This window comes from Callospermophilus lateralis, chromosome 5, assembly GCF_048772815.1.
Source record: "Callospermophilus lateralis isolate mCalLat2 chromosome 5, mCalLat2.hap1, whole genome shotgun sequence".
NCBI lineage: Eukaryota > Metazoa > Chordata > Mammalia > Rodentia > Sciuridae > Callospermophilus > Callospermophilus lateralis.
This window is the reverse complement of record NC_135309.1, coordinates 7,989,837-8,134,015: the sequence shown is the minus strand read 5'-3', so window position 1 is coordinate 8,134,015 and position 144,179 is coordinate 7,989,837. Positions and strand designations below refer to the sequence as shown.

General features: G+C 42.6%; 2 protein-coding genes across 2 annotated transcripts; both read right to left on the bottom strand.

The window, feature by feature from the left end:
* Positions 1-20,771: 20,771 nt before the first annotated feature.
* Positions 20,772-37,189, bottom strand: LOC143399548 (uncharacterized). Its single transcript, XM_076856278.1, is given in 6 exon segments — positions 20,772-20,889; positions 20,892-22,696; positions 23,252-23,312; positions 23,586-23,712; positions 31,345-31,397; positions 37,062-37,189. Coding segments are annotated over 5 exon segments (2,070 nt in total). The 5' UTR covers positions 31,393-31,397; positions 37,062-37,189; the 3' UTR covers positions 20,772-20,860.
* A 55,929-nt stretch (positions 37,190-93,118) lies between these two features.
* Positions 93,119-140,501, bottom strand: LOC143641705 (butyrophilin subfamily 1 member A1-like). Its single transcript, XM_077109441.1, has 7 exons — positions 140,168-140,501; positions 125,910-126,023; positions 122,356-122,382; positions 120,715-121,203; positions 101,902-101,922; positions 96,411-96,431; positions 93,119-93,588 (listed from the first exon to the last, which is right to left on the bottom strand). Exons 1-7 carry the CDS (start codon positions 140,499-140,501, stop codon positions 93,119-93,121), a joined length of 1,476 nt encoding a protein of 491 aa, XP_076965556.1.
* Between the last annotated feature and the right edge of the window lie 3,678 nt (positions 140,502-144,179).

The following is a 144,179-nucleotide window of genomic DNA, read 5'->3' as shown; positions in this document are numbered from 1 at the left end:
TAATCCTCAGTGGTCCAGGGAAGGGAGTGGTCATTTCCACCCTCCATCAATGCTCCTGTCTCACCAGATGAGGCCTAGGAGGAAATGCCACCTGCATTCTTCTTCCAAGGCAGGGCCTGTCTCAAGGCTGCATCTTCTCAAGGAAAGTTCTGTCAAACTGAAACACAATCTCACACAATCATGTAAGACAAGCAAGTCATTTGAGCCACTATGGAGAATGAAAACATGGAAAACAGGTGCTTCTGTTGCCCAGAATCAGTGTCCTGAGATGGTCTCCACAAGGTCTCTCCCTCTTTTTCACAGGAGCAGCTTCCTGAACTCAGCCTTATAGGAAGAAGGTGTGGCATGACTGTCATTGCTTCCCCACCCACCATCCAGGTGGCAACCTATGCTTCCATGTAGACACAAGGCCTTCTTTCAGTTCCAAAGTCAGCTTATGTTTAAGTGAACCCTGGAATCTTCCATCTTGGTACGATGGAAAAAGAGGCTTCCCTACCCAGGGGAGGCCATGGGGGCAGATAATACAATATCCTGTGGAGATTACCAGCTTTTGTGTCTACTAGGCTGTGTTCTCATTTCTACATTAGAAAGCCAAAATTCAAACCAGACTACCTTAATTCCAAACCCTAATTAACCACCAAGGACTCCCTATAAACTTAAACAGTGTACCTATACAGTTAAATAGTGTTCCTATACAGTTAAGTATTGTTCTTTGTGTAAAACTCCTTGCTTGAGCACTGAATCACTAGCAGGTTGGTTCTGTCTGATTTGTGAATTGCTATTAACTCAAATAACCAGGCATGGGAAACCTGGGAAGTCCCTAAATTCACTGATTTCTCATTATATATTGATGTGCCCCAAGGGTGTCTTTCAGATCTCAGTTACAAATCGTTTTGTAAATTCTGAATTTACATGAATATTTCAAAATTCAGATTATGCTCAGAAGTTGGTTTGAGCTCAATGTCAGAATGGACCTGAGAGAAACTGGAACTGGACTTCGCACAGCAGCAGGTCTCAGGTATGTAACATCTAGGAATACAGGAAACTTATACACACATATGCACACAAATAAATATATATTCATATATATGTATACATGCACACACATCTATATGAATGCATGAATGCAAGAATTCTAAGACTTCTCCACTGTGAACCTGCATTTCAAGAGAAAAAAATTGTCCTACTAAAAATCAAATATAATTATAGTGACAAGATTGGAGATGTTTTAACCTAAAAAAGGTTCTAAATCTGAAGAATACAATGGAGAAAATAATGCCTCCAAATCAATGAGGTGCATTTTTGGGGGGCTAATAAAACACTAAACAAATAAAATATCATCTCTTTAAAAAAATTCTGGCCAAGTTGTGAAGACTACTCCTACACACACACACACACACACACACACACACACACACACACCCCTTCTTGGGGATTTAGAGGGCCCCTTCATACATTTTTGGAGGCTACAAATTAAAGAATTCTGTTTTGAGAAACTGCCTTTATTGTAAATCACCAGAGCATTGGAAGATAAACCCTCCATTGTAATGCTAGTCTTCTGAAGGATCCACTTCTCAACTGGACTGCTCCCCTAATAAAAAAGAGGTCCTGAACCCTAGGACAATACACAAAACTCTGAGTTAAGAGTATGTCTCTGGTTGGAGTTTCTAAAAAGCTCCAAATTCCCCTTTCCAAATTAATAAAATAGCTAATAATTTGCTACTTTTCCTATTCCACCAGAGCTCCCCTTCTCAAACCCCTGGTGACCTCTTTCTTATTCTATTTCTGCTACACTACAAACTTCTTTTTAGGAACAACACAGTATAAAAGGAATCAGTATCTTTCTAGAAGGCAATCTTATAAGTACCCATGTTGAGTCCAAGCATACCAAGTACTCAGTGAATACCATGGTACTCACCATGATTTTATAAATGGAGTTGAAACTGAGGGAAAACAGAATAAATCTTTATTCTTACCAATGTTATTATTGCCTGTTCCAGAAGTCATCAGGCTGAGTGTATAATCTCATTGACTTTGGTATACATAATACCTCTGACCTACAGGTCACAATGGCAGTAGTTGACTAAGTTGTTTTCATGAACTTATGTCATGGGAGTCGTAGGTCAAATGCCTCATTCTAGGGATACCAACTAATCATATCTGGCCACTCACCACCAAAACCAAACAGAAAATGTAATTGTGCTGAGCAGAAAAGACAACTAATAAACATGGTCACAATGGGAAATCAAAAGGAAACCAGCATCTCAGCTCTGTCCTCCAGTTGCTGACATGAGCTTCAGGTGTGGAGGAAGGACAGGGGCATGGCTGAGAGGTCTCCATGGTTAAGGAGTCACAGATCACCTCTCAGTTCTGCTTCTGTAAGGAGACTGCCTCTAGATTTTTTTTAAATGCTTAGGGGCAATTTCCCCTTGGTGCTCAGGATGCTTGTGTACCAAATCTGTGATCCTTGAAGAGGCAATTCAGTCCCCATGAGAGGACAGCTCCTGCTTAGGAAAGCAGTTCCACTGTGGGTGATCTGCCTGCCTCACATCATTCTTGGAAGCTGTCTGACAAATCTCTAGATGCCTCTCCAGGGGTCTGAAGTGGAATACCCCAATTTTGCCCATCTTGAGAGGAAAGAGAGATTGGGTAAATCTGAGGCTGATAAAAACTTGTATAGATAGTTTTTAGGTGAATACGCTTTAAATGATTAGCATGGAACAGAGAAAGGAACAGAGAAAAAAGGAACAGAGAAAGCAGTGAGCAAGTATCTGACCCAAAACTTATAGTAACAAAGGACAAAGAAGCAAAATGAAGGCAGATATGCCAAGCTTTATTCTGCCTGGTTACCACAGAACATCTTCAGGCAGAAGTAAAGGGTCATGGCTTTAGAAAAGTACTCCCTGTTAGCTTGTCCATCTCAAACTTAAAGTAAAAATCAATGAGTTCTTCACTTGAGATTGTATATGTGTCTAGTGGTGAACTTTTGACATCAGAGATTTAAAAGCTCCCCCCACCTCATGCTAATGATGCCATTTGTTAAACACACTCCTATAAAAGGACAGGATTACAAAACACAAATAATCACAACTTCCCCATCCTTCAGAGGCAGAGTTAAGGCTACTCCTATCTCCTCACATCTGAACTCTGCTTGAATGAGTTCTCTCTCATTTACATTAGTCACCTTCCAGGGATTAGTCTACTGTGTGGCAGGCAAAATGGGTCTCATTGCTTAACATAGTTCAACGAAAGAAAATATAGCTGGGCGTGGAGCCCCATGGTTGAAATCCTGGAGGTTCATGAGGCTGAGGCAGGAGGATCATGGGTTCAAAACCAGCCTCAGCATAAGCAAGGTGCTAAGCAACTCAGTGAGAAACTGTCTCTAAATAAAATAAAAAAACAAAATAGGAGATTTGGCTCAGTGGCTAAGTTCCCCTGAGTTTAATTCCCAAAGGCGGGAGTGGGGGAAGCTTGGAAAACTAATGACCTATACAAATGTGATTTCAAAAAGTACTAGTTTCAGCATATTTTAACATAAATTGGTTTAAAAATGATGTCTATAAGGGAAATTTCCATTTATACAGTATGTATCTGTGGGTGGGAAAGTGGACTGAATCACTAAAAAAATGGAAAAGTCATCTATTTGAATGTACATAAAAATATATTTTACAAATTATGTCTGCTTAAGGAAATTTTCCTTGATATCTTGTCCTTGTTTTTCTATATATTATATATATTTAGTTGTAGATAGACACAGAATGTTTATCTTAGTTATTCTTTTCTATGTGGTGCTGAGAATGGAATTTAGGGCTTCATATGCTAGGCAAGTTCTACCATGGAGCCACAACCTCATCTCCCTCATTTTGTCTTAGTAAGTCTGTACCTATATTCATCTTTATTTGCTTGGAGAAACAATGGTATTGACACAATGCTCAACCCGAAGCACAAGCTCTGAGCTTTTAGAAATCAATTTCCTATCCAGCCTTTCTAGAATCTGATAGCTGTCATTCCTGCAGTGTAAACCTGGGGGAGTTGACTCAGAAGGGAAATAGGAGAAAGAGGAAAAAGAGAAGAAGGAGGAAGAGGAAGAAGAGGAGGAGGAAGAGAAAGAAGAGGAGGAGGAGGAGAAAGAAGAGTGGATAACATTAAATTGCTTTTGTGCAAATTGTTCACAGAAAATGTTACTCTCTTGTTTATTGTTGTCTTACCATACATAACATCTGCTGTGAGCTCACGCACACAAACAGTTAAGTTTTACTGTGCTTAGCAAAACAAGGAGTTCTGTGAGAAAGTATGAACTCTTTGAACTGTGACCTTGTTGCTGTCTTAAGAAGACAGGAGAAAAGAATGTTCTGCCAAGTGTAAAATTTATATATATATAAATTTATATATATATGTGTGTGTGTGTGTGTGTGTGTGTGTGTGTGTGTGTGTGTGTGTTTGCCTGGGAATAACTAACCACAAGTTAATTGATAAGAAATATGGCACAGGGGCTGGGGATGTGGCTCAAGCGGTAGCATGCTTGCCTGGCATGCGGGCGGCCCGGGTTCGATCCTCAGCACCACATACCAACAAAGATGTTGTGTCCGCCGAGAACTAAAAAAAAATATTAAAAAAATTCTCTCTCTCTCTCTCTCTCTCAAAAAAAAAAAAAAAAGAAAAAAGAAAAAAGAAATATGGCACACTGTGACCTTAAAGTTTTCCTGAGAATGTATATCCATGCTTGTAAGGATTAAGCTGATGAAAGGATGTTTTTTATTTTCCCTTGTTTTAATTAACAATGCTGTATAAAATAAGGAGAGAAAAGAATAAAGATGGTGCTCATTTTCTACTGAATGCATGTGTGTGCATGTGTCTTTCTTAAGCATCTCTGCTGTATCAGCAATTACAGATTGTCAGCAGGTCTGACAGGTGGCATCCCTGGGTGGGCAGCAGAGAGTCCCCTTACTGGCAAAGGTAAGTGAAGGGGAGAGGTACCATGGGATCAAAAATCTCAAGAAGTCAAATGCAACAGGCAATTATGACTTTGCTTAAGGAGCAAGGAATTGTAATTAATAGAAAAACAGCTTCTGTTTTTATGCTTGCTATTAAAACTGCATCTCCTTGGTTTTTGTAATCAGGGAATTTAATGGTTCCTGATTGGGAACATGTAAAAGAAGATTTGCAAAAATATTTAAGGGAAAAGGGTCTGGACAGTTTACCTGTAGCTACTTTTTCTTTGTGGAAGTTGATAAAAGATGCACTTTTATCTCCAGATGTAGGAGTGTGTGAATTTTTACAGCAGACACAGGGAACTTGGATGGAGGTTCAGGACAGGGAATCAATAGTTTCAGTGAGTGGAAGTGATTCCTCAGATGATGAGGCCCCCATTTATGATGCTTCTAATTTAAAAACAGAGGATCCACCACCTACAAAAGAGGAGCTAATCCTGTAAGTAAAAGGAGGGACTGAGGGACTCCCAGCAGCTACCGAAGCCCTATTTTGCTCCGGGGAACTCCTGCCTTCCTTCCCTGCACTGTAAGGATTATGCTACCTCTGTCTACTTATCTGAATGGGTTTTTGAAGCATTGCACAATCTTGGAGTTAAAAGTTGGGTTTAGGTAATTGTTTGGTTTATGATTTCAGATAATTCATGCCTGAGAACTTAAATACTTAGGATTGAAAACTAAAGAACTCTACTTCCAATTGGCAAGTAACTCCCAGTCATTCCAGTTTTTTCACCAATTTTTAAATTGGTTAGCCTAAAAAAATGTCACTGTGTGTACCAGTGCATTAATTTGGACAAGGAAAGTAAATCATAGTATGGTATCTGTTGACAAAACAAGATGTAAAGATATAAAATTTTGTGAATTGTGTCTCAAACTTGTATCATAATTTTCAACATTCAAACCTAAAAATTATGACTTATGGTTAAAATGCCTTATACATGAGGTATCTGCCCAGAATAACAGTTTTCCCTGCTCCTTCCAGACCTCAGTCAAAACTTACGTTAAAATGCAAATGAAAGAAGCCTGCAAGCTCAGTAGAAGACTGATCTGAGGCCTAAGGGGAAAAAATATTTAAATTGTATGGTATTTACAAATTACTGGCCAGTCATTTTTTTCTAGGACTCTTGCTTTTTCTTAGATTCTGTATTTTTTTGAGCTCATGATTTTGATCCTACAGAATTAGGTTAATATTTTTCTGAACAGTTCTATTTGTAATCAACTATGGAGTTTTTTTTTTTTTTAAAAAAAAAACACCGCAATGGAGATTTCACCTACAAAAATCTACAAGGCCTTTACTATTGTGTTATGTGTGCACACTTGTGTTATGTGTTGTATGCCTGTATGTACATATGTACGTATATCATATATATGATATACAAACATATAAGAGCGCTCATAAAAATTTTAAAGAATGGATCCAAAAATCTTTAATTTTTGTGATTAAAATGGTTCAATTTAAATTTAATAAATAGATAAAAATAAATGTCTTTAAATTTAAGTTTACAAGTTTTTCTAGGTGTTCAAAAAAACTAATAAAATATTAATGTCTATAAAATGTCTAACATGCCTTGGTTCTAAGACTTTTCCTTCAAAAAAAAAAAAATAAAAAAATAACATTGTTCAATATACTTGTCTAATATTTTGATAAAATAAGTAAATTTAATATGGGATTACTCATTCATGAGTACTTTTGTTAGATATCTGATTGATTTACTAAGGTCTGTATAAGTTTGTTTTTACAATCAGTCATGTGTTAAAAAGACAAAAATTTCTTAAAACATGTTTACCCATAACATTGTGTTTATTGAGTTTTATTTTTTTCTAGAGCAAGGAACCATAAAATTTAAAGAACTGATTAAATAAGAACTGTTATTTTAGAGCATTGTACTGTCCTTTTTTTAAAAGCTAAACTTGGTTAATATAAAAACATCAATGTAATTGTGATGCTATTAATGTGCTCATATCTTTCAGGTATCCAAGTCTATAAGGTAGAAGCTTTAAAAAGCATTATATCAAGCTGGTGTTCTAAAGTTGTATGGTAATTTTAAGCTTAAAAAATATATTGGGGATTTATTTACCTGTTATCAATAAGATATGTAAAGTTTTATATTACTTTTTACATTGGGGAACAATTTAAATGTATTTTTAAGTTAATGAGAGCCTAATCTATGTAAAGGTTAGTATTGATAAGCACAAAATATTTTGCTACCTTTCCACAAATGGTTAAAAATTTTCAGCCTTTCTTTAACTCATGTTTTAAATGTGATATCATATGGTGTTAGCTAATGTTCATGTGACCTCAATTTATGTAAACTTTGTAAAGTGATATTTAAAAGACAAAGATCAGCTTCAGAACTACAGTTCTTAAGATTTATGAAGAGCCTTGCCTTACCTGAGATAAGGCTCTGTGTCCCATCTTATTACATGTGAGAATGACTACAAAAGCAGTAGGCCAGATTTTAGTTCATTTAAAGTTTTGTTCAAAAGTTGTTGTTTTGTTGTTTTCTATCAAGATTACTAGGATCTCAAACAGGGGATATAGTGTATAACTCAGCCAAAATTCAAGGGAGCTATTACACAAACTAAATATGTTTTAACTCTTGTTAATTTTATTTTGTAGTTTTCTTGTAAATGGTCTAAAGATTGCCTTTTAATGTTTTATAGAGGTAGTGCTTTAAAAACACACAACCTGGGTTAATTTAAGATAATAAGCCATCACCTAAAAGACAGAATAATACAGACCCCAATTAATAAAAAAGATTAATAATTATAAAATTATAGACATTAAAGCCCAGTACTCTTAATATAAGGCTGTTAAAATTTATTTGCTAGATGTTTAAGATTAAAATTTAAAATTAAAGTTAAATCAAAAGGGACAAAAAAACCAGTATTTGGCTGCTTCCCTCATCAGGGAGATTAATGAGACAACTGGAGAACAGAAAGCCAAACAGTGCATTTGCTATGAAGAGGAGGGTCATCAGAGAAGAAAGACATCCCTGATGCTTCCAAGGGAAGCCACATGGTCAAGCAAGACCTGGACCCATCCTAGTGCAAATGACATTAGCAGAACTGAGAAACTGCTGTAGTTTCCCCAGGAATGACTCCCATAAAAACTCAGCTGACTATTAATAATAGATAAAAACAAAAGTCAGTTTGACTGCTTCATCTTAAACACTCAGTAAAGATGGTTAAAACCTAGGCATTTTGAATAGTAATGATAATAATGATGATCATAATAATAATAATTATTGTTGTTGTTAACTGTTATTATTTAAGATATACACCTTATGATAGCCTGAGATAAGTAAAACAAGTAAGACTGGAGGCTATAACAAAGAAGCATTCTCAGACAGAAATGTCTGATAACTATAAAAAGAGACTATCAAGAGGAGATGCCAGAGAGAGAAGTATTTAGTTTAAGGCCTACAGATGTTCCTAACCTACACAGGTAGGCTTGGTGTTTACTAGTATGATTATCCAGCACTGAGTAACAGAATTAAAGGTTTCTTAAACACAAAGATCATTCAACTTTACCAGGACCACTTAGTGAGAAAAATGCTGCCACTGATTTAGCCTCCAAAATGTTTGCCTTTCTATCTATGGATCCCCAAACTTTACATTCTCAATTTCACCTTAATGCTTCTTATTTAGCTTATCATTGTAAACGTTCTCGTGAAGCGGCTTCTCAAATTATTCACAATTGTTCCCTCTGCTCTGCACACATACACTCTCCTAATTTTGACATTAATTCCAGACGCCTTTTATAGGGTCATTTATGGAAAATGGATGTTACTCATTAAAACATTTTTTGGCAAATTAGCATATGTTCAGGTGTCTATAGATACTTACTCTCATTTCATTTATGCTTCTCCTCATTCAGGAAAAAGGGTCAAAGATGTAATTGCTCACTGTATGGAAACTTTTTCTATTATGGGTCTCCCTAAACATATTAAAACAGATAATGAACCAACATATACTAGTACATCATTTGCAAGATTTCTTCACACTTATGATGTAAAACACACGACAGGTATTCCTTGTAACCCTCAAGGACAAGGTATAGTAGAACGCGCTCATCAAACTCTTAAAGCATATCTGTCAAAAACAAAAGGGGGGAATAGCAGCAGTCTCCGCTCTCGTTCAGTACATGTATTATTTGTTTTAAATTTTTTAACTGTAGACCCAGCTACAAAACTGACAGCTGCAGATCGCTTATGGCATGCTAAGGGACAAACAGCCCATCCACTTGTAAGGTGGAAAGATGTTTTAACAGGACAATGGATGGGTCCTGATCCTGTATTAATGTGGGGAAAAGGAGCTGCCTGTGTTTTTCCGCAAAATGATCCCAGACCTTGATGGATTCCTTCTCGTTTGATACTACATCATGAATGCTTTTACCTCTTTGGTTTGTTTTATATCTTATAGATGCTGTCCCTAACCTTTTTTCTCCTTTTCGGAGCTATGGAAGTTGCCTCTTTCAATCATACCAATGTATGGCTGAGATTGGCTCAATTGGCAGGGACTGATAATATCTGCCTAAAACAAGATGTCCATCTGGGGGCAGTATTGGGTTCCTGTTTACTACCTGTCATCCAGAAGAAGAAATAAAAAATATGACCTTTTTCTCCAATTTTGATAAAACTCTTACTTATGCTGATTATTCTAATTGGGGCACCCCTTCTTATTGCCTGCCCCAAAATGCAGTTTAAGTTGTAACCACTACTGTTATTGTAACAAATAATGATACCTGCGCTGAGTTTCACAATTGTGCAACTAAATGTAGATCTATGGGACCTTCCTTTGCATGTAATAATTCCTTTGCGGTTCCTTCAAGTTGTGGACATCTGCCACTTCCAAGAGGCTGTTTTTTTTCCTGTGGAACTTATACATTCAACTACATACCGGCAAATATGACTCATGGAACACGTTGCTGTCTTAGTCATCTCACAGTTTTCCTTCCATCCATTGGTGATTTGCTTCCTGAACATCCTTTTCATCGCTTACAAAGAATGGCTACGCTAACATCGGGCTGTAAGGACGATATAAACTTATTATCTAAAGCAGAGTTTGATGCATTGACTTTTTCCCTTGTAGGGATCCCTGGATTTGCAGTAGGAGCTTATAAGAAAGCTATGAAATTGGTATGTGTAATGGCAAAAAACATTAATTGTACATCTAATGCTCTAGCCTTGTTGAATGAAGAACAGCAGGTTTTACAACAAGGAGTTTTGGATAATAGAGCTGCTATAGATTATTTACTATTGTTACACCATAAAAAATGTATTCAAGTAAAAAATATGTGCTGCTTTAATCTGACAGATAACAGTGTTCCTATTGATACAGAAATTCATCATTTGAAAGAAATGATTGATAATATTAGACAATATGAAGGAAATGAAGACTTATTTTCATGGTTAACATCTTGGTTTCCTAATATTTCCTGGTTAAAAGAATTAATAATATGTGTGATTTTGATACTTGGCATGTTTATACTTGTTTATGCCATTGGTCACTGTATGATCACTTGTCTCTTATCTCGTCCTCCTGTGGTGACTTCATACGCCCCCCCCCCCCAACGGTTTGAATGATTGTTGCCAATGACGGGTAAGATGAATCAATGCACATATCAACCTAAGTCAGAGGCTTTCATTTTCCATCAATGGAAGTCCTCCATGACGGGTAAGAATGTTGCAGTATTGTTCACAACCTAAGACAGGTGCAATCGCTGTCATTGTTATTTAAGGAGGAACTGTGAGATCACGCACAGAAACAGTTAAGTTTTGCTGTGCTTAGCAAAACAAGGAGTTCTGTGAGAAAGTATGAACTCTTTGAACTGTGTCCTTGTTGCTGTCTTAAGAAGATAGGAGAAAAGAATGTTCTGCCAAGTTTAAATATTATGCCTGGGAACAACTAACCACAAGTTAATTGACAAGAAAGATGGAGCACTGTAACCTTAAACAAAGTTTTCCTGAGAATGTTTATCCATGCTTATAAGGATTAAGCTGATGAAAGGATGTTTTTTCTTTCCCCTTGTTTTAATTAACAATGCTTTATAAAAGAAGGAGAGATATAAAAAGTAAAGACGTGTGTGTGCGTGTCTTTCTTAAGCATCTCTGCTGTACCAGGAATTGCAGATTGTCAGCGGGTCTGACAATCTGCCCTATGCATGACCCAGTGAAAAGATTTTCCTTGGCATATTTTGTTAAATGTTAAGAATAATGCTATTAACTCAAGAGTTTCATTTAACTACAAATTATGACATTGTCCTCACATTAATCATGGTTTGTTACAAATACAATTTTTTAACTCACATCTTCTAACTTACTGGAACCAAAATTTAAACTTTGAAAGATTCAAATTTTACATTAATAATTCTCTTATTATTTCACTACATTTAACAAAAAATTCCAGGTTTTATTTGGGTAAAACCACATTTTAAATCTACCATTTTAATAAGCTTTTTTTGCTGCCATGACTGAAAGACCAGACAGCAATTTTACAGCAGGTAGTTTAATTGGTGCTCATGGTTTCAAAGGTGTCAGACCATAGACAGCTAACTCCACTGCTCTGGGCCCAAGGTGAGACTGAACACCATGGCAGAAGGGCCTAGAGGAGCAAAGCAGCTCTGGATATAGCAATCAGGAAAGAGAAAGAGACTCACCAAGGACAAAACATTAAACAGAATCACATTTCCAGCTATTTATCTCCTCCAGCCACACCCTACATTCTTAGTTGCCACCAAGTTAAACTATTAAAGTGAATTAATGAGCTGATGAGGTTAAAAACTTCCACCATTTCAACTCTAAACTTTCTTCCGATGTCTCACACATGAACTTTTGTGGAACAACACAAGTCTAAACAACATCTATTAAAGAGGAAGTATATTTTGGTCAGTTTTTGCATAACTTCAATGAAAATACACAACAAAACAATGTAGAGAAGGAAAAGTTGATTTGGGGCTCTTGATTTTAGAGGTCTCAGTCTACACATGGTTGACTGTGTCTCTCTGGGCTCAAGGTGAGACAGTAGGATTTGGTGAAAGAGCCAACCTGATGGAATCTGCTTGGGTCATGGTGGGTCAAAAAGCAGGGGAGCTGTTTGCATGTCCTGGGGACATGCTCCCAGTGACTCATTCCTCACCTACCTATCTCCTTTTACAACCCAGTCAGTTCATCCAAACTAGAATAGACCAATGAGATCATCACTCATAATCTAATCATTCCACATCTGGATATTCCTGCATTAAAAGAAAATTTGGGGGCATGCCACAGATCCAAACCATAATAATTCCCCTTTGGGAATCTCTTTATTTCATATACCAAAGCTTTCCAGCCAAAATTAACCTTCTTCCTATGCAAACAAAAAAGAAAGCATGCTAATTTGAATCTAGTCAACCGCATAACAGTTTTATCATTATTCCTGGAGACAGTAAGTTATGACAAATTTCATATGACAAGTATAATGGTCAACTTCTTGCAGCTGAACCTGTTTCCTAGTGCAACAAATCTGTGTGGACATCCACTCCTTGTCATTGTGGTACAATATTATTTATAAACTACATTTATAGGAACAATATGATGGACTCAAAATTCCAGATAATGTAAATACTATCATTAGATGCAGAAAATTCTTGGGAGCACTAGCCACCTCACAGTTACTACTACTCTGCTGACTGTCATATGGGATTTCTCAATATTTTGAATCTTATGAAAATAATACATAGAGAGAATAAGAGTTACAATAATTTGGACGTTAAAGATGAACCTTTCTTAGACCCAGCCCCTGAACATGACTTCATGGCCATAGACCCAAATTGGACAGGAGACAAAATTAGAATGAATAGATAATTATTTTAAATACTCCAAACATCAAATAAAATAATTCATCAAGTATAGGTGAGTGTACTTACATAAAAACCATTGTCAGTCTTAGAGTATAATATATGAAGAATTTGGGGGTTGGTTTGGATGCCTAACCACTCATTCTCTACATTTTCTTCACAACATACTCTTGATCATTGGCACTTTAGATACATTAGATCTATTTTATGTTGCAGGGAAATGCTGTCAGATGCAGAGGATGGAAATGACTAAAGCTGAGAATGAGCTCACAATGGCTAGTACCACTAACATCATGCAGGGATTGCTTCCTTTATGGCTTTAAAACTATTTCCTTTTCCTGAAGACTACGTTCCTCTCTCTCAGACTCTCTATCAAATGCTATGATGGAGACTTTCAACTCTGCATGCGGACTGTGGTACTTAGCCCAAAGGGTCCACTGTGAAGTTGTACTTCTCTAAAGCTGCATATGTATTGGAGATCCTGCACAGTGTAAGGCCTTCATTGAGCAGACCCTCATGACTGAGAAGGGAAGAATATTGCATATCAAGAACCACAATTATTTTGTACTATATGAGTGCCTTTAAAATGTTTTCACATTTTATATCTGATCTGACATCCTTGTGCTATTAAAAATGTATCATTAAACTTAGCCAACCTCTTCTCTACAGCAATCTTAAAGCTAAAAACTCTACAAGATAATTTCTGAATCTATAAAGCACTTCTCCTTGCTTGCCTACATAAAGACCCCAAGGAAGAATTTAACAAACCTACTGATGCATACTTTTTGTTCCATAGGTATAAAAGCTCCCCAAAACTCTTCCACGGTGGGAAAAACACAACAAAACAAAGAAAGAAAAAAAACAAAACAAACAAACAAACAAAACAAACAAACAAACAAAAAACTCATGAAGGTTAACATGAAACAGTGCCAAGGCCATGGTAATTCCCATATGCCTCAGCAGAATAAAGTAAGTTCTCACTTTACATCACCACTTCCTGAGGGGGGGCGGAAATTACATATACTTATCAATATCATATCATGTGCCCTACATATGGAGGACTGGCTTGGAGTACCTGCTTAGATGCTAATAGCACATTCATGAGTTGCCAGAGCCAAGTAGAGGAAGTAGATAGATAACATAACCCAGCATAGGTCAGGAGAGGCAGGTAGGGAGTAATTCTCCTGGAACTGGCTAGTGTTTGCAAATATGGGGATGAAGGTACCCCAGAGGGAATGTGCAACCTTCATTCTCTACCTGCCTTCCCATTCACTCCTTGAATCCCAGATAGCACTGGGCATGAGAGGAAAAACTCCTCCTTACGGGTGTCTACAACAGAAGAATGGGGATGAAGAGAACTTCAGACACTGAGACTGCAGGTCAGATATGGACCTTTTCTTTTTTCCCGTATGTTCATTAGTGCATCAGAATTAATATATACAGGTGGGGTATGTTATTAGGTTATCATACATGCACAAAATACAACAATATAACTTTGTCATGATTATTTCCCAGCATTTATTCTTTTTCCTTATCCTTCCCTCCTCCCTGTGCCTGATTCTTTTTCTCTACTAATCTCCCCATGATTGTTGTGATATCTGCCAGTACATATCTCTTTTCTTTCCCAACTCCCAAGTGAGAGAAAACATGAGCCTTGACTTTCTGAGTTTGACCTTTTTCGACTTAACATATATTTCCATCTTCCATACATTGTCCAGCAAATGACAATTTCATTCTTCTTTGTGACTGAATAAGATTCTACTGTGCATTTACCCACTGGTACACATTGAGGCCACTTGCATATTTGTAATCACATTGCTATAAGCCTGGGTATGAATGTATCACTATAATATCCTAACAACTTATTTTACAATAAATATCAAAGAGCAGTATAGCTGGGTCATAGGGTTTTCCATTCATAGTGTTTTGAGGAATTTCCTAATGACATCACAGTGAGTGTACTAATGTACAATCCCACCAATAGTTGAAAGTATCAGTTTTCTTCCACAATTTCTCCAATATGTTTTGTATTCAGATGACTGCCATTCTAACCAGAGTGAGATAAAACGTCAATTTTAATTTCCCTAATTCCTAAAGATGGTAAACATTTTTCATAAATATATACATATAATGTATATAAAATCTACAATTCTTCCTTCTTATAAAAGTCATTAATTAGTTCATTTATTAACTGGGTTTTTTTTAATTATAAAATTTTAGAGATCTTTATGCATTCTATTACTCCTCTCTCAAAGAGGAACTTACCTAAGACTTTCTCCCCTCCTATGGGTTTTCCATTTTATTTGCCTTGCAGAAGACTTAGAATTTGATAAAATCACATTTATTAACTCTTCATATTATTTCTTCAAATTATTTCTTGATCTTCATGGATTCTACTGAAAAAAATTGTTGCTTGCAGCTACATTGGAGTGTTAACTATTTTCTCCTAGGCATTGCAGCTTATCTTCTAATTCATAGCCCATTGATCCATATTGAATTGACTTTTATGCAAGGTGAGAGAGATCTAGTCTCAATCTTTTACAAGATAGCCTTTGTAAAAAATGCTGCTGGAAAACAGGTTATCTCTTCTCCAATGTTTTGTCATACTTGTCAGGGACTAAATCTGTGTGGGTTTTTCTCTTTGAATTCTAGTCTGCTCCATTGATTTGTCTCATTTCTCTGGTTGAGCATATTTCGATTTTAAGAACATTTTATCCTGAAATTTCTGAGTCTTATTTTACAAATTTGTTAAACTAATTTAAGTATTTAAATTAGTTTAACAAATTTGTAAAATTTTACAAATTTTTCTTAACTTGTTAGCGCTTTCAAATTAATGATTCATTTTACTATTAATAAATTACTGAAATGTGGATTCAATGAATCATCTGATCATAAAGCATATTTAGTCAAAATTAATTTGTAATTATTCACCCACTAATGTAATTTCTGATTAAAAATTTGCCTCTGAATATACCAGAATGAAGTTAGTATATGATGCAGATTCCATGGAACAAGGAGGTGGCATTCAGGATTTGGATGTGGGTCCTTCCTTCTGGGACACTGTTCCCTATTACCCTGGGCTCAGTGGCCACAAAAGGAAACTGAAACACCAGATCAAATGTATTAATAATATTCATATCATCACTCCACCTACCATCCAGATTTGAGAATGTCAATAACTTTGCTCCAATACCCATCCCAATATTGTTCTCACTTATCCCTAGGAAACTGGTTTCATTGAAAATAAGAACAGAGACATCTGATGCTGACACATAAGACCAAACCTTTAAAGACTCCAGTCCATTGTTCTGACCCCTGAACCAGGGAAGGGTATAGTCTGTTAGCTCTCTCCCCATCTCCTTCCGCTTTCCATGGCTGTCCCCTCTTACCTTTTGCCTTCCATCTCTTCACCTTCTCCTTGACACAGAAAGTTTGGCCAGTGGTGCACGGGATTGCTCTTTATTCTTCTATGTCCACACTTCACATTTTTTCTTGATACTTACAAACAACAAAGAGGGGTGGGGAAGAACCATCCTGTACCTTGATACCAAGGGATCAGCATAATTGTTGAGATACTGGCATAGCAAGTAGCATTCAAGGGTCTTGTTAAGCCAAGTCATTTGTTATTATTAAGTTTTTAAAACTGCACACTACACATAACTACTCTTCTCTCTACAAAAATTGCTTCTGAAAATTTTAGGGTATTCATGCAAACTTTCAGATTGAACAGGTAATATATTCCCCTTATCCCCAGTAGTGCTTATGTTTTGTGTGTTTAGGTGAAAGAGTTTTGCTGCCCAATAACATACAATGGAAGTCACCATCTCAATCTTCAGGAAATGTGATTCATTGGTATTAAGCTTTGTACAAAATGCAAAGTGATTTTTGTCTAAGGCCATCAATCCTTCTCATAAGACCTTTGGAATGCTGTTAAACAGTTTGCTAAAAAAAAAAAAGCCCACACACTGACTAGGGATATTGCCCTCAGAAGAGCCTCTCCCATGCTTTATAAGAAGCTAGCACCATTGCTTCATCTTCCTTTCAAAATCAGTACCTGGAACATTAGGCACAAATAATGTGAACCCTATCACAAGTGCACACTACACTATCAAGTGAAGCAGAAGCACTGAAAATAAAAAGGCCACAACTACAGTCTGCACAATAAAAACTTGTTAGGCAACTAGTGATGTACATCATTCATATTCATTCATTCTCTCTCTCTCTCTCTCTCTCTCTCTCTCTCTCTCTCTCTCTCTCTCTCTCCTTCCCAGCTGCCATGAGGTAAGAAGTCCTTCTCTACTACACCATCACATTTTATGTTCTGTTTCACCTCAGGCCTAAAGCAAGGTGTTCAGTCGATGATAGACTGAATATTATATGACCATGAGCCAAAATAAATCTTCCCTCTATTAGGTTGAATTTTCTCTGGTATTTTTGTGAGTAAAATGGAAATCTGAAACATAAATAAAACTAGAATGTGTGAAGGCTCTATCAGATTTCTGGTTCAGAGTTTCTCAACCTGTGCAACAGTTTTATGTCCTTCAAAGGAACCATAAAATTGGACATTTTCACACATTCCTTTGTTCCACTACCTTCTATGTATAAGAAGTAAATATAACACATTTAGAGAGTTTCTCTTCCACTATGAGTAAAATGGCTTTAAAAGCAACAGGAAAAAATGATTTACCACGTCGTTAATGTTCAGAGTTTTTGTAGTGTGAATCCTCCACTTGAAGATGACGAGGAAAATTGGATCATTTGCCAGAATTTTTGCATTCAAATAGCATTGCTACATTACCATTTCTTTAACGATTATTAGAGGAAATGCACCAAAGGTGTTTACATTAATATAGCTTTGTTCCAATACAAGTTATTTCATGTTTTTTGAATGTCACTGCAACAAATAAAGGATTTGCTTTTTATATACAATGTTCATTCTTATATTTGAAAATAGCAAGATTAATTGAAGGCTTTTTCACATTGTTGACTCTCATTAGGCTTCTATCCAGTATGAATCTGTTTATAATTTGAAACTGATAATAAAGGAGGGCAGGAGTTATGGCTCAACAGTAGAGCACTCACCTAAAACATGTGAAGCCCTGGGTTCTACCTTAGCACCACATAAAAATAAATAAATAACATAAAAACATTGTGTCCCCCTACAACTAAAACAAACATATATAGAGAAAAAAAAGAATAAGGAAGCATTTTTTACATTGCTTCCATTTACATGTTTTCTCTGCAGTATGAGTGTTTATACCCTTGAAAAAGAGTGACAATTCTGATAGTTTTTCCAGACTGTTTTCATACAGTCTCTCTCTGTTATGAGTTTTCAAACTGAATTAGAATGAGCAAAAGTTGTACCACATTGTTTACATGAGGTAAAAGTACTTATTGGAGGTCTCTCTCCAATAAGTTCATTCATATACATGAAGATATACACAACTAGTAAATGCTTTACCACATCATTACATTCACAGAGCTCTTCTCCAATATATTTTTATGTGTCCAAAGCCCACTGTAATAAGTGGAGGCTTTCCCACATTGTTTACATTCACAAGGTTTTTCCCCAGCATGAGTTTTGTCATGTTTTCGAAGATAATTCAAACCACTGAAGGCTTTACAACACCATTTATTCTCATGGGGCCTTTCTCCATTGAGATTGTTCATGTATTTGAAGGAAAAGGGGGAAAAAACATGAAGATTTTTCTTTTATTTTTAAAAATTTTTTAGATGTTGATGAACCTTCATTTTATTCATTTATTTATAGGTGGTGAGGAGACTCAAACCCAGTGCCTCACACACGCCAGGCAAATGCTCTACCACCGAGCCACAACCCAACCATGATGGTTTTAACACATTATTTACATTCATAGATACTCTCCAGTGTGAGTCTGCTCAGGCACATGAAGATAAACAGAACATCTAAAGCTTTTACCACAATGTTTACATACCCATGTAAATATTCTTTCCAGTATGAGTTTTTTCATGGAAGTGAAGTTCAACGGGTGAAGCAAAGTCTTTCACACAGTGTTTACATTCATAAGAGTTCTTTCCTATGAGTTGGTTCATGTGAGCAAAGTTAACTGGATGAACAAAAGGCTTTCCCACAGTGTTCACACGGATCATGATTTTCTCCAGTATGATTTTGATTAAGTATTTGAATGGTAGTTAAAGTAGTGAAGGCTTTTCAACATGGTTTACATTTATACGGATTCTCTCTATCATGAATTCCTTCATGTGTACAAAACTCAACTTAGTGAAGGCTTTGTTTCACTGCTTAGAGTCATAGGGCTTCCCTCCCATATGAATTTGTTCATGTGCCTGAAGAATAGAGGACTGAGTGAAGGCTTTCCCACACTGCTTACATTCATAGGGCTTCTCTCTAGCATGAGTTCTTTCATGTGAATGAAGGTTAGATAACCAAGTGAAGGCTTTGCCACACTTCTTACATTTATAGGGCTTCTCTCCAGTATGAGATCGTTTATGTATTTGAAGGCTAGACAAAGTAGTAAAGGCTTTACCACATTGCGTACACTCATATGGCTTCTCTCCAGTATGAGATCGTTTATGTATTTGAAGGTTAAACAACCTAGTGAAGGCTTTACCACATTTTGTACATCCATAGGGTTTCTCTCCAGTATGAGTTTGCTTATGTTTATGAAGGTAAGAGAAGACAGTGAAGGCTTTTCCACATTCTTTGCACTCATAAGGCTTCTCCCCAGTATGAGTTCTTTCATGTGTGCGAAGGGTACCAGATGAGCTAAAGGCTTTGCCACATTGCTTACATTCATAGGGTTTCTCTCCAGTATGAGAGCGTTTATGTATTTGAAGGTTAAACAAACTAGTGAAGACTTTATCACATTTTGTACATCCATAGGGCTTCTCTCCAGTATGAGAGCGTTTATGTGTTTGAAGGTAAGAGAAGGCAGTGAAGGCTTTTCCACATTCTTGGCACTCATAGGGCTTCTCCCCAGTATGAGTTCTTTCATGTATGCGAAGGGTACCAGATGCACTAAAGGCTTTGCCACACTGCTTACATTCATAGGGCTTCTCCCCAGTATGAGTTCTTTCATGTCTGTGAAGGGTACTAGATAAACTAAAGGCTTTGCCACATTCCTTACATTCATAGGGTTTCTCTCCAGTATGAGTTTGTTTGTGTTTTTGAAGGTAAGAAAATGCAGAGAAGGCTTTTCCACATTCTTTGCATTCAAAGGGCTTCTCCCTAGTATGAGTTCTTTCATGTCTGTGAAGTTTAGTAGATGAAATAAAGGCTTTGCCACATTGCTTACATTTATAGGGCTTATTTGCAGTGTGAATTTGTTTATGTTTTCGAAGGTAACATAAGGCAGTGAAGGCTTTTCCACATTCTTTGCATTCATAGGGCTTCTCCCCAGTATGATTTCTTTCATGAGCTTGAAGTGTACCAGTTGAACTAAAGGCTTTCCCACATTGCTTACATTCATAAGGCTTCCTTCCTGTATGAATTTGTTTATGTTTTCGAAGGGAAGAGAAGGCAGTGAAGGATTTACCACATTCTTTGCATTCATACGGCTTCTCTCCAGTATGAGTTTGTACATGGGCGTGAAGAGTAGAGGACTGAGAGAAGGCTTTCCCACATTGTTTACATCCATAGGGCTTCTCTCCGGTATGAGTTCTCTTATGTGAGTGAAGGATGGAGAACTGGGTAAAGGCTTTACCACACTGCTTACATTCATAGGGCCTCTCTCCAGTATGAATTCGTTTATGTTGCTGAAGAGAAGAGGAAGAAGTGAAGGCTTTTGTACATTGTTTACACTCATAGGGCTTCTCTCCAGTATGAGTTCTTTCATGTATTTGAAGTTTGGAGGACGTAGTGAAGGCTTTTCCACACTGTTTACATTCTGCCATATGAGTTTGTTTATGTACTTGATGTTCAGAGGAACAATTGAAGATTTTACTACATTGTTTACATTCATAGAGTTTCTCCCCAGTGTGAATTTGCTCATGCTTGTGAAGTTTACTAGATGAAGAAAAGGCTTTACCACACTGTTTACATCCATAGGGCCTCTCTCCAGTATGAGTTCGTTCATGTGAGTGACAGTTAAATAACCGAGCGAAGGCTTTCCCACATTGTTTACATTCATAGGGCTTCTCTCCAGTATGAGTTCTTTCATGTATTCGAAGGGTACCAGATGAGCTAAAGGCTTTGCCGCACTGCTTACATTCATAGGGCTTCTCTCCGGTATGAGTTCGTTTATGTGTTCGAAGGGAAGAAGAACAAGTGAAGGCTTTTGTACATTGTTCACATTCATAGGGCCTCTCTCCAGTATGAGTTCTTTCATGCATTTGAAGTTTACAGGGTGTAGTGAAGGATTTTGCACATTGTTTACATTCATAGGGCTTCTCTCCAGTATGAGTTTTTTCATGTGAATGAAGGCAAGATGACCGAATGAAGGCTTTGCCACACTGCTTACATTTATATGGCTTCTCTCCTGTGTGAGTTCTTTTATGTACTTGAAGTTCATAGGAAAAAGTGAAGAGTTTACCACATTCTTTACATTCATGGGGCTTCTCTCCAGTATGAATTCGTTCATGAGAGTGACAGTAAGATAACCGAGTGAAGGCTTTCCCACATTGTTTACATTCATAGGGCTTCTCTCCAGTATGTGTTCTTTTATGTACGCGAAGGGTACCAGGTGAGCTAAAGGCTTTGCCGCACTGCTTACATTCATAGGGTTTCTCTCCGGTATGAGTTCGTTTATGTATCCGAAGGGAAGAAGAACAAATGAAGGCTTTTGTACATTGTTCACATTCATAGGGCCTCTCTCCAGTATGAATTCTTTCATGTAATTGAAGTTTAGAGGATGTAGTGAAGGCTTTTGCACATTGTTTACATTTATAGGGCTTCTCTCCAGTATGAGTTTTTTCATGTGAATGAAGGCAAGATGACCGAATGAAGGCTTTGCCACACTGCTTACATTTATATGGCTTCTCTCCTGTATGAGTTCTTATATGTACTTGAAGTTCATAAGAAGAAGCGAAAACTTTATCACATTCTTTACATTCATGGGGCTTCTTCCCAGTGTGAATCTGTTCATGCTTCCAAAGTGTACTGTAAGAAAGAAAGGCTTTCCCACACTGCTTACATTCATAGGGCTTCTCTCTTGTATGAATCCGTATATGTATATGAAGAGAAGAGGACGTACAGAAGGCTTTTGCACAGTGTTCACATTCATAGGGCTTCTCTCCAGTATGAGTTCTTTTATGTGAGTGAAAGTGAAAAGCCCGAGTGAAGGCTTTACCACACTGCTTACATTCATACGGCTTCTCTCCTATATGAATTCGTTCATGTACTTGAAGTTCAGAGGAACATGTGCAGACTTTACCACAATGTTTACATTCATAGGGCTTCTCTCCAGTGTGAGTTCGTTTATGTATTCGAAAGTAGGAGAATTTACTGAAGGCTTTACCACATTCATTACATTCATAGAGCTTCTCTCTTGTATGAGTTTGTTTATGTATTTGAAGAGAATATGAATGAGTGAAGGCTTTCCCACATTGTTTACATCTGTAAGTCATCTCTCCAGTAGGAGTTTGTACATGCATTTGAAGGTTACTTGAAATAGTAATGGCGCCTCCACATTGCTTACACCCAGGTGGCTGCTCTCCAGTATGAGATGGTTGATATTTTTGAAAACACCTGGAACAACTGAACTCTCTTCCAAATGCCAGACCTCCATTAGGTCCATTTACAGTGTGCTCTGACACGTGGAATGGAACACTTGTGAGAGAAATGGAGGACTTTCTCTTCTCTTTACATTTATATAGCTTTCTTCCACACTCCTCATTCTCATATGGTTTGTTTGCAGAGTGAGATAAGATGGGCCTATTAAGGAAAACGTGACATGTGAAGACCTGTCCACACATATTGCTTTCACATGAACTGACTAGCAGAAATGTTCCTTTAAGACTAAGATTTGGAATCTCACTGAAGGTTTTTACACAGAGTACCTTTTCAAAGTTTTCCAGAGCCTACCATATGACTTCTGTAAAAAAAAATATAAGCACAATTTATGGTTGGGTCATTAATACTTTCACATTTATTAATAGGCTTTGGACTTATATTACCAATATCAGGGAAAGTATGGGTTTTCTGTTATGTCTATACTGTATGCTCTTTGAAAGTCAATGTAACAATTACTTTATAAGACTGCTTCACCACAACTGCTACTAAAGCAGTGCTATTATAAATGAAGTTTTTTGACATTGTCAACAAGTCAATAATTTTTTAAAACAGTAAACAATTACCTTACATTAAAGTTCATTTTGGTGTAAAAAGAATAATTCATCTCATGCCTGTTTTTCTTGCTTATTTGTAGAATTGTAGGATGTGCTAGAATTCCCTCAAAGCACTTGGTTTCCTCATATGAGAACAAATTACCTTACGTCTCTCTCAGTATTTGTATTCTGATATTCCATGTTCTGGTCCTCCCATGTGTCTCCTGAAATGTTGTCCCAGAAAAGTCATTAGAATCATCATGATTTCAGAATGCATTACGGGATTTACAATTTGGACATCTATACTGCACCCATTTAAAAAAGATTTAAAAAGAGGGAAAAAAAGGATTATGGTATTTATGCTGTAGAGGGCAATGACATTAGGCCCAATTTATTCCCCTAAGTACTCCCTTTCCCACATTCCAAATTCATGAAGAAAAAAAAAAACCCCTCCCAGGTGCTCTATCCTTGATAATGTAATGAAACATCATCCTTACCTATAGAAGCCAGGTTTCTAAGGACTTCCTGCATCACATCTCTGTGGAGACTCTTCTGGGAAGGTTCTAGCAAAGCCCACTCCTCCTGGGTGAACTTCACAGCCACATCCTCGAAGACCACTGAATTCTAAAATACCCCACAAAAATGTAGTGCAGGCCAGGACAGAAAGTCAGCATGAGGCCTCTATTCTTAATATGTGAGATACTCTCACAATTGTGATCTCCAAATACTCAGACTATGATTTGGTTGTTAAACTTGTACTCTGTCTGCACTCAATTCCCCAACCAGGCATTCCAATATAAGAACTGAACTATCAGGAAAGCATCAGCAGAGGAGGAAAAAAAAAAAAAATTCCTTCTCAATTTTAGTTCAGGCATGCTACTGAGTCACCCCTAAGATCTTTTTAGGGTGAATGTCATAGAATAATGAAGCCTTACTATATCATGTGCAGAAGAGACCTAAGTTTAGTTCTCCTGTCAGTACCTATCCTGAGAAAGGCCTACTGACAAAGTTGTACTTTAGCTGGTAGAAGGAGGTAAAGATTTGGACAGGATCTCACCAAACTAAGCATTTATACAGAGTCACAGTGCTTGACAGTGTAGGTAAGCAACATAGTAGGTGCTGAATGATTGCTTTACTCTGGAAATTGTATTATTTTGTCCCACTCATACAATGTAGAACCTCCACGATCAATGATCGCCAATCCATTAAAAAAAAAGAAAAAGAACCCTCTGAAAACAAAGTCTAAGAGCTTTCATGATAGGCAGCATTTCATTGAGGTGGTCACAACATGGCAACTGGGGATTGAGCTCAACCTGTGCGATTACAACCAAGACAACCAATTAGAATATATTGGTGCTTTATTCCAGATCAAATGTAACCTACTAATTATAAAAACAATCATCAATAAACAACTTGTAATATCTTCAAATTAATATCAAAATATAATGGGAAAAGTGCCAAATACTTTTCTGATATTTCACAAGCCAAACTCCTAGTCATCAATGGAAGGTACTTGTCCAAGCCCAATAAGAATAAGAAAGGTGTAACACCTGTCAATATGTTCTAGAGAGCAGATTGTTGTCTTACATCATATACAGTCATGTGCCACATGACGTTTTGGTCAATGATATTTATGGATAATAATGGGCTACATATAAATGGTTATCAATAGAAAAGGGATTATTGGAGTGTTTGTAATGACGGTGGTGCAACCAAACCTAATGCATGATCAATTTTGGTAGCTTGTTAAGTGAAATGCTGTGTGGGGCTGAACCCTAGAAAGCACTTACATGAGACAGCCTAGTATGTAACAGCCATTCCTTCTAGGACCGTGTGAATACACTGTGGTGTATGTGCAATGGTGAGGCAGCCTAAATAAAAACTACCAGAATGTTTAAGTGACACCTGAGTATAAATAAAGAACTTTAAATAATATTATTGGACACAGATAGCATAGAGGGGTTCTGTGTTTATATTAACCTGGACCTTATGTCAGTTAGTTAGCATTTGGGATTAAAGGAAGACTAAATCATAATGTAGTCATGGTAACAATAAGCTATGTAACTTGGGAGATAAATAAACATGGTGCTAGGAGGAGCAGCCACTTCTTTCTTGCCTCTGCATTATATGGGTAAGTCTCTGTTGTATTCCATGACTAAAACACCCAGTCTAGTGAACTGGGCTGCACAAAATAATCAGAGACAGAAATACCTTTTCCTTTGGGTCCTGTCATGGCTCCTCTGACCTTAGAAGTCCATGGAAAGAGAGAGAAGCAGGTGCTAAACCCTTTTAATGGGAAGAAGCGATTCAAATGAGGCAAGAAGTAGGATTACAAGGGAACAGTGCAACCTATTCCTAGGGCCACTCCCAGTGCCACACGTTATTATCTGAATGAGGGAAAAGACCGAATCACCAGTCATGCCACTATCACACCAGACTACAGTGATCTTTCGAATCCTCGTGGTGCATCAGGATTCAAAGGTGTGTGTGTGTGTGTGTGTGTTTGGAATGGCTCCCCACAAGCCTTCTTTGTTCCTTTCTTTATAGTTAGCAGAGAGATGAACCATAAGAGGGACGAAGAGAAAAGAAAGCTTTCAGTGGTTTGAAATTCATATAAAAAATTAACTAATGACAGAATGCATTGTTGAGAAGCGGAAACATTCACATGCAATTTTAAAAATGAATCAACACAAAATGGTATTAAACAGAAAAAATGCATTATTTTCATTATTCCTTGGACACATGTTAATTTATTAGACATTCTGGTGTGATATACAAAACTAAAACAGTTTCAAAATGTTTTTTTCTAGAGAAATAGAAAAAAAGATTTTTATATAAGAAGAGTAAGCAAGAACAAAGAATGAGAAATTCAAATGCATTTAAAAGATGAAAATGTATTAAAAAGTAGCCTCAAATAGATGGGACATTAGAGGGTGTGGGTGCATAGTGAGATGAATAAATGCACAACTGAAATGGAAAAGAGACAGGACATGCAGCAGGAGCAGAAAACCACGTTAACAAACAAACATACAAACAAAAAGGTTTAGAAATTATCCACAAAATCTGACACAACTGAAACTACAAACTACTTCAGGGAAATGATACATGTAAAGATATTTGGTATTTGCAAGCAAATGGAATTGTAATCTACACAAAATTAACCATGAAATCAGTTCAATCACTTTCTAAATAGCAATGACATTTTTTACATAAAAGTAAGAAGTATTGTTCTAATGTTCACATGGAAATACAAGAAAATTAACAACAGAAAAAAAATAATAAATAAACTGCAGAGCACCACATTTCCAGCTTTCAAATCCTCCTCCAACTATACTAACAAAGACAGAGTAGCACTGGTTTAAAGGCAGACATATACAACAATAAAATGGGGGACCAGGGCACTGCTGACCCATGCAGAAAAAGAAGAAAAAAATGTTGCACAGCAAACAGGACCTTCAAGAAAATGAATGGCCGGGAAACTGTGTGTTCACGTCAACGTGTGAAGTCAGACCCTCGCCTCACGGCACGTACCTACATGAAATCCACATGGACCAAAGCCCTGAAGATGTGAACCTCATCCATTCTTAGAAGACAATGCAGAGCACAATCTCACAACAGTGGATTTGGGAATGGTTTCTGGGATATTTTTCCATCCATGTCATTCATGAAAGAATAGATGAACTTGATTTCACCAAATGGCTTTTAGTTGTGTCATTTGCAGCAATGAGAGTGAAACTTTGGACACCACACTGAGTGGAACAAGCCAGGCACAGAGAGAGACATCTGTGTGTACAAACTCACTCAGAGAAGTTGCAAGTTGAAGTCACAGAAAGTACAAAAATAGTCACCAGAGGAAAGGAAGAGTGAGGAGAAGGGACAGGGCAGGACTGGAAGAGCAGACTGTGTATCAGGTACTAAAATACTCTCAGGAGGGGCCAGCAGGACTGCTCTCCAGAATAGTAGAGTGTCCAGAGCATGTAGTGCACAACATGTCACTAAGCATTTCATAACAAACCAGAGGGAGTAGTCCACAGACACCCAGAAATGATAAATGTAATGGTCAGAAGGGCTAAAGCCCTAATCTTATCATGACACACTGGAACAGGTGTACAACTAGCTCACTGCACCTCATCCACATGTGCAATTTAAAAGCGAATCAACAATAAACTGAAAATTTTATCCTTTATCAGATACCACCAACAAAGTGAAATGGCACCCCCAAAGAAATGTAGAAAACACCGTCGCATCATGATTCTGGAGAAGGTTTGATACCTAGAAAAAGCAGCTGACAAAAATCAAACCCATCATCATGACATCAACATGCACATACCAGGAAAAGAATGAAAAACCCTAAAAAGCCACAGGGATCTATAAAACCTAAGGCTACACTGAAGAACAAAACCCTGTCTCCATGACAGAAAAAAAAGTCAAGGATTCCTGCTCTCACTACTTCTAGACAACACAGCAAGAAGGGGGCTCCCAGGGAAGCCAGGAACAAAATCACAGCATTCCAGACCTCAGGGCTGACTCACACAGCACCAGATACTGAGGCAAAACCAAGGACTCCACCATATAAAGGTGGGAAAGGTAAAAACGCAGACCCACTCACGGGCTGAGACAGCTGCCACAGGCACCAAGACAGGAGGAGAGAGGGACACCTCTGCACCCTTCACCACCTCTCACCCCATCAACAGTGACTGCCTGACACAGTGCCCATTTGCCTTGTGTTTCTGGCTTCCTGCTCCCTACAGTCTCTACTACAAGTGGATAAGGACATCTGACAGGGTTTCTTCACTGCTTTACCTCCCAGAAAGCCTTCGACATGGGGGAGATCGATACCTGAGAAGTCCTAGGGCTCTAACACACAGAGGCTTCACACAAACCTCCTCACAGGCCCACAGCCACTCAACTGTCACAGGCTGAAATGATCAACCCTATCTCATTTGTCAGAGTGGTGGCTCCTGGACCCTAAGGCATTTCGCAAAGTTGGGGAAACCCAAATGAGTTCACAATGTAGGTCCACATGACATCCTGCCCTACAAAGTTCAGCACACCAGCACTCGTGATTTTCAAAACCTGGAAGCACCCAAGAGGAAGATGTGTTCCCAAGGTCAGGAGTGAAAAAATTAGTAAACAAAACTCATAAATTTAATAATCAAAAAAATCAACTTTTTACTCATAAAATTCTGAAATGGAACTTAAAAATTTCATTTACAATGACACTCAAAAAGTAAATATAGAGGAAAAAACAATATAATAATAATATATAATACATACACAATAAATAGCAAATAGAAAATTATAAAACTTATTTTCTAAACTGTAATGCTTGGTGGAAGTAGCTCAACATCCAAATAAATACCATTCTATGCTCATGGACTAAAGGTTTAATGTTATTAAGGTGGTGATACTCCAAAGAATCTACCAATTATATTTAAACCCATCAGAATCCCGGGTGATGATTCCTTTTTAGAAATTGAAAATGTCATTCAACATTACGAGGGACCCAGAATACCACAGGACTTTGAAAATGAGAACAGCAGTCTGACTAGCACTTCATGAGTACAAAGCTCACTTCAAGTCAGCAGTAATCAAGGGTGCAGTAATGGTACCTGAAACACCATGTAGAAGAGAAATGACAGCAGCCTCAGGGAGCAGAAGGACAGCCAAACAGCAGTGGAGCTGCTCCACATGGAAACAGGGAAAATGAAGCAGAACAAATGTGACCCTGGAACAGCCTCAAATTTCACATAACTTCATGACGCACCTCAGTCCTTACTGCAAACCCTGGGACTCAGTACCATCCTGCAGGGAGCACCCAGAGCACACTGTGCAACATCAACATGCTACAGTGATAAAGTCACACCACAGTTCCCCATATCCAAGGCCAGCCCAGGATGCCATCAAGAGAAAAAAGAATAAAGAAATTGAGGTACACATACACAATGGGATTTTGCTCAGATATAAAAAATGAAAGTATGTCATTAGCATGAAAATGAGTAAAACTGGAAGACAACATACTAAGTAAAATAAGTGAGAGCCAGAAACTCAGATGCTGAATGTTTTCTTTCCCATATGTGGAAGCTAGAGCAAAATCAGGACAAAAGTGGGGTAGGCAGGATCCTGTGAAAATAGAAGAGAGGGAGGTGAAGAAGAGGACAGAGACTGAGATAAGGGAGGAAACAGGAAATGAGAGAACACTGGAGTGGAGTTGAACAGATCATCCTACGCACATAGATGACATATCATGATGAATTCCACCATTATGTTGATCAATAGAGCATAGATTTGAAATATATATATATATATATATATATAGATAGATAAATAATAGTAGGAAGTCTAGTGAGTAGAGGTAAGGAAACAGAAAGAAAGTAGGAGAGAAAGGAAAATTACTGGGGACTGAAGTGGAGTAACTTACACCAACCTAATGCTTGCACATTATGTAAAAAATAAAACCCAACATTAGCCAGGCAAGGAGGTACACACCTGTAACAGTAGTAACCGAGGAGTCTGAGGCAGAGGATGCAAGTTTGAGGGCCAGCCTCAGCAATGTAGTGAGGCCCTAAACAAGTCAGGGAGATGGTCTAAAAATAAAATATAAAAAGGGCCCAGGATGTGGCTCAGTGGTAAAGTTCCTCTGAGTACAATCCCTGACAGCAAAAAGATAAATAAATAAAACAAACCCTAATATCACGTATAACTAATATACTAATACAAATGGGGGGGGGCACAATTTGAGAATATATGAGAACTACTGCCCTGGGTTAGACACTCAGCACAACAAAGGAAATGAGAATAACAACATAACCTATTAGGAGCTTTTATTCTTAAAGTCCTAAAACAAGTCCAATGAAAACAATGATCAAATAGAAGGTATTTTTTTCTTTTTCTTTCTTTCTTTCTTTTCTTTTCTTTTCTTTTTTTTTTTACCTCACCCCTGAATAAATACATTTGACATTTAACGAATACCTAGGTCTCTGATAAGTAAGCAGATGAATTTGAAGTGACAGAAAAGGCTGGTGCTGAGGGAACACAGATGTGTCAGGCTCAAGGGGCAGGTAAGGTCCTTGCCAGCTGGACATCTCACACCTGGTCCTGCTCACTGAAACACTCCATGATCACCCTCCCAGGAGACCTGACCATGACTCTAGTCTACGAGGCTTTCAGGTTTGCACAGCACTGCACTGGGGTGGGTGGTCCTTTTGCTCTGGGAGAGTTTTCCTCCTTCACAACTGTGAGAGAATGCAAGGGCAGGAATCACTGCTGACCTGGCCCCTCAGTACCAGCATCCACAGGCTCACTGTCCACCTGTCTCCAAGGAATGGGAACAGGGCTTGGGGGAGACAGTGTCTCTAGGAGGCAGCTGTCTAGATGAGGCCTATTCTAAGAGATTCCTCAGCATAAGGGCCCCCAGCTGCTCCCCTCACAAGCTGAATGACACACTTCACAATGTCTTCTAGAAGGAGCTGACCCAGGGCCTAAAATTGCCTGCTTCCTGTAGGACACAGTGCAGCCTACAGGACTTGACACAGCCCCAAGCGGGGCAATATAATGGCTGAAAACATGGAACCCTGTGAGGGGTCCAAAGGAAACCTCTCCACAATTTGATAAGGTATCAAGTCCTGGGGAAGGAAGAGAGAGAGAGAGAGAGAGAGAGAGAGAGAGAGAGAGAGAGAGAGAGAGAGAGAGAGAGATAGGGAGGCAGGCACAAGTTCTCTTAACAGTAAAGTTCCAGGTGACTGTTCTCTCCTTTCATCATATGGGAAATTCACAAAAAGAGATGAAAATGCTGTGAACTTGGAGGGAGAGTCAGATCTGTAAATATGAGAAAAGGACAGGAATATTAAGAATGTACCAAAAGCCCTGGTAGGGCATAGGAGGGGGAAAGGAGGGTGACTCCTTGAGAGAAGAAACACAGATCCCTCAGACCAGCATCTTCTACCCAGGAGCCCCACACCTAAGGCAGGATCCCCTGAGACCCGCTGCCTTCACTTCACACTGAGAACCTAGGGCTGGGGTCCAGCTGGGCAGAGAGGGTTCTGCCAAAGTAGCTGCAGACCCGGCAGCACACTGGGAACCCACCTGCACCAGCCCACACCATGGCCATCAAGGGCTGAGCTAAAGCAGCATCTGACTCAGGTACTCTTAGCTGACTATAGAGATGACAATGGGAGGCCAGAGGCCAGCCACAGCTGGTTCACCACTTGTAACAAGCCTACCTCCCACCTGACCAGACCTGCCCCCCACACTCACCATTTTCCGCCTTCTGGGGAGACCTGACATCCTTCTTATGGACCTCATAGCACCTGCAGGTCACAGGGAGACAAATGTGAGCCAGAGTCACTTGGGCCTCACACAGCAGAGAAGACACAGTCCTGGAGATGGATTCTGAGCTCCACAGGGTGAGAGATATAGGCTTCTGAGACTGTGGAAGGCCACCCCCTCCCACCAGCTGCCTGCTAACTAGCCAAGGCTCCACATGACCCCCTGTCTCTCCCCAACACAAATATGCACACTCTGGGGCCCTGACTGACAGGAGATGCATCACACTCCTGATACATAGGCCAGGAAGACAAGGTATTGGCAAAAGCCCTTTTCAGGCAGGACTTCCTCCCTGCAAGGGGACCTGCCCCACCAGGGGAACATTTCCACTTATGCAGAGCTGAGCCTGGCTTTCCACAGCAGGTTCTGTTGGCTAGGAAGCTCTTCTGGGCACAGAGTACCAGGCATATGTGAGGAATTACAGCCTTGGTTCCAAGGCAGCCTACCATGACCTCAGAAAAGGTGTGTGCCTGGTCAGGCCTAACTGGGAAGAAGGGAGCCAGGCATAAATCACTTGGGAAAAGGCCAGGGCTTCTTGGGCAAAGCCTCCTCACACTTTTACTCTGTCAACTCATTTTCAGACAATAATAATAATAATAATAATAATAATAATAATAATAATGACAATCAGGAAGTACAAGTATTAAGTGCATAAAAAACTAATTAGATGACAATTACAAAATAACTCAGTGAAAGAACAAGCAAACATTTGAACCAGGTCAGGTTAGAGCCTGCCTCACTCACAGTTCAGAATAAATACCCTCTTGCAAAGGGGTAATCACATTCCCATATTGGGAGCCAGACTCTGACTGCTGAAATGTGGCCCCAGAAAGGCTCATTCCCTGTGTCCAGGAGGGGACACCTAAGAATTTATCTCTCAAAATCCACCATGCTTCCTGTTCTATAGATATACTTAATAAGATAAATTCAAAGGAAAAAAAGAATGATACATGTATAAAAAGAAGGCTCTTCCACCAAACTGCAATAGGGGGCAAGAAGGCTACCCTACCTCAGGGCAGATGTCTGCAGTCTTTACAAAGAGAAATAAATTCATTTGAAGGGAAAATTAAAAGATAAAAATATAACCTAAAAATAAATTCCATGAGAAAATGACTGAAAACCATTTCAAAGACCATGGAAATACACAGAAAAATGTTCATACTAATGGTAGTCAGTGAAAAGCAATATATAGCCACATGGAAGTAAAAAAGGATAGACAGGGAGGAGGGTAAATGGATGAATGGTGAGACAGCTGCTCCTCACACTGCAGCAGTTTACCCATAATCAATAACCTGAGAATTTCCCTATGTGTACAAAATTATAAAGGGTACATACTTGGGGACCAAATTTAAAAATAGAATGAAATTGTCAAAAATGTAAAAATGAAACTGGAAACAAGTGAAGTTCCTGAAGCAGGAACAGGGAAGGAAACTGGGAGACCCAAAGACTCAGACAGCACAGGAGTCTAATCAAATGAGGCAGAGAAACCACATATTGCACATTATAGAACTTCATTGATAGAGCACTAATGGTAACATTAAGGTACTGAAAACTCAATAAGACAGAACTAAGAAAAATTCTGCTTCCTCACAGCTGGTTAAAATGGAAGGAATGACAGAATTGGCACTGCACTCACCTCCAGGCAGAGGGTGAAGAGAGCAGGGAGAGAGGGCAGCCTGCCCAGGGCCAACCCATCCCTATTTGGACAGGAATATATGGGTGTATAGATTCTTACTAAACTGAGCATTAAAATAATATTTCAACATCAAATTTCTGCACCCAAATAAATATTAATCCATAATATAAAAATCTTCCATTCAGTGAAGGAATAAAATTCTTGACCAGGTGACATGGCTATGACTTTTTTCCCACTGGCTTAGGATGCTGAGACTGAAGGACCATGAGTTCAAAGCCAGGCTCAGCAACAGGGAGGCATAAGCAACTCGGTGAGACCCTGTCTATACATTTAAATAATAACAACAACAACAATAACACAAAAAAAGGGCCACGGATATCTCAGTGGTTGAGTGTCCCTGAGTTCAATCCCCAGTACCTAAGAGGGGGGAAAAAAAAAAAAAAGAACTTCCTACATTCTTGGAACAAAGTGGAATTTTATGGCACCAAGATTTGATAAAGAAAACAACAGGAACCAGCTCAGGGAAGCACCCTCTCACCCACAGTACACCAGGAATCTCCACTTTGTGACTAACTCTTCCCCAAGCTTGGGGACTATTCTCACAGTAGATGCAGCTCAGGTGGATTTTCCTAGGAAATGAGGAAAACATGAGCAGCTGGGACATTCGGTTCTGGAAGGTCACCGTGTTCTCTTTTCCCTAGAGTGGAATGTTCCCTCCAGCAGGACCTCAGTTCTCACTGACACCCAAGCACCCACCAGCAGGTACATGGAGGTTCTGGCCTGTGAGACCTTTTCCAAGAAACCACTTCTGACACCTACAATGTGAGTTTGATGAACACCAATCCATTCTCCAAAACTACTGGTAACTCAAAAGTTCAATTCTGACACCACCAGTCAGCACAAACCCTAGTTCAGGGTCAGCTCCACAACACTGCCCCATTGTAGATGTCAGCTGCAGGGCAGGAGGGACAGTCCTGCTGAGAGCAAAGAACTACAAACTGGGGACTCCTATCATCCCCTATTCAACTTCAATGATTTGATTTTAACAAAGCACATCATTTATGTTCAATTTAAAAGACTCAACTTAGGATTGGCCAAAATGGAAAAGATATTTAAGAAAAAGAAAGTGCCAAAGGGACTCCTGTGAAAAATCTATGATTGAATAAATCCCCCTCCTCTGCATTCTGCTAGAGCAGTTCCTGCACAGACACTCCCTTCCCATTATGACTCAAATGATGCTCCCTTTTTAGCCCATGGCAGAAACACACTGATCCTGAAAATCCCTCCCCTCTTCTTTTTTCTCATAAGTGATTAGGAATTTCATTTTCAGGGATCAGAAAAATACTTTTTAAGCAAAACTGACTCAAGTTTCTCTCCTTAATCCAGGACCCTGAACTCTGACCCACTGGCAGCTAGAGCCAGTATATACACTTCTTCCTGACCCCCCCCCCCCCCCTGAGATCAGGCTGACTTGTGGTGAAACATTCTCTGCCCTGGGATCTGATCTTGCCCTGTCCTTGCTGCCCTCCCCTCCAAAATACAAGAGCAGATGTTTTGGTGAATCTTTGTAATGAATGAATCAACTTTTCTACCATAGGTACTGGGAAAATGTACTCACTTTCTGCAACCATACTGAAACAAGATCTTTCCTATTTCTTTTCCAGGTAGCATTTCCAAAGCCAAGTCCTGGAATTCTATTTTAAACCACTCTTCCACCCCCAAAACCCCAGTAAAAAACACATCTGGAAAGAGAAAAAGATATATAAGAAATTTTAACTAGAGAGGTGCAGTGGTGCAGGCCTGTAATCCCAGTGACTCTGGAGGATGACAGAGAAGGAACACCAGTTAAAATCCAACCTCAGCAAGTTAGCAAGCCCTTGTGAGGTTGAATTTTGTAAAAAAGAAACCAACTTCTGGGCTAGGGATATAACTCATTTGGTAGAGTGCCTGCCTCGAATGCACAAAGACATGGGTTCAATCCCCAGCACCACAAAAAAAAAAAAAAAAAAAAAAAGGAAAGAAAGAAACCAAGTTCTCTACCACACTTTCATCTGGGAATGCATTCATATCTACTGCAGGCACACTGCAACATAGGATTTCCCTTTTTTCTATTCCCACATAACATTCCAAAAGCAAAGCCCTGGAATTCTATTTTAAATTGGTAGAACACGCCCCCCACATAAATAAATAAATAAATACATAAATACATAAAAGAAGACATCTGAGAAACTAAGTAAACTCACTCTGGTGAAGAGAAACAGTCCTAAGAATTTTTAACTAAAATAATATAGGACCAAGTGTTTGCTAAAATGTTTTCTGTTTCTAGCCTTCTTCCTTCCCCTTGAATTATCTCTCTCTCTTACCCTTTAGGAATATTTCCTAATCAACCCTACTAATAAATTACATTTTACAATTAATAGAAAAACTGACACTAAAATACCTGAGCCAGTCTTTCCAAGGCAAAAACCTGGGGAGCTGCAGCACCACTGGATACTGACCAGCTTCAGGTCAGGCTTCTGTCACCAGGCACATCCTCCCACCTCCCTCCTGCTGCTGAAGAGCTTTGTAGGGCTTTGCTCCACCTTGCTGGGGTCAGTTTTCCCTGCTCTTTAGGATAACTGTTCTTCCTTCACAGCTCTGAGCCCATCCAAAGGGTAGGAACTATATATGTCATGTTCCCTCAACACCAGCATCTCACTGCCTGACCTGGGTGTCTCCAGCTGCTCCCCTGAGAGGCTGCACTCCACACCTCAGGCTGTCCTCTAGGAGGAGCTGATTCAGAGCTTAAAATTGCCTGCACCTTTCAGAACACAGGACACCTGTGTGCTGCAGGCACACTGAAACATAGGATTGCAGCAGCCCCAGGAAAAGACAGAACAATGACTGAAGACACAGGACCCTGTGTGGTATCCAAAGGACACCTCTGCTCAAAGACTCTGCACAGGTGTTTGTACCTGGGCAAGATGAAGAGATGCATAAGTGCTTTATAAACACAAAAACTCAAGTTCCAGGTAATTCCTCTTTGCTTTCCACTCGTGGGAAATCTTGGCCCACATAAAAAAAAAAAAAAAGAAAAAGAAAATCTTTAAAAGTGCTATTCATTAAAAGGTGAAACTACCACAATTAAAACACTATCTGGTCAGGTTTACTGGCACATGCCTGCAATCCCAGTGCCTGGGGAGATGGAGGCAGGATCCCGAATTCAAAGCCAGCCTCAGCAACCACAAGACACTAAGCAACTCAATGCGACCCTATATCTAAATAAAATACAAAATAGAGCTGGGGATGGGGTTCAGTGGCCAAGTGCCCAAGAGTTCAATCCCAGGAACCAAAAGAAAAAAGAAAAGGTAAAAGATAGCACTGCCTACTTGAACAGTAGGCTGTGGAGCAAATCGATATAAAGTGCGCCCTGGAAAGTGCAGCTGCCATCTGGGAATGCAGGCAGGGAACTGGAATTGTAGGGTTCTGCTGCCAACTCTAGTAGGAGCAAAGGTCCCAATGGAAAATGGATTTCATACCCAGCTTCTTGCACATTTAGGAGTATGTGTTGAAGGGTGCACAGGTTAATTCTGTGGAGAAAACAGGGACAGACCCAAAGGCCAACTTCTCACTGACAGAACACACCTGAGTCCAGATTCCCTGTTACCCTCCCCTGCTCACCTCACACTCTGGGAGCCTCAGGCTGCGTGCTGCCTAGATATGACCCAGGGAGGTCACCAACAGGGAACGGAAGAGGGCAGGGACCAGCCCTGAGAGAGAGACCCAGGACGATTAGCCAGAGAGGACTGGGTCACCCTCTGCAGCTGAACTCGGGGACCAGCCACCCAACCCACTCCGCGGGACCACGGGGACAAGGTCCAGGGCCACCCGCCAGCAGGGTGACCTCGGGGACCTGCCACCAAGCACTTCCCACCCCGCGGGACTAGGGATAGGGCCCAGGGTCATCCACCAGTGGCACTCTGGTCGCCAAAGCAAGTGCTCACCGGATCCCGCCAGTCCTGGCCACACTCACCGTTTGGAAGCTCCAGGGTGACCCGCCGTCCTTTCTAGGGACGTCTGGTTTCCGAACTCCTCGGGGCCCCAGGTTACGCAGAGTCCCCGGGGATCGGGAGAAGAGGACAAAGGAGCAACGCAGGAAAGAGCTCAGCAAGCGAAAGGAAAAGCCGTGAGATTGCGAGAGCCCGCCCTTCACCTTCCTCTGCGCACCTGATTGGACAGTTCCTCTCCTGCTCCGCCTCCAGGTACTGTAGCAGCCTTGAGTGACAGCTATTCTAACCCTCGTTGGCTGATACAGTCCAGATGACAGGCTCTTGGCCCAGCCCTTTTCAGGCAGGGCTTCCTTGGCGAGCTGGGACCTGAGCCTGGCGGGAAACGTTTATATTCATCCTGGTGTAGAAGGCATCCGGGGAAGAGGACTAACGAATGTCAGCGATATGTACAAATAACTGTGCTGTTCACGATTGAGAGTAACTTGAGAATTATATTACGATTTAAAATTGCATGACCTTCCTCACCTGTGTTCTTTTAGACGGCTCAGCCCCAGCTATAGAAAGGAAGGCAGGCCCTGTTTAATTGTCATGTATTTTTTTTTAATATTTATTTTATTTTTTAGTTCTCGGCGGACACAACATCTTTGTATGTGGTGCTGAGGATCGAACCCGGGCCGCCCGCACACCAGGCAAGCGCGCTACCGCTTGAGCCACATCCCCAGCCCTGTGTTATGTATTTTTAAACTTTCTGAAAGCCACATAAAAACAAAAAAGAAACATGTAAAGTAGTTCAGGCATAACTGAGTGGTAGAGTGCTTTTGTAGCAAAGGCAAAGCCCTGTGTTCCATCCCCAGCAAAAAAAAAAAAAAAAAAAAAAAAAAAGATTCAAAACTCGAGAGAGTCACAGGTGAAATGGTTGATTTCTTTAATGCAATATATGTAAAATATAATTATTTTTCTATGCAACCAATGCAATGAGGTATTACTGTAAGTGCATGGCCCACAAATGACTGAGGCAGGAGACAGCAACTCTTTAATGTCAGCAACTTTCCTTTATTCTGCAGGGAAGTCAATCCATCAGGCATAGGAGGGCTCATTTTCTGGGTATGGAAATGCCTCCCCAGGGTTACAGGAGTTTGGGTTTCATAGTTTACAATGAGGATGAATTAATCATTGGAGATTGTAGACATGCAGTTTGGCTGCTCAGGGACCTAGTAGTGCAAGCTAAAATTTTAACTCAGGAATGCAGTTGTAAAAAGTATAAAACTTATTGTCACTGGGAAAAGCTCACAACTAGGTGTTCCCTGCTTATCTCTGGGACCCATTGTTACCTAGAGCCTCACTATTTGCTTTTCTCCTTCCAGGACTCATCTGCAATGGGAAAGGATAAAAAGTCCAGACCCCAGTATTTTAGTATTTGCCTCCTTCCTTCAGGGCCAATTATGGTTGAGCAGGGGTAATGTTTGCTTTTGGTGGAAATGCTGGGGAAGAACCCAAGAAGGGATGAATTTTTGGTTTTTTCCCTCAGTGTCCATTGTAAATGTTTAATAATTTCCTCTCCCTCCTCCCAAACCACATTCTTTTCATTTTTCTTGGTGAGCTCTCATAGGAATGTTAATTTCCATAACCCTTCAATTACTATTAATTAACTAATTGTCTTTATGGTACTATTTCTTTAAAATATACTGTATTCTTTCAGTAGCTCAAATGCAAACCAGCCACATTCCATGTGCTCAGGAGTCCAACCTAATCTTTGTGGCTGCCACATAGGTGAATCTGTGAGGTTTGTGACCCCGATATCTGTCAGCAGAAAAGGACCTATAACATCCACCTACTTTTATGCGATAATGAGGGAACATCCCTTCCCTGTCAGTAGCTTGGCTCTAATCTGCAGGCTGTGGTTGTGTGTTTCCTCTTCACAGGAAGAGTGCCCTGTGACTACTAATTACATGTACAGATGTTCATATGCATACCTGTGTAACTCAACACCATCTAATAGGAAACCCAACCTTAAACAAGGGGAAGATAACTCAGTTCCTGTTGGCTTCCTGTTGTTGGCCAGTAACTCCCAGTGAATGTGTTGTTGAATCCTGGCCTCCCATCTGCACTGAGTCTATGTGTCATGTAGCTCTGACTGCAGAACAAATCACTCCATAAGGTACCAACTCAAGGGTGACTGGTCAGCAATCTGGGCACAGTGGGGCCCACCCGGCCTGTGTTCTACGTGTTGACCAGGAAGCTCTGCTTCTGGGGAGAACTGGCTGTTGGCTGGGGCACCTTGGTTCTCCTCCCCATTGTATCTCCTCCTCCATCAGCAACATAGTCTTAGCGCTCATGGAGAAAGAGGGTTCTACTAGGAAGACAAGAAGCACTCAAGACCTTTGGATCCAAGATGCACAATGATATACTGTCATATTTGTTTTATTCTGTTGGATGCAGTAAATAAGGAATAACATGATCTTAACACTGTTGAGTTTTGTTGTGCGGGAATATTAGCTACTTCCCATTTATTTAGCTCTTTCTTGATTACTTTCAACTTTCTGTCTTACCTTTCTGGTCAATGGGTCTTAACCTTCTTCTGTTGTAAGATTTAATTTCCAAGTATTTTTTGTTTCATACAATTTTGAATAGAACTGCTTCTTGTTCTCATTTTGAGATTGTTCATTTCCAGTGTAAAAATCTTCTGTTTCTGTGTGTATTCCTCTTGTCATCTGCAACATTGCTGAGCTAAGTGAGTTTGTGTTGTGTGTGCTCAAGTTTATGTGAATGCCTTAGAAATTTTCACATATGCTTCCAATATAGCTTCTCATTAGTTTCTCTTTGTTGTTCAATATTCAAACAGTCAAATGTGAAATACAAATAGCAAACTCAGACACACTTCTTTGGGGGAGGGGGTACCAGGTATTAAACTCAGGGGCACTGGACCACTGAGCCATATCCCCAGTCCTATTTTATATGCTATTTAGAGACAGGGTTTCACTGGGTTGCTTAGCACCTCACTTTTGCTGAGGTTAAGATCCTCCTGCCTCAGGCCCCTGAGCCACTGGGATTATAGACATGTGCCAGGCTGCCCAGCCTAGGTTTTGTATCATGTATACATTAATAAAGAGTGAATGAATTTATTACTTTGTAACATGGCTTCCCAAAGTCTATTATCAAAACAATGATATTTGGACTGGGGCTGTAGCTCTGTGGTAGAGCACTTGCCTCACATGTAAGACATTAGATTCAATACTGAGCACTACATAAAAATAAATGAATAAGCAGGCTGGGGTTGTGTCTCAGTTGTAGAACACAGGCCTAGCATGTGTGAGGTACTGGGTTTGATTCTCAACAATGCATATAAATAAATGAATAAAATAAAGGTCCTCCAGGCTGAGGTTGTGGCTCAGAGGTAGAATGCTCCCTACCATGTGTGAAGCAATGGGTTTGATCCTCAGCATCATGTAAAAATAAAATATTGTACCCACCAATAGCTAAAAATAAATATTTTTAAAATAAAGGTCCACCAGCATATAAACAAAATATTAAAAATATAAATTAATAAATATATTGTGTCTACCTACAAATAAAAATATATTTTAAAAACAGTGATATTCGTGAATGTAGTTACATAGCAATGTTTGCAATTCAATTATAATGTAAACTCTGGAACATCTGTGTTGTATTGATGTAAATAACAATAGTGAAAAAATAAAAAGAATAAATTTATTTAAAGTTCTGATTATTTGTTCTATGTTTCTTATAATTTACATGAAAAGGGTATATAGGTTAATGATAGAATGCTTGACTACTGTGCTCAAGGTCCACCAGGGTTCAATTGAAATGGCTCACACCCCCAAGAAATTCCATATCATGCTATGATTCCCTGAAGGGTCACTCCATGCTGAATGACTACAAATTACCTTTGATTTCTCCCAGAATTTTTGTTCTCCTCATCAATGTTCTGGTATTTGCATTTGCAGCCTAAAAGGCAGATCCAGTAAAATCATTTGAATTGCAATATGCTACAAAAATTTTAGTGTACTTCTGCTGTATTGTGTTATGTTCTGAGTTAAATCAATACAAGTAATAGGTTATAGATTATAGATTATGAAATATAGATTAATGAAATAGCATGGATAATAGGATTATACGAGAAATGTTATAAAATTAGGGATGTTAAGTTACCTTGGTTTGCCCTAGTTATAAGATAGAAGAAGTAACAGTAAGATAGAAGAAGTACTCCAATTTTATGGTTCCTGTGTGAAACTATTATATGAGATATTTTTAAGATGATAAAAATGTGTATTTCTGCACTTTGTGCACCCCTCTGCACTTTTTGTGCCTGCAACTGTAAAGTCCTCAGGATGTGGTTATCTGGACTTGCTCTGCTAACTGCATTTTCAGCCCCTGTACTCTACTTGCTTGCAATTTGCAAAATTCCATAGGATGTGATTTTCTTTCTCAAACATTGCAACCACAGAGAGCCTGGCATGCTTCTTTCAGAGAGCTACTAGGGCTCTGTCAGAAGTGTGCCTAGGGCACTAGGGTTGTGGCTTAGTGGTAGAGCACTTGCCTAGCACAGGTGAGACCCTGGGTTTGATTCTCAGCACCACATAAATAAACAAATAAAGGTATGGTGTCCACCTACAAATAAAATATTTAAAAAAAAAAGTGTGCCTGGCCAGGATCAGATAGGTAAAATAAAAATTCTTTAATTAGCTTCAAATTCAGACTTTGTGTGTTTTCTGAGTGGTCTCCCACAGAATCATGACTCCTTTGTTTACTATACTATTACCTTTACATATTTCAAATTGAAAACATCAAAATAATTAAAAGCAAAGGCCCACATGTTCTTTATTGGACTGAGTAAAGAAATATCATGGAGACTTCTTACATCACATTTCTGTGGAGATTCTTGTTCAATGAATCCAGCAAAACCCACTTCTCCTGGGTGAAGTTCATAGCCACATCCCCAAAGGCAACTGAGTTAAATATATCCCACAAATGTGTCATTGAGGGCTGTGAGGTTGGCAGCTACTAAGAATCTATACTTGGGGGCTGGGGATGTGGCTCAAGTGGTAGCACGCTCGCCTGGCATGCGTGCGGCCTGGGTTCGATCCTCAACACCACGTACAAAACAAAGATGTTGTATCCGCCGAAAACTAAAAAAATAAATATTCTTAACATGATGGTGTTCACATGATTCTGTGCTCTCCAAATACTTATTCTGTGATTTGGTCACCAAAACTCAGAACTCATCACACTCATTTCCTCAAATGCAGGCGTTCCTACACTAGAATTAAATTACACAAAAAAGCAGTACTAGAGCAAGAATACCCTTGTCACTGGAGAGTCCTGGGAGAAAGATATTACCCTGGGCCACCAAAATTTCCCTTTGCAGATTGTGCCTCAAATGCATCTAAAAACAAATTCCAACCAACTGCTTGCTAAGAAGAAAGGACTTCTTCTTATTAGCACTCCTGAACTCATATATCCTCAGAAAAGCCTGCACACAAACTTGGACCTTGCTGCCATATGGGAAATCAGGATTTGGATAGATCATACCACTCTAATGGTGAAGTGTGGCTCATTATTCCTAATGAATTTATATAAGCCAGATAGTATTTACTGGATTTCTTTTTTCCTTCCCAAACTCTACCATCTTGTCCCACTCTTACACCAGTGCTGAGGACATGAGCAGCTTCCCCACTAGCCCATGCTCCAGGCAGAGTCTCTAACCAGCTGCCCAGAAGATCATATTTCAGAGAAGCTGTCACTATTTGTAGAAATCATCTCAAACTATTTGATTAGTAATAAACAAAAACATTTTGAAGGTAACAAGTGGCTTACTCCAGATAATATTTTGCCAAGTAGTAAATAAGAGTAATGATCAGCAAACAGAACAACATGAAGCTATTAACTAAAGTTAAAACAGTGTGGGATAAGAGAAAATATAGCATGGATTTAGAAACAACTAATGTCAACAAGATGACACCTTCCAAGGGACACCCCTAGAAAGTTTCATAAATCTCCAAATCACATTCTGTTAGTCTATAGAAATCACTTTTCCAATGCTAATGGGAAAACAAATGTTAACAACTGCCAGTCTTCTGAGCAGCAGTATGCAGTCTGGCTTTGGCTAGGCAAGCACATTACACTGAGCTGCAGCTTTACCTTTCAGTGAGCTACACACTTTTTATATTTTTATTTTGAAATCTCACTACATTGTTCAGGCTGGCCTCAGCCCCTTGAGGAATTGAGATAACAAGTGAGTGCCACCATACCCAATGGCAAATTATCTACTGAAGAAAAAAGAGTAACAAAGAGCAACAAATTCAAATACACTAAAATTAAGGAAACTAATAAATGAACTCTGCAATAATGCAGAGCATAAAACTCAATCTGCAAAACTAAGGTACATTAACATACACTAATAATGAGTAATCTGAAAAGGAAAGAAAAAAATACTATGAATAGAAGTTGGGAAATAACTTAGCCAAGAAGATTAAAGGCTTATACACTGAGAACTATAAAATGATCCTGAAAGAAATGAAAATATATACAAATAAAGGGATAGATAGCTAATATTCACATTTCCAAGGTCATAATATAATCAAAACTATCCGAAACTTACCTACAAAGTCAATGAAATCCTATCAAAAATCCCAATGGTATTTCTATGCAAAATAAAGGAAAAAAGAATCAAAATTGATATAGGCAATCTCCAATAACTCTGTAATATCATCTGCATAGCTCTTAATTCAAAAACCAGTGAGGGGGGGATTAGGAAAGACACACATTTAGAGAGAAATCTGGCATCAGGTGAAGCACTCATCTCTAATGGAGAAGAAGTGACCCACAGCAGGTACAACACATGTATTATATAGTGTCTCATAATCAGGAAGTTAAAGACTGTAGAGGCATTGTTCTTTGTGCATTAAAAATTTACAAGACTAGAAACATTCTTGTAGCTATTCTTCTGTTATAAACCTAGGGACATCCTGTTAACACCCAGGAAGCCCATTGCCAGAGTTTCTGCTAAGTGGGCAGGCGTAGAAGTCACAGCATGGGTGAAACATTGTGGCTTTGTCATATTCAGAATTCTCTATTCCTGGGAGGTGGTGTGTGATCTCAAGGTCAAGACTGATGTGACTCTGTGTCTCTTCACAGAGCCTCTTCAGGCAGGATGTCACCAGAGTAACTGGGCAAATCTTGATCTCGACTTTTACACAGGAATTTCCCAGGGCAAGTGCACCACAACCACAATGCAATCAGAGAACGTTACCTCTCTCCACATCTCCTCCTTTTTCATTTTTTGACCACAAATGTTTTGTTATTATTTGGAGCTGTCAGATTTCTTATCTGAAGATGTGGCATCTTATCGTTATAACACAAATGAGAATTAGTAGCAAACACAAAATTCTAGAATTTACCATATTGTATGTTTTAATGTATTCCAAGGATTAAAACCATTGAAGAATTTCTTTAACAAGCCATGTGGCATCCCCTGAATATCCTGGATATAGTGAAGGAATTCCATAAGGTTTGGACTATCATAATTTTTCTGCCAAATGCCTATTAGATGACTTTTAACTTTTTCCTAATCCCCTCCACATTCAAAAAATAAAGTGAACCCATTACATAAAAGAGAACTTTGCTTCAAAATTTTTAATGAATTCTGAAAGACACATCAAGTGTCATAACTTTTTTACACCTACAATGTGCATACGTCAGCAGTTTTGACTCTTAACTGCCTCCTGCCCATTGAGGAACAATCCGACATTCTACTTCAAGAGAAAGAGACTTATTTCACCATATAACAGTCTTCTGTATTCATCAATTTCAATTTTCCTTACAAAAATCTGTTCACACTTAATTCCTCTCCACCTCTTTCCTACTTATGGCTTCTTTCCTGCTTTTTTTTTTCCACTTCCCTCTCTTATTTTTTAGGCTTAGAATTGTCATCAAGAGGCTGGGGCTGGGGCTCAGTGATAGTGCACTTGCCTAGCATGTGTGTAACCCAAGCAGAGCATCGACCCACTTGAGTGGATGAACTCTTGGTGACTGCAAGCATGTGAGGTGTGGCTGGGGGAGCTGGCTCACTGGGGGCTTTCCTGCAGGATTTACGTTTATTTTTGGTTAGCAGAGCTCTATTTCTGCTTTCTGTTGCCATGTCTGGAGCTGCTTTCTTCGGTCATCCATTCTGCTAGATGTCCTACTGCACCTTGGTCCCAGGGCAATGGACAGGAATGTCTATGAACTGAGACCTCTGAAACTGTGCCTGGGACAAACAATCCCCCCTCAGCATTGTTCTTGACAGGTCTTTTAGTCACAGCTGACAAAAAACTGACTAAAACAAGGCCAAATCAACCAGGCTGACCCCAGGCCAATGCCCCCTATGCCCACCCATAAGCTTCTCATGTCCTTAACCTCTTGTGTTTTGCCTTCCTTTTCATCTTTTCCAAGATGCAAGAAGTTTAGCCACTGACTTTATGGGATTGGTCTTCATTCTCCATCATACGTTTTATAGTTGCTTATTTTATTTGCTTGGGTTTTTTTTTTTTTTTGTGTGTGTGTATGTATGTGAGTGTGTGTATGTGTGTGTGTATAAATGTGTGTGTGTGTGTGTGTTTTCCTTTGGTACTGCGGATTGAACCCAGGGGTGCCTAATAACTGAACCACATCCCCAGTCCTTTTTTTTTTTTTTTTTTAACTTTTTGAGAAAGGGTCTTGCTGAATTGCTTAGGGTCTTACTAATTTGCTGATGCTGGCTTTCTATTCGCTATCCTCCTGCCTCAGTGTCACTATCTGCTGACATGTAGGTGTGTGTCACTACACTCAGCTACAGTTGCTCTTTTATTGTTGTTTTGCTGTTGTGCAGTACTGGGGATTGAACACAGGTTCCTCTCCCATGTAAAGCAAGGGATCCATTGTGGAGTTACATACTCATCACCTCTATATTTTCTCTTAAGAACTTCAAGGGACAACTGCATTGGTCCAAGATGTCTGGATAGCCATCTACACCCTTCACACAGGAACTAGGACACTTGTTGAGACAGAGGCACAGGCAGTAGTGGCTGTGGCAGTACAACTGCTGGGTCTTGGGGAGCCAAGCCATCAGGTGCTGGGTTCCTAGATCTGATCACTGCACATGACACCTTTCCCTTCCCTACCCATAAGGATTTATGACGTTTTGGATTTCCACTGATGCAAACTTGCAGGTTTCCCCAGTACTGTCTCCATCTGATCACTGCTAGTGCTCATGTGTGGCTAAGGTGAAGAGTTCAGAAGCCCAGTAACCCACACTGGAAGACACCACTTCAGCCTTCAGGTAATGAGACTTATTTCTGTGTGGGTTAATACCCACTTGCAGTAAGTCATTTTTCTAAGGCCAGCAAACCTTCTTCCATGAGACTTTAGCATGCTAACAAGCATTAGTGCTAAGGAAAACTCACACGCTGGTGAGGGGTTTTCCGAAGCATGAATGGTTGAGATACTCCTCCCAGGTTTCACGAGGAGCTAATGCCTCATGCATTACCTATCAGCACTTGGACCATCAAGCATCATGCCCCTCAACAGAAGGGTACACAGTGCTGTAAGGTAATTAGCACACGAGAGACAAGCAAGGCCTGCTCCATGAAAACGACTTCGAGAAACTAGGTGATGTGCTTAATTCTTCTCAAGGTGAGTATCCCCTTCTTTCTCGAATTTCACAAAGGACCATCCCTGAGTCTCTCCCAGGAGTATCCCAATCAATTAGTGATGGTTCCCAAATTAAATGCAGGGTCCACAGAGCTTTAGCCTGTTTCTTGATAATCAGAACTGAAGCACTTGTTGGGTAGCTATTCTTTCACTGCCTTGAGGGAGGAAGGCATTCAGTGGGTAAAGCCAGTGAACCATTATGTGTAGGGGATGTGAGTACTCATGTGAGGGGAGAAATGGCAACACCGGGTACAAATCAGTAACTGTGAGCAGACCAAGGTCAAACCCATCAAAAAGTGAAGGTGCTACTCAGGTGTTTCATTGTGCCCTGGAACCAGTCACCAAGAGCAATTAGTAAAAGCTGAGCAGCTGTTTTTATTCATGTTCACTCCATTATGTTTATGCTGCAAAGGTTTCTAACAGCCTCCCATTCACACCACTAGCTACAAATGAATTAGCACCCAGGGTGACTTGGATAGACATGTAACACCCCCACTGGACACATAAGAAAAATGGAAACACAGAGTTAAGCAGAGGAGGGCACAGGAAGCCATCCAGGCCCACAGAGGGATTGCACTTGATTGCTGATGTAATAAGGGGCAAGGGGCAAAGCTTTGTAGTATCATCAAAGTGAGGTGCTCTTGGTTCCCTCGAAATTATGTGGCTTGGGATAGGGCTGGTAGGAGGAAACTGAAATACCTGATACTATGGATCAATAAGAATTTAATACTATACTACGATGCCATAAAATCCTAGATACTTTAATAATAACATGGTGCTGAATTACATTATCTTATAAAATAGTATATATAATACACACTATTTACTTACAAAACTGTACTGATCCTATATAGCACACACACACGGATATATGCACATATATATATTCTATGTACTAGATACTTCTATGCTACATATTAGTGTACAAATTTTTTTGCTTATAGATACAAAAATTCTCAACAAAACAATAGAAAACTATAAATAGAAAGACCTACAATGCAAGATGAGAGATTTAACCCAGAAAATCGATGTGTTTTCACACCTTAAAGTCGAGCTAACACGCACATCTTTTCGGTGCATCATCCTGGACCTCTGAATGTCACAGGGAGATGAAGGCATTCCCACTTTCCATGCACTCCTCGTCTTTCTCTCACTAATGAATTCTGTGTGTCTGAATGGACCTAGAACAACTGAAGGCCTGATGGCATTTCTTCATTCATTTATCACATTTCATTACCACACATGAATCCTTCCTTCTTTTCAAAGAAAACTGGAAAATTGAAAGCATCACCAGATTTCTTATTCATCAGGCATTTCTCTAATGTGAGTCCTGATTTGTCTTTGAAGGAAACTAAAAAGATGGGATACTCTTCACATTCTGTACTCCTAGGCACTGCCCTGCATGAGTTCTTTCATGTAACTCAAGTGCTGTAGCATGGACCTGGAATGCCCCCGAAAGCCACATGTGCTGGAGACTGGGTCCCCAGCTGGTGGTGCTGTGGGAGGAGGACACTAGGAGGGGATGCCTACTTGCAGCAGGTGGACTACTCAGACGTGACTTTGAAGGCTATATGTGGTTGGTGGCCCATTACTCCCTCTCTCTTTCCCCTTCTGGGTGCCATGAGGAGGCAGCTCTGCTCTGCGCTTCCACCATGATGGTCCATTTCCCAGAGCAATGGGGCCACTCAATTATGGACAGAAACCTATGATCAAGTGAGCCAAAATAAATCTTTCCTTCCTTAAGTTGATTTTTCTCATGCATTTTGTCACAGGGGTAGAAAGTGAACAAATGAGGAGAATTGGAACATTGGACACCTGCACCAGATATCATAACAAAAACCTGGGAAAACTGGACACTTCCCATATTCCTCACATTCTCAGGGCTTCTTTCCATAATAAGAAATCCATGCAGAGGAAGGAAAAGGAACCAACACACATTCAGTTTTGTTTACCAGAGTGAATGAAATGGCTTTGAAGGCGACTGAGAACACTCAATGACTTACCAACTATTGTTTACCCTCAAAGAGGTTTTCTCTCATGTGAGCCCTTTCATGACTCTGAAGGTGACTGGAAGTATCAGATCATTTGCCACATTTTTTTTTCTACATTCAGTGGCTTTTTTCAAGCACAATGTCTTTCATATTTAAAAGGAAGCTCCAGTAATGGGAGGCATTTCCCATTGTTTTCATCCACAGTGCTTCTCTCCAGTATGAGTTGTTTGATGTTTTCTGAGCATAACTTTAAGTGAAGGCTGTGCCACTCTGTTCACAATCATATGAATTGTTTCTGCTTTTGAAGGTGAGAGGGCCAACTCCAGGCTTTTCCACGTCCTTTGCATTCATAGGCCTTCTTTCTGTGTGAGTTTGTTCATGTTCATGAAGGATTTTCCACACTGTTTACATTCACAGGGCTTCTCCCCAGTCTGTTATTTGATGTACTGTCAGGTAAGAACTGTAAATGATTCATCCCACTGTTTACCTTCTTATGGTTTCTCTCCAATATGAGTACTTTTATATGAGTGAAGATGAACAGAAACAGGGAAGGCTTCCCACAGTCTTGACAATCTTGCTTCTCTCTGGTATGAATTGATCCAACTGTTGGAAGGGAACTGGATGTAGCAAAGGCTTTACCACACTGGTTGCATTGCAGTTGAGGATAATCAGAACTAGTCAGGGCTTTCCCAACACTGTTAACATTCATAGGGATTTTCTCCAGTAGGTGTTTTCAAATGGAACTGAAGTAAGCAAAGGCTTTTCCACAAAGCTTACATTCTTAGGACTCTAATCCAGTGTGAGATGGTTCATGTTTTGAAAACTCCGGGAACAACTGAACCCTTTCCTACATACACATTCATAAGGTCCATTTCTAGTGTGCTTCATCACTTCCTTTGAATACTTGGGAGAGAAATGAAGGGTTTTCTGTACTGCTGAGGTTCATATGTCTTCCCACTACACTTCTCATGTTAATCTGGTTTATAAGCAGACTGAAATATGATGTGCCTATTAAGAAATAATAGAGCCTGGTGTGGTGGCCCAAGCCTGTAATCCCAGCAGCTCGGGAGGCTGAGACATGATTATCACAAGTTCAAATCCAGTCTCAACAAAAAGTGAGGCACTAAGCAACTCCCTGAGACCCTGTCTCTAAATAAAATACAAAATAGGGCTGAGGATGTAGCTTAGTGTGAGTGCCCAAGTAAAATTTCTAGCACCCCCACCTCCAAAAAAAAAAAAAAAAAAGAATGGAAAATATGAAGACATTTCCAAATACACTGCACTCACACTGATTTACTCAAGCAGATATGTCTTTTTTTTTAAGTTAAGATTTGGGATCTCACTAAAGGGTTTTGCACAATGAATATCTGTTTTAATTTTGGTAGAGTCTGTCATATGACTTCTGGAAAAATTAAAAGCACATATTTATTTTTGTTTTTCTAATTTTTTTTTCTTTAATAGATCTTAGACTCTCATTATTATAATACCAAAGAAAGCACAGATTTTGTCACATCCAAATCATTTCAGAGTAAATGAATTGATTATGTTGAAAAATTGCTTGCATAGCTATTAACAAAACAGTGATGCATGCCTGTAATTCCAAAGGCTCTGGAGGCTAAAGCAAGAGGATCGCAAGGTCAAAGCCAGCCTCAGCAAAAGCAAGGTGCCAAGCAATTCAGTAAGACCTTGTCTCTAAATCAAATAAAAAGAAGTAGGGCTGGGGATGTGGCTCAGTGGTCAAGTGCCCCTGAGTTCAATCCCTGTTACCCCCTCAAAACAAAAATAGTGGTATCAAGAATGTGGTATCAGTACTGTCAGAAAATCAATTATTCTTTATACACTAAATATATACCTTCATTAAGCTTATATTTCTGGTGAAAAATTGCTAAGAATTCTATATTGTGCCTATTTTTTTTTTGTTTGTTTGTTTCCTTGCATGTAAACTTATAGGATGTGCTAGAATTCCCTCAAGGGACCCTGCTTCCTCTTTTGAGTAAAATTACCTTAGATTCCTCCATGGAGTTTTTGCTCTGATCTTCAATGTTCTGATCGTATTGTTTACTTCCTGAAAGGAAACCATAAAATCATTAGGAATTATGTATCATCAAAAATATCTAAATATTCTAAAATATCACACAAATGTGTGTTGGAGACCAGAAGAGATTGAAAACATGAAGGATCTCTTCTCTACACACAAGATATTTACTCCATGATTTGTTCAGAAAAACTCAAACTGTCAGAACTTACTTCCTCAAACATATGCATTCCAATATTAGAAAGGAACTACTCAGAAAAGCAATAGAAAAACACCCTTCTCATGGAGTCTTTGTAGGGTGCATGTCTAACACATGGACTAATGAAGCCCTACTACCTCATGTGAAGAAGAAAACTAATATTAGTCCTCCTGACAGTGCACACCCTTAGAACGGCCTGCTGACAAAGTTGAAAGTTTGCAGATAGGGAGACCTAAGGATTTGGGAGGGATCCTACCAAACTGAGCATTAACACTGAGTTATAGTATAGTTATATTTATAGCAGGGAAACAACATGCTATACACTAGATGTCTGCTTTCCTTCAGAAAGCCTATTATTTAGTTCTTTTCTTAGGATAAGACCTTAAAGGATCAGGTCCCTGTCCCTCAACTCCTGCCACCCCCTCAAAAAAAAAAAATAAAATTAAAAAAAAATAAATAAATAAAATAATCCCTTTGGACAGGCACAGACTCTCTGATAGACAATATTTCATCCAGGTGGTCACATTGTGTTAACTGGGAATTGAGCTCATCCTGTGGGACTACACCAAGAGAACCATTGGTTGTTTGAAACAGATTTACTGAAGGCCTAATGATCAACACACAGAACAAGTTGATACTTTAAGTTGATGTCAAAACAGAATGGGATAAGTAGAAAGCTACCATAAATTAAAAAAAAAAAATCAATATCCCTAAGATGTCATTCTTCCATGGGATATCCATATATAATTTGATATAATCTCAATAACACTTAGGAGTAGTCAATGGATACTACTTTTCCAAGCGTAATAAGAATAATTAATGTGTAAATGCAGCAGACTGTTGACTTATATAGTCTACAGTCATGTGCCTCATAATAATGTTTTGCTCAAAGGTGTTTTGGGTTAATAATAGGTCATTATTATTATATTATTAATATATACTAAAGTTGTCTGTAGTAAAGGGACTCTTTGTGTGTGCACAGTGCTGCTGGTATAAACAAACCTAATGCACTGTTAGCTGCAGTATTTCATAAAGCAAAATGCTGTGGAGATTTTTATCCCAGAAAACATTGAGACCATAAAGCCTAGGTGTGCAAGAGGCTGTGCCATCCAGGATTTGGGGAATACAGAAAGATGTTTGTGCAATGGTGAGGCAGCCTAAAAATGCTTCTCCAGAATGTATCCCTGTATTTATGTGGCATATGAATGTACATAAAGGACTTTCTAATTATGATACTCAGAATTATTGTTTCATTCTTATTCTATCTGCTGATTCTGTGCTATCAGACAGAGTAAGAATGAAGCAAGATAGAAAAAAATTTTCAGGGGGCTGACAATTATAGGAAAAGCTGAATAATGACATAAAAGGTATTTGAGAGTGAAAAATAAATCACAAACAATGTGAAATGGGACCAAAACTAACTGGTATCTAATTGCAAACATGCACTGTTTTCCTCTCTAATCCATAGACTATTGTTCATTAGAGATTCTGATGTGAAAAACAAAACTAAACACTTTCAGATGTGTAAAAGAAATGTCTTACAGAACACAAAACTCTTTTTCACAAAGAGTAAACATTGAAAGAGTAAATATTGAAAAAAAATGAGAAATTCAAATACATTAAATAAAGGGAATTAAAAGATAAAAATGGAGGAGAAACCTGCAATACGTGCAACACCACAGAGCAAGATCACAGAGTGAGAGGAATAAATGCACAACTGAAATGGAACACCAAGACGTGGAGCAGAAGGTGAAAGCCACGTGTGGAGAGAGGACCACCTCGGTGAAGAGGAAGGCCCAGGAGAACGGCAAGCACATGGCGTTGACACCCACTGCAGGCCCAGGACCCCTGGGTCAGGACGGAGGAGTGGGGAGAGCAGGAGGCTGCCCCTGCAGCAGTATTGTCTTTTGTGAAATTTACCACGACCTGCAGCCCGTGGGTTTTCCTGACTATTCCTACATATTTATAATGCTTTTTCCCCAGAGATACTGCCAGTATATCATAGTGAAGATTCTTTCCCTCTCTCTCCCTCTCTCCCTCCTTCACTAGCTCCCTTATGACCTTGTACACATGCATGCTTACATCTTGCCCCACCTCAAGCTCACTGGTTAAGGCATTGGGACAAGAAAGAGGACATTTTCTACTATTCCCAGAGAACCCATCCTTCCTGAGCCCTACCTTCTGAAGAAGCTCTTTCCAAAGGCTCACTCACCTGAGACGTTCTGATGAGATCAGCCCATCTTCCCCCACTCTTCCTGCATAGATCAGGAGGAGGAAGGGCTGAGAAGTGCTCATGAAGAATGACCCTGGGAGGCCTGAGTGTCCTGAAGACCAGGGCAAGGCCCAGTCAAGAGAATGTCCCCAACAAGACACTGCACCACCATCAGAATACCTCCATCACAACAGCATGGCCGAAGGAAAGGTAGGTCACACCTCAGTTAACAAGTCTCCAAGGTACAACAGATGGAGTGACATGGAGGAAGTGGACAGAAGTCGAGAAACACATCATGTATGGAAGAAAGAGAAAATATGAACAGTTCTAGACATGGACAGAGTGAATTAGCCTCAGTGAATGAAAACCCAGGAGCAGCAGTTCACTGCTGAAATCTCCCCAAAATTCACCACAATTAATACATATCTTCTTCAAATTCTTTCTGAAAACTGAAAAGGGGAAAGCACTTCCACAATCACTCCTTGAGGCCAAAATTGTACTGATTATGTATAAAAAGTTGCACATAACTGTCTTTCATGAATACCTATGCAAAAATCTTCAAATAAATACCAATAAACTGTCTGAGGAGATTCATTTAAGGAATACACATAAAGACCACCAAGGAACTGTATTCTTGAACTGCAAGATGGTCTCACACTTGAAAATCAATTGATGTGACACAGGATTTGCAACATGACTGAAACACAGAGCCATCTCACTTGGTGCAGAAAAAAAAACATTTGAAAAAGACAACACACTTGTACAATAAACAGCACAACAAATTTGGTCAAGAAAGGGGTTACTTCAACATAATTAAGTAATACCTGGAAAGCAGAGAGGACCATCATGACCTATGGTGAAAAAAGAAATGCTTTCCCCTAGGATTAGAACATAGATGTAAATCTCATCAATTCCTATAAGAACATGCAGAGCACAAGTCTCACAACACTAGATTTGGTTTCTGGGATGTTGTACCATCCATGAGATTAATGAAAGCATAACAGATCAATTTGATTTCACCAAAAACAGCTTTCAGTCCTGTCATTTGCAGCACTGAGGCTGGGACTATGGCACCAAGTTCAGAGAAAGAAGGCAGCACACAAGGCCCTTGTGTGTCCCCCTCACAGGGTGAGCTACAGAGTGATTTCACAGAAAGTACAAGATTGTCACCAGAGGGAGGACAGGGTGGGAAGACAGGTGGGACTCACCCACAGAGACAGCATCCACAGGCCCCAAGATGGGAGGAGTCAGAGCAGCCTCTGCACCCAACACCTCTCTCCATCATCCACAGCAACCAGCTCACACAATGTGCATTTGACTTATTTCTGGCTTCCCGCTCCCTAGAGTCTCTACTGCAAAAGAACAGGGACATTTGAGGTTGCTCCTTCACTGCTGCTCCTACCAGAAAGCCTGCTCACAGCGAGAGATCAGAACCTGAGAATTCGTGGGGCTCCAGTACACCCACACATACACAGAGGCCTCACACAAACCTCCTCAAGGGCCATGACCGCTCAACTTTCAAAGGCTGAAGTGATCATCTGCATGTCATATGTCACAGCGGTGGTTCCTGGACCCTAAGTCATTTCCCAAAGTTGATGTATCCCAAATGAGTCCACATGTAGGTCCTTGTGCACACCGCACTGCAAAACTTACAGCAGCAGGACAAGTGGTGCTTAAAACCTGGAAGCACCCAATAAATAAGAAGATGTGTGCTCAAGGCCAGCAGTGAAAAAGTAAGACACAAAACTCAATAAAAATCAATTAAAAGGGGCTGGGGTATGTAGCTCAGTTGGTAGAAAAAGAAAAGAAAAATATTCCTCAATAAAAATGAATTCATAATAAAAAATCAACTTCTATATATGAAATAAAATACTGAAATGAAATTAATTCATTTATAAAAGAATCCCCAAAACAAATATGGAACAATAATAAAAATATGGAACAATAATAAAAAGCAATAATATATAGTACATAATATATATGTTTAATACATGCATGATGATATAGAAGACAGCAGTCTGAGTATTACAGCTTGGATGTGAGGTGTCCCCCAAAAGTTCATATGTGAGACAATGCAAGAAGGTTTGAAGGAAAAATGATTGTGTTATATACTTTAACCTAATTGGTGAATTAGTCCCTGATGGGGACTAATGGGATTAACTGGCTGGTGACTGGAGGCAGCTGGGGTGTGGCTGAAGGAAGAGGTTCACTGGGTGTGGCTATGGGGGATATATTGTATCTGGTGAGTGGAAACCTCTATCTCTGCTTCCTGATCACCACACAATCTTCCCCCATGATGTTCTGCCTCACCTTGAGCCCCGAGACCCAATGCTGAGAACTGGCTGCCCTCCAGGCCCAGTTCTGCAGAGAACTGAGGCTGGAGGGGTAAAAACAGCATGACCATGTGTTAAAGCAGCAACCGCAGCACAAATGTCCACAGGCCCTGGAGGAGCTGAGCTCTTGATGTTTCTTCTGTTTTCTTTCCAGCCATTTCCTCATGGAATTCTGTCAAAACTCAGGCTCAAAAAAAGCTAAGAGAGACCCTCTGAGTACACTGAGCAACTAAACTACTGTCTCCAAAAATACTCTGGAAAGTCACTACACATAATAGCAAACAAGAACAAACTCTGAATAGAGGGAAAAACTAATTTCAGAGGAACCATTATAATATTCATATACCCACTTTTTGAAAGCAACAAAATAAAAAACACATAATAGGAAAATACATCTCATCAGTGGAAAAAATGCTTGAATTAAATCACTATTGAGGGCTGGGGATATAGCTCAATTGTTTAAGTGCTTGCCTTGCATGCACAAGGCCCAGGGTTCAGTCTCCAGCACCAAAAAAAAAAAAACAAAACAAAACAAAACAAAAAAAAAAAAACACTACTGACACTAGACTCACTAAAAAGACATAAAATCCACTACCTTGATCATTTAGATGCATGACCTACAAAAGTTCAAAACACCTGATGAACAACTGAGAGACTCACAAGGAAACATGGTGACAGCAATCATTTAACAATGAGTGACAGATGAAACACACAGGAGAGCACTCGAGAGGACAGTCTGACTCAACATCACACCCACTACAGTGTTTTCAAGGACACGTCTAGGGCACTCCAACCAAGAGCAGCAGAGCACACATCCTTCTCAACATCACAGGAGAGTCGCCAAGACCAGACACTCTAAGCCCCAACAGGCATTAGTACAGAAGGCTACCAAATCCCAACATGGCACCAGGAACACTGGAATTACCATGGCTTCAGTAACAGAAACACAGCTGGGGGACCTCCAGATGCAGATGCAGGTCAAATCCCAAAGTTCTAAACAGCACATGGGTCAAGGGTGTCTCAAGATCAGTCTGAATATTTCAATGGAAAAGAATTGAAACTTCATCTTAGGAAACTTTGTGGAACAGAGCATAGGCAGGGCTTAGGGGGGATTAAAGGTGATGAAGGCTTACATTAGAAAAGAAGAACTAAAATCAACTATTCAAACTTCCACTTTAGGAACTAAAGAACAAAGAACAAGGTGAACATACATCCGATGCTAGAATATAAGACACCAATGAAACTGCAATCTTGAAATCAATAGAATAAAAATCAAAAGCGGGTTCATCATGAATATCCTTGTAATGACACACAACAGCAAAGTAAAGAAAAAGACAAAAACTAACTCAATAGAAATAAAACTCAGTAGACTATTATTAATCCTACAGAGAGCAAAAGAACCATAAAGGAATATTATTAAGAACTGTGTGACCCCAATTTGTGAACTCAGATATACTGGACTGATGGAGTGCTTTAAGTCTCAAGGCATGTGGAAGGTTAACATCCTCCAAACTCTTGGCACACCAGAGCAAGCAAGAACAGCACACTATTCTCAGGACACACTCTGCTGATGTGATCAGACTTGCCACAAGTTCCTCTTAAGACTGAGTCTTGCTTTATGCGTACTCTGTGGTTAAAATTCTTTTGGGGAATATTCATGTTAACTTGTTCCCCTTAAGTTGTGATTAATCATTGGACTTAGATCTAAGACAGAGATTAAAGAAGTAGCTTGTGAATATTGCATTATTTTAATCTTATTCTTGGTATCTTGCTTATGTTAACCTCAAACAACTTGCTTAACTCTAAGATTAATACAAGGGATATATAATGTCTGGGTTGCTTAAAATGAACATCCTTAGCTTTCCACAGCTCTGGGTCCCCTGTGTAGTGTTTCTGGTCTCACTCAATTCCTGATCTTCATCACTGGACCAATTCTTGGAGAAAAACAATCTACCACAAGTCACACAGAAGGAGGAACACACAACATGGACAGGCTAATGAAGTGATAACTAACCATCATCAGAGGAAAGGCCTGGCCCAGTAATATCATGGTGGATTCTGCACCACACTAAGGAGGAAAAGAAAACTACCCTTAATTCCCTCTAAAAGGAAGCAGGTAACACTTCCAACTCATTCCTCAAGGCGTTGTAGCCTATGTGATATGCCATGATGTGAACAGTTTCTGGCAGCCAAGCCACAGAACCTGCCTGAACCACAGATGGCTGGATTCGGCAGACACAGGAAATAAGAAACAAGAGAAACGAAGAAATGAGTTGCATGCACTTTTATCAAAGTGTGGAGAAGCAGCTTGATTGTTTCTCTAGCTTCATTTCTTAAATTCTATAAAATCCAAGACCAGGATGGCTTTGTTGAGGAAATTCAGAAAACTACTTCTACAAGTGGAAAGAGTAGAAGAATATCTAAGAGTAGCCTAATGTCCAGAAGTCTCCAACACCTTATAGAGAACACCATCAGGTAGTATTATAGTCAGAAGGTCCATGCAAACCCCAAAATTCACAAGGGGCAAGGTGAACTCCAAGTGGAATGGTATTAGGAAGGGGCATCTGGGAGGGACATGGAATTAGATGAAATCATGAAGGATGCTCATGAATTATTAGTGTTCTCATGTAAACATGTTCTGTGCACGTAGCAGAGATGTCATTTAATAACAATTTTCATGATACTGAATCAATTTGTAAACAATGATTATATTTTGATATTTTAGGCAACTGCCATGTTTGTCTCATAAAATTTATTTTATTTTATTTATTGTTTATTTTATTGTTAATCTTCCAAGTTCAGAAAACAGGAAACAAAACAGACTCTCCACCATCAGGAATTCTCAACTGTACAAAGGAACCAATATTCTCATGGATCCTTGTAGTCTGAATTTACCTACTAAGGTTTTGTGAATATCTAATCACTTTCTTCAGCAAAAATGACAGATGGATTTTTTTTTTCTAGTACTATTCCTGAGTCTAGGATCTGTAATTCCATTTGAAATCAAATTATAAAAAAATTGAGGTCTCTAGATATTTCTATACATGCTCAGAAGAAGCAGAAAGATAAGAAAGAATTTGTATCAAATAAAACATTAGTTTTTTTTTTTAAATCTACTTCTTTTTACCTCTTTAGAATATTTTACCATGCTCAGTTCTGAATACATACATTTCACGTTTAAGGGAAACCTAGGTCTCTAATAGGTGAGCAAATTATTTCAAAGTGATAAACACAGAAAGGGCTGGTGCTGAGGGAGCACAGATGTGTCAGGCTGAAGGGGCAATGAAGTTTCCCTGAGAACTGGACATCCTCCTACCTGGTCTCGCTCACAAAACACTCCATGATCACCCTCCCAAGAGACCTGGACCATGACTCCAGTCTTTGAGATTTTTCAGGTTTGCACAGCACTGCACTGGGGTTTTCCTCCTACACAACTGTGAGAGAATGCAAGGGCAGGAATCACTGCTGACCTGGCCCCTCAGCACCACCATCCACAGGCTCACTGTCCACCTGTCTCCAAAGAATGGGGATAGGGCTTGGGAGACAAAGTCAGAAGGAGGAAGCTTTTTAGTTGGGGCCTGTTCAAGGAGATTCCTCAGCCCCAGGGGTTTCAGCTGCTCCCCTGAGAGTCCACACCTCAGGCTGTCCTCTAGGAAGGCTGAGCCAGGGCCTGAATTTGCCTGCTTCCTGCAGGACACAAGGTAGCTGTGGGCACCTTTGGGCAGCCCCAAGAAAGGACAGGAAAGTAGTTGAGGACACAGGACCTTGTGAAGAGTCAAAGGAAATTTCTACCCAAAGATATTACATTGTCTGTGCTTGGGGAAGATAAAGGAAGACAGGAACAAAGTCTTTTAACAGTGGAGTTCCAGCTGACTGTCCTCTGCTCTCACCACATGGCAAATTCAGAAACAGAAAACAAATCTTTCATGCTGTGCCACTAAAATGCAGTATGAGGAGCAAGGAATTGATAATGCTGTGAAGAGGAAGGGGAGATACAGTCTGGAAATGTGAGGAGAGGTTAGGAATATTAAGGTTGTACCAACAACCCTAGCAGGGGCTGGGTGGGGAAAGCAAGGTGACTCCTGGGGAGAAGGAGCACAGATCCTCAGATCAGCATCCTCCACACAGCAGCCCTACACCTGAAGCAGGATCCATGAGGCCCTCTGCTTTTACTACACACTGGGGGCCTAGGGCTGGGGTCCAGCTGGGCAGAGAGGGTTCTGCCAAAGTGGCTGCAGACCAGGCAGCATACTGAGAACCCACCTGCATCAGCCCACACCATGTCCTGAAGGCATCAAGGATCAAGGGCTGAGCTGTAGCAGCATCTGACTCAGGTCTGGGCTGGCTGACTCTGGGGCTGACAGTGGGAGGCCAGAGTCCAGCCACAGCTGGTTCCCAACAGTTCTCACCAGCCCACCTCCAAGAGCAGTCCAGACCCCACACACTCACCATTTCCTGCCTTCTGGGGAGTCCTGACATCCTCCCTGGAATCTCATAGCACCTGCAGGTCACAGGGAGATAAATCTAAACCAGAGTCACTTGGGCCTCACACAGCAGAGAAGATACAGTCCTAGAGATGAATTCTGAGCTGCACAGGGTGAGAGATGAAGGCCTCTGACTGTGGAAGGCCACCTCCTCCCACCAGCTGCCTGCTGACTGCCCAGGGTGCCACAAGATCCCTGCATACACCAGCCCATATACATAGCCTTTGGGACCCTAAGTGACAGGAGATGTATCAGACTCCTGGATAAATGAGGCCAGAAAGACATGGTCTTGGCAAAAGCACTTTTCAGGCAGGGTATCCTCCCTGCAAGGGGACCTGCCCCACCAGGGGAACATTTCTACTTAGGCAGAACTGTCTTCCTGCCTTTCTGGGTACAGAGTCACACACCTATATGAGGAATTACAGCCTTGGTGTCCAATGCAGCCGACCCTGACCTCAGAGATGGTAAGTGCCAGGTCAGGCCTTACTGAAAAGGAGGGGAAAGGCATCCATCACTTTAGAAGAGGCTGGTGCTACATGACAAGGCCTCCAAACATTTTACCTCTCAGTCAACTCATTTTCAATCAAAAAAATAAAAATATAATCAGGAAATACAATTATTAAATGCATGAAAAACTAATTATATGGTAATAATAGAAAGAATTCAATAAAAGGAAAAGCAAACACTTTTAGGCACCTGCTTCTCCCACAGTTCAGAATGAAAACTAACTTGTAGAAGGGTAAACACATTCCCAAGTTGGGAGCCACAGTCTGACTGCTGAAATGTGGCCCCAGGAGGGCTCATTCCCTCCTGGCCAGGAGGGGACATGTAAGCATTTACCTCTGGAACCTCCTATACCCCTTGTCCTTTAGATTTTCTTAAATTCAAAAGAAAGAGAAAGATATAGTCACATCTATTAAAAGGGGGTCTCTCCATCAAACTGCAAGAGGAGGCAAAAAGGCTGCCCTACCTCAGGGCAGATGTCTGCGGTTTTTACAAAGAGAAATAAATTTATTTACAGAAAATGTTAAAAGAAAAAAGAAACAACCTCACAAATGAACTAAACATGAGAAAATGAGTGAAAACCATTTACAAGAACATGGAAATACACAGAAAAATGTTCATGCAAATGGTATTCAGTGAAAAGCTATCTCCAATCACACAAAGTAAACACAGACAGACAGGTAAGAGGGATAAACACACATGGATGAATGGCCAGAGAGCTGTTCCACACACTGCACTGCAATTTATCCATAACCACAATTTTCCAATGTGTACATACTTATAAAGTGGGCCAACTTGGGGACAAAATTTAAAAATAGAATGAAATTGTAAAGAACATAAAAGTTACACTGGAAACAGGTGAGGTTCTGGAAGAAGAAACATGGGAGGGACCTGGGAGACCCACGGCCTCAGACAGCAAAAGGAGTCTAGCCAACTGAGGCAGAGAACCCACACAATGCACGTTACAGCACCACAGTGGTAGAGCACTAATGGTTAACATTCAGTTACTGAAAACTCAAATAAGACAAAAACAAATAAAATTCTGCTTCCTCACAGCTGGTTAAAATACAAGGAATGACAGAAGGAACTGGCACTGTACCACCTCTCTGCACAGGTAGGGGGAGCAGGGAGAGAGAGAGAGGGAGCTTGCCCAGGGCTACCTTGTCCCTATTTAGACAGGGATATATGGGTTTACAGATTCTTACTAAACTAAGCATTAAAAAATTATTTCAAGACTTCTCTGTTCCTCTTTACATCAAATTACTCTATGCAAATAGTTGTTAACCGATGCCATAAAAATCTTTGATTCAATGAAGGAATGAAATTCTTTGTTGGGTACAGTGGAGCATTCCTATTATCCATTTAAATTTAATATTTCAACAGGAAAATCTAGGTACTCCTTTTCAGACAATAAACATGTTATTTAATTGCTATATCCCAGAGAATATTTGGTAATCATTCATCATATGTGACTTCTATTAGGAATTCCTAGTTCTGTCAACAGAATCAGTGTTAAACATTCACCTGCAGTTCACAGGGTACAGAACAGACCCATCCACTTCCAAAGCCCTGCAAACTACAGAGCTGATGTTTTGGTGGATTTTTGTAATGAACAAATTCATCTATCACAATGAATTGGGTTAATGTACTCACTTTTTGCAACCATATTGGAAGAAATCTTCCCTGTTTCTTTTCCTAGGTAGCATTCCCAAAGCCAAGCCCTGGAATTCTATTTTAAACCACTCTCCCACCCCCACTTTCCCATAACGAACACATCTGAAAGGAGAAAAGGGGTACTGTGCAAGCCTGTAATCCCAGTGACTCCGGAGGATGATACAGAAGGAACATAAGTTCAAAACCAGCCTCAGCAACTTAACAAAGCCCTCTTCAACTTAGTGAGGTTGAATCTTTGTAATAAAGAAACCAACATCTCTACCACACTTTCTTCTGGGGCATTCATATGTGCAGCCACACTGAAACATAGGTTTTCCCTTTTTCTATTCCCAGGTAGCATTCCTAAAGCAAAGTCCTGGAATTCTATTTTAAATTAGCAACATCCGCTCCTCCCCAAAAAAGAAGGCATCTGAGAAAGATGGTAAATTCACTCTTGGGAACAAAAACATTCATAAGTATTTTTAACTAAGGGAATATAAGGCCAAGTGTTTCTTTCTTTTCTGTTTCTAGCCTTCTTTTTTTCCCCCTGAATTGTATCTCTATCTTACCCTTTAGGGATATTTTCTAATCAGCGCTACTAATAAACTACATTTTACAGTTCATGAAAAACTGACACTAAAATAAGTGAGCCAGTCTTTCCAAGGCAACAAACCCAGGGAGCTGCAGCACCACTGGGCACTGACCTGTCAGACTCCAGCTTCAGGTCAGGCTTCTGTCACCAGGTACATCCTCCCACCCCCTCCTGCTGCTGAAAAGCTTTGTAGGGCTTTGCTCCACCTTGCTGGGGTCAGTTTCCCCTGCTCTTTGGGATAATTGTTCTTCCTTCAAAGCTCTGAGCACATCCAGAGGGCAGGAACTATGTGTGTCATGTTCCCTCAACACCAGCATCTCACTGCCTGACCTGGGTATCTCCAGCTGCTCCCCTGGGAGGCTGCTCCCCACACCTCAGGCTGTCCTCTAGGAGGAGCTGATGAGGAGCTTAAAATTGCCTGCACCCTGCAGGGCACAGGGAAGCTTAGGGCAACTTGCAGCAGCCCCAGGAAAAGACAGAACAATAACTGAGGACACAGGACCCTGTTCAATATCCAAAGAACTCCTCTGCCCAAAGGCACCGCACAGGTGTCTGGGTCTGGGCAAGATGAACAGAGGAATAAGTACTTTTTAAACTCAACTTCCAGGTCATTCCTCTCTGCATTCCACTCCTGGGAAATGTTTGTGCATGTTAAAAAATAAATAAAATATTTTTTTTTAAAAAAATATCATTCATTAATAAGTGAAACTACCACAATTAAAACACTGTCTATTTGAATGTAGACTGGAACAAATGGTTGGCAAAGTGTGAACTGGAGGGTGCAGTTGGCATCTGGGAATGCAGGAGGGAACTAGAATTTCAGGTGTCTGCTGCCAGCCTTAGGAGGAGCCAGGTTCTAGAATGGAAAATGGATTTGATACCGTTTCCTGCACATTTAGCAGTATGTGTCTGTAGGACTCATAATCCTGGGGAGAAAAGAAGGACAGACGGGGACCCCTAAGGCCAAATGTCACATTCAGAACACACCTTAGTCCAGAACCCTGATCCTCCCCTGCTCACCACACACTCTGGGAGCATCAGGCCACATAAACTGCCCAAATTTGAACCAGGGAGGTCGCCAATAGGGAGCAGAAAAGAGGGCAGGGACCTGCTCCCCAGCTCACCCATGGGACAGGCGCCCAGGGCGACCCGCCAGAGAGGACTCAGCCATGCTCTGCAGCTGACCTGGGGAACCTGCCTCCCAACGCACCCAGCGGGAGGGACCAAGGGCCAAAGTCAAGGGCCACCCACCAACGGAGACTCGGTAATACACTGTACAGCTGACCTCGGAGACCCGGCAGCTACCACCCCCGCCGCGGGACCGAGGGATAGGGCCCAGGGCCACCCGCCGGTGGGGACTCGCCCCAAACTCCGCAGCTCACATGCACTCGGGTCCCCAAGCCAGATGGTGACCGGGTCCCGTCAGTCCTGGCCACACGCTCGGCATGACTCGCTGACCTCCTGAGGATCTCCTGGTACCCGAGCTGGTGGGGACTCAGGCTATGCAGGGTCACCTGGGGATCCCTTAAGAAGACTCGGGAGCAGTGAAGGACGAGCTCAGCAAGGGAGAAAAAAAAAGATGCGAGATTGTGAGAGCCCGCCCTTCCCCCTCCGCCTACGGACCTGATTGGACAGTTCCTCCCCAGCGTCCCTGATTGTCCTCCTCCAGGCACCGACCCAGTCTTGAGTGACAGCTACCCTAGCCAATCAGTGGCTTAAACAGGCCAGAGTGACAGGTCCAGGTTTTTAGGCTGGGCTTTCTTGCTGTGCTGGGACCTGACCTCGGCGGGAAACGTTTGTATTTAGCCTGGTGTAGAAGGCAACATCTAAAAAGGAGGACTTAGGAAGGTCAGCGATATCTAGAAACCGTGCTGTCCACGATTGGGAGCAACTTGAGAATTTTATTAAGGTTTCAAATTACATGACCTTCCTCACCTGTGTTCCTTTCAGTAGATGGCTCGAGCTATGGAAAGCAAGGCCCTGTTTAATTGAAAAGAAATTTGTATCATGTATTTTTAAATTTTTTGGAAGCCACACAAAAACGTTAAAGAAAGAGGTAAAGGGGCTGGGGATGTGGCTCAAGTGGTAGCATGCTTGCCTAGCATGCGTGAGGCCCTAGGTTCGATTCTCAGCACTACATAAAAATACAATGGAGATATTGTGTTCACCTAAAACTAAAAAATAAATGTTTTAAAAAACCTACAAATTAAAAAAAAATTAAAAAAAAATAGGTAAAATAACTCAGGCATAGCTCGGTGGTAGAGTGTTTTTGTAGCAAATGCAAGTACCTGTGTTCCATCCCCTTCAAAAACACAAGATGATTCAAAAAGTGAGAGAAAGTCACAGATAAAATTGGTTGTGATTTCTTTAGTGCAATATATGTAAAATAACATTGCTTTTCTATGCAATTGATGCAATGAGGTATTACTGTAAGCACATAGCCCACAAATGACGGAGGCTGGAGAAAGGAAGCAAATCTCTTTATTCTGCAGCAAAGTCAATCCATCAGGCCTGGGTGGGTTCATTTTCTAGGTAGAACAAATGGTCCCCGGGTTACAGAAGGAGTTTGGGTTTTGTAGTTTACAATGAGGGTGAATATTAATTAACTAGAGACTGAGGTTGTGCACTTTGAACAGTCAGGGACCTAGTTATGCAGGTTAAAATTTTATCTCAGGAAGGCAGTTGTAAAAAGTTTAAAACTTGTTGTAACTGGGAAAAGCCAACAACTAGGTGTTCCCTAATTATCTCTGGGACCTATTGTTACTTAGAGCCTCACTATTTGCTTTTCTCCTTCCAGGAGTCATCTGCAGTGGGAAAGGGTAAAAGTCCAGAACCCAGTATTTCAGTATGCCTCCTTCCTTCAGGACCCTTTTGTTGGTGTTAGGGTAGCTGCACAAATAGCCAGGAGAGACACAGCTCTGAGTTTAAGCAAAGCTTTATCCACAGAGAATATCTGCCAGGGGGAGTGTGTTTACAAAAGCAGAGTGCAGGAAGGGAGCCTGGGGCCTCCAAGGAGCCTCAAGCCCTGGGCCCAGAGCCTTCCCTAGGTGTTTACACTCCAAAGGAAAAAAAGTCAGATCCCAGGGAAAGTCCTTTACAATCCAAAGATAAGTGAAAGGTGCTAATTAGGTTCCCTGAAAGCCAGCTGGTGAGGACAGGGGAGGGGAGCCTCCCCCTCCCCAACACTAAAGTTCACAGTGTCTTTGGGGCATTTTGTATTCAAGCCTGAGTTAGTTACTCACTGTGAGATCACAGGAAGTAGGCCCTGCACCTTTTTCAGGAAAGATAAAAGTAACCTCAAATGTGAAAAGAAGATCCTGACATTTTTTAAAAATTCAAATTCCCTATGGAAGAGGGTTAACTCATTATCATTCAATACCATACAGTGAAATTAAATGTCACTTAAGTGCTGCCCCCACTCATCTACCCACTCATTAATTTTAGGTTATTACATTCTCAATACTTCTCTTCCCAGTCAAATACTTAAATGGCTGAGGCTGGAAGAAGTTGCACAGCCCAATCACAGCTTACAGGACAAGACTGAGTGGGCGGGGGCACAGCAGCACTCCAGGGGAAGCTGTTGGATTGCATCTGCCTCTGAGTGATCAGGCCAATGAGCTCCCTCAAGTCTCCCATCCACATCTGCCTGGGCAAAATGAAGCCTGCCATTGAAGCCATGTCCTCGGGGTATTAAGCAGGCCTTCGAAATGGACACTTGCCACAGGGCCACTGTTACAGTAAAGCAAGGGACCAGGGAGGGCACTTTGGGGCTCCCTAAAGCACTTCTATATGTGAATATTAGCTGACCATGTTCTGTTAACATTTGTGTTTTATCTTATTATTGGCCTGGGGCTGAGACCTGTGAGGTCCCAGATTGGGGGTCCTCTTCCATAATGCAGGAGTGAGCTGAGTTCCAGGTGAGCCTGAGTGTGCCCTCTAGGCTGCCCCCTCCCCTTGCTTCAACTGACTTTGACATACCATTTCCAGAGGTCAGGAAACTAAGAGCCCCCTAAATTTGCAATAAAGGATGCCTGGACATGTGGGTGATGTTGGTCACAGTGGCCTAAGCTGGAAACCACACTTGTCTAAAACCAATGGAAACCACTGACCTTGGGCCTACTGAGCTTCCAACACCTGATGTCTTTGACATTGGAGAGCAAGCCTCTGCCTGACCAGGCTAAAGCTGCCATTTTTCTAAACATGAGTCCTATGAAGAACTGAGATGTTTGGCTCCTTGTGACCATCAGTGGCTCCTCTTTCCCTGGCCTATAGTTACCTTTTCCCATTCCTTCAACTACCTGCTACTCTATCACACAAGGATCCATAAACCTTGTGCTTGGGAAATGGACATGAGGCTTCCTCCTGCAAGTCTTGGGCTGCTTCATAAATAGACCCCAAATTCTGCCAAGTTCATCTTTGCAGTGACTGGCACCTGCACAAGGGGCACAGTGGGCCTAGCTGGATAGCAGAGGCACTGATTCATGTGGCTTTCATTCTTCTCGGCATCTCTGTCTGCTCTGACCTTTGAATGAGTTGGCCATTCAGTGTTGTTATGAGAAAATGGTAAGTTTAAATTATTACTGTGGATCTCACCATTTATCTGAAAAGTGGGCAGCACCATTTTAAGTGAAAATCTTTATGCTGATCCAACAAGTCACACAACTCACAGTTCACATCTGTAAATGCATACGCGAAAACTGCACAAACCTAACTTCATTTGTTTTTATTTCACTTCTCAGTATTTACTTATGCTGCTGAAGCTCCCATCTGAAGGTTGCTAGCAAGCTGGGCTAAAAGCAGAGGTCACCTTTCCCATTAGCAGCATCATTCTCCCTCCACCCACATCCTCACTTTCAGGAAAGAATTGCTAAGGCAGAGAACAAGGCGAGGAAGCACCATGGGATTCCTAGGTGCTGCTTCTTTTCCACCTTCTGTTCCAGAGCAAGTTAGGTGGGAGTGAGAGTGGATCTCATGACTCAGGCCACTCCAAGGCCAGATGCTCACCTTCTCCTGTTGGCCTTGAGTCTTGCTGAAATCCCACCCTTGTGGGTTCACCTGAATGCCCTGCTCAGGGGCAAAGTGAATGCTGTATGCAAATTGGGCAGCAAGAAAAGTCAGATGTTCATGCTCCTTTGTTTCCAATTCCTTCAGAATTCACTTAAAAATAAATAAATAAATAAAAACATCTTCAGGGACTAAAATATTAAGAGTTTTAAGATAGCTGGGCTGGGGATGCAGCTCAGTAGTAGAGGCTGGCCTAGCACATGTGAGGCCCTGAGTTCAATCATCAGTATTGCAAAGAAAAGAAGAAAAAAAAAAAAAGAATTCTAAGATGGCAACAATAGCAATAAATCTAGCACAAGGCCCTACTGAGCAAGGTCAAAGGCCCACAAAGATGGTCTGATTCAGATTTTTGTGTGGAAGATTTGGATCTCTAGAGTCTCCAGTGCACCATCCAGGGTTTGTGGTCAGTGACTGGATGCATGTAGGAGTCACTCAATTTGAATGCTGAAGTTTGAATTATATAAACAGAGTCTGGAAAAAAAAAAAAAAAAAAAAGGAAGAAAGCACTGCCAAGAAGCAAACTTGGAGATTCAGCTGAGATTTCCAAGCAGAATATCAAGTGTAACCTCATTCTTTAAATAGTGGCATGATTCTTCATAGGAAAACTGTGAGGAAAGACACACAAAGGAAGAACTCCTATACAGAAAGAAGCCGCCAGTGGTGATCTAAGAAATTACCAGCACACTCCCTGCTTGTTCACTCTCTGGCTGGGAACTCCAAGGGTTACCTTCACCCCTACTTTAGCTGCCTGCCTGCTGATCTAGGACATGGCCCAGGTTTCCCACAGGAGGAGAGGAACAGTGAGAGGGAGGGACTTGTGCCCTGTAGGGACCCAGGTGCCCACTGCTCTCACAGAAAATCTCTAGAGAGCAAGCAGGAGATGCTGGCTCACATGATGCATGGGGGGAAGGCCAGAATCACTATGACCTCAGGGTCTGCCGCGCAGCTGCTGCTGTGCAAACCCCCAAACTCCTCAGGGCTGGGGTGTGGGTGCCTGCATCTGCTGATGGGCTTTCACCTGCTGTGCTCCTCTCGACTGGATCACCTGCTGCTCACAGTTGTGTAAGGTCCCAGCAGCTGCTCTGCCTTGGCCTTCCCATGGCCAACCTCTGAACTAACCCATCAGCATCCTGTGTATAGACACTCAGTCTCAGCATGGAGCAGAGATCACCAAGAGTGGAAATCAGTTGGCATGCACAGCCCCTCTTCTTTCAGGCCACTGGGGAAGATGAGAGAGACTTCAGCCAAGCAGCCCTGCTCTGGGGCTCCAAGGGGATGATTGCACTATGGCTTGGACTCCCTCCTCCTGTGCTCCTCTTGCATTGACAGATAGGGACAGGCCTCAGAGACAGGGACAGCCTTAGCCTGTGTCAGTCCCTCTGCCTCAGATCACCAAGCAGTTTACCCCTGGCCTCTGGCCCATCACTCTTGAGTGTCTGTCTGCAGGTCCCTCCCCAGTCTCTGCTGGCCCATCACGCCTAAGGTCTGCAGGTCCCTCCCCAATCTCTGCTGGCCCATCATCCCTGTCTGTCTGTCTGCAAGTCCCCCTCCCCCCAAAAAAAAGCCTGTGCTAGCCCATCACCCCTGTGCTGGCTCAGCCCTCCTCCCCCTCTGCATCCCCTGGAGCATGGGCCAGACTCTCCTGCACCCAAGCAGTGGCCTCAGTCCTGGTGACTGAAGGACACGCAGGTTTCAGCAGAAGCTAGCTAGTCCTCCCAGGTACCTCTTCAACTACAGAGAAGTGCCTTGTCTGCATCTGTGTAGTTGAGCAGGTGAGCTCAGGTGTTATGTAGACTTCTGGGCTCTAGATGGAGGATGAGGCCACTGTTCCTGTAGCCCTCCAAGCTGTGCTCCTAGGACTTCATGGTACTTCAGAGCCATGGGGGAGTGGGACCAGCTGCCCTGCACTCTCCTGGTCTGTTGCAGGCAGCTCTCAGCGGGCTCTAAGGAAGTGATTTCTGTGTCACATTAGACCTTGGTTTCCTTGGCAGAGTAGATCCGATGACGTCACAAATCTTTAGCTCAAAATGTGGACTGTTCTATCACCAGCACCTGCCTGATTCCAAACTTCACAGGCAGGAATTTCATCCTTGGAGATCAAAATCTCTTAATGGACACTTTGGAGTAAAACAAAAAGAGGTGATTCCACCTACTCCACAGTCAGCCTCAAGGAATGACTCCAAAAGTCCTCTAAGTGCTTCAAGTGGTTTTAGGGGAAAAAAATAACATGAAGAAAGAAACTGTTTCCTAGAAATAAGTCACCAGCTAGTCAAAAATAAGGCTGTGTTCTCTCCAGCATATGTCCTTGGCACTTCTATTGGGAGCCACTTGGATGTCCATGTGGGGTTAGTTCTGGAACTCAGTTCTGTTCCACTGGTCTGTGTCTGTTTTTATGGTGGTACTATGCTGTTCTGCGACATCTGGAAATCAGAATTTGTGATGACTCCCACTTTCTGATTTTTGTTCGAGATTGTTTTGGTTATTTGGAGGTGTGTGTGTGTATGTGTGTGTGTGTGTGTGTGTGTGTGTGTGTGTGTATGTGTGCTAGCTTTTGAGTTTTAGTATTATTTTCTTTTATCTCTGTGAAGAATATCATTGCAATTGGTAATTGCATACAATATGAAATACTTGAGGAAAAACTGACAAAAGTGGAAAGTTGAATGCTCTGGAAACTAATAAAACCTCACTGAGGACAATGCAAGAAGTGTTGAGCGAATGCAGAGGGACACTGAGTTTGGTCATGTTGGGAGTCTACAAAGTCAAAGGCTCTACATTTCCAGCAGAAACCCTTCCCCAGCTCTGCCAGCTCCTCTAATGCAGCCCCAGAGCTGTGTTGCTCCCTGAGGTCCCAGGACTGTCCTGCTTCTGGTCCTTCTGCACAGGTAGCATCAGCGGTGGCTGGGCTGAAGGGTGCACTGACCCTGACCAACTGCATGGTGGAGAGAGAGAGGCGTGGGCTCCTCTATGAGGCCAGTGGGGTGGTGATAAGACAGTCCTAGGGAAGCCTGGGTGCACCCTGGACCCTAAAGGCAATGTCCAATGGGCCCTGAACTGCCCCTCCTGATGCTCTCTCACTGCATGGGCGGGGACTGGTCTCTTCCACCATAGCAAACTCCCCAACATGTGCCAGAAGTCGTTTCAGATCTCACCAGCAGCTCTCAACCGGTAGGTGCCCAGAACCCATGTCTCCTGTGTCTGCAGGTTCCCTCTCTGCACCCATGAAGTTCAGCAGATGCCCTCTCTGTATCACCTGGGGGCATCTCCAGACTCCCCTGCACCCTGAGCAGTGGCGTCAGTGTTGGTGACTGGCATATCCCCGTTCCAGCAGCAGCTGGGTGCCCTCCCAGGTAGCCCTGGTACCACCCTCAGCCTCAAGCACCAGGTCTCCAGCGCCCCCTCCTGCTTCTCTGGATCCCAGGAGGCCCCGCTGATGCACAGGTCTTGCTCCTGGCTGGGCTGCCACCAGAGGTGAGGCCAATGACTACTTGCTGCCCCCTCACCCCCCCACCCCCGCGGTGGCAGCAGCTACCTTCTTCACAGGCAGCTGAGACTGGTAGGGAGACAAGGAAACCCTGGCCCGCAGACCTTGCTCTGAGCTCCTTTCCACTGATACATTTCTGCAGGGCGAATTGCCCTGCAGCAGGGCAAATCCAGGCTTGAGGGGAAGGAAACACACGGTGGTGCCCGAAAGCTGAGCCACCTCGGAGAGGAGCCGTTAGGGAACCAGCTGGGTGCATCCCACAGCGCCTGGGGCGAATCAGTCAGAGTGGCGCGGCTGCCAGTTACCAGCAAGGAGGCACCTAACAGTGCAGCCACCTACACCCGGGAAGCGACTTCATCGTCCTGGTCTGTAAACTGCGAACCCCTTGTTCCTAGTGACCCGTTCATCGCCGACTAGGGGGCCTCACCGTCCTCCCCTTGAGTCAGCCCACGTGTCCAGTGGACGCCTGCAGACTCACTGATGACATCCTCAGGCGTCCGCTGACTTCTCCCTCCACGCACCTCTGCGCTGAGCTGCATAGGGACCCGCGCACGCGCCCTGGCTGCCCCTTCCCTTCTCCAGGAAGCACATAGGGGAGGGCGTCCACCAGGACAACGCCCAGGGGAGGGCGCCCACCAGGACTCAGACATGCTTGGCCGCCGCTCCTCCTGTCCCCATCCCTAGATTTCTGGTCACCTCACCCTCATACATTCTTTTAATGTGACAACACTACTAATCATATTTTGTGAAGTTGACACATTTGTACTACTGGTGCTTGCACATGGAGGCCACCGATTTCTTTCTTCTTTCTTTTCTCCCTCAAGGGGACTGAGACCCTTCCTGCACCAGGCGAGTCTTGCGTGGCCTCTGCCACCTCAGTTACCTAGGGCTTTCCTACCGCAGGACCAGATCCACGATGTGAAACCCGTGACTCCAAAAGCAGCGGTGTCTTAGGGAAATATCACTTCATCTGTAACTAAGGACAGAAGCATGAGTATTCAACTATTTTTCCATCTTTTAAGCTTTCTTTTTCCCACCAATAATAATCTCTTTAAAGGAGAACAATTTTTTGAAAAGTAGCTCGTAAAAGTGTTTGTAATTTCATCTCAAAATACTGCGATCATTGTTTTAAACTAAAGGTGGAATTCATACAAAATAATATGTATCCATTTAAGCCGTTTGGTGAGTATTGAAAAAAATATATATTTCAGATGTATTGTGTTTATAATTATTTAAGAAATACACATTTATATTGATATTTTTTTAAAGAGAGAGAGAGAGAGAATTTTAATATTATTTTTAGTTTTTGGCGGACACACATCTTTGTTTTTTGTATGTGGTGCTGAGTTGTATGTGGTGCTGAGGATCGAACCTGGGCCCCACGAATGCCAGGCGAGCGCGCTACTGCTTGAGCCACATCCCCAGTCCTCATATTGATATATTAATATTTTTCATGAATTCAAAATGAAGATCAAAATTTTTCTGTCAACCATGATTTTATGGTAATTTTCAGTCAACATTCCATTGACCTTGGCCCCCAGGACCCTTTTACCTTGTGTCACTAGAGATTTTTCTTTCACAGAATTTCATCTGCACAAGACATGTCACCTACACTCTGTCCTGTGGGTCTTCTAGTGTAAGCAGAATGATTTTGAAATTCTATCTGTTGGCTTACTATCAGATGTTTAGGCTGTGTGATGAACAATCCTGTGATGCATTTTCATTTATGAATTACTGTGTAATTCTCTTGGACAATTCACTAACTGATACCTCACTCAAGAAAGTTTGTTAACTTTGTATGCTAACAGGATGGCAAATCTGCTTAAAAAGTGGCTGCCTTCTTCCAGGATTGTGTCAGAGTCCACCTACTTTATATGCTTCCAGTAGGTGGTAGGTAGGTCAGCCCATGCACTCAGGTTTTTTTTTTTTTTTTTTCTGTGTGTGGGGCACAGGATAATATGACGATCTAATTTTGCATTTTTTAGAGTCATGATATTAAATATATCAGTGTGTTTATTGGCTATTTACATATTTTCTTTGATGATGTAATGAATTTTTTGAAGTGACAAAGTATAAAGCATTTTTCTTCTTAAATTCAATAATCCTGGGCCACTTTACTTGCTTCTCATTTTTTTCTTTTCTTTTTTTTTTTTTGGTGACACTGCAAAATGAGCCCAGGGGCACACACTACCACTGAGCTAACTATTCTTTTACTTTTTATCTTGGGACAAGGTCTAATTTAAGTTGCTGAGGCTGGTCTCAAACTTGCAATCTTCCTGCCTCAGCTTCCCAGTCGCCGGGATGGCCAGCGAACATAACCTGCCTGGTTTGTTGAGTCTTATAGTGGCCTGGTTTTGACCTTGTCTCCCAGGTGCGAATAGAGAAAGTAGCTGGAGTGAAACTTGGAACCACAATATCACCCTAGGACACTAGAGGGCGCCGTGGGTCGGGCTTCGGGAGAGAAGATCTGCCGGGAAGCGCAGCTCGGGCGCTGGGTCCCTTAACCTGTGGTCGCCGCATCAGGTGGCAGCTCACCTGCATGAGAGCCGCGCCCCGGTGTTGGAGTGACTGGAGAGCTGAGACTGCCCAGCGCCGTCCTGTAGAGCAGCCCGGCTGGATGCAGCAGGCTGGTGCTCTTCTCCTGCTCCCTGCCCAGGTGACTGTGTGGGGGAACTGCTGGGCTGGGTGGGGAGGGCACCTCTGAAGCTCTGCCCCTCGCCCGTTTCCGGGGGCCACTTCTCTGCCCAGTGACTTCTGGGGGACCATCACCCTCCCCTGTAGCCCAGGGCCACGGCGAGCTGGGACCAGCGTCACCACTTCCCCGAACCTCCAGGCCTAACAGGTCACTGGCTCTGGGATCCGGAGCCCTGCCAGATTCTCAGCCTCCCTGGCTGGAGACAGGCTGCCTGCACCAGCGCAGGGGGCCAGCCTGAGCGCAGAGCCTGCTCTTCCTGTGCTCTGGGGAGCAGCAGCCACTTCCACAGGGACACAGCCTGCTGAGTGACATACACATCCTGGCTCAGCCTCGCCCTTTGCTCCTAGGACCCTCTGATAGACCCTACCTGATTTTCTCTCAAAATTGGGAGCCATCTCACCAGAAAGCCATGAAAAGATAATTTTGCCTTTACTATAAATTACTGCAAATTCTGAACCTGCTTGGAATGCCTGCCCCTGCCTTGAACTCACACATGCCTGGCTCTGACCAGATAGCAGCCCTCTCTGAAACTTTAGTGACACCTCATAAATATTGGTCTTCCCTGGCCAGACAATGACCCTCTCTGAGGCTCTAATGGTCCTTATAAATTCTGATGTTGGGGCCACCAAAAAATGTAAACTACCATTAGTGTGATGCTTGTCAGAGTTCTGTTATCTGTAACCCCCCTTTGTGTAACTTTCTGGGCTATAAAGCTGGGCTGCTGTCTTGTTCCTGAGGTTTTGGGAGGGAGAGGCAGCCCGGTCGGTCGAAATAATAAGCTTGCTTTAATTTGATTTTAATTGGAGTCAGTGGTCTTTTCTTGCGTCCTGGTCTAACACCTCCTGCCTTCTTACCAGAGGCTGTGTGTAGCCCCGGGGCTCAGGAGGCTGATTACCACCTTGGGGGAAGAGGCCAACACCCTACTCCTGAGTTTTGCTTCTTTTTTTTTTTTTAGGTTTATGCTAAAAATGTGATGTTGAAGTCAGTGCAACAATATGTCACCAATTGTACAAATTAAAAGACAAGGTGACCACACACACACAGTGTGTCTGAATTCATGTCAGCCAGTGGTCAGTTACCACACAAAATATTTGATAAAATGATATAAAACCACTATGATTTTATATGAAAATATTAACATAACAGCAAAATGTAAAGAAAAACTTTAAAAAAATGTTAGAAATCGGAAATTATGTATCTCTTCCATTGACCTTTGAGAAAATTCTGAAGCAAACCAAAGCACATAAGCATTAAAAAAAGTGGTTAACTTATGAAATATGTGTCTGAGGTTAGCACAGCTCAGAAGCTCCAGTTCTGGCACACTCTCCAGGACCTGTGGGCCACACCAGCTCCAGGGCTCACCGTGCACTTAGCTGAGTTTGCTACAACCTCACCACACTGAGGGGATTCTTCAGCTGACCACGAGGGCATCAGTGCACCAGGAGTAAACTGCCAGGACACAACCCTGAGGTTGCTGAGCAAGACCTGAAGTCCAGCAGAGGAGAGGGCTCCTTACCACCCTGCACCTGAGCTCCCTGGGACAGCATTCCCTCCACATCCAGGGTCTGGGAAGCCATGAGAGATCCAGGTCTATGAGACACATGCACTGGGGTTCAGCACCAGACCCCACCCAAAGACTTTGTGCTCCATTCTCAACAGGCATTACCCAGGCAACCCCAGGGCTGAGGCTTGTCAGAGGCAGATTCAGGAGACAGCTGATCTGGTGGGAAAGACACCTTGACAGCAGAGCAAGATGGCTGGGAGTCAAGCACTCAAAGCCCATTGACATCACAGCTCTTTTATTGCACCATTAGCTGCTGAAGGTGAAAAGTCACATTTCTTTTTTCTTTCTGATTTCACAGCCCCTTGCTCTGTCTCCAGCTGAGCAGTTACAACTCAATGACTCCCAGGAACGCCCTTCCCTTGGGTCCTGTCTCACTGTTGGAATCTACCAGGAGTTTCTTCATGGTCACTACTGGAATCATATCTTCTATTGTCAGAGAAGCCTTTAGAGACACAGTGGGAAGTCATTAGCTGCAGGGAGGACACACTGTCCACACCTCACCCTGCTCCTCCCCTGGCTTCTCAGAACTCACCTGGGCTCTGAGTGGTCAGAGATTCAGCAGTCAAGGCTCACACCTGCAAAACCTCACAACTCAAGGTGTCACTCCCACATGCCTAGGATCATTGCAGCCCTCAGAGCCAGTCCTGTGAGCTGGAGCTGCAGCTGCAGTGGACACACTGTGTTCATGACTACAAGGAAGGGACCCAGGCCAGGCCCAGACCTGTGCCCCCCAGACAGTTCTGAGAGGGTGGGAGTTTCCTCTGCATGGGAACAGCACTGTTGGGACCCTGGACTGAGTTTAGTGTGGGGAAGGACTGGGATGGTTACAGTGTTTCATGGTAATTAATGGAAATTCAGCAGGCATATTTGCCTCCTGTCCATCACTCAGGGGAGGGCTTCTCTGGAGATGACACTTAAGGAAGCTGGGGCCTCTCCTACCCTGGCTCCTTACAGGTATTTATCAATAGCCTGCATGTGCAGAATTGTCTGCCTCTCTCTGAGGCCCAGGGACACAAAGGCCAATATCAGGGTCCTAGAGGATTTCAAACAATGTCCCCTGTGATGGACAGAAGCAAGGCAGCAGGAGCAGGGAAGGGGTCACATTACTCTGTCCAGGAGCCTTCTCACCATGCCTTATGCTGGGTCACACTGAGCAGGACCCTGGATTAGCTGAGGAGGGTCCTTTCCTCACCTGAGCTGGACAAGATGTTTACAGGGTGTATCATCAGAGATGCCCTGAGCCCAAGATGGGCTATTCAGGGCTGAGCTCTGGATGAGGAGGAACAATGAGGACACAGTGCCTGCCCTTGCACTGACCAGCATGGCCAGGGTCTCTCTGTTAGGGGATAGTCAGATGTGAATGGTGGGACACGAGGTTAAGAGAATGATTCTATCAAATGGGCCCACCGTGCTGACCCCCACATGTTTTCTTTTCCAAGAAGCAATTTAGCTGCAGCCCTGCCTGGCCTAAGTGGACAGGATATGTCACATTCCTTAGCAAACTACCTGTTCACTGGAGGGGAAATGCAGGCACAAAATAATGTTGATAAGAGAAGCCCAAGTTATCCTGAAGGAGGTGACTTCTGTGACTGGATCCCCACATTCTAGATGAGACCAGTTCCTCCTAAACTGCTGACCTGACCTGCATCCCCTGCCTCTGCCAGTGGCCCTGGGGGGAGGAGCAGGAAGCAAGCTTCAGCCTCCAGGCTTCAAGGGAGACTTGAACAAGTGCTCACAGCAGACACAGGGCTGCCCCTGCTCCCAGTGCCTAGGGAGGAACACAGTGTCCAGGCACCAACAGCCTGGGCTGGGGCAGGCCATGCTGTGCTCATCTCCTCCTCTTAGCACAGGGAACCCCCCCCCCACCTTCTGTCCCAGGCCAGGTGTCTTGCTGTCTTCCTGCTGCCCCTAGAAATCCTCCCGCTGCAGCCCAAGGCCAGGGGCTGCCTGCAGGGCCCCCATTTACATGTCAAATCCCACATATCAGGGCCCCACTCAGTGCCCCTGGGAACCTAGGATCCAGGTTGCTCTGTGAGCCTAGGCCTGTTCTCCTGTCCAGTTAAAGGGCCCAAGGCATGTGCCCCACCCAAGGAAAGACAGGGATGTTCTTGGAGCCACCACTTCTCATGTGTCTTGATGGAAAATTACAAGCCTCTTGATCCAGGAGGAAGATGGGGGCTGAGGACACATCCCTCCCACACAGCTGACAGGCTGGTGCTGCCATTGACATGCCCCCTTGGCCCAGTGTCACATGCTGAGAGAGACAATCCACCCCCCACCTCACCAAGGAAACCTCCATGTCATCTGTCATGTGTGATGTCAGATTTCCATACAAGTTCATTTGAAAATAAGATAAACCAAGAAACTATTTCCCATCTTACCTCAGCATTAGAGGGGCCTCTTCCTGCAGCAGAGCCCTAGGAGGCTAGGAGGACACAGAGTACCTGTCAGCAAGCACATTGGTGGGGCTGCTCATGAACTCCTCAGAGAGTTGGCTCCATGAAGACACAGGACCAGAGTGGACGGAGGAGTTTGCTTCACCAGCCTGGACCGAGCTGCTGCTGGGCCATCGTCCTGGGCAGAAGAAGCCTGGAGAGGGAGGAGAGGACAGGAACAGGGCTCAGGTCCTAGCTGTGCAGCTGAAGGACACTCGGGTCAGCCTGAAATGTTGAGTCCACAGATGGCGCTGGCCTGTGAGCTGTGTTTTCCTGGACGCTCATGGCTTCCATTCCTCCTGGTGGCCCATACAAAGTTCCTAGTCCAGGGTGGAATTGCTGCTGAGATTGAGAGTTCAAATTCGGATGCCAGTGTTCACTGGTGCCCCATAGAGCCTTCTGAGTCAGAGTGGGGCTTCAGGGAGGTCGTGGAGAGGGACATACCTGCAGATGGGGTTTGTGGGGACCATGTTCATGTAGATGAGTCAGTGCAGAGCCAGAAGAAGAGCAGAGGGCCTTAGTACCTGAGTGCCTGGGTGCTGGTGCAGAGGGCCTGGGCTCAGAGCAGCCTGGAGCCACGTGAACCTTGGTATGCCATACAATCCTATGTCCAGGATCCTCTGCACTGTCATTTGAGCACTGAAATGTGCCTCCTTATTGGTAACCTGAGGCTGAATGTAACCAGATGCAGGTAAAGCTTTAGCATAAAATGACTGGCTCAGCATAAACATGCATGGCCTTTCAATTTTAAATATCTGGGAGACAAAGCCACACACTGGCTAGTGGCTTCTTCCAGGAAGGGAGTTGGATGGTTAAAGACAGGGGAGGGGGCAGGGCTCCTCTCCTCCACTGTTGGGTGAGGAGATCTACAGCTTCTGGGAGCTTTTGCATCATGGCTTGTGATCCCCAAGTCGATCTGTGACATGGTCTGAGTAGAAATGCTGACACCTGCTTTACAGTTAAGCACAGTGATATTTAGAGGAAAGAATTGACATGGTAGAGTAATAATATTAATAAGCAATGGATCTGAGACAGTTAAGTTTTTGCTTCCCCAGCATGAGAAACCCCCAAACCTGAGACTCCTTTTTTCTTGCCATCAGCTCCCCCTACTCACTCAAACATTGTGACCAAAGATTTCTGCAGGGACAATAGCTGAAACCTTAGAATAGGTGGCTGAGCCATGAGGGCTCAGGTCCTTGAATAGCCTGTATCTCTGTTTTCAGTCTCTGACCCAAATGGGATGCATACATTAATGGAAGCTCCTCTGGAGGACCAGTTCACAGTGCCAGCTGCCTCAAGGTGGACCTTCTTGATGATGAGGACAGCCCTCGGAGGACCAGTGTCCACCGGGCTCCAACTGAATCAGAACCCAGGACATTCCAAGCCAACTGTCACTGCCAAGAGTCACTTCCCTTCAACTGACAAGGCTGGGCAAGTAGTTCCTGGTGACTCCTTTATAAGTGTCACTGGGCTGGTGTTTCTGTGGCTACTGAAGTAGGTCTGAGGTCCTCACTGTGTCAATCTTCTCCTGGAGGGACCTTTCAGCAGCCTTAGCCTGAGATCTCACCTCAAGACAAGTTCTGGTGAACCACCCTATTCTTCCCTTCCTTTGTCTCCAAAGGTCCACTTAACTGGGAAGCACTGTCCCTTCTCTCTAATGGAAGCATCCTGGTCTCAAATAATGGTGATCCTGTCCTTACAATTTTGTGGCGTTCCCATGATAAAAACATAGTTTTTAAACTTTAGTCTGTGTTTCATAATCATGCCTGTTTGGAACTGGACTTTGGCCACATCCTTTAGAGGAGTTAAGGTTTCAGTTGCCAGTTCTTCATCATACTTGGTACCAGGAATCTCCTGACCTAGTGGACCAGTGCAATTGTGTGTCCTCTGTATCAAATCCCTGGAGCATCTACATGCCAGAAAAACATACTTTACTTTTACAATATTTGTTGGAAAATGAATGAGGGATTGGATATCAACATGATTACACTCTTGCAATTATTTGTGTTATTCTTATTTTCTCGTTCATTGCACATGATTTAGAGTACATATTTTAATGAGAGTTTGCTGTCTTATAAATATAAACTATGTATATTTCTATAAAAGTGTAAGTAGGCACAGACAAGAGGGGTGATGGTAGATTACTTAATTCAGTTTCAAATCACTTTTGAATTTCCTTAGTGAGAAGACAGTTATTTGGTTTTAATAATATATTAAAATATTATAATTTATTCATTTTTTAAAAAGTTATAACTTTATATAAATCCATATAAAATCATCATTCAGAATGGCAAAACAAAATAGAACAATAAAGACAAAGACATGTAAAAATATTAATATGAAATAAGATATTTATTTCTACCTAATATTTAATAGGGTACACAAATTATGTCAGTGACTGATATTAAATTGTAATTTTTGCACTACTCTGTGAACACCTTGGGGACCCTGGGACATGTTGTGGACATGGGACTTGGTGGCTATGAGTGACATCTCCGTGGTGCAGCTTAACTCTGCCTGCAGTTCTGGAGTTGAGCCTGGGTGGCTTCATTCATGTTAAGCGGGATCATTGATTTTTCACAGGGTTCCTGAAACAGAATTCCATCAGGGATCTCCAGAGCTCACCAATCCTATCTGTTCATATTTTTCTTCTATCTCTGAAAGACTTGAATCCAGTCAAAGATGTAAGTAAAACATAAAGCCACTGTTTTGTGGCTGAGAGGGTTGATGGGTGGGCCAAGCTGGGAGAGGTGCTCCTTCTACCTAGGGGTCTCTGCCAACTGCAGAGAGCAACCGCAGTGCAAGGTGACCTTCCTGAGGGGCTCTTGGGCTCAAAGTTCCCATTTTATGTGCACATGCAGGGCATTTCACTGGCTTTTCACAAAGAAAATGATCAACATACAACATTTGAAACAACTATATCTATAAAAGTAAAACAGTAAAATTATTCTATGCTTAATAAATTCCCTCAGTGACTAAGGTAAGACTTCATGCAAATTCCTCATGGATGAGAGCCACCAGCCAGGGGAGGGTAGCTTGGTGCTCCTCACTGTCATCCATGGGGCTTATGGGAATGTCCATCAGCTTCTGGCTCAGGTCAGCTGGCAGCCTTGCCTTTGTGATGGGAGGTGGGCTTCCTGAGCCACCTTGGGATCCCTCAGGAGTACCTGCAACAAAGAAATCTCACTAGAGCACAGCAAGACAGTGAGACAGAGCTGTGCTTTCAAAAGACCTCGCAGTTCCTTTACAATGCAGTACCAGTCTCTCTATTTAGCCATTTCTAAGAGAGCATGAAGATGAGCATTGTCACAGGAAAACAGGGGATTTTTGCATCATGTAAAGTTCAGTGAACAAGAGAAATGTATAAAATAGAAACCAGAAAAACCCTTGACTATTGTATCACATAGTAGTTTTAATCTGTTCCGTCCAGAAGTCCATGAAAATAGGAAGTAAAAGACCACCAGCAATCTCATAGGCCCACATCAGCTGTGGAGAAACAGGGGAAGGACAGAGCTTTAAACTCACTCTAAAATATTTTAAAATTGACACTGAGCTGAGATACCAGTTGTCATCTCCCAGAGGTAAAGTTTCCTGAGTCTCGCAGCTGTCTGTTCACGTGGCCGTGCTCACGCTGCGTGTAGCTGGGAAAGTGAGATTCCGCTCCTGTGAGAGGACTTTGGCAATATGTAGTAAAACTGCATGGGAATTATGTGACCCAACAGACCTAAAAATTCTGCAGCAAGAAGGACAGACTTAGGCCCAAGGACCTTTGTGGAAGAAATAGCACATTTAGAGAATACTTTCAAGGCCACATGTCCACAAAAATTTTACCAAAACTGGATAATGCTAGTAATAAGTGAAGATAAACATTTGTCAAATTATAAATTATGAGACAGCAAAACTAGGTACTTAGAGAAAAAAAATTTATAGAATTATTTATTTACCTGATTAAGATTTAACAGGATGGATAACTTGGCTTTAATACGACTAAACCAAGCCAGGCCACAGAATTACTACATGAATCCCAATAAAAACCATGTTACCTTCTCAAGAACCAAAGCAACCTTTTCCTGTTGTTTCTCTTCTGCATCTAAACTGTGTCATGTGATCCAGCCCAGGTAGCAGCTGAAGAGAGACTGATAGACCCAACCTGATCTTTTCTTAAAATTGGGAGCCATCTCACCACAAAGCCATGAAAAGTTAATTTTGGCTTTACTATAAATTACTGCAAATTATGAACCTGCTTGGAATGCCTGCCTGTGCCTTGAACTCACCCATGCCTGGCTCTCTGACCAGATAGCAGCCCTCTCTGAAACTTTAGTGACACCTCATAAATATTGGCCTTTCCTGGCCAGACAATGACCCTCTCTGAAGTTCTAATGGTCCTCATAAATTCTGATGTTGGGGCCAGCAAAAAATGTAAACTACCATTAGTGTAATGCTTATCAGAGTTCTATTATCTGTAACCCCCCTTTGTGTAACTTTCTGGGCTATAAAGATGGGCTGCTGTCTTGTTCCTGCAGTTTAGGGAGGGAGAGGCAACCTGGCCGGTCAAAATAATAAGCTTGCTTTAATTTGATTTTAATTGGAGTCAGTGGTCTTTTCTTGCATCCTGGTCTAACAAGACCAGACACAGGTACATCCGTGGGGAGGGCTGTTACAGCACTGGCATGGTGTGCTTCTCTACTGTGCACTGAAGACCTATCAGACATCACAGAGGGCACAGCTAAGAGACTCCTCCTGTACCACTCACCCAAACATGCCTGTTTTTATTTGCTTGATTATCTAGGTTCTGTACTTACAAATAAAACCCTAGTTTCCTTTTGTTTCTTGAAATTTTATTCTCATTTGGACCAGGGACCTATCAGTCCTATTCAAATTTTCCATCTGAAGATTTTTCTTTGGTGCCCCTCTTAGTTGTGACAGAGATACTCTTTAAACCATTCCAAATTCTTCTTACAAAGCAGTTCTGGAAGTTCTCAGCCACATTATCAGATACAGAACTTTTCAAAAACAATTTACTGTTAGTCAACTTTTTGTCACTGTGAAAAGTACCTGGGAAAACCAGCCTAAAGGAGCAAAGATCCCCTCATGGTTCTGTTGTAGGGACAAACGAGGCAAGGCATCAAAGATAGCAGGAAACAGTTTTATTTGGCTACAGCCAGGTTCAGAGGGTACAGCCTTTGCTGTAATCAATCAATCCCCTGAACCCTGAGTTCAGGGAGTTTCAGTGTTTTATACTCAGCATGTAGGGGAAGGGCTCAGAAGTTCACAGTCTGCAGAAGTTCACTTAAAAGCAGCTTTTTCTTTCACTGTTCTAGGCAAGTTAACTCTTCAAGGACAACACTTGAGAAGGGGAGAGCTTCTTCTCCCCTTTCTTTCCTCCCCCAGCCAGCTGTTACCATGGAGCCCATTTGTAACTTATCTTAAAAATGTAGACATCTCTGTGAAGCCCAGCTCAAGGCCAAAGGCCTTGTTTGCACATTTCTTCAAAATACTATACTGAATACGTTTGTGAAAACTAGTAAGGGGGTGTCCAGCACCTGGAGTGCTGCTATCTTCTTGGCCAGTGGCCAAGTAAACAGGGTAACACGAAAATACGAAGTTTATCTACAGTGAACTCTTTTGCTGACAGTCCTAAAATTAGCCATGGTGAAGAGGGCTTTTCTGTGGAGAAAGGGGGTGCCACTTCAGTTCCAGAGTCTTCCGTGCATAGTCATTGGGCTCCGTTGTTTCTAGGACAGGGGCATCATGATGGGAGCACATGGGAGAGGAAAGACACTTCCCTCATGGCAGCCTGGAGCAAGAGAAGGGGACCCAGGAACGAGAAACGCCCCTCAAGGGTGGGCACCAGGTGACATTCTTCCTCCAATAGGCCCCATGTCCTGCCCATATCCTAAAGCTTCCATCACCTCTCAGTAACTCCAAATGCTAGGAATGAAATGTTCACCACATCAGCCATTGGGGAAGATTCAAGGATTAAAATGCAACAGTAATCTTTAGGACTTGTGTATTTAGTGAAAGTATAAAATATAAATATTATTGTTTTTTAAGATTCATATAAAAATATGGATACACATTGTTAGCAGCAGTGAAGTGGAGGCAAATTAGCCTGGATACCTCCAAAGATGACTTTATTTCTGTAAAGCTGCCCAATCCCAGTTCCTGGTACATAGAAGTGATCAATAGACATGTGTAAAATAACTCTGTGCACAAAGAAATGAATAAGCCATGTTACGTCTAATGTAAATTTACATTGTGTGTTAGCCAGAAGGTACAAGGTAGAGAAGACCTCATGGGCAGAGGGCACACCTGTGTGATGGCAGAAGCCCAGGAGCAGCTCCCCTGTTAGGTCACACCAGGAAAGCCCCCCCTACCCCCCTGGGCCGTATGCTAGGGGACCACAATGGCACAATTACTGAAAATCCAAAATTTTTAAAAAGTATGAGTGGATCTAGCAGCAATGTAATAATTTATGGATCTTACAGAAATCATGACCAGATTGTGAGGCATTAGGGAGAGAATTCTACAAAAAATATCCAGGAGGCTTATGACAACAGTTCAAGAGCAGAATTTTAAATATATAAAAAATAAAGAAAGGAATTGGGCACATTTTTATAATATAAGGGGAAGTGTCAGGTAGTGATGAGCTAATGATAATGTGAAATCCTGCTGAAAATAAGGCCAGAGGGGATACATCAATGAGGGGAACAGGGAGGTGGCTAGGAGGAAGGACACTATTTATTCCATTCAACCATAAGATAGAAGGATCAGGAAATTGTTGTTTGTGCCTGGGAGGAAGTGAGGTCCCTTAATGAGAGAGTATGTGGTGACATCAAGAAAGGCATTAACGAACAGAGTTTCACATGGCAAATGGTGGGAAGGAATGTGGATAGGGAAATAGAGAATGCTTATCAGAAATAACTGACAACTCTGATGTCGCTGGAATGGATGGTGTTCCCTAACCCTATGTGCCTTGAATTCTCCATCAGTACCTGACAATCTGCTTGTAGGAAAAGGCAAGCCCACAGCTCACCCAGGGTTAAGAATTTGCCTTCAGTTCTGAAGAAAGAGTAAAACACTTGCTAGTTTTTACAAGGCCGTGTTTGAGGTCACAGGTGGAGATTTCTAAGCTTGGTGGAGATGAAAATGTAGACTGCACGTGGTACTAGATAAAAAAGAAATCTAAGAGTCCAGGAATCGGGATTCTCTTAGCTGACATTTAATTGGAGCAATTTCTAGAGGGGGCGCACCAGGGTAAGTAAAGCCCAGTAAAGTCAGTGTGACCAGAATGCAAAGTGTCTAGGCCTTCTGCACTTCAGGTCTCCTGCCCACAGCTCTTGCCTGAGATTCCCTGGTGACCACAATGGCTGCAGGGGAGCGTCCAAGGAGTGAAGTGGAAAGCACCCTGGAAGATGATGAACAGTACCCGCCTTCAAGTCTCCCTGGCTTATCTTTATTTATTTATTTTTACTAGCATTCTACTCAACTCCCAGAGCCTAATTTTTTCTACTTCTTTTCTGTTACAGTAAATGAGCATTGAGGGCTTACAGAAATGCCTGGCTAACATTCCTTCACACATATCCTCATTCTGGTTTATCTCTCCTAATCCTGCCAGAGGAACATTCCTAAAATTCCTCTCAGTACATCACTCCCTCCTTTAAAATCCCTCGATGACCTCTTATGTTTGCATCACAAGACACATTTAAAAGTGTAGTCAGCTTGGAAACCTTCATGACATTTTCCTTTTTTCTTCTCCTAAAATGCCATATCCAAGATACTTAGGTACAAATCCTTCCTGTCCACCAAATTCCTTCATCACATAAGCCCTCCCTCTAGGGAACAAGCATCTCTTTGTAAATACAGTTAAATTCCCAATGTTTCTCACTTAGAAGGCACTCAGTACACAGGAGCCAGGGAGGGTGTGCTGGAGCACGCCTGTCTGTCTCCACTCCAGTTACTCAGAGTTCCAGAACACCCTCCTGTGGCTCACAGCTCCCTAAAGGACATTCCTCCTGTAGAGGTCAACTTGCAAACTGCCTTGCGAGGCCTCTGTCACCCCTCAGTTACTAGTTACCCACTATTTTCTATTTTGGGGTCACTAACAGGTTGTGTTGTGTGTGTGTGTGTGTGTGTGTGTGTGTGTGTGTGTTGCTGAGGATTGAACTCAGGGCCTTGTGCATGTGATGTGAGGCAAGCACTCTACCAACTGAGCTATATCCCCAGCCCTCAGGCCTGATCATCTGGTCATCATCATTAGGTTCAAAGTTCCATTTAAGGGCCAATATCCTTCTAATTGTTTTATGACATTTATAATCCCTACGTTGTTATTTGGATATGGTTTAAGGTTCTGTAGAGATTCCATAAATAACATGAGCACTGAGACTTTAAACCTCTCACAACTCTCAAAAGCATTCTTCAGCATCAGTTTCAATTACTCACCTACTTAAAGAAATAAGGGGATTCTAATACTGGAACAGTTTGCTTCATTGTAGTGACATTCTGACTGTGGTGAAAACCCACCCAGTTCTTTTCTATAATAAGCTATTGGTGCTTTAATCAGAGTGTGTTTGCCTTTCAAAGTGAAATAACAGAAACCAGAAATCCTAATTCTGTTCATTTCAGCAAGTCTTTGTGTAATTTCCATCTTGAGCTTCAGTTTTTTATAACACATTTGCTGCTGTGATTCAAAGATTACTTTGCAAAAACCAATCCCTGCCGACAGTGGATTGGGGAGCTGATGCTGGTGTTTACTGTTATTTTTTCAGGGGAGCTGATCTCACTTGAGTGAACCCTCTCTGTCTCTACAATATTTTTCTGAGGCAACTGGAAATAAAGTGGGAGGAAATAGCAGGGAAACTACATTTCCTTATAAAGGTTTTCAGTGGAATTTGCCCGGGACCACCTGTGTCCTCAGAAGTGCTGACAACATTTCTGGCAATGATTAATGGTAAGGGTAGTGTGGGTGCACACACCCCAGGTGGCCATGCTCAGCTATGAGGAAGCTGATCTGCAGGTTCTGCCAAACAGGTGCATTGACCTGGGCATCAAGAACAAACATTCCCAAGGGCAAAGTCTACACAGAAGCACTTTGAACCAGAGTGGAATAAGAGCCATGGTAAGTCTGTGTGGGAAAGGTGTATGGGGCCTTTGATTCTTTACCTCTCAGGCAAATGGACTATGAGGTCATAACCTGACTCACAATCTCAGGCACCTGTGTAGCTTCCATGTGGAGACTGGTTTCTTTCCAATACTCTTATCTGTAAAATGTTGCTGATAACATAGGTCTAATACATTTATTTTGAGAATAAATAACTAAATGATGACGGAGTGAGATCCTTCAGCTACCTCTCCCCATAGACCATTAAGATGAACAGTTTTCATGCACCCAACTATTAGTACAAGAGCTTAGAAAATCAGGCAAGAGACCATAATGCCTGCTTTTAGTAGAGCACAATGAAAAAATGCATTGCAAGTGGTGGCAATGAGCCCCCTGCCCCAGCTCCATAACCCCAGGGCACAGAGGCTTCTCACCTGGGGGAGAACAATGGAATTCTGTCCACATCTTAGACTCAATACTCAGTACCAGGCCCATGCAGTGAAACCCAGTAAACCTAGTAATAGGTAAGGACCAAAGAACCCCTAGTGCCAGGCCAATCATTCAGAACCAGTCACAAACAACAACAACAGCAACAACAACATCAACAACAAAACTGCATATTAACACAGGTTTCCATAAAGCAAGAATGCATAAGAGTCATAGACATTTAGGCACCCCATAACACAGACCACCAAAATATATAAAACAAAGAAGACAAAAACGATGGAAGGCACAAAAGGTTCTACAATAATAGCTGTAGACTTCAGCATCTCATCTCAATAATGGACAGAATAGCTACACAGAAGAAAAACTGAGAAGCAGTGGACTTGGGCAGCACAGGAAATGAATGAGTTATGACACAATTTTCATTCTTTTTAAGTGTGTTTGGGATAATTCCTGGGACAGAGTGTATGTTAGACCACAAATTGAGTGTCCATAGATATTAAAAGATATTAAATATACAAAGTATCTTCTACTAATACAACCTGATAAAGTTAGAAATCGATGATAAGTTGGGAGCAATGGTGGGTTTAGTCCCAGCATCACATGAGGCTCTGGCAAGAGGATCACGAGTTCAAAGCCAGCCTCAGCAGTTTAGTCTGATCCTAAGCAACTTAGTGAGACCCTGTCTCAAAGTAAAACATAACAAGGGCTGAGGATGTGGCTCAGGGGTTAAGCACCCCTGGGTTCTATTCCTGGTAAGAGGAAAATCCACAAAATTTTCAAAATTAACAGGTCTTTCTGTAGAGGGGTAGTAAAATTCCCAACTATAATTGTGGGGGTATCGACTTTTCCTTGCACTCTGTCAGCTTTTTCTGTGTCTTGGAGAGTGGATCCTCTGGTCACTACGTATGGCTCTCCTTGCACCTTCCATCTTGCCTCTCTCTGAGGTCTGCCACGTCTGAAACCAACGTAGGTGTTGATGCTTCTGATTGGTGTCATCATCATGAGTCTTTCTCCACCCTTTGATTTGAGCTGCATGAGATTTACATTGTAAATGGACTTCTTCCCAACATACACTTAGATCTTGCTTTCTGATTCATTCTGACAATTTTTGTGTGGATCTTTGTGTGTGTGTGTGTGTGTGTGTGTGTGTGTGTCTATGTGTGTTTATTTTGTTGTTTTAGAGTTTTCTGTTGTCTGTCTTTCTTGCAACCATTTGGATAACCTCCTTCTGAGCTGTATTTTTTTTTCTTTTATTAGCCATGCATTATAGTTACACTTAACATTAGGATTTATTTTGACATAAATATTCAAGCATGGAATATAATTTGCCCCTAGTCAGTCCCCAGTACTTCCTTTTCCCTCCTCTCCTCCCTTTCCTATTCCCTTTCTCTACTCCTTTGGTCTTCCTTTTACTTACTTCTGTATTTTATATGAAGGTGAATGAACTGTGGTGTATATTTTTTTAGGACAGTTTGTTGGATTTCATGGCCCTGTTCCTCCATTTTCCCATCAGCCCCTCTACCTCAGTCTCCTTCCTCTACTTACTGATCTCTTCTATTTTCATGGGACACCCCTTTCAACCCCTTACTTTTCTCTGGCTTCCATGAGGGACAACTCTGACCCTTGACATTCCAATTCTCCCTTATTTTACGTAGGTTGATGTCTCCAGTTCCATGTACCAGCAAATACCATGGTTTCATTCTTCTTCAGGGCTGAGTAGAACTCCAGTTTGTATATAAATGACATTTCTTTATCTATTTATCTGTTGATGGTCATCTGGGTATTTTTGTCTCTTAATTGATGTAATCAGAACATTGATGTTTGAGGTGACTGTGGGCATAGTTGGCAATGTCTACAGTAGTTAGCAGTGTCTCTATTTCTTGCTCTTGTTCTTTGCTTCTATTTTTGACTTTACTGTTTTTCTTGTTTTTGTGATTGGAATTTAGTATCTTACAATTTTGTTTTTTCTTGCCTTTGGCATGGGGGACCCAAAACCCACAAAGTGTGTCCAGAAGGTTCCCAACTAAGTCTAGCCTCCAGATCCCACCTCTGACCTGTTAATTTCTGCCTCTGACTCTATGTGCTCTGTGCTGTCCCCACTTCTGCGCTGGGTGAGCCTGTAGCCCTCTCCCTCCCACAGGGTCACTGCTGCAGAGGAGTCTGCCCAGGATGAACCACATCTTGAGCCTTATGCATCTGCCATTCAGATGACATTTAAAGGAGATTTTGGACTTGAAGTTGGTGTTGGGACTTCAACAACGTTGACCTTGGGAGACCATTGGAAAGAGATGAGGTATTTTGCATGTGAGAAGGATGTCCGTTTTGGGGCCCAGGGGTGGAATACTGTGGATTGGACAGTTTCATCCCCATGAGCACACATGCTAGAATTTAATACACACTGTGTCCGTTTCAAGGGTGGGGCTTTGGTGAGTGACTGGCAATGGGATAAACAGGACCTTGGGCCTCCTCCTTCTAAACGGCCTTTGCCCCCTCTTTAGATATGAGCACACAGCGTTCTTACAGTCTGGAAGACACAGGCACAAGGCACCACCAGGGAGCAGAGACCAGGCCCTTACCAGGTACCCAGCCTGTGGGCTTCTTGGACTTCCTGCCTCCTGAACTGTGAGAAATACACTTATATGTCTAAATAAATCATCCAGTCTGAGCCATGTTACTAGGGTGGTGTGAGTGGGTGAAGACAGAGGCCTGTCCAGCGGGTCCTTTAGACATGCCCCTGTCATACCCTGCCAGCTTGATTTTGGGGGGCAGAAAGGGAGCAGGCTCATGTTAAGCTTGACCTCTCTCTCCCAGAAGCTTTCTCTCCTCCAAAGACTCCTGTTTCCTCTAGTGGAGAAATACATTTAGAAATCCAGACCTGGTGACTGAGAGCAAGCACTGCATCCAGCTGTCTGTGCTTCCAGACCTTCTGATCAGACGATAGGCCCGTGCACTGTAACACACACACACACACACACACACACACACACACACACACACATGAGCGTGCGTTTATACTTAGGTCCACTGGTCTGTAGTTTATATTTGAGTTTTGGTTCTTTCTGGCCGAGCAATATGTGATCCATGCCCTCTCCCAGCGCTAGGCAGGAGGTGAGCCATCCCTCGGACAGCCCAGGGCCAGGCAGGTGAGCCCCCCACACCCCATGGTGCTTTCTGCTGCTGAGCAGGGGGGGCTCAGAGGGCTGTGCATCCAGAGCACCTTGCACTTACCATGTGTTAGTCTGTGACAGCTGTTGGGACAAAATCCCAGTGCAAGGCGGGAGCACTGTGTGTGTGCATGTGTGGCTTTTACAACCTGCCTGGCTCTTCTCGCAGAGCTGTGGGTTGTGGGTAGCCCAGCCCCTTCCTGCTGTACACACAGGCAGCCGCTCTTCCTCACTGTGAGAAGCCTGAGTCTCTCCTTGTTCCTATCATCTATTCACTTATAGTTTAAAGACTAGAATGCATGAAACGCATTTCAGAATGCTCGCCTCAACAGGGCAATGAGCACTTCTACTAAGGGAGCTCCTATAGATCTGCTGTTAGCTCACACCATTCATGTATGATGGACATGAATCTGGTATTATTTGATCAATGCTGCATCACAATCATCCCCAAATTTCAGAGACTACCCCCACTTTCTGTGGCTCAGGGTTGAGGAGTGTGGCTGGGGAGTGGCTGAGTCTCATGGGGTTGTTTGGAGTGGAATATCCACTTTAGAGGGTCACATCCCCGTGCCCAGCAGGAGGCTTCCTCCTAGTCCTCTGCGCAGGACTACCTATAGGTCCTCACAAAGCCAGGACGAGGTCTGGGGCAGGCCTTGGATGCTGTGTACTTCTTCTCTCCTGCAGTTTCTAAGCCACAGCCTGTCATCCAGCAGGAGACATCCATGAAAGGGAATGATGCAGAAGGAAGGCAGAAGCCTGGGAGCTGCCTGGAGGAAGGCAGCCAGGCAGCAGAAGCCCGTGAAAGAGGTGCACAGAGTGATGTTATCCCACCAGTAGGTCCTCGAGACCTCCCCCAGAGACAACTGAACATTTCCCTACTTCAGGGTGTCCACTTAGCAACCTCCCTCAACAGTAGGCGGTCACCTGATTTTTTTTCTTTCTTCAAGCTTTTAAAAAATATTTTATTAGTTTTTGATGGACATTTATTTACTTATATGTGGTGCTGAGAATCAAAGTCAGTGCCTTGCACATCACCTGATTTCTTTACCACAGACCAGCTTTTCCTCCTCAAGAATTTACAGAGAGGTCAACACTATGCACTCTTTAGTGTCCATTTTCTTTTGCTGAGCACATCTTGGACCCTTATTCATATTTTTGTGTCAATGGTTCTTTTTAGCTGTCAAACACCATCCACTATATAAACACACATGGTCTATGTATGCATTTTTCTCCTTGAAGTTGAGTTCTCATAAACCACACTTAGGTTGATTTCCGTTTTTTATTATTCTTTATAAAGTTCCTATAAACACTCATGTGTATGACACTAGACACCTGTACACTTAGTCCTGTAGAGGATGTCTCTCAGAGTGACACTGCTGATCATAGTTGTAAAGAAATGGCATTTTCCCAAAGCCACTGTACCAGAGATGTGAGTTTAGTTTCCTTTACTGCCTCATGTTCTTTACCTTTAATCAGCCAGACTGTGCAGTGCTGTGTATGTGCGGTGACACATGTTTCACAGCATGGACCAGGCAGAGGGGCATCGGCTGCATTTGGGATGCACAGTTCAGAGCCATGTGACAGAGGATCTGAGGGGATACCACCAACAGCACCACAGGCAGCCTGCAAATGGGGAGACCACTTACAGCAGCGCAGGGGAGACCACATACAGCACTACAGGCCACCTGCAAATGGGGAGACCACCTACAGCACCACAGTCCACCTGCATATAGGGAGACCACCGATAGCATCGCAGGGGAGACCACCGACAGCACCATAGGACATTCGCAAACAGGGAGACCACCTACAGCCTCACAGGGGAGACCACCTACAGCCCCACAGGGAAGACCACCTACAGCACTGCAGGCCACCTGCAAATGGGTTAGTCTGTTGTTGACAGTACTCGGTTTTACTCGGTAACATTAAATGTGATGTCATGTTCAAGATCTGATTCTGGTGTGGTGATGGCAATCAAAGTCATTAGCATGTGGTGTTGAAAAGTCCACAGTTTATCCTCAGTGACAGAGAAACACCTGCAAGTCTGTGTGTTGTGTGATGAGAAGTGCACAGCACTGATTCTGCTAAGGAATCCCCCAACTATTTTCAGAACTTCAAACTCAAATCCAGGAAGAAGTGGAGAACTTGTTATTTATTAAAGCCCAAAGAAATCACAGGAAAGGGGCTCAGGAGGGCCTGGGGACCTAGAGGATCAATGAAGATTGCCCCTAGTTTCCCACAAAGCTGAGAGTGAGCATGCAGGACACCGCAAGCACCCTGCTCTTCAGAGTCCAGGAGGGGCATGCCTGTGCACCACCGTGGTCCCTGTGGCTGGCCGCTGTGGCCTGGTGCAGTTGTGCTGTGGGGACCTGCAGGTAACCGCTCACACCTTCAGGATGCTAAGGCCATTTGTCTTTTCGGCACTGACAGTCCCAGGGTAGAATTAGGGCCTCAGTGGCTCGCTTTTGAAGTTGCTCTTGAAGGTGAAGAGAATGACAAACTGGGTGACATTGTAGAAAGAGATCAACCCTTTTTCGTACTCCAGAAAAACCCCCAGCCGTGAGAGGGGTTCTCGGGTAACCACTGTGCGGGGTGTGGCAAAAGCCGAGCACTCGCCGTTCTGCAGGCGAAGAATCCAGAAGCCGGTTTCAGGACAGGCCTTGGTGTACTGGCCCTTCCGCCTGACAGACTCCAAGCACAGCCCGACGGCCCACATGCTTTTGCCTGCCACTCCCACCTCCCAGTAGTGATCTCCGCCAGAGAAGCGGTTCCGACCCAGCACGCCCACCAGTGTGTCAAATCGCTCAGGGTTGTCGGGAACGTCCTGCCTCTCGGGCACGTATGTCACACATTTCCCATCATCTGTCACGGCCAGGTAAGGGTGAGCAGTGGCTGCATCCAGTGTTATGTCTGCTGCAGGGGAAGGAAGTGTACCCATTAGCTGTCAGGCAACTCAGAGAGCAGTCTGCCTGTGTGAAAGGACCAAGCGCATGGCCGAGATCCAAAGAGACAACACAGACCTCAGCAGTACACACTTGCCCGTGGTGCCTTCCATCCCCAAATCTCCTCCTGGGAAATAACATCTCCAGAGACCTCAACCTGAAAGGGATTTGCAGGGTTACCCTCAGGTGCAAGGGCAGGGCTGAGACTGGACACTGCCCTCACCTTGGGACTGCACTTTAGCAACCTCAGAGTGCCTCTGCCATGTCTGCCCCAGGACTATTATGCCTGGAAAGGGTGTAGGCAAAGCAAAGCAGAAGAATAAGGATGTTTCAGAGGGACAATGCCAGGAGAAAGCCCAAAGACCAGGACACTGGCCCTTGCCTCTGGAGGAGAGATCATGCTCGGGATCTTGGCCTTTTTCTGGATAAGAAGGAGAGAAATCAGAGAGTGGAAAATGGAGAGAGAGCGTGTATTCACAACTATTCAGGGAAGTGTTGGTGTAAAGGAAAGGAAATGTGACAGGAGGCACCAAGGTGTTGCATCAGGAGAGGTCGTGGGCGAATCTCCTGCGTGTGTTTGTTTGCAGACAGGAGGAAATGGCACATGAAGATGTGGCAGAGGGGGTGTGGATGTGACAGGCGGAGGCTTTGAGAGCAGAGGGGACAGTGACCAAATCCCCGCTGCATCAATCATCTCTGGCTCTGGAGAATCCGAGGTGGTAGTGTGGGTGAGATCAGGACAGTGAGGACTTTTTCTTGCCCAGATTTAGAAGCTGCATTTCAGAATGAGGAGGTCCCACCACAGCTTTGCTGGGCACACCTGGTGTATTTGTTTAAGGCAGTTTCCTAAGATCTTTCCCAGACAGTAATTTGGTTACTTACCAGCAAGTTCATATTTCCAGAATCAAGTTATTTGAGAGTTGAAATGTGTCTTATGGATTATTTGAGCAAAATCTTTTTATCTTCTGAGGTAATTCAGAGAGGTTAGATGGCAAGGCAAAAGTCATCCTGGCCACACATTTTTTTCCCCATCATATTTACCTGCAAATCTTTGAATCTTCTTTAGTTCTAAAATGAGATAGAGACATGCACAGTTAGTTGAGCCACTGGGCAGGGTGGGGGTACAGCAGGTCAGCAGTGAGGTCACTGGTCTTACTTACCAGCTTCCGCAAGGCGTTTTCTATGTGCTGCAAGAAATAACAGAGCAAGGTCAATATCCTGAGGGATGCTGGCTCGTTCTAAATTCAACCCACCAGAGAAACATAACTTACCAAGTTCTTTTTTGACTCTACCTAAAAAGGAAAGACGTAAAAAATATGAATTTCTGAAATTTCCAGATGTTTAATCCTAGGTCATGGCTCTCTGGGTCTTGGAGGATGTCGGTGGACATCAGGTGAGAGCTCTGGAGTGTGAGGCCCAAGGAATAAAAGCCCACCATGTGTGGGGTCTCTGGCTGCACCCCACCTCACCACCTGCTCCTAAAGCCTACGTAGCAAGGCCTCCTCACTGTCTCCACACTCTCCCCCAAAATCGTTATGTATTTTCCATGATCATCACCCTAGTGGTGGAAATGGAATTCCTGGGATTTCAGCAGATTCAGTCTCTCTTGATTCAGAATTCTTCCTTTTGTTCACCATCCAGGGGAAAAACGTGAGGACTTCATGCCCTGAGTGCTGTCTACCTCTCCTGACTCATCCCTTCTACTACTTCTTTAGCAATATCTTTGCTAGATTTTTTTTTTTATCCTTCTGTTTTTCAGTGCTGGGGATCAAAGCCAGGGCCTTGTGCATGTCAGGCAAGAGCTGTACCATGGAGCTACAACCCAGCCGTTCTGTGGCCCAACTACAGTTAAGCACTAAAGTTAAATGCTTTGCTTCTTTAGTGGTCAGGTTTCTTGTTTTGTGATAGCAGAAGATCTGGTTCTTTGCATTGTTGGCAAAATCCATTCAAATATTTTCCTTATTTAAACCAGATACTAATTCATTTCTGCTCAGATCAGTTGAGTAGACAAACTGGAAATGCAAATGGATGTGGAGTTGTTTCTGGATGGGGGCCTGAGGTGTATGTTGCACAGGGGCGGGGGGCGGGGGTTGGGGCTTAGGCACATGTGATGAACTTCATTTGACAGATATCTTCTCTTAGTAAAAAAGAGAAAAACCTGAACATGACTTTGCAGCCAGAGTGAGGTGAGCTGGGAAACCATCCAGGCCCAAACCATTTAATCTTAATTTCTCCTCAAGTCCAAGATGAGAAACATTGTGTGGGAGCCCTCAGGAATGTCCTGTGCTCTTTGTAATGCAGAAGTGTCCTCAAGGGCTGGAGGACATGGGAAGAACAGCTCTGGGAAAGCTGAGCATGGCACAAGCCGGGTGGACAGCCTCCTCCCTCCATGGGGTGGTGGCCTGGTGGGCAGTATCTGCCATCTGTAGGGTGGGAACCTGGTGGGAAGTCTCCTTCCTCAATGGGGTGGGGTCCTGGTGGGCATCCTCTTCTCTCTTATGTTCATGGGGTGGGTACCTAGGGAGAGGCCAGTTCTCTGTTTGGGCAGGGCATCAGCTGAAGGGAAAATGTCTTGCCCCAGGGGCTCTAGTGAAGGCATGCTGCGCCTGGAGCTACTCTTCCCTGAAACTGTGATATCCCCAGAACTGTGAATTGGCCACTGAGAGCAGAAGCACAGTTCATCCAGGTTCATCAGATCAGCCAATTTCCTGGGTAAACCTGAGACTTTACCTGTGGAGGTACCTTCCTAAAGACAATAAGCCAGTGAGACATAAAATGCCGAATAAGACTTACCGCATTCTTCTTCTAATTTAGCTGAAAATAAAACAAGAAAAGAGAATTGGCAGACAATACTGATAATGTAACTTTAATATCAAATGATTCTTTTATTATTCTACATGATAAGTTAAGGCTTTGGTCATATGACATTTGTGGCAGCCAAATATAATATTTTATGACTATTTCAGGTTCTGACTGGGTCAGTGTACCTAGAGCAGGAAAGGGGGAAGAGGCCACCAGGCTGATGGTGCCTTGTGGTCTCATGACAGTATGAACGAGGCGGCTCTGCTCTTTTCACAGAAAACTCAGTAGGTTCATTTTGGTTCCCAGGGTCCAGATACTGCCCAGGACAAGAACCTCTTCTCCCAGCTCAGCACCACACCACGAGGCTGGCCATAGCAACCACAGTGTCTGGAACTCTGTGGAGGTGTTTTGAGGCACCTGTCCAACACTGAGAATGACCCTAGGTCACAGCTGACATTATTACAGCCATGAGACAGGTGGAAACTGTGTCCCAGGAGGCTAAGCATCTGCACGGTCTTGGAACTGATTAGATATGGAGACATAATTTAAACCTGTATATTCTGACACCATAATTCATCTAAAAAGAAAACAAGAGCCTAACTATCAATTACTTCTCTCGCTCTGAGAGTAAATGAAAGAGTGAGTGAATGAATAAGGAGTTGAAGTTAAAAAAAGAAAACTTGGGTCACACAGAAATTCTCCCTTGTACTAGAACTGTTTTCATTACGAAATAGCAAACTATTAGATTTCTAAAAATAATAAAAATGAATGTATTGAGATTTTGAAGGTGAAACACCAAAGCTACATTATTATTTGTTGACTCTCTACTGCTATTTATTTAGATGAGAGCATGTCCCTAATTGGGTTCCTTCTTTTTTCTTTAAGATTGTAGCTGTTCAACATCTAACTTGTTCTCCACCAACAAGAAAAAATATGTTTAGAATTCAATATCTACTTGTGATAACATTTGCACATGAGAACGTCAATGATTTGCTCATTTTCAAAGCCAATGTTCAAAATTCCATTCCTTGAGCACTTTTACACGTGGCCAGCAGATGCTGTTTCCAACCACTACCCTCCTTAGAGCCTGCCCTGGGTCTCTGCAGTCAGATCACTTGGCTCACCTGTCCTCCTCACACCCTGCCCTGGGTCTCTGCAGCCAGATCACCTGGCTCAACAGTATTTCTCACAGCCTGTCCTGGGTCTCTGCAGTGAGATCACCTGACCAGCAGGTCACCTAGCTCACCTCTCCTCCTCACAGCCTGCCCTGGGTCTCTGCAGCCAGATCCCCTGGCTCACCTGTCATCCTCACAGCCTGCCCTGGGTCTCTTCAGTGAGATCACCTGGCTCACCAGTCCTCCTCACAGTTTGCCCTGGGTCTCTGCAGTGAGATCACCAGGCTCACCTGTCCTCCTCACAGCCTGTCCTGGGTCTCTGCAATGAGATCACCTGGCTCACGTGTCCTCCTGACAGCCTGTCCTGGGTCTCTGCAGTGAGATCACCAGGCTCACCTGTCATCCTCACAGCCTGCCCTGGGTCTCTGCAGTGAGATCACCTGGCTCACCTGTCATCCTCACAGCCTGCCCTGGGTCTCTGCAATGAGATCACCAGGCTCACCTGTCCTCCTCACAGGCTGCCCAGGGTCTCTGCAGTGAGATCACCTGGCTCACCTGTCCTCCTCACAGCCTTCCCTGGGTCTCTGCAGCAGGATCCCTTGGCCACTTCTGGTTTGCATTGGAAGAATCACGGGCTCCGCCACATCTTGTTTCAGTTCATGTGCTATCCCCTTTTCTCCGTCTACACCTAACAACTTTCATCATCCTACACATACTTATATGTATTTTTTGAAATATGGAAGAAAGATATTGTGGTTGTCTTAAAATACTATTTTAGGTCATTTGGTGTGTCTGCACATAAGGCTTTCTTGCTATAATAAAAGAACATCAAGTGTGGTATATTCTAATATTCCACAATTTATGAGTTAAATGGAGCTGTCACTTACCATTCTCATCTTCTGTTTTCTCTGTACAAAGCAACAAAACACACAAAAACAATACTATGTTAGAAAGTGTCCTTGGCTCCTATTCTCAGATAATCTATCTCAGCCAGTGGCATGAAGTACAGGTCTTTGATGTCTTCACTGATCTTTGAGATCAGTGAACATAAAGGAATGATCTTGAACCCTGAAGTTCTGTTAAGTTCAGATGTTGTAAGACTAGTTAGCTCTGGACCAAGAAATTTAAAAGAGCTCAAGTCTCCTTGGTATTCTCCTTGGTGTTCTGAAAAATAAAGAGCAAATAAAAGCAAACACAGCACATGCTGCAGAGAAGGCCACTCTTCCTACAGCTGAGGGCTGTGCACCGAGCACCCTGAGCAGGGTGCTCACTGGGACTCACAGGAAGAGGAGAGGCATCCCTCCTTCCACAGTTGCAGAGCTGCATGCAGTGGAAGTCCAGTGTCCACACAGCTCAGGGCCTGGAGGACACTCAGACCCCTCCCTTAGCTCAAAAGGGCCAGCATCATGGGGGAGCAGAGTGCACTTGGAAATGACCACAAAAGGGCATCTCCTGGGAAAGAGGACAATTAGCAAGTGCAAAGTCCTGGAGGGCACTGGCTCACTAGACAAACACCCCCTGGAAGAACAAGGTTGAGAGACATCAAAAACCAAGCAAAACAAAGGTGAGTGCAAAGAAAAAAAAAGTCCCTGAATACAGAGAAACTGTCAAAGTTATGCATGTCTTAGTACAAGTGTCTTAGTACAAGACATGTTCTCAGTACAAGTCAACATGTTCTGCCAAGAAACGAGAGACCCTTGGAGAAGTCAAATGCTGTCTGTGTATGTGACAGCTTGTCACAGAATACAACACCAGTTATGATTAAATATCATAAAATAGCAATGAAGAGTTAGAAGAAAAGAAGTGTGAAAATTAATCAAACTCTGAAGTTATTTTATAAACAGAAGAAATGGTAGAACAAAAACTCGTAAGTATACACAATTATCATTTATTCATGAAAATAAACCAATAAAACCAAAAACATTAAAATTAATAAGAACTTTGAAAATAACAACACATTTACAAACCTGATAAAAGTTAGAACAAATGTGTCTCACTGTAACTTATTTAAAATGGAAAAAGTTTGTGCAGTGTATAAATGATTATACTACCAAATATGAATTTTAGCTGATAAGTAATTATATAAAGACTAGTTTAGAATATTGATAGTTTATTCTATGGAAAACAATCATGAATATATTTTTTAGTAGATCAAATATACTTTTCTATGACATTTTTCGCCAAAATGAAAGCAAACACCACTCACCTCTTTGTTTTTTCAACAACTCTATAAAACAAAAACAAAAACAAAAATGATAAATTATATGCAAAAATAAATGCATACCTTTCAAAATCAGTCAGGAGAAATTATCCAGGAAGCTTTTCTGCCTAATATCTTCCAAGGTGTCTCAGTAAAGTACTAGCCAGTCGTCACAGGTGGGGATGAGGGTCTGCCCGGGAGATAGGTGCTGAGGTTGATCCCAGTGTCCCTAAAGCCCACGTGTACAGCCTTTGTTGCCAGCCTGGCGCAATGTGGCGTGTGGTGGTGGGTCCTTAAGAGGTGGGCCCAGTGAGGTCCTCAGGCTCCCTGGGGTGTGCCCCAATGGGGAGTGTGGGACAGGCCCCTCCCCTCCTCCATCACATGGCCACCAGGTGGGCAGTCTTGCCATGAGGTGCTGTTTTGTCACAGGCCAACACAAAGGCAGCTGCCCAAATGTGGACTGACCCCTTCCAGTCCGTGGGCCTGAAGCATCCTTTTCTGCTGCTACCTTGGGAGTCTGAGGAACACGTCAGAGATCTATTGTGGGCTGAGCCTGGTGGTCACCAGTGACTCCAGTGCAGCTGGACTAGCCCACGGCAGCAGTACCACTCCACCTGGTCTAAGTCTAAGTAAGTCCCACGTGGTAATCGTGCAGAGCTCAGCATGGAGCAGAGTTCAGCCTGGCTCTCTGCAGGGTGTGCGCAGTGGAGACATGGACAGGGCCAGGGCTCGCAGGCTGAGGAAGGGGTCTAAAGAGACCAACCTTCCCTGCCTGCTGCAAGAAGAAATCCTAGGCTTTGCAAAGTCGTCCCTGAACGCTTTTCATGGATCAGCCTGATGACAACACAAACACCAGCCCCACAAGGTTGAGGGTCCAGCTGGGCCAGAAAGAAACCTGCAAAGGCCAGGGAGAGAGAGGCGCTGCCAGCGAATCTGTACCGGCTCTTCTCCCTGTTGCTAGGAAGGTGGCCACAGGCCCAGGAGCAGAGCAACACACCACAGGCCAGCTTTAGTGGAGCTCTGGGTGGCGGCCAAGGCTCAGGTCCAAATTTTATTTTTAGTTTTTATTTTTTGGTACTGAGGATTGAACTCAGGGATGCTTCATCATTGAGCCATTTCTTCAGCATTCTTTTTTTTTAATTTCGAGACAGGGACTCACTAAATTGCTTAGCATCTCTTTAAGAAGCTGAGGCTGGCCTCAAAACTGCAAAACTACCTCAGCCTCCCCAGTCACTGGGATTACAGGCATGTGCCACCACACCTGGCTGTGTTCTGAATTTTAAATGATGCACCATGTTCCTTTCCTGTATTTTTTTTTGGGGGGGGGGTTTACTGCAACATTTGGCACTTTGATTACACACACTTCTCTGTGTAATCAAAATTTGGTATATTGTGGAGATAATGATCCAACAACATTCAGGAAGAGTGGCATCTACTAGTTAAACAAGAGAAACTCTGTGCATGTATGAAAAAGTAACAACAATCCCCATTATTGTGTATCACTGTGATGCAACAATAAAAAAGAAAAAAAAAAGAGACTCAGAATCTTTTCCTTTCCTCTCTCCTTCAAAATTGCCTCATCTTTTATATTATTATCAATCTTTGCATAAGGGAAAACACATGAATGACTTCTCATATTGTTGCTGGAGTTCACTTTCAAACCCCAAAGTAGACATTAAAAGATTAAATGTCCAATTCTTCCTGGTTCATTGCCCTACAGCAGTGTAGACTGTGATCAGAATGAACTGAAAATGACCTATTTGACATGTGAGAGCCAAGAGACTTAAGGCAGAGAAATAGGAGGCCAATTCTTCCAAACTGTGAGTCCACACTGTGATTCAGAGGTCAGAGGCAGGGACGCCCCCCCTACCCCAAGCCCCTCCAACAGCGTGAGCAACGCTGCATCCTGAGGGAGCCCAATATGGCTTTTTGGATGTGTGGGTGTGATTGTGAGTCACCTATACTGCAGTAGCCTGGGGACACCTTGGAAGCCATAGACCCTCTTCCACCATCTCCCACTGAATACTAATCCTCAGATGCATTATCAAGACCCAAACAGCCTCTCCAGGCACTCAGCCTCCTGAGGGACCCTGCAGGGTGCCCTGCACTGTGGCCCTGTCCCTACATGGAGCACAAGGCTCTCTGCCTAGCAGCTGGACCCACTCACCGTGCTGCTCCTTGAGCAAACCTGCAACAGACACAAACAGACCCATCAGTGAGACTTGTTTGCACTGAATCTTCTGAGTGGATGGCGTGTGATTATATTAGATTGGCTAATTTATATTATATTAATTGGACAAATTTTCTAAATGATCAGTCCATTTTTTCTGTTGTTCTATGCACTTCCAGTCTTGGCTTTGTATATTCCAATTTTTGCTGTTTCCTAACACCCAGAAACCCAAATATGCCTTGACACAAGGAAAGTTCCCATATAAACAACAAACAAACAGACAAAAAGCCCTGTTTCACAAAGTTTCCTGTGACCCATGGGCAGAGGAGGCTGCCTGGTAATTCTGGGGTGTCTGAGATGCTGACAACCCCCCCCAGACAGCAGCAAGCACCTTCTCAGGAGGGCACCTCTTGCCTCCCTGGCTTTGCTCACTTGGATTAGCGCCCTGGCCCTTCCTAAGTCCTGCTGGCAGGGGAGTCACCCTCAACAGGCAGGACTCGCAAACACTAATCCAGCCAACTGAGAAAAGGACTGGACAGAATCACAGACCAGCCCTCCAGAAGCCACTGGGAATGGCTGGCTTTAGCTGTGCTTCAAGTAACTCCCAAGAAACACTCAGAAGTTAGAGGCAGCAGAGCAGGAGACTCTAGTGAGTGGCCCTGCTTGGAGAGAAGCTACCCTGGAGAGAGGTGGTGCCTCAGGCAGGCCAGGCCCTGGGTGACAGTGGTCACTGGTAGTTTTGGTGCTCATGGTCAACCACAGTTTTCCATGAGTCCCCAGGACACACAGAAAGCAGCAGCAGGGCTCTCCCATTGCCATTTCAGGAGGGTATATGATGTGATAAGCCAGGGTTTCCATCTCAGGACATGCACAGAGCATTTCATCATCCCTGGGCACACTAATGAATACCTCAACAGATAAACTGGTCTCCAAATCAACCAATTTAAGGGTAGACCACAAAAGTTCTAAGCATATATGCTGTTTTTATGAAAGAGCTGATCTTGACCCCCAAACTTCATGTTCTGGTAACTATGTGAGGCGATAAGGTGAAGATGGACTAACTCTTTTTTTTTTACGGCCTTTCCTGCCAGTTCTCAGTGATGCAGGGGACCCACAGTCCACTCCTGACTTGTGGTGATTAGTGCCCTCTGCTTCCCAAGAACCTGAGCTACCCCTCCCCACGCACTTCCCTGTTACTTTTGGCTCTTCTGGCCCGCATCAGCAGAGCACAGGTGACCACCAGGCTGACTTCCAGGAGGACCAGGAACACACACAGCCCTATCGTCCAGGACCAGTCCTTGGGAAACAAGGCACCTGAAACACACAATCATCAGACTGGAGTCCAGTTGGACAGCAGGGGACCTGGCTGTGGGGTGACTCTCCAGGAGCCTTCTCCAGACAGGAGGAGCTCAGAGACTCTGAGCATCCCTGCCCTCTGCTCCACTCCAGAGAGTCAGGAATTCAGAAGGTGCTCCTCCTTCACAGCATGGGGCAGAAACCAGAGGTCATGTAAGTGATTATGAAGATGTTGAGACATGTCCAACATGTTATGATAAATCAACACAGGGTGTCATCTAGATTTAATAGTGCTTACAATTATATTTGCGATATGTAATTATTTTATAATAAAATGTTACTAATAGAACACAGTTTTCTCCTTCCATGTGGATCTCCTTTCTCCTTCCTCGCAAGCCCTGATGTGGCCAAGTCCTCTTTACCTGGTTGTTTTCACACATGTATGCACATGAGTGACCCAACAACATGTTGCTGAGGAGTGGGCGGAGCTCCTCTGAGGGCAAATGAGGAAGTTTGATCCTTTTAGAGGGTAAATCCAATAGGTCCCATGGACAAAGTCCCAGAGACAAAAGCCTTACATGCCCAGGTATTCTTCTGAGAGGAATGACCACTGGTCCTTTAAATAAGCAGCTCTGGCCTGGCCATCCACACCTGTCTGTGCAATAACCTTCCCTGAAAAGAGGTCCCGAAGACCTCCTCACTCAGGAATTGCACTCATGTCAATAAGATGCTTTTGATCTAATCAATCAATGACTTTTAGTTATTATCAATGATTTTAAGTTCCATATAGAAGCACTTTTACTATTATCTGAAGACACTTTTTAAATTTTCATCTTCCATTTTTTTTAAAGAGAGCTCTAGTATGATGACCTGAGCGTTGGTGAGTTTTCCTCTCTCACTTCCCACTCACGGTGAGCTGCCTCAGCTGCTTTCTTCACTATGAAACTCTAACTGGGAGACTTGGTTGATTTTTCCTTCTCTAATTTTGCTTTACTGAAATTGCAATTAAAAAAACAGAAAATACAAACTCTACTGCTCTAATATATGCTTTTGTCACATTCTCCTTTTGAACCTGGAATTTTCTTCCATTATGTCAAACAAATGTGGATGCTTGAACTGAAGCACCCAAGGAAGGGCATTTTAGTTGATGGGATTCTTAGGAGCCTTCATCAGTGAACAGGCAGTGCCACACCTGAGCTGAGCCCTTGGGAAGTGATGGGGACAGGAGAATTAAGACACAAGTCCCCCTGGGTGCCATTCCACCTCAGCTAGTGGGATGCAGTCCACCATGGTGTAAGAGTCAACAGGGGGACCACAATGCACAGGGGCTGGAGTGGATTCCTGGAGGACAGGTCCCTAAGATGCAACTTGAAGGACCAGTGGGGAAGCTTGGTGAAGGCTCCCAGAGGACAGGAGTGTGGGGTACCCTGTAGTCGGGACGGGACAGAGAAAGGAAGGAAGTGCAGAGTTGAAACAGAGATCATGAGAAGGCAGACAAGAGGAAGAGCATGTGGACCTGAGTCACTGTCATGCCCTGACTGGGCAGAAGGACAGAGAGTCACAGGAGAGTAGTCAGGACCAACTCTTGTGGAATGCCCACTTTGGGTCTGTGCTGCCCAGGTGAGTTCTATCAGTCACTCCTCAGCCTTCTCATGGCGCACAAGCCCTATTTCTCCTTTGGGAACTGGCAGGGAAGGTCAGTACCCGCCCAAGATCCCAGAGATGGTGGGTGGCACTGCCAGGATTCACACTAATTAGTTGGTGGCAGAACAAAACGTTAAAGTGTTCTGAATGATTTTCTCCTGGGCAATAGCTAAAGAACATCTTGAGGAGAATCTGGGAGATTCTCTCCATGTTTCATGGGCTTTGAAGGCTTTTGCATATTCGTAAATTCATTTTTATAAGTAAAATCATTTCTTTGCCAATAAATGGGAGCTGAGGATGAGCTCACATGGAAGTCACAGAGGAATGGACCAGAACCTGGCCCAGGTGACTGCCCAGGTCTTTGCCCGTCACACCTGATCAGCTGCAAGGACAGTGCAGACTATGGAGGGAACTCACCTGCCAGAGACACATGTGCTTCCTTCTGCTCGCCGAGGAGTGGGTTCCTTACAACACAGGACAAGTTTCCTGTTGACCTCTCGTCCACTGTGATGGATGCCTGCACCTGAAACGTGCCAGGCTCTTCAGTTCTCACTGTCTCATAGGCTTGTGTGAAGTGCAGTCCCTGCCTGCCCTTCCATTGCACCTGGGGCTCGGGGTACCACCCTGTGGATGTGCAGGTCAGCCTGATGCCCCAGGCTGCGTCAGGTTCCACGTAAACACGAGGAGCCATGCCGGTGCCTGGAGAGGGAAGGAGGCAGAGAGAGCACACTGTTCCAGAAATGTCCAGCGGTGTTTTCACATGGACCAGTGAAACTGCGATTGTTCATTAACCTCTGTGAACCTCAACTCTGTGTTTTGTTTGTGTGTTTTGTTTTTGTGACAATGGGGTAAAGTCACACAAAGGGTTTGGAGGAGGAACAGATTAAGACCACAATTTGGCTTTTACTCCAGTTCCTACCAGGTCCCTTCCTGCTGTGTTTCTTTCCCTTGTTCCCCTTTGAGAACTACATGTAGTTAGTAAAAACCCATTGGTCCATTTGCACCCAGTGGACACACATGAGCTGGTGGATTCAGATGTCAGTTTCAAGTTGTCCACATAATTTCTATCACCCTTTTCCTATACAACTACCTCAGATGGAAGTTCGTATGGCCTTAGGCCAATATGGCAGACACTAGACACTGTGGCAAAGGGACCTTGAAAGATGTCTATGCACCCCCCTGATTAGTAGCTTTCCCCTCTGAACTGCATCCATGGATACACCTGCTCAGAGGGGGGCTGCCTGCCTCAGGGCCCTTGCTGTTGGGAGTGTCCTAGAGGCTGGACAGAGTGCTGTCCCTGGACATCATCTGTGTGTCTTGGTCATCATGTTGCCATAGGAACTGGCTCATCCTTCCCTCACTCTCTCTCTCTTCAAGGACAGGGGTTCAAGAGCAGCAGTGACTCATCTCCTAATGTGAAGATGAAGGCTGCACTGGGGGAAGGCTGGGGATCAGGAGTAAATGAAGGTGGACACACACAGACAGTGAGACCCACTCCTCCTTCCTTTGTCCCTCCTCCCAAGATTTGGGATGACAAGCAGCTGTCATTTGTGCATAGTGTTTTGCAGCTTAGTGTGTACTAACACTAACTTATTCAAACCATCACAGTGTACAACAAAAACTAAAGTAAATTTACTGGTATTAAACAATCACTTTTGTGGGCTGAATCATGTTCCTCAGAGGATATGTTCAAGTCCTAAACACAGTGCCTCTGAAGGTTGCTGTGAGTGAAAATAGTGTCGTTTTAGATGTAATTCCCAAAAATGAGCCTACATAGGTCGTATTGGACAGGTGGGACATTCGCACAGAGCCAAGATGGCATGGTGAGATGGAAGCAGATCTTAGAATGGAGTGGTCCCAGGAAGTGTCTGGGAGTAGGAAGGCACAGGTCTCTCTGTTGGATTACAGGAGGATGACACCTTGAGTTTGGATGTCTTCACCCTGGAAATGTTTTCAGGATATGTGTGCACAATGATGTCTAGTTAGGAGAAAATTTAGCAGAAAAATCTGTTTTCGACTGGTCAGTAATTCTTTCTCCTAGTCTTCTTTAATTTGGGAAGAATCAATAAGTACCCACCTTTCACTGTGCAAGCATGAGTTCAGGGGTGCTCATGGACTGTCCAAAACTGTCACTGAATGTAGGGCAAGGACATGGCCTGTCAAGGCACACTGCAGGAACAGATCTCCTCCTCTTGGGCTCCCTGTGACAGACTGGGTAGGCCTCTCTGAAGGCCAATTGTGAGGATGGCAATGGAGAAACTCATTGCCTGAGGTTGTCACAAGAAACTCATTGCCTGAGGTTGTCATGACAAGAGCAGGGGCAAAGCTGTTCAAGCTCAGTGTGAGCCTGAAGCCTGGACCCCTCCACACCTGCTCACCCTGGCAGAACTGGCAGTGTCTGGGCAGAGCTGGGATCTGGGACATGAGCTCAGTGCAGGGATCCAAGCAGACAAGAGTGTCATAGGAAGATGGAAACAACCATGTTGGACTGGGCAAGAGCAATTCCTGATGGTCGGTGAATCTGATCTTTCCTGTCTCCTTCCATCTCCTTCTGGATTTTAGAAAGTAGATTGATATCTTAGACTGAGATGTGCTTCTGGGACTCCTCAGAAATATCATGGCTGGGATGGAGCTCAATGACAGAAAATGTGCCCAGCATGATTGAGAGCCTGGGTTCAATTCCTAGAAGAAAGGGAAGAAAAAAGAGAGAGAGAGAAGAAGAAAGGAAAGGGGAGAGAGAGAGAGAGAGAGAGAGAGAGAGAGAGAGAGAGAGAGAGAGAGAGAGAGAGAGAAAGAGAAAAGAAGAAGAAGAAGAAGAAGAAAAAGAAGAAGGAAGAGGAGGAGGAGGAGGAGAAGGAGAGGAGGAGGAGGAGGAGGGGGAGAGGAGGAAGGAAGGAAGTGGAATGAAAGAATGATATATACTAGATTCTCTCCTTTCTCCTCTTCTTAATTATGTTGACAAAGAAAAGGGTTGCGACTATATTTCTCTTACAGCCTGAGACCATTGGAATAGATTAGTCAGATGTTTTCTTCCTCTTTAACACTCTTGAAATTCCTTCATAGGATTTGCCTAGACTATACTTCCATTGTCCACTATACCCAGTATTTCTCCTAACAAAGTATAGGCAGAACAGAAAACAGAGTTAATGTTCTACAGAATATAAAGAGTTTTCATTCCAGAGAAGTTCACCGGTGACCAACACTTTGAAATGTGCTTCATTGTGATAGGTGGAGCTTAAAAAGAAACATCTGTAGTCGCCTTCATCTGCAGGATGGATGTTACGGATCCTCAGGGCCACTTGCCCCCTGGTGATGTTCTCCCTCAGGATCTCTGCCCTCCCTTGGTTCTCTGGTTGCTGCTGGTCCTTGTCCTGGGAATTCCTATAGTTATGTACCAGGCCTGATTTGTTTGTATGGCGCCATGTCACCTCCATGTTCTGAGCATCCATGGGAGGGCTGAGGTGACAGGAAAACATGGCCTCTTCTCCCACCATGACAATGATGGGTGAGCTTGGTCCAATCATGAGGAACTGCCCTGAAAGTGATCAAGAAAAATGATAGAGCCTTTGCATAGAGTGTGGCACCTAGCCTGAAGCTAATTTTATAGAACATTTTTAGTGCACCTGTATTTTGATGATAATCCATCCGATGAGGTCAGGCAGGGAATTTCACACTTGGATAACCACATGAGCTGAAGAATTTTACACCTGTTGCATCTGTTGTAGTGCTTGTTAAAATGTGAATCTCCAATGGCACCCAAAAGCTCATGAATAAAAGACTTGGTTCCAAGATGGTGATGCTATAGGGAGGTAACAGAAACTACAGGAGCTGGCACCTAGTTGAAGGGAGTGGTTCTATCCTGTCTTCAGCCTCTTGCTCTCACTCTGCTCTCTTGCTGCCATTAATTGAGTAGCAATTAATGCCCTCTCTGCTGTGGTTTCTGCCTCACCATCAGCCCATTCAATGGAACTGGCTGACCATGAACTAAAACCTCTGAAACCATGAGTTAAAAAAAAATCGCCCTTCTCATAAGTTGATTTTCTCAGGCATCTTTTAACAGCAAATAAAAAAATGAACTAACTCAGAAAATAGGAACTGAGAAGGAGGGTTATTGCTGTGACTATACCTGAACACATAGTCCAAAATCCTTTGAAATTGGTTGTTGGAAGAAGTCCTATAATGTTGAAATTGGAACTTAATGAAGGACTCCTCTGATAGGAGCTCAGAAGATTGAAATGCCAATAGGCATATGGACAATAAAGACTTTATTCATTAGGCTTTTTTTATGTACATATGTATGTTTATTTTTTAATTGACTTTATTTTTAAAATACATGACAGCAGAATGCATTTAAATTCTAATTACACACATAGAGAACAATTTTTTCATTTCTCTGTTTGTATATAAAGTATGTTCACAGCAATTCATGTCTGGGAATGAGCACACTGTGGGGAATTGGATTAGCAGTCACATCTGTTACATTCTAGAAAATAATCTGTCTAAATTTTACCCATGCTCAGAGACTATGTGCGAGGTTGAGTTTAAATATGATGGATTCATTGATCCAGGAGAGAGAATTTACAACTCACAGCACTAAGGCAATGACAGTGTATTGTTGGCAGCTTTTAGCCAGGTTCAATTCTGGGAGCTAAAAGCAGAGCAGAAAGATTTGAAAAACTTTCAATTTGGGCAGAAAGGGAACATGTTTAAGTTTGTGGTCAAGGAGGATGTGATTGCTGAAGAGATCAGTGTCTATAAAAAAAATACAAGTGCTTCTCATTGGGACACTTGGAAAGATGTCTCCAGGGTATCAAGAATTGTACCAGACAACGCACAACACAAACTCAATGATGTCAAAGAACAAGCTCACTTGAAAGACTGCTTTGAGAAAAGAGGCAGGAATACCCTGTTCCAAAAGGACCATCTAGGAAACTGCTTTCCCCAGGATTCATGTCAGCATGCTCAACCAACTAGGAATTCAGAAGTCACTGCAGCCATAGTCCCAGTGGGTCCAGTTAATGCTTGAGCTGGCAGCAGTTCTTGGCATCGTTTATGGGGTGTTGGTCCTGAAGGAATGGAGAATGCAAGATCTATGGGATCATGGGGGTTTCCACTGAGATTTAAAAGGGAGACCAATAAGCCAGGCTGGGTGGGACAGTCTCAGCTTCCCTGAAGGGTTAATGGGTTAACTGGTGAGAATAAGGAGGGATGCTAAAGTTGTTATGTTGACCACAGGAAGTTGGAGATGCCAGGAATTTGGGATGTTAGTCAAGAAAAGCAGCAGGCAATAAAAAGAGTCAGCCCAATACAGTGATCATGTGGGATACAACTGGCAAGGTCACACAGCTTGCCAAGCCCTTTGGACTCCACACACTGTCCCCATGTTCCCTGGATGCCAAACATGGAACTAAAGGATTTAGGGTTTGCCATCTGGATTTTGATCTTGCTTTGGTCTGATTCCTTCTTTCTCTTGCCCATGTGAAAACCACATAGCTAACAAACCATGCCTAAAAATCTCCTACAAACAAAAATGAAAGAAAGATGATAAACATAGTGAAAGCATGTGAAATATAAAAACCCCTAGACAGTTAGGTACACAGAAGAGAACTAGAACAAAGATCCAATCTCAACAAAATAAACCCCATTGAAACAGTAAAGTTACCAATACAGTAAAACCTCAAATCTCAGAGATGAATGAGAAGAAAAAACAAAGAATATTTGGAAAAAAAAGAAAAGAAGAAGAAGAAGAAGAAGAAGAAGAAGAAGAAGAAGAAGAAGAAGAAGAAGAGGAGGAGGAGGAGGAGGAGGAGGAGGAGGAGGAGGAGGAGGAGGAGGGAGATGATTTTAAAAGTGCAGGCATAAGACATTATTTTTAAAAACTAACCTTGAATTTAAGTAGACTAAATGTTCCAACTAAAAGATAATGACTGACTGAATGGCTATAAAAACAAGACCAACATTTGCTGCTATAAGAAACTCACTTTAAAAATGAATATGCACAGAAAGTGAAAAACTGGAAAAAAATCTAAAATATCAATTTTTTTATTATTTATACATTATAATCATCTTTTTATAAATTATATTATTTTATCCTTCTGGAAATTGGAGGTCAAGTATTTTGCAGAAATTGATGGCTGTCAACCAGATATTTTGCATGTTGTGTGAACATAAGTCAAAGATAAAATGAAAAGAAAAAGTACCTCCCAAAATAGAATTAAAGACAGAAACTTGAGAATAGCCCTAAGATCTTTACTTGTAGAAAACAAGAAATAACTGAGGCCTGGAATTGTAGTGTGGAATAAGATGTCCTCTCAACAAGTCTCCCATGTAAAGGAAAGCAGTCTTCCTCCTTCTCACTCACCTGCACCTGGCCAGGGAAGAAGGAGGGAGAGCAAGCATGTCCAGCTGCCCACACAGAAGAACTGCATCCTAGCTGGAAGGTCCCAGTGCCTGTGGGACTGTCACAGAGCACAGTCCTGAGATGCAGTACCTACATCCCTCTCCATAAACAATTGCTAAACAGAAAACCAACTTACAACATCACTGAATACTGGAAATGAAAGTAAAGTGTCATGCAAGTAGACTTTGATCAAGTTGAGTCATTCTTTTACATATTAAAGGACCAAATAAGGAAAGAGAAGAGATACACAGAAGTCATTATGATATGGTAAAACCCCTCCCAGCACCAAGGAAACGGACTCTAATATCTTTTTCCAGACTTTGATTTTTGTTTTCTGTTTTTGATTGGTTTGCCTGTGGAGACATTTTTTATTGGTGAATTATAATAATACACAATGTTGGGATTCACTGTGACATGTTTGTACATACACGTATTATGATTTGCTTCATTTCTTTCCCCAGTACCACCCTTTACCCTCCCTTCTTCCCTCTCCCTTATTGCCTTCCTCTAGTCTACTGGTATCCCTTCTATTTCTATGAGATCCTTTCGTTTTGTTTTACATTTTCCTCTCTAGCTTCCACAGGAGATAGAACACACACTTTGACTCTTTGAGGCTGAATTATTTCACTGAATATGCTATTCTCCAATCCTATTTAATACCTTTGCACTAAAAAAAGATTTTCTTTTCAGACAAAATATGGTTCACAGACTTCTACATTGCTGCCCTAATCCTAATGTACTCAAAGTTAAATAATCTGATTTTTGTCCTTTGACAGGTTCCTTTAGAAATTCTTTATAGCTGTATTATTAAGAGAAATTGCAAAGATAACATTACATTTATGAGTGATGCATATGTTTGCTTGTGTTTTATTTAAGAATTATAAGAATACCTTTGGTCTTCAGGAGATAATAAAAGATGGGCAATCTGAGATAGTTTTCTCAAAACCTCTCATGATGATTTGACCTTATTCTTCTTGTTCTCTAACCATGTAAATACAGAATATGAACAGATATGTACACAGAAATTTTGTGATGTCACATAGAGTTAAGGGTGTACCTCTAGTTAAAAGCAAGCTAAAATGGATCCAAATATTTAAAAAAAACCACATGGCTTCAAAAGGTTTACATAATTATAAGCTATGCCTTTATTCTTAATGAATATTTTCTCAGTTATTTGAATAATCTATAGTCCTTAATTCATAGAATATTTAACATATGTCTATTTATTTAATTAATATATATATATATGTATTTGCTTCTTATAATTTTCTTTCAACAGAAAACACATAATTTATATTCCTTATACATGCATTTATCGGATGCTCTGCTTTTTATAGTTAGATATTTGAGAAATGTATTTCACTATAAAAATTTTTTCTTTCAAGAGATAATACAACCATCAAGTAATCTCTAATTCTCAAATTATTGTAGGAACTTTTATAACATAATAAACAAATATAATTTTGTCTACAGAAATATCCATATTTCAATATATTTTCATTGAGATATTTTTTCATATCAAGGTACAATAATTTGTTTAGATTCTAAGACTTATAGAAATTCTTCCAAATTATTACCAAAAGAAAGAATTCTAAATGGAGAAGAAGATACTTCCACAGAGAGGAAACATAAATTGGAGGTCCTACAAAGAAGAAAGAAATCCTCTTTGGGAAATATAAGGTTGTTATATTCTACATTTTTCTACATAAGAAAATCCTTACAGCATTATCTATTATCTAGACAGATAATAGAAAAATTTAAAATAATTGAGAAACTGATTTATGTATAACTAGACTGAGTGTAAATATAAACTAATCAATTCTAGTATATTTTAGGCTATTTCCCTGACCTTATTATGTTGATGTGAGCTAAGATTTTATGCATATTTTGACATAATAAAGACTTATTAAAATGCCAAATTTATTTCCTTTAACTAAGGTTTTTATTTACCTAGTGATTCTTAATGTTTAAGAATTAATTTTAGTGAATAAATTCACATCCTTAATTAAAACAATCAATGTTTCAAAATGCTGACTAAATTCTAACTTTGACATTTCTCCTTGGAGACTAAATTTGATTCTTGCATATTACTTGTATTTTTTGGATGTTTATGGGATTTTGAAGAACATTTAATTAGGATTGGTGTTCTTCAAATTAATGTGGTACATTAGTTTTGAACAATAAGAGTTGCAAACTTTCTTGGAAATTCATTGGTATTATATAAGTTCTCTGACTGGACCTGTTATCCATAAGTAATATGGTAAGACTCATATACTATTCCCTACACTGGGAAGTAACCTTAATCATATTTTTAAAAAGACAATTAAGAGATACCGATTTAAAGAATAATATTCTGAGATATGGAGATATTTTGAGACCTTCTCTCAAAAAGAGATTAAGGGATCTTTTTGAATTGTTAGAATGAATCAACTAGTCTATATACTGGGAGATTACAATAATCAAATGATATCTCATTTTCTTATCTAGCCTCAACTCTATCATCAAAGAAGGCCTTAAGAATTGCCTACTAGAAAGAAAGATTGAAGGGAACTTTTCAAACTTAATATAGACCAAAACAAATTCAGGGAGATTTTCAAGAAATCCAAATTCATGTATTATGTCAAAATTTATGCCAAATGTCTAATCTTAACTAGAGAAACATTATGCTATTACTTAGCTAAATTTTGAAATAGAAGACAATTTTAAAACTAGATTTAAGGGAGATTTATCTTAACCATGTCCCAGTAACACAGAATAGGGACAAATCTGATAGTCTAACTAAAGTACAGACAACCCTTCAAAACAGATATCCAACATATAAACAAAATGCCTAAAAAAGTAAGCCTTTAGAAAAATTCTACTATTTTCATAGAGATACTTAAAGGGACAATACAGCACCTAAACTTATAAGGGGCCACCTATTTTCAAAAGATGAGTCTATTATCCAGTTAGCCAACAATATTACAAAAGGATTTACATAATTTTAGCCAAGTTTAGGTGTTGTACCATAGTTAAATGGAGTCCAGGTGAAGAAGAAAAATAAAGGCAAACATACAGACAAAAAGAGATTAAAGTTGTAACCTTACCACAAGAAAAATAAGATTCTTAGTTAAAAATTGTACTCCTCTTCTAATTAAAAACAGGTTTTGAGAGCCTCTAAACATTAAAATGGAGTCTTAAGTCAAGCCCTGTCAACAGTTTGTCACTGTGGAAAATAGCCCTAAAAATAGTTACTCCTAAAATATTAGACAGCCATAAATAAATCAGCTCCATAGCCAATAACTAATTTTAGTAATAAATTTAACATAATAGAGTTTTTTCAATTTTAGTGCTCTGAGATGATACCCTACATACATTAATATTTTTGAAATTAGTAAAGTCATGGATTATGCATGGTTACTGGAGCTAATTTTGCTACATTAAGTGAGTTATTAAAGATGTTCATGCATATGTTTCTTTATACACAATTGTTTTGACAATAATTCCTCAAGATGTCATGGCTAGTTCAGTTTCATACAAATTCTAAATTAGGTCATTGTCTTAAATCACACTATTGACTTACTTTTACCTATATTTGAGATACTAACTCTCCATACTTAAGTCTACACTAAGTTTGATAATGATAATGACAGCTTTTTAGATTCATAGATAAAAGACTATTCATTTCTTTTCTCTATTTCATTTTTTAGTAATGGTAAAAACAAAATATCTTCTCTAGTCTTATTTAGCATTTGACTTCCTATTTTGGATAGATGTTTACATAATTTCTCATGCCCCTAGTAAAGACCACCACCACTCCTAATTTAAAAACTCTGTCTCTACCTTTATTCCAAATTAAGATAATTGATTAAGTTAATCTAGAGCTAATTTCAAAATATAAATTTTTGTATACAACTTATTGTATTCTTCATTTTTGATAATTCTGTTAAAGTCAAAATCAAGTCATACATTTAGTAAAGGCTAAATTTCTATTTACTATGCCCCCTAAATTGACTTTTGTCAAGTCTCACAACCAGCTGAAGATAATAAATCTTTATCATTTAAATACTTGTACTATTGTCAATAAGTTATACTAATGATATTATGATATATGTCAGTATTTCATTCAATGTTAATATATTAAAACAGGGAGAAACAGGACCCCACAGGGTAACAATAAATCTTACAAAATATTTCTTAAATTTTTTTAAATTGTAGTATTGAGTCTTAGTGCTGCTGAACATGATTCGGTATATTAAATGAAATTTCAAAAAATAGAGTTTAACCTGGTTATCATGGAAAGGTTAAAACCCTGAAACAGAAAGGTAAATCTCCCAACTGCAGAGTTTACATCCAAGCAGCTTCATGAGCTTGTCAGGTAAATAAAAATTAGAATCAAACTTCTATAGGCCCATTTCTCAGGTCCACCTTTAATATGCTTTGTGCTGTGGACTGAAATGTCTACCCATATAATCAGATTAATTGTCCTGACTGTAATGGTCAGTTACACCTATATGTTGATCCTGTGTAAACAGGCTGTCTGGGAGTATCTTTTGAGAAAAAGACAGCATATGAGAAAACTAAACCAGCCAATCATGCTGGTCCTTAGAAATTAAGACTATATATCTGGACAATTGTCAAAATAGAATTACTATTGAAATAGAACCTTCCTATATAGGCCAGGCATTTACAGACTGGTCTCCTAGAATTGACAAGGACAATTGCATAAGACTTAACCCTCTGTGAGATGACATCCAACAGAATGTCTGGTGCTTCTGCCTCCAGAATTTTTGCATTACTGACCTAAAAGACTCCTTAATGTGATAATTGAGAGAAAGGATGGTTAAAAAATCCTGTAGCCTATAAAAGGTACAACTTGCCTCATTCCATTCCTAGTTACAGTATTGGAAAAGGACATTGATCCTTCATCAACTTTCCTTCATCATATTGCCAGCTAGCATGCAGAAATTAACATTCAGGCTTTGAAACAGGTGCATGCCAATTAACTAGACCTAGGTAAGCTCTTGATTTCATGATCCTTAAGTGAATACTTAAAACATTATTCATTGTTCCTACAATACAGCATTTGTGGCTATGTTTTAAAACAATATGTAATTATTTAAAAATAATTTTAATTAAATTTCCTCCACGATCCCTCATAGTCAGATAAGGCTTTGATTTTGCCTTGTTTATAAAAATTTTGACCAGGCTATCTGTTTTCTCTGAGACTTGTCACTTCCATTGTTTCAGCCCTGTTTGGCACTCAGGTCCAGATTTTATGGTGGTCTGTTGTTGGTCTGTTGCCACTATTTCAATAGTAGAGATAAATCCAAGCCCTGGGTTTTCCCAAATGCACACTGTTGGTGGGTTGTTCAAAAGAAATAGGAAAGTCCCTAGAAAGAGTAGTCTGTAATCCACAAGTATTTCCATGGGGCCAGGAGAGACTCGGATGCTTCATCCACAGATACCAGCCTGGGCCAACAATTCTGTCAATCTGTCAATCTAGGTTACATTCTTTGCACACAGCCCACCAAAAGTAGCACAACACTGGGGTAGGAAAAAGAAAAAACTCACACTGCTATTGGCTACCTCTTGCTGAGGCGGACTTGTGACCCAAGACCATAGCAACAAAACACAGGTGCTACTGGCTGAAATCATGTCTATAGACTGGAGTTGCCTGTCTTTCCTGAAACTGGGGCTGTTCCACAGTCTCCATTGAAAGGCAAGCCTGGGTGTAGAGGCACTTAGGACCTGCCCAGTATTAGTTTTCACCTGGGCAACACTGAGTTCCAGGGCAAAGTCTTGTACTTAACACATTTTCCTCTTACCCAGAAGATGGGTCTTCTCCCACCCTGCCGCCTGAGGTCAGGGTAACGTTGGTGAAGGCAGTCACTTGGCTACCCAGGCGGATGCTAAGCTAGGTCACACCTGCCTCTCAGAATGGCAATGACCTGAGAAGTCTCAAGAGTGCGGTGGAGCCCACACTGAAGCTGATGTGGTGCAGGCTCACACACGAGACCATCTCACAGTTCCCACCTTGTGCCAGAGTGACTCTAGAGTCCTATGTCTGAGCAGTTGTCTATTGAGATCTGCATTGCCCAAGGTTGGCCTTGGCCACCAACACTGGTGCTTAACTGGGATATGCCAAGTCTCCCAGCCACAGAGGCCTGCACAGACTTAGGAGGAGGTGGTATGACCTGGGCCCCCTCTGAGGCTGGGAGCAATGCACACTGAACTGTGAGTCTGTGCCAGTAGTGCTCAAGTGGCATCTGATCTTTGGCTGCTGTGACCAAAAGACCTGAAAAGAACTTTTTAGAGGAGGAAAGTTTGACCCTTACAGTTTCAGAGGTCTCAGTCCATAGACAGCCAGCTCCATTGCCCTGTATGCATGATGAACAGAACATCAGGGCAGAAAAGTGTCACAGGAAAGCAAGCCAGAACATGGGTTTCAGGAAGCAGAGAGAATAAGCTTGGCTCACCAGGGACAAAATATAAACCCCAAAGGCAGTGACCTTCCTCCTCCAGCCACACCTTCTTGCTTATAGTTACCACCCAGTTAATTCATTCAAGAGGATTAATGCACTGATTAGGTTAAGACCCTCATAACCCTATCATCTCTCCTCCAAACTTTCTTGCATCTTCTGACACATGACCTTTCCGGAGACAGCTCATAGCTAAACGATAACAGCAGATCTCAGTCTTAAACGGGTCTAGAGGCTCCATCTGCACTCTGGCCTGTTTACAGGGCCTTCTGTGGTTTGTCTCACTGAGACAGGATTGGCACTAGAGTCTTAGACAAAGCTTTTGCTGTCTTTCATGCCTAGCTGATCACTGAGTGGAGTCTTGCTCCCAGGTCAGCCTCTGAGGTTGGTGGAGGGGTGCAGGCCTTCAGCTGCCTGGCCTAGTGAAGTTCCAGGCTAAGTCCATGGGAATGGCCTGTCAGAAGGGGTGGAGCCTTGCCTACACAGGGTGTTACTGTAGTGGGCCTGGGCCTGGGTTTCATGTCTAAGCCCCAAAGTTTATTCTCTCTTCCTCCCTCAAAGGGGAGGCATCTCTCTCCATGCTGGGCTTCTAGGAGTTGGGGCGGGTGACTTAGGCAACTTGTTCCTTCCTGCCCACTTCAAGAAGTATTTCTGTTATACTAAAATAGAGCACTACCTTCTCTCACTTGTTTTCTTTTTAGCTCTTTTGAAGATAGTTTGGTGCATGAATGTTATGGGTTGAATATGTGGTGTTCTCCCAAAACTCATGTGTGATACAATGCAAGAACGTTCAGAGTTGGAATGATTAGGTTAGAGAGCCTCACCTAAGTAGAGGATCTATACTTCAGCCCTGGTGGGAAGCCCTGTGTGTGTGTGTGTGTGTGTGTGTGTGTGTGTGAGAGTGTGCATGCACGCACGTGTGCCTGCTTCCAGGCTGTCATGTCCTGAGCTGATTTCCTCTGCTGTGCCTGTCTGCCATGACACTTACCTCTCCACAGGCCCAGACCTACAGAGTCCTCTGAACATGGACCAAACCTCTGAAACCCATGAGAGCCACATAAACTTTTTCACCTTTACATTGTTCTCAGGTCTTTTGCTTACAGTGATGAAAAACTGACCAAAATAATGGATATCTGTTCAACTTGGAGTTTCAGTTGCCATTTTGCTTCATTCTTATTTATTTTTATTTAAAGTAAAGGCATTAAAGTAAGCCTTAAATATATCTGTATATATGTTTATATGTGTATGTGTGTGTGTGTGTGTGTGTGTGTGTGTGTGTGTAAATGGGCTAAGCCATGACACTGCAAAGCAAACCTGCTAAAAGGAGTCTTTATTATAATTTAAAATTCATTTTTCTTCAATTAATAGTTGTATAGATTGCAGAATTATAAATCATCCTAAAGTTTAGTCCATTAACAGAGATAGTTTCTCATACAAGATTTTTGTCATTTCTGTATTTCAGGAATTTGAGGATGGTTGAGTAGCTGTGGCTCTTAGTCTCTTGTGAAGTTCTGGTTGCTGCTGGTTTTACAGGGGCCAGACTGTCCACTTCAAATTGGTTCATCCACATGGATATGAGCAGGAGGCCTAAAATTCTCTCCATGAGGCCTCTCCATGGAACTGCTTGAGTACCCTCATGGCATGGCGCTATCATGCTTCACAGTGAGTTATTCAGCAGGCCAAGAGGACACCTGCTGTCCACTGCAGGATGTGACTTGGGATGCTACTTAACACTGACTGCACTGGATTCTGGGAGCATGGCTGTTACTCACTGAGGAAGATCTATGCAAGGGTCACTTCTGACCACACTGGAAACAGTGAAAACACAGTGAAACGAAGAAACCCAAGTTCTGTCCCTTCCCACTCAGTCACCTCCAAAACCATCTACTTATTTTTTACAAGATATTTATTTTACCTGCTGAAGAACTTTATACAGATGGAGATGTGCACTTTTTTTCTGTCTGCCTTTTTTTGATTAGCAAAATATATCTGGGAATCATCTACATATTGCATATTTCAGTGTCTCATTTTTTTTTTCAGTGCCAAACACTATTTTAGGCTACGAATGGATTTAAGTTTACTTATAGATTATCATGTAGGACATTAATTTCTAGTTTCAGTTGTTTGTAATATAGCTGCTAAGAACATTCTTGAAGATCTTTGGTTCATAGTGTCTATTTCTCTAGAATAACACCCAGCAGTGAAATTACTGATTATAGTAATAATTTAACACATTTAACATTATGAGAAATAACCAAATGTTTCTTCAAATGAATTCTTCAGTCAGCAAAGTGTGCAAGTTCGAGTTGCTCTAAACTCATTTTCTGTTATTTCTAGTTCTTCTGTGAGCAAGGCTTTGTGTCTTTTCTGACAGGCAATAAATACAGCAGATGCTCAAGGGTTTTGGCTGGAGGCAGACATCATGACCTGCATCTGAGTGCATGATCATGCGACCTAAAGCCCCTGGAATTACACACAGAGCTACTCAGAAATGCCTGGAGAGCATGTGTCCTTCTGGGCAATTCAATTCTACTCCATTCTGTGGCGTTCAGTGCTGTATTTGCTCAAGAAAAGTGACGATTGTTACAGTGAACAACAGTCGGTCTCTCGCCAGGGAAACCTCACCACTTCCTGCTCATTCAGAAACAGTCCGTCAACTGGTAAAGCACATTAGGCAATATGACAGTGACCCACCAAGGACGGTCTTGAAGCACTTTCAGAGTCTAAGAAGGATGGCAGAGCTTTGTCTTTCTGCAGGGAAGGGGATGGAAGGAAGAACATTCATTGAGGGGAAGAGGGACAGCAGCCGGAGCACCTGAAGGCATCCTGAGTCTTCCCAAATGTCTGCAGGGAGCCTGGCTTCTTGTGGCTTGCAGCTCTCTGCTCTGGGAATGGCGACCCAGACTGTCATTATGACCCATGAGGACGTAACCACTATGCTCTAGAGAGGGACAGCGGGGTCTGTGGCCGGCATCTTGACAATGGTAAGGCCATTTGTACTTTTCTCACCAGCAGGCTCAGGGTAGAAGTATGGCCTCAGAGGCTCAGTGAACTCGCTTTTGAAAGTGTGGAGAATGGTACAGTCAGTCACATTGTAGAACGAGATCAACCCTTCCTTATACTGCAGAAAAATGCCCACCCTCAGGAGGGGCCCTGTGACCTGGAGAACGTGGTGGGAGACGGAGAGGGCCTTGTACGTGCCATCTTTCAGGCACAGGGTCCAGAACCCGCTCTGCGTCTTAGCAGAGATGTACTGTCCTTTGCGGTTCACTGACTCCACACAGATCCCGAAGGTCCACTTGCTATTTCCTGCTACTTCCGCCTCCCAGTAGTGGCTGCCACTGGAGAAACGGTTCTGACCCAGCACGGCTGGCATTGTATCAAATCGTTCAGGTTTGTCGGGCACGTCCTGCTTTTTGGTCACGGATTTCACACACTTTCCATCAGGTGACACGGCAAGGTAAGGGTGAGCAGTGTCTTTATCCAGTATTATGTCTTCTGCAGAAGGAAGGAGAATTAATGGTAGGACTTCCACTAGAACCATCCAGATTGTAAGACAAGGAAAAACAGGTCACACTTGAGGTTCTTTCCATAAGTAAGGACAGGATCCGTATGCTATTTCCCATGAGGCCATTCCACATCCAAACACAAAATGGTTCTGACTCAGTGTGAACTATCCCTGAACTATTTCATCTCTACAACAGATGTGAGGTGTTTCATCACAGGTTCCAAAGGAACTGGTGATAGGTTGGGACGACCATGGTTAGGGCCTTGACATAGGTAACGATAGTACAGATCTCAGGATATTTCTTCAATATTTAAGCAAGGTCTACCCCGCCCACCTGGGTGGATTCAAAGGGATAGAGGTGGCTGTGGAGGCCCTTACATGCAGAGCAGAGAGACAGAGCATGCCTGAGGGCCCAAGCTGTAGGAGGTGGGTGGTGGGCATCAGCATGTGAGCAGGCAGAGGACCCAGCCAGAAAGGCAGCACTCGGAGGGAGGGAGGCCCCACCAGAGCCTGTCTTCAGGAACAGGGCCTCTGGACAAAGTGGAGGGCAAGGGAGAGAGTTGAGAGGGCATGTTCAGAGGCAGCTCCTTGTGGAGAGTTGACAGTTGGACAGATGAGAGGGTACCCACGGTGGGGGTGGCAGGGACTGGATCTACAGAAGCAGCCCTCTCCACCTTCTCTTTTCTAAAAGAAGAAATGATGGTGTTTGTGCAGGTTGATCAGGGGAACCTGAGAGGCGTGAGAGCTTTGAGACTTCAGGAGAGGAGAGAAAAGGAAACTAGCCCATCTCACCAGTCCGCTTGATCTAGACAGTCTTGTGGCTGTGGAATTGCTGAGGTCAGGACAGAGAGAGGACTGATTTCTCACTTACCTAGAAAGTTATTTCAGATCAGGTGACACCATGCTACCTCTGTTTGCACAGCTAATGCACTGTGGTCTTTTCTAAAACGAAACCTTTCCCAGTCAGCAAATTGGTGCTTATTGGACAGAACGTAAGCCCAGAATCAGATTATGTTGACAGTTCAAATGTGTGCTAGAGTTGGGGAGGGAAAACACTTCTCTTTTTTTCACAGGGGGACTGATGGAACTGCAGATGGCATTGCAAGTCAGTCTTCCCCACAGAGTAATCACTTTGCACTTACCTGCAAATTTTCGGATTTTATTCAGACCTGCAATTGATGAAGACGTTCAAGGTTAACTGGGTGACAGGGAAGGACAGGGCTGTTGTAGGTAATGGCACATGGCACATCAATTGGGAATCCTGCCTTCACTTACCCTGTTCTCCAAGGAATTTTCTTTCTTCTGCAAAAGTAAATAGGAAGAGGTAAGTGTTCTAAGTGGTCTCAGGACACATTTATAATTTACCTTATGATAGAGACACAGAACTTACCAAGCTCTTTGTTAATTTTATCTAAAACAAATAAAACAGGTAGAAAGATATTAATTTACAAAATTCTGAGACATTTGATTCTTAGCTTTAATTTTATATGACTTATGTGGCATTACTGGATATGTAGAACATATCTCTGGGCTCAGAGATTGAAGAAACTAGCTGCCTCAGACCACACAGGGCATCTCTGGGCTCAGGACTGCATGGGCTGGCTGCCCAGAATACATGCAGGGCACACAGAGAGCCAGAGCTCGTCTGCCCTGGAGGACACTTAATCTGCTCCTTAGATCTAGTGTCAGAAACTGCCATGCACTGGTTCATTGCTCTTCATGGCAATTATTTTTGTTTAGTATGTATTCATGTTATTAGAGAGAAAAAGGAAGAGAGGGAGAGGGAGAGGGAGAGAAGAGAGAGAGAGAGAGAGAATTAATCCTATTACATTTTTAATAGTTAGATACAAAATGTTAAAATATCTTTTTACTTATAGTTTAATTCATAACAGCAAAAAAAGACCATCCAATAATGCCACTTAATCATCTTTTCTATTCATTTTAAACTTTATTTCATATTTTCCATGAAAGTAACAAGCATAGTTTAATGCCTGAATATTGTTTATTTTTGTAAATAATGACTAGTGACCTAGTCTTTTCTATTATGGATTTAATTTTTTTTCTAATTTTGATCAAAGCAGACACACAAGTAAAGATTATTTATATTTCTCATCTGTGAGAGTATAAAGGCTAAGAAAAATAACAAATATTTTTGCTCTTGCTTTACAAGGTCAGCCAGGACCCTCTCTAAGGGCCTTGCCACTAGTGTGAGTCACCTACCCTACCAGTCAGGGGAACCAAGGGGACCCTGGAGGCCAGGAAGCTATCTGCAAACATTTTGCAGAGGAATGTCTTCAGGGAGGGAAATGTCCCTAACAGTTCAAGGCAAGCCCCATGTGGTCAGTAAGACTTTGACCCATTCTGGCAGATGACACAACTAGTAGAGAAAGAGACTGAAGGGGCCAAAAGGCTTCTCAAAAGTTTCTAAGGGTAGGCCTGGAAAGTCTCAGCTTACTGAGCAGTAGAAGGAGAGGGGTCAGCACAGGCGTCACCTACTTGGTCTTGAACACTCAGCAGGGAAGTTCAACAATGTAATAACATGAGGAGGAATGAGAAGTCAGACAACAGGGATGCAGGGAGACTTGAGAGGAAGACAGAAGCCCTCTTAATGTGATGCTATGTGCAGTTGTGGAAGCTCTAGCAGAAGTTAAGTAAAGCCCCCAAGTCACCAAGAAGGGGTTCTCACAGATGGTTGCCTGGCACCAAAGCCCTTCCACCAGACTCCTGCATAGAGAAGGTGGGGCAAATAGCTTGGACAGGGGCCCTGTATTTAGACAAAAACAAGAAAATATGATCCCAACTATATATTTTTAGTAGCCCATATTTGTGGAACCATCTAAAAGGAGAGAGAAGCCCTGCATGACTTATTTAACTGGCAACTTCAGACTTTGGCTCACTTGTATTCCGCTTTATAATTGATCATGGTGCTTCTACTTTCAGGCTTAACTTCTGATCATTTTTGCTCTTATGTTCCAGCTATTGTTTAAAGACCAGTTTAGCACTGGGACAAGGAACCTGCTGACCAGACTGGCCAACACTCCAGGTCCCTCAGGACTGAGGAATGGGCAGAGGACAGGAAAGATGGTGACAAGGACTTAGATTCTTCACTTTGTCCTGTAAATGTCTGTGGGGGACTTTGCATGTATGTTAGTCCCTTAGGTGTAGCTCTTGAGCCTATGAACTTTGTAGTTATGGGAGCAAATAAATTCCCTCTTCAGCATAAAAAAAGAAATGTCTGTGGGGGGCCAAAAAGGGGGACTAAAGACTCGGCTCTCTGCTTGCATTTTACACCAACCTTCTTTGCTCCAAAGTCACCCTGGATTCCAGGAAAAAGGGCTGATGGATGGACCTCATGTGAAGCGTGGGGTCCACCCCACCTTCCCCAGCTCAGGCAAAAGCAACTTCCTTATTGGACAAGGCCCTGTGGGACCAGCCTGAGATAAGGATGGGCAGGGCACACCTAACCAAGACCTCCTGTATTGGCAGCTGTGCAAAGTCTCCAGCTGTGTAAGCTCCTCACACTGGACCTCAGTCCCCTTTCTGTAAACCCTCAAAGTCCTTGTCAGCCCTGACGACGGGGCTAAGGACATGGGTCCCTGCATCTTTCCAGAGTAGATGATCAAAGTGCCTTTTCAAGTTTTTTAAAACAAAAAACAAAATAAAAAACCATTCAATATCATTAGCCATCAGTAGCTGCAGGTCGATACCACCATGAGAAACCATCTCACCCCAGTTAGAATGGCTGTGATCGAGACAGAGCAAAGCATCGTGGTGAGTATGTGGAGAAAAAAAAAAGACCTTAATGACTTGAATGTAAAATAGAAGGGTCTAAGCCAGCCACATCCTGGTCCTGCAGGAGGGCTGGTCAGGGCCTGGATAGCACTGGCATTGATGCTGGTGGAGGGAAACCTTCCAACAAACTGGGGGACATGCTGGAAGGCAAGGCAGGCAAGGCCTTAGCTCTTCTTCTAGCCCTCCTGGGAGTGATTCTTTCTGAGAAGTGTTTTCCCTTCACTGCCCACAGATGAGCATTTGGTTCCCATCCTACACAGTTCCCTGGGCTACCCAGGTTTCCAACAGTTGGCTTCAATCCCAGCACTGCCCACCTGGAGTGAGATTTTGGGCATGGAAATGAATTCTCTCAGGAGATGCTTTCTTTGGAGACTAGGAAAAGGTAGGAAGGCGCATGCAGCCCTGGCCTGAGTGTAGTTTAAATCTGACAAAATCCTGTGACTGTTCCCAGAGGAGTCACCTGAGCCTGATCCATCATGCACCTTTCAAAGTTAGAAAACACCGACACTCTGAGGACAGGAGAAGATTCCCTAAAGCTGACTAAGGGGTTCTGCTAAGAGAAAATGCCACAGCCTTTGGCCATCTTTGGATGGAGAGACAGATAAATAGACAAAAAGGCAGACAGACACATACATCCATAGGCAGTTCTAGTTTTTGAATGCAACTATTTAAGTGACGGATCTGAAAACAATCCCACAGACACACATACTTCTTGTGACGAGGTGGCTGCCTCATCCAGGAAACCTGTCATCTGAGAAAGACGCAGGGCAGAAGGTGAAGGTGAATTCTGTTTCCTGTTTAGGTTGTTATTCTTTCTCAGTTTTAATTCTGAAGACTGCTCCTCATCCACTCCTGACTTTCTTGCAAACCTTCCACAGCAGTCCTTTGGTTTGTCCCCACACACCTTTGTCTTTCCTGGCGAGCAGGAACACAGCACAGATGGCTGCAGCGAGGACCAGGACAGAGATGAGCACGGCCAGCACCACCATCCAGGTGCAGGAGCTGGGGAACAAGCCCTCTGAAAAACAGGACACTCTCTTAGGGTCCCTGGACCACTTGTCCTTCTGGGGACACTGTCAGGAAGGGCCCAGTTTCCCAGTCCAGGCCCCTCTCCTGGTAATTCTGAGGAATCAGGGACCCTGAAGAGACTCCTGCTGTCCTGTGTCTCCAGAGGTATGGAGACACAGAGGATTTATTTTAAAAATTGTAAGATATTTTAAACACAGCGAAGATACAAAATCAATTCTTCAGCCACCTAGGTACTAAGAACATATCTTAAAATCAACACAAAATTCAACATATCTATGGGGTGCCATGTGAAGTTTTGATACACATATGCAGTGTTTAGTGTTCAAATTGGGTTAATATTCATCTCTCTTCAAATAGTATTTCTTCTTGGTGAAAACATACAGAAACCTTTCTGCTAGCTTTTTAAAACTGTGGTGTACTTCATCATTATCTATCATCACTCTACTGAACAACAGAACACCCAGACCAATTCCTTCTTTCTGACTTCTTCCCCACTGACCCACCTTTCCATTATTATTTAACTGACATTAGCAACTCTGTGTTTGTGACTTGTAATTATTTTTTTTAATAAGTAATATCTTCAAAAGAACCACATTTGTTCTTCTGTCCACTTCTCCCCCTCTACTAGGTCATCCCTAAGGGACTTTGTCACGAGGCCTCTCTATACAATTAATTTTTACATATACGTATTGTGATCCTAGTAACAATGCAGAGGAGTCCTGGGAGCTTCTCTAGGATCAGGGAGGGGTTGTGATGGTTTGGCAAATAAGTTTCCTGTTCAAGGTTCTGGAAACAGAATTCTACTTCCCCTCAGGGCCTCTTCTGGAATGGCCATGGCTAGCAGTTCAAAGTGACTATTGGGCAAATACTTTAACAATGGGTCGGTTCAAGAGAGGCATCAAGGCCACTCATTGAAGGACTCTATTTAACTCTAAAACCCTGTATACTTGGAATTCTGTAAGAGAGTACATCACTAACTACACACCAAATATAATAAATATGTGAGTTGATGAATGTTAATTAGCTTGATTAAGGCAATACTTCACAATGCATGTGCATATTGATGTCACCTGTCATACCTTACATAGGGGACCCTTACTGCCAACAACTTTTACTTAATAAGATTGGTTCAAAAAAGGCCTTAGGACACTATTATTGATGGATTACATTGATCCAAAAATCTTAGCAAAAGGCTTATAAATAAATCAATTGGAAAATTATTACTTATATAGTAATTGCTTCCAACATAAATATGAACTATATTCTTTTTCTCTTTTATCTTCTACATTTTCATTTTCAAAACTCTGTATTATTATAATTTTTGCTGCTCTAATGCTGGCTCTTCATTTCCTGTTAAATGTCTATTCCTTTCTCCACTGTATAGTTCTGAGCAGGAGGCTCCATCCCTTTGCTCTCCTCTGATCTTATGTTATTAAGATTAATACTTTTTTAAAAAAGTAATTTACTCCTCTGACATTAGTGCTTGTCTTCTTCATGATTCCAACTTTTCAAACAAGTGTGACTTCCCAGACTAAGGCACAAAAGAGTGTTGACCCAAAGTTTTTCTTTAGTACTGGGCTAAGAAGGAGGAATATGAAAGAGGAATAAGGAAGAGGAATATGAAATAAGCCCAGTGTCTTCAGGGGCTTACCCTCCCGAGATGACGCGAATGACCAAAGTCACGCACAGTGAGTGGGAAACTTGGTACAAATGCCTCAGGCATGGATTCCCAGAGGGGATGATGCTAGTGTCTGAACATGCAGGTGTGGCACCCAGCTGAATACAGGGAGGAGGAGGGAACAGAAGGGTGAATGTCCAGGGCCTTGCTGTGGACCTGCAGGTGGGCAAAGAGGAGGTAGCAAAAGGTGACCTTGCAGGGGCCAAAGCAGATGGGGTGTCAGGAGCACCTTCTGCAGACTTACAGACCTAAAATCTAGACATTTCCTATTAAAGGACTGTGCACTAATGCCGCAGTCTGGCTGGGCACAAATCACGAGCCACTGAAGCAGGAACAAACTTTATTTTTAAACTGCAAGAAAAAACCTCACACAAGCTCCTGGGGAATTCTCCCGAATGCCACGAGGCTGGTGCAGGAACCCGGCAGCCGGAAATATCTCCTCTGGAAAACCCTCCTCCTGCACTTCCTCAACCAATGGGAACTCTCAGGGAATCCCTGGAAATCCCCACGAGAGCTCAAAAGTAGTGCGAGAACTCAAAAGTAGCGGCAGAGGCGGATAGTAACGCCTCGCCTGTCAATCAATATTGTTGGAAAAATGCCAGGGGCATACAGACTCCGCTGGCTCTCAGCATCTCCCCCCTTCTGTTTAATTAAACAACAAGCAATGTGGCTTAGGGACCGTGCCTGTTAGGCAGTCCAATTCAACATATGGTCCTTACCCGTCATCGGATGAACTGACCTCTAGGCGTCAGCCTCCTGTCTTAGGTTGGTACCATTGCAATTGGATCATACCCGTCACTGACTACCGATCCAGCATACAGCCATACTTGTGTATAGGCCTTTGCACCAGTGAGGGGGTGATGTTCTTTGCCTCACCTCTGTTGGCCCCCAAATTTGGCCTTGGTGCCAGTGGGGGGGTGAGGTTCTTTGCCTCACCTCTGTTGGCCCCCAAATTTTAGACCATCACTAGTAGAAGGGAGGAGGATGCAAAATGCCATGACACTAAGCCAATTGATGGCTCCTTTGAAAAATTGTACCACCAGTGACACCATGAGCGAAAATACTCCAGCACTACCACAATTCGTTGCACCAATAGATAGTTCACAATGCATACAAGTGATACATAGTCCAGACAAGTTCTGCAAGCAGTTCAAAGCAGAGGAATCTGTCAATATGTCCATTTCCTCCCAAAGTAAATCGATTCCTTGATTGAGCATTACTTGTTGAGTTATTATTCATTGATGCATCAGTTTATACAGTTTGTTGTGATAACTATCGAGGAAGCTGTAGTTTGGTTTTATCTTTGTCTTCACCGGCACTGGGATGAAGATAGGAATTCTGGCAATGATGCTAAGAAAAAAATTATGTAACATTCCAACAGGCACTAAGAAAACAATTTTTTGAACAATTTACATTATCCTGAACAGAATTATTAAATATAATGAAAAGGAAAGGTGAAAGTAAACAAACAGATCTGTTAACCTCCTTATTTGTTTACATATTAAAACAATTTTCAACATCTGTTTACCCAATTTAAATTAAACCATTAAAATCACGAGAATAAAAAAAATTCATATCCATTTATTCATGAGTGCTCCTCACATATGATCTATGGACATACGCACATACAGACATACAACACAAAACAGAAGTGTGCACACATAACATACAACACATAAGATGATAGTAAAGGCCTTGTAGCTTTACCTAGGTGAAATTTCCATTGCAATGTTTAAAAACTCCACAGTCAAAAAATAAAACTGATCAGAAAAACATTAACCTAGGTCTGTATGAGCTCAAAAATAAAATAGAACTTTATGCTGTGGGAAAAGGCAATAATAAAATAAATATTGAAAAGAACATCCTGGTTAATCACTGTTGCAGATGTAAGAATAGCCAAACTGGAGCTCTGAATATCAGCTGTTATGCATTTGAGTCAAATCACCTTTTTTTTTTTTCCATCTGTAGAATTCGCTTTGGTTAGTTTCTCTGGAATCCAAATCGGCTGTTGTTCTCCCTGTGGAAACACACAAACAGACCCCCTATTCCAGACAATCACTGGGTCAGGACCTTAGTTAATCTCTCTGGAATCCAAATCGACTGCTGTTCTCCCTGTGGAAACACACAAACAGACCCCGTATTCCAGACAATCACTGGGTCAGGACCTTTCCATTGTCCTATTAGAATATCCTTCCAAAGCACCTTAGGCTTATGTACATTTTTTGGACACATATGCCTTTCCGCAGCACTAAGCCCTGATGAATCCAAATTTAAAAAGTAGAGTAAAGAGGGTTATTTTAAGTTTATCTTTGGGGGATATATACCCCTTTCCAATTCCCTCTTTTTGTTTTAATAAGTACATTTTAATAGTTTGATGAGCTCTTTCAACTATGCCTTGTCCCTGAGGATTGTATGGGATTCCTGTTATATGAGAAATACCAAATGATGAGCAAAATTGTTTAAAAGAGGTAGAAGTATAACCAGGACCATTATCTGTTTTTAACTATTTTGGAACACCCACAGTGGCAAAATTTTGTAAGCAATGAGCTATAACATCTTTAGTTTTTTCTCCGGCATGAAGGGAGTCCATCAAAAATCCAGAAGAAGTATCAACTGTAACATGCAAATATTTTAATTTTCCAAATTCTGGCAAGTGTGTGATGTCCGTCTGCCAAATATGGTTAGGTATCAGTCCTCTAGGATTGACTCCAAGATTAACTTGTGGTAAAAAGGTCACACAATTTTGACATTGTTTTATTATTTGTCTAGCTTGTTCCTTAGTTATTTTAAAACACTTTTGTAAAGTATTAGCATTGACATGGAACCTTTTATGAAAATTTGTAGCTTCTTTTAGTGTAGAGAAAATATGTATGTCGTGTAGTTTTATCTGCTAAATTGTTGCCCAAACTAAGGGCTCCAGGCAATCCTGTATGTGCTCTGATATGTCCTATAAAGAATGGATCTTTTCTGTCCCATATCAGACTTTGTATAGTGGAAAACAAAGAGAAAACAGTAGAGGAAGGGGAAATCCTACCAGCATCTTCAAGGGATACTATAGCATTAACTATATACTGACTATCGGAAAATAAATTAAATACAGAATCTTTAAACATCACAAAAGCTTGTAAAACTGCATTAAACTCTACCTTTTGAGCTGATTGTTTGGGTACTAAAAATGTAAAAGTTTGATCAGGGGTAACTACTGCTACTGTACCATTATTTGACCCATCAGTGAATACATTTGGAGCATTCATGATAGGGGTTTTTCTTGTCATTTTTGGAAAAACTACAGGATGCAAAGACCAAAAAGACAACAAAGGATTAGATGGTAAGTGATTATCAAATGAAAAATTAGATTTACACATGATTATTGCCCAAGTATTTAGCTCATTAGCTAACTCATCAATTTGATCCATAGTATATGGAGTAATAATTTTATTGGGAGAAATTCCAAATACTCCCTTTGCTGCTTTTATTCCTTTGAGTATTAACTGTCCTACAGCCTCAGGATACCTAGTAAGAATAGTGTTAGGAGAATAAGATAAATGTATCCATAATAATGGACCTTCTTGCCAAAATACTCCTGTAGGAATATTTTTTGTTGGTATTACAATAAATAATAAAGGCAAACTTATATCAATTCTATCCAAATGCATATTTTCCATATATGTTTCAATAATTTTTAATGCCTTTCTTGCTTCAGGTGTTAATATTCAGGGTGAATTTGGATCTGATGGGCCTTTTAGGATATCAAATAAAGGTCCCAACTCTCCTGTTGGTATGCCTAGATAAGGCCTTATCCAATTTATGTCTCCTAATAACTTTTGAAAGTCGTTAAGTGATTTGAGTTGATCTACTCGTATTTGAATTTTTGGTGGACGGACCATGGTTGAGGATAATAGAACTCCTAAATAATTAATTGGAAAATTTAATTGTACTTTATCTATTACTATCTCTAGATTATAATTTTTTAATAAGTTTGTAAGTGTGACAAAACATTCCAGCAATGTGTTTTTATCTTTGTGTGCCAACAATACATCATCCATATAGTGAAATATTTGTAGTCCAGGATTTTGATTTCTAAGTGGCTGGATTGCTTTGTTAACATAAATTTGACACATAGTTGGGCTGTTAGCCATCCCTTGAGGGAGTACTTTCCATTAATATCTCTGATCAGGACCTTCATGATTTAATGCAGGGATAGTAAATGCAAAACGTGGACTATCCTCAGGATAAATTGGAATTGAAAAAAACCAATCTTTAATATCTATAGCTAAAACGTACCAGGTTTTTGGCAAAGCAGACAATTGAGGAATCCCTGATTGAGCAGGTCCCATAATAACCATCTCATTATTAATGGCTCTTAAATCTTGCAGTAATCTCCATTTACCAGATTTCTTTTTAATGACAAAAATGGGGGTATTATAGGGAGATATGGAAGGTTGTATATGTCCCTCCGCTAATTGCTGTTTGACCAGGTCATGGGCTGCTTGTATCTTTTCTTTAGTCAGGGGCCACTGAGGAACCCATACTGGTCTTTCTGATTTCCAAGTAATTTTTATTGCCTTAGTGACCCCTTCTGAAAACCCAGTCCATGTCTATTTATTCCTTGATCTATTTGAATTGGTGCTGCTATACCTTGTTCTCCTAATCTTTTTTCTTTCCTGAAACCTTGTTTAGCCCTAATAGTGGGCACATTTGGATTGATGTTATTTGTTAATGTCAAACCTAATTGATCTAGGACATCTCGTCCCCATAAATTTATAGGAAGATGATCCAATACATATGGCTGTATAGTTCCTTCACATCCTTCAGGATCCTTCCAATCTAATACCATTGCACTTCTATGGGGATTAGTTGCCACTCCTAGGCCTCGAAGCGTTTGAGTGGCTTGTTGTAACGGCCAATGTTTTGGCCATTCTTGACGAGATATGATGCTAAGGTCTGCACCTGTATCCAGTAGCCCATTAAATTCATGTCATTGAATATTTAGTTTTAGCATTGGGCGAGAATCTAAATTTAAAGACAGCATAGCCCAATCTACACCTGTGGAGCCTAATCCCCTGGAACCTCTTTCTTTACTACTACTGGAAAATTTATCATGTAGGCTGGGTATTATTAATAACTGTGCTATTCTATCTCCTGGTGAAATTATTGATATACCCTTTGGAGAACTAGCTATAATTTTTATTTCACCTTCATAATCGGGATCAATTACCCTGGGACTTATCATAAGTCCTTTTAGAGTAGAAGAACTACATCCTAACAATAAGCCTACTGTTCCTTGGGGAAGAGGTCCTTTTACTCCTGTGGGAATGATTTGAACTCCCATCTCTGGAGTTAGTACTGCTCTGGCGGAGGCGCAGATGTCCATCCCTGCGCTCCCTCTGGTTCATCTGATGAGAGATCTGATGGATAATGTGTCCTGGGCACTACCCTGATGCTGTTGCTGGGTTCCTCCATGGTGTTTCTGGGTTCCTCCAGTGCCCCGTACATTTGTGGTCGTGGGCCCTGGAGCATTGGGCCCCCCTGTCCATTTTTTGGCAATGGAGCCCGATGCCTTTCTCCACAATATTGTGGGTAAACACCTGGTCCTTGTCCATTTTTTGATAACGGAGTACCCTCTATGGTGGTGTGAGAACGGCATTCATTAGCCCAATGTCTCCCTCTATGGCATCGTGGGCAAATACCCGGTATTCTATTCCTTTGATACCTAGCTTTGTTAAACCCTCCTCTTATGGGGCAACTCCTTTTAAAATGTCCTGTTTGTTCACAATTGTAGCATGGTTTTGGCCTGGCATCTAAAGCCTGTTGTACTGCTGCCAAGACTTATCCTTGTTCATTAATGTCTCTACATAATTTAATATATGTGTTTAAATCTTCATGTCTCCATGGTCTAATGACCTCTCTGCAGCAACAATTTGCTTGGTCATAAGCCAGTTGTTTTATAAATGGCATTGCTTGTTCTGTATCCCCAAAAATTCTAGAAGCTGCTTGAATAAGCCTATCTACAAATTCAGCATAAGGTTCATTAGTTCCTTGTATTACCTTAGATAACATTCCTTGTAAATCTCCATGCCCCTGTAAAGTTTTTCATGCCCTAACTGCATCTACAGCAATTTGTGCATATACTCCAGGATCATATTCAATTTGATGCCGTTGACCCTCATAAGGTCCTTTTCCTAACAACATATCTAAATTTCTTTGAGGGTAACCGGCTGCTGCATTTCGCCTAGCTGTCTCCCTGCAAAATTCCTCATTGGCAACCTTCCATAACAAATATTGTCCTCCATTTAGCACAGATTTACACATACTAGCCCAATCTGCTGGTGTCATGTCCAAGTTGGTAATGGATTCGACCATGCTTACAGTGAAGGGTGCTTGAGGACCATAGGTTGTTACAGCCTCCTTTAACTGCTTCACTGTTTTGAAATCTAAAGCACGGTGAATTCGCTGCCCTCCTGCCTGCTCAAGTACAGGGCATGCTAATCTTTGAGGTCCTGTCTCAGGATCCCACCTATCAGCTACCGGGGTTGAGGGCCACTCAGCTATCTCCATAGGTGGAGCTGTTGGTTGAATTACGCCCTCTGGTGATAGAACGGTGTTAGTAGCAGCCTCCTGTTGTAGCTTTTTCCCTAATAGCTGTTTCTCCTCTAAGCTTTCTTCCTTTAAATTTTCTTCCTCTGTCTGACTAGCTCGAGAGACCTTCTCTTTTGCTTGATCTAAAATGTCTTTCTCCATGGTCTGAACCTCTAACAATTTACTTAACACTTTTTCAGTTTGTTTTTTACTAATTTCTAATCTGTTATAAAGATAACGCAACCCAATAAGATAACACAAAACAACACCGAAACAGAATGAAGCAAAAACGGAACAAAAGATCGTTGTATCAGTTTTCCTATTTTCTTGATATGTGCATTTGTGGTCTATTTCTATCTCTTCCTCAGGGGCGAACAACTTCAAACCTTGAGCCAACCATTTTTCCCAGTCTGCCTGAGAAAATTCTAGGGATAGGCAGCTTGAAACAAACACAAAAAAAATCAAAACAAGAACAAATTGTTTTTTAAAATGGTCACCCATTCTCTCGTCTTCCCTTAGGGGCAAGCAATTTCACTTACCCCGAAGCTTTAGTCGTTCCCCGCACGGGCCGCCAATTGCCGCAGTCTGGCTGGGCACAAATCATGAGCCACTGAAGCAGGAACAAACTTTATTTTTAAACTGCAAGAAAAAACCTCACACAAGCTCCTGGGGAATTCTCCCGAATGCCACGAGGCTGGTGCAGGAACCCGGCAGCCGGAAATATCTCCTCCGGAAAACCCTCCTCCTTCACTTCCTCAACCAATGGGAACTCTCGGGGAATCCCTGGAAATCCCCACGAGAGCTCGAAAGTAGTTCGAGAACTCAAAAGTAGCGGCAGAGGCGGATAGTAATGCCTCACCTGTCAATCAATACTGTTGGCAAAATGCCAGGGGCCATACAGACTCCGCTGGCTCTCAGCACACTAAACCATCTGGGCAGACTTCATGCCTGCACAGTCGCTGTGGGAGGGCATAGAGCCTGTGGGGTCTTTCTGTGCCGATGGCATGACTGCATCAGCTAACCTCATAACACTCTATGGGGAGACCCTCTCATTCCTGCTCCCTAACACCTGGGCACTGGGAACAGGAAGGTCAGTCTCACCCAAATCTGCAAAGCTGGAAAGGGACACGGAGAGGATCCCCTCAATTCATCAATGTCAACTGCACTGCACTTGTTGGCAGTGGTTTCCCTGGTCAGTGGGCTGGGTGGTCAGAGAGAGCACTGGCAGTGTCCTACAATGCTCCCTTACTCTCTGAATGCTTTTGCACAGGCAGACATTTATATTCTTGTAAAATAAACCAATGGTATTTCTTTGCCATGGAGAGAATTATAAAACAGGTCAGAAGACATGTTTTTCTAGCTCTCTGGGTAGGAGGAGTTGCAAACTGGTGAATGGCTGCATCCTTCTGGGTTGTCCGTGGTGAGCCTTTGCTACCCACACCCTCTCTCTCAATGGCCAGATCTCAAGAATGTGACGTGGAGGGCATTGACCTGCTAAGGAGACACACACTCCCTTCTGAGAGCCGACGACCGGGTTCCTTATGAAGCAGGACACATTTGCACTCAAGCTCTTATCCACCATGATGGAGGTTTGCACTCCAAACAAGCCGTCTCCATCTGTTGTCCTGCTTTCTGAGGCTGGGGTCAGGTGCTGCTCCAGAGAGTCCTCCCAGTGCACCTCGGGCTCTGGATACCACCCTGTGGATGTGCAGGTCAGCTTCAGGCCGTCGGCATCATCAGTTTCAACATGAATATGAGGGGTTGACCCCGAGCCTGGAAAGTGAAGAGAGGCAGACACAGCTTCTTCAAGTTCTGAGCCACTTCAAGTGGTGTGAACTTCCGTCTGCTGGTCATTTTTGTAAACTGGGAGTGGGACTAAAACTAATCAATCAATCAATCAATAAATACTGACCACAAAGGACTTTAGGGGGAATAAAGAAAATCACCCATGTCAACATTTAACATACGAGTCTCTGTCATCCTTTATATTTTTCCTCTCCACCCTTTGAAGCCATACTAATCATTTTATCTGGTTATTTTGAAAACTGGACACCAAACACGTTATCAATACAGGAGCAGCCTGTGCAGCTGCCCTTGGTGGTGCTGAGGACCCAGTGGGAGTCCCACATCTGGTCTCGAGGCCTCCATCCTGGCCCTTCTCAGAGGAGCTCACCACTATATTCCTGGACATGGTCTGGGCCCTCCATCAGCATGGCCATCCCTTGCTGCACAGGCTGCGGAGCACTACGTGCCTGGCTGAACTGTGGCATGGACTTGCCTGTCACTTAGTGTCAATTAGGTTTAAATGTGAAAAGCAGTTTGCACCCAGCAGCCGCCACTCTGGACCATGCAGACGCGGACAAGGTAAGCCTAGCTGGGGCAGTGGCCACCCAGGAGACCACATGCCCCAGCCCCTTTGGAGCTAGGAGTGGCCTGGAGCTTCCCACAGGGGCTGAGTGGCAACTACACGTGCTGTGGACTCTGTTTCTAAGGAGAAGTGCCCCTGCCTCCTGCCCTTTCCTCTTTCCTTGGGCTGCAGTGCAGGGAGACTGGGAATCATCCCTGGTGGTGAAGAAGGAATCCATGCCATGGTGGGTGCAAGGTCAACATGGACTGTGGAACCTCACAGGTCAGCTGCTGTTGCAGACCTGTGCCCAACACCCCTGCACTTGAAGTAGGAAGCTCAGCTATAGGACACTCGTCTGCAGGTTAGTGAATAATCTCAATCTTAGCTAACAGAAATGATAAGATACAAAACAAATGTACCGGGGGTCAACCTGCCCGTTGTGGGTTGAGTTCGGTTTCCTATAAAGACATGGTCAAGTCCTCACCCTAATACCTGTGAATGTGACATTCTTTGGTAACACGATCTTTTCAGATAATTGGTAAAGAGTAGGTTGAGTTGCATTAGGGTGGGTCCTGATCCCATATGACTGGCAACTTTTTAACAAGAGAAAAAAGTTAGACCTAGGGACACAAGGACATTAGCCAAGCAGATGTGGAGTTCGAGACTGGATGGTGAAGCTACAAGCCCAGGGACAGCTGGGTTGCCAAAAGCTAGATCATAGAGGGAAGCTCTCCCCTGGGGCCTTGGGGCCTGGCTCTCCAACTCCTGGATTTGAACTGAAGGCCTCCAGAAATGTAAATAAATCTAGATAAATTAACAACTTCTGTTGTTTTAAGCAAACTCGTTTGTGGTGATTTGTTAATGGAAGCCCTGAGAGTCTATTGATGACCCTCTCATGTCACCTCCTGAGGCCTTGCTAATTGGGCCCTAAACAAGTGTTTGGAGTGAAGATTAAATGTTCAATCCCATGGTGACCTTCACAACAGGGACCTCAGTGTCTGAACAGGAAAGGGTCATTTCAGAAGCTGAGGGCTTTGAGAAGCAGTGGGGACGCCTGCTCGGCCCAGCGGCCCCATTTCCTGTGCTGACATGGAGCAGCACAGTAGAGTCCATGGCTTCAGCTCTTGGGACACCAGCTCCTTTTCCCTAGGACATGGGTGACATTCTTAGTGCAGGGGCTGGAGAAACCAGGGAGTAACTGGGGCTCTGTGGTAAGTACATACAGCTCAGCATACAGGGCTGCTCAGTGAAGGAAACAGAGGGTAGTGTCCAATTGTTCCTCCTGGCCCTTCCACTTGAAAACATGTCCCTCTGTGTCTCATCACTGGCTGTGTTCTCATAAGTTCAATAAAGATGGGCTTGTGTTTCATATATTCTAAAAATACAGAGCTCAGTTAGCAGGACTTTATAGAAACATGGCGTCAAGTTGCCAGATTTTCTGGGATAAGAGAGTAAGGTGGTGCTCTGAGTCAGGCCACTTTCCCCTCTGTTACCTACTTTGAGAATCTGAGCTATTAACTCTGAGATCATCCTGGGGGCAAATCCATGGTTTTTGCTAGTGCAAAGAGACTGAGGATATGACTTGACACCAAGGCTTTAAGTGGTATTTCCTCTCTCCTAGAGGAGAATTTCAACATCTGCCTGTGGCTCCCCCAAGATGTTAGTCCATGGATCTGTGCTCCTGTGAAGCTGGCTGGGGAGTGGGACAGGGATGAGCCTTGGCTTTAAGAACTCAGCTTCAGAATTCACTGAAGTCTGGGGTCCTGCAAAGATTTGCACCTGCAGCACCCACGATGGTTAAATATGGGGGACCACGTGGGGTCTATCTAAACTCAGGGTGAGGGAGAACCTTTTCTCTAAGACACACAGTACACCGGGGCTGCCCAAATGGATGACATCTCCAGCAGGCACTGATTTCTGACCTTGAACCAAACTTCACTCCTCTAGGAAGGAGGAGCAGGTGAAGATATGTGAGCCAGAAACCACACAAACTAGACCACTACAGGACACTGAGGCCTTCTGGAGAAGAGGGCCACAGGCTCAATCCAAGGACCTGCTGTTCACCTGGAGTTGGGCTCTGGTGAGGCCTCCTAACCTGGTGCAGCAACCAGCACCATGCTGCATGGTGTGGAGTCCAGTGGGTGTGACCCAGAGGCTCAACCCAGGACACCTGGTCTAGACAGGCTAAACGACGTGCTCACTGGGAGGAGGTGAAGAAACAGGCTATTTCATTTTCCTGCCTTAAGTAAAGAAAACAGCAGGTTCTCAAAGTAATGGTTCCCACTGTCATAACCAGGACATGACGGAAACCTGCAGCCTGCTGGAGGTGTGCCAAGGTGCGCTGCCTCAAGTAGGCAGCAGAGAAACCTTTCTTTGGAGAAGCATCTCATGTTTAGAAACATATTTTGTCACTTACTATTCCAGTATTTATACCGTGACGGCTCTGAAGGCCTGTGATAATTTGGGAAGGCCTGGCCCTTCATGAATTCTGGCTTCACCATGTGCGTGCTGTGAAAGTTGCATCCTAAACTCTATAGCTACTGAAATACCAAGCACTCCACCCACAGAGAACACGAGGAAGTCAGTAACCCCCTTTGGGCACAGTGGAGACCCAGAGCATGATAAGGAGCCCAGTGGAACTCATTGCTATAGCTAGTGCTCCATGCCAACAGTGCCCTAGGGGAGCCTGACATGAGTTCCACCTCGTTTTCCTCAGCGTTCTACCTGCTCTTTTTGCTCAAGTGGAAAGCTCAGCTGCACTTGCCCTGACTTGGGGAAGCCGTGGGAGTGAAGCATCAGGGCTGCCCCCTGTTTGATACAGGAGATGAGCAGGTCCAACCTGCCCTGGCTTCAGAAGCTCAGTATGCTCAATGCCCTCTGATGGTGGCGGCTGGTTTCTCATGAGGCCCCCTGTGAGGAGGGAGATACAGAAACTCTTTCTGAGGCCTTAAGATGTGTGTGAAGGGGACTAATCCAGGATCAGCCTCTTACTGAAGCTGGACCCTTTCTTCCTCCTTCACCTGGCAGGATAGATACTTTCCTGGGGTTCATATCTGAGCAGGAGCAATACAGAAAGGCATGAACTTATGCAGGACCCAAGTAAACTAGAAGGCAAGGGTGGGAAGCACCACATTAGACTACCAAGAATTGTGCTGCATATGCATGGAAATGAGGTGCACTGAACTCAGGCCTGATGGTGGGTTATGGAGTCTCTCTTCCTCTATCTGGCTCCTTGTGGGGTTTGAAAGCCCAGGCTGTGGGCTTCTGGGACCCATCAGAAACGAGGCATGCTAGAATCCCTCTACTTCCCTCCCTGGATTTATGTTGACCATGCGGAGATGCAAATAGATCCCTATTAAAATGTAAGAAAGACAAAAATAGAGCCTCACATCTCTACCTTTCTTGGCATCCTATCTAGCATTTGTGTAGCTTTGCCCAACTCTGTCCATACATGATGGCATTAATCTGGCTCTTGATAAAACAGAATATCAATAAAAACTGGATCAGAGCTTCTGTTCCACAGGCTCACCTGTGACCTCCACGTGGAACCGTGCTTCATTGTGGTAGGTGGAGCTTACAAATAAACACCTGTAGTCCCCTTCATCTGCAGGGCGGATGGGGTGGATCCTCAGGGCCACCTGCCCTCTGGTGATGTTCTCCCTCAGGAGCTCGGTCCTCCCATGGTACTCTGGCCGCTGCTGCTCCAGGTAGTCCTTGGAGTCCCTGTAGTAGTGCACCAGGCCTGAGTGGTTGCCGTGGAACCACCTGACTTCCATGTGCTGCGCGTCAGTGGAGGGGCTGAGGTGGCAGGGGAACTTGGCCTCTGCTCCCACCACAGCGATGACTGGTGACCGAGGTCCCATCACGTGGAATTGTCCTGGAAATCAGGAAGATAAAGCGTCATGGCCGAGGCCAGGCAGGTGGGGTTGTGACTGTGTTATGAGAGCAGCAGTTCAGCTCATGGACACACCGAGCCATGGCCAGCTAGTGGGCAGGGGATGCTGGAAGGCAAGGAAAGTTCAGGAGGTAACATGGGATGTGAGGGTGGGTGCAAAGACCTGGTTCTTCAGGTGTGCTTTCCCAGGGGCTAAGAACTGAATTCAAATCCGTGTGCATCAATTTTGGTCTCACAGAATCTGCAAAGTTACAGAGTGTGGTCCTCATTTTACGTTGGCATAAACTGAGTCAATGAGTGCATGAGGGACTTGTCCCCAATTGTCATGACCCAGGCTCAGAGAGTGTTCTAGCACCAGCAATCTGAAGGTCTCTGTTTAAACCTTGGATTACTCAAAGTACAATGCATAGTACATACAATAGTGAAACAACTAAATGCCATGATTTTGTGTGATGAATAAAGGGAACACTATGCACAATGTTATTGCATTTTAGAAAACAGGCATGATAGCATCTTTACAAAAACAGTTTAAGACATTGCCACAGCTCATATCTAAGGTGAGGAATTATAAAAGTGAAAAGATAAATGTAAATGTAAGTACTCAGACAATGTTTGATCTGCCTGATGGCAAAATCAAAAGTTCCTTTTCCTCCCTCCCTTTCCTCAGAGCATCGCTTGAAGAATTCTGGAAATGTAAACCCTTTCTCTTTCTCTTTGGCAGGTGTGATTTTTTTTAAAACTGCCTCAGCCTCCTGGACTTTGACAGCATGGGAACCTGGAGGGGGGGCTTGCGGTGTGGGCAGGGAGGGAGGCTGCACCCTTGTCTCTGTCACCTTTCAGCCTGGTCCCTGATTGTCAGGGAGTTAGGAGCAACTCTGTAGTCAGCAAGCACAGGGGACAGCTGCTGGCCAAGGAACTTGAGATGAACAAGATGTGGGACGTGGTGCTGTCACACACCCTGACTTACGACAAAGGGCCTTCCTGTTGGAGAATGTGACAGTGGACAGGCTTCTTTCTGAATTGCTCTAGTGTCAGAGAATTAATTGTGTTACAGTCAGTGAAACTGGTCTGTGGTCTGAGAGGCTCATTGCTCTCTGAATACTTTTCTATGGTATTAAAGGGAAGTTTTGAGATTGTTGGATATTTCATTTTTAATTATTTCCCTGTTATATGATTTTATGTAAGTATCATATTTTTTTATAGCCTTTCATGTGTAGATAACCCCCTTGCACATCAAGTGCCAGCTCACAACTTTCAGCCTCCATTTTTTAAAAACATGAACCCATTCTTGTAAACATGGGGGGAAGCTCCTGTTATTAACATGAAATTTCTTCTTTCTAAATAGCTGATGTCTTTTCTTCTTAATGAGCAAGGTGAGACCGTCTTGGTGGCATTAAGGTGTTCAGTACTTCAGGAAGCATCTAATGAGAGTGAAGGACAGGAGGCCTGGATTCCACACCTGCAGAGCCTGCCTTACAGACCTGGAGAGACACTTGATCCAGGAGTGGGGACCCCAGTCTGCAGGTTGTGCTGAGGCCTAGGAAGGAAACATCCAGTGCAGGTAGGAGAACAGCACCAAGTGCTCCACAGGCTGCACACAGAGCTCAGAGGCCTGAGAAGCAGCACAAGGCACAGCACCCCCTGAAAGCTTCTGAAATGGTCATGCTGACCGAGCACCCTTCCTTGGGACTGAGGTCCCTCAGCACCCTGAGCTAGGAAGTCTCCCATTCCATTCCCCAAGGAATTGCCATATGCCCAAAGCCACGTCTCCTGTGAATTCCCCAGGCTGCTCACCTTCCTACGTGACTGTCACCTGGACACCATGAGAGTTAATCCATAAAAGGCAGAGGCCTCTGACCTGGGCAAGGTACATGGAGATAGGTGCGGGACACGCCTTGCCTGTTACTGTAGGGGACACTTCTTTGACATAGTTAACTTGAGTCTGCATGGAACCTGGGCTGCGCCATGGTCATTCAGCACCCCAGAAGAGGACTAGCCATGCCACCCTGTAAGAGCAGCATTGACAGGGCCAGGACATGGTCATCACATAGTTTAGGAGGCTCACAGTCCAGGGGTTGCTGACCTGCCAAACTGTTTCTGGATCAACAAGAGCTTGGGGAGACACCTAGCCATATGTGAAACTCTTGGCACATGTCACATTGGGCTGGAATTTCCCCTAAACTAGTCAGAGTTTACAAAAGCTCATGCAATGTGAGCCAAGTAGCACTGTGTGTATTCCCCCACAGACTCTCAACAGCAAGCTGCCTGAAAAATACATAAATAAAGCAATCTTAGTTTCAGTAGCATAAAAATCACAATAAAATTCTTAGGGGTGAATTTGTCAAAAAGGTGAAATATGTACATAATGAAAACTGCAAACAATGATGAAGGAAATTGAATAACACACTCACACACAAATAAAATATATCAATGTTTATAGCATCACAAATCACAATAGTAAATTATGGAATCATCACAGATACCCATCAATAGATGAATGGATTGAGACATTGTGGTATGTACACACAATGGAGTTCTGCTCATTCACTGAAAGAATGAAATTAGGCCATTTGCTGGTAAATGGATGGAAATAAAGAATATGCTAAGTGAACTTAGTGAAGCCCGACTCAGAGACTCAAATGTGGAGTGTTTTCTCTCATATGTAGAAGCTACAGTAAACAAAGAAAAGAGAGAGAGAAGGATAGGAAGACATGAAAACCAAATCAACTATAAATTAATAGACAAGCTAAAGGAAGTCTAGTAGAGTACAGGAAGGAGAATGGGAGAGGGGAGGGTGGGAAGGAAAAGGTGGGATCATGAACCAAAATCCATTTCCATGCATGCATGAGCTTGTCGGGATGAACCCAGCTAATATGTATAGCCATAAAACTCTTTAAAAACATCCTGTGGCCATGGATTAGAAAATATTTTTTGTTGTATCAATTCTTTTTCTTTTCCCACAGTTTTTATTGGTGCACTGTAGTTGTACACACTGATGGGACGTGTTGGTTCATGTTCATATGTGCACACAATATGACAACACAGTATGGTCAATATCACTCCCCAGAACTACCCCTCCCTCCCCCTCCTTGGTCCCTTTCCTCTATTGCTGTTCCTTAGAGTTTTAGGACATCCACCCCCACCTTTCTTTTCCCCTTTCCTCTCTAGCTTCAGCCTGTGAGAAGAAACATGACCCTTCACTTTCTGAGTTTGACTTTATTTCTCATAACACTATGGTCCCTCGGCCATCCATTGGAAAATACTTTTAAAATGACCATAGTTCCCAGAGTGATCCACAGAGTCAATGCAGCCACTATGGAAACTTCAATGTCACTTTCCACAAAAATGAAATAGAAAGATATGTAAATTCTCATTAAAAGCACAAAAGACCCCAAGGAGCCAAAGTTGTAATAAGCAGAAAACAAAGAAAGTTAGTGGGACCACAGAGCCTGAACTCAAAATATATTACCAAGCTAAAGTTGACACCACAGCATAGCACTGGTACAAAACCACACAGGTTGATCTGTGGGACAGAATCTAAGTTGAAGTACTCCAGACGGCCACAGACCATTGAGTTTCCACAAAGCTTCCAACCACACACCATGAGAAAAGTCAGTCTCTTCCAAAGCAATTATATCCACAGGCA

Excerpts from the sequence above, each read along its gene's own strand:
- LOC143641705 (XM_077109441.1), bottom strand. The coding sequence starts at position 140,501 with ATGGGACCTCGGTCACCAGTCATCGCTGTGGTGGGAGCAGAGGCCAAG. Across the intron at positions 121,204-122,355 it reads TAAAATCCGAAAATTTGCAG|AAGACATAATACTGGATAAA; the intron begins GTAAGTGCAAAG and ends TTCCTTCTGCAG. Across the intron at positions 96,432-101,901 it reads TTTGCTCAAGGAGCAGCACG|CTAAATTAGAAGAAGAATGC; the intron begins GTGAGTGGGTCC and ends TTTTATTTTCAG.